The sequence below is a fragment of the Vigna angularis genome, chromosome 9 (assembly GCF_016808095.1).
Source record: "Vigna angularis cultivar LongXiaoDou No.4 chromosome 9, ASM1680809v1, whole genome shotgun sequence".
Taxonomy (NCBI): Eukaryota; Viridiplantae; Streptophyta; class Magnoliopsida; order Fabales; family Fabaceae; genus Vigna; species Vigna angularis.
The window spans coordinates 942,670-1,076,342 of record NC_068978.1 but is presented as its reverse complement, the minus strand read 5'-3'; the positions used below and the strand labels follow the sequence as shown (position 1 = coordinate 1,076,342).

Genomic DNA, 133,673 nt, shown 5'->3' with positions numbered 1-133,673 from the left:
ACATATACTTTAGGTTTGAGTGTATCGGTTGATTAGTCCTTTTAAGGTTTTTCTTGTGTTTTTGTCCATAATAGTTTTTTTGCACCCTCAGTTCTCAATAGAATTGTTCTATACACAGAATCTCCATTTTAATTATTCATTATGTTTCGAACGGTGAGACTGAGATTACTGCATGTTTTCTGTGATGGCTCAATTATACTTTTAGTATGACTGACTTTTACTTCCCCACCATCAACCCCAAGGCATGTAAATGATGTATAATATTTTGTTTAACTTTTCATAGCTTTTTATCTTTATTGTATATATGCTGTGAATACTTTTTTTTTAAATATATTTCTTTCATTATTATATTATGTTGTTGGGATGCAATTTGTCTTTCACGTTATAAAAGTTCCTAATGTTTTTTAATCAAAAAACTTATGGCATAGTTTCTGTTGATTTTTAAAAATTGGACCTGTAATTTAAAACTGTTATTGTACCGGTTCAATTATGTTTGGATTACTGATTGTTAAATATATATTTTAAATATGGTACAATATTTTTAGTAATAAAATAGTTCAAAATCACATAAAACAGAAGTTAGGGCAAGTATTAAATTAGCACGGAAGGATCACATTACATGTCCTGTAAGAGATCAAACAATTAATAAGGGGCTAAGTAATGTTGCTAGCAGCAATCCATATTTGGACGTCATATGAAGGCTTTAATTTCTAAAATATATTTTTTAATAGAAACAAAAATTTTACGAATTTCAAATTCTCTATTTAGTATGTTTGTATCAAATAAGTTATCTTCCACTTGTGTTGAGTAGTTCTTAACTGGCTGTTTACTTTACCCATGTTTGGGTTCGTTTAGACTAGTTACCTGGTGAATTCACTAATTTCCGAGTTGAATCAGTCTGGTTTATCATCTATGGTGTTTGTTGTAGGATTCTTTCTCCAAAACATAGAATCAAACTTTTCTCTTATACTCTATTGTGACAGATTGATTGAGTTCTATACGGAATGTGCTTTCTATGTGTCTGTTCAGCTATGCAGTTATCTTATATAGTTAAAATCCATAGTTCATGCTAAAACTGATATCTGAACGCAATTATTATTTGACGCTATTATTAACCCATTTGGAGAGAAAAATAATTGGAAAATTGGAGCTCAATATTCTGTTTCAAGATAGCTTGTCTTAATTTAGAAAGAAATACATTCTAACTTGTCTGGTTTTTTGAAACTTCTTACACTTCATAGTTATATTTCTTTTTTCTTTTTATTTTTTCTCATTTTTTTGAGTGCCTCAGTTTGGTACTGGAAACTGTTTACCCGATGTCTTAAGGTGGGTTTTGTGTGAAATTAGATTAGGATAAGCAGTGGTTGTCTTGTCCTAATTTTAAGGGAAATTATAAATGGCCAAGGGGGATGATTTTAATTCAGTGGCAGAATAGTTTTAAATTTGTTTTTCTTTTGAACTTGGTTCTATTCAGTTTGATACGTTGTCTACACTGTATTTTTTTTATATGATAAGCAGTGCATGTCTTGTCCTAATTTTAATAGAACTTAAAATGTTTTTGAATACTCTCCAGTAAATGGATGAGGGATGATTTTGATTCAGTTGCAGAATTGGTTTAACTTTGTTTTTTCTTTTAAATTTGGTTCTGGTCGGTTTGATATGTTATTTACAGTTATGTACACTGTATTTGTGTATGTTATATTGCTTATTTGTCTATTATGCTTGTTGAAACTGAATTTTAGTTCATGATTCATGTTACTATTCAGATACTATGAAGGACTTCAAAAGTGTGTTGGACTTTATTTAGAAGATGGACAGTACTCGCCTGATCAAATAGATCAGTTAGATTCCTTGTACAAAACACTTGTACAACAATACAAGTGGTCTTCTGCTGTTAAGGTAATGCTTTGTATTGTTATTGCAGTTGTTTTTACCTGTTATTTAACATCTGCCTCATGTATTACAGTTATCACTTAACTAATATTTCTGCCATGTTATCCGTGTAAAATATATTTCTGTCTTTGTATCACAATGAGTTGTATATATTAATTGCATCCTTTCTCTGAAAATAGGTTAGCCATTCAAATATTGCTTCATTATATTTAATTTATTATGGCATGGGATTTTCAAGTTTTCTTGCTTTATGTTATATATTGAGAAAACTTGGATTTAGTATCTATTAGTATAATAAGTGTGTGAGCATAGTGTTTGTTTTTTTTCTCTTGTATAACAATTTAGAAGATGTACGCGGATCAAGGAATCCTTTTTTTGGTGCTCCACTTGTATATTTCTTAGCGACATGAGTGTTACTATTGGAGTGTGGTTTATTTAATGAAAAACATTCCTTTTTATCTTTTTATTTGCCAGAGAATACCGCTAGATTTTCTACAAGGTGACAAATTTCGAGAAGCAGCAGACAATTATATTAGGCCTCTCTTAACCAAGGTTTACAAAATTCCTTTTCATATTGCATTATGTCTAGCTTCGTTGTCTAATAGTTGATTGGGATTTCTTTTGGTGTTGTTTCTAGGGCGTTCCCTCTCTGTTCTCTGATCTATCATCCTTGTACAATCACCCTGGGAAGGTTAGTCTTGTCACATATATTCACACTATTGGGCGTTTGAGATTTCGTATGCTTATTTTTTTGTGCCCTTTATTTATGCGGCTGAAGATTGTTGATTTTGTGGGTTTTGATTGTTTCCTTTTCCTTAAACTTTGTACAGGCAGACATTTTGGAACAACTTATTCTTGAGTTAGAGCAGTCAATCAGGATGACAGGCCAATATCCTGGAGGGTAAAATATTTGTTAACTTTTGTGTGTAACACATGAATGGAGTAAAATGTTCATACAGTGCCTATGTTAAGAACTTTTTCTTGGTTAGCTTTTGCATGAAGAGGAGAACTTCAAGACGAAAACATTCACTTAAAATTTCCTTGGAACAACCATAAGCAAATCACCAAAATGAAACCCTAGAAACATTTGTTTCTTGTATTTATAGCTAACCAATGCTTCTCTTTTACAGGACGAACAAAGAACCCCCTTCAACTCTTATGTGGACTTTGTTTTTATTGGCTCAGGTTGGTGGCTATTATTTTAATTTTTATATTAATTATCACATTTTTACTAAGAAAATTTGTACGAGTGCAGCATTATGACAGGCGGGGTCAATTTGAAATTGCTCTTTCTAAAATTGATGAAGCTATAGAACATACACCCACAGTCATTGATCTATATTCTGTCAAGGTTAGTTGGAGTTATAAACTCTTCTCATTTCTTTCTAGTTCTTTTTTTGTATTGTTAAACTTTCAAAATTCAAATCCTATCCTTCAATACAATTCCGTTACCTGTTTGATTTGAACGTTAAGATGAATCTTAAATGACTTTTGTATTATGATAATAGAATGAATTTGTGCAATTTTATATCAATATAAATCACATGATTTAGTGAATTGTTATTATTTTTTTTTAATTTTTTACTTATTTTGCCAACTTTTGTGAAAAAGTTAAAATCATATTATACTTCAATTGTTAGATGAAATGGAATTAAAAGAGCATTTATGGACGTATCCTATTTGATTATTCCACTGTTTTATTTGTCACCCACTTATTCAATGCATGCACTATTTGGTTAATTTATTGACTTGTTTCCATTCTCTAAAACATAGGCTTTACAAACACACAGAGACACGTATAACTAATAATTGTTTTATAAGACTTATGGTTAAGATGTTTTATCTATTTCTATGTTCATAATGGAGTAAAAGTTAATATAGTTTTACTTCAATTATTACATCGAACACTATATCTTCTATGATATATTCGAAGTGATTGTTAATTTTCTCAAAATTGTATGATTCATACAAATTATGATATACATAATTCAATATATACCCAAATTGAAAGATTGTTGTTTCTCCCTGTAAAACAGAGTCGGATACTGAAGCATGCTGGTGATTTGGTTGCTGCTGCTGCATTTGCAGATGAGGCTAGGTGTATGGATCTTGCTGATCGTTATGTTAACAGTGAGTGTGTTAAACGGATGCTGCAGGCTGATCAGGTTTTTGTCTATCATTTTTTGGTTATATTTGGATTTTAAGTACACAGGCATTGCCACTTTCATTTTCTGATCTTTATTCATATATGTTCATTTGATACAAAGGTGTCTTTGGCTGAAAAAACTGCTGTATTGTTCACAAAGGATGGGGATCAACACAATAACCTTCATGACATGCAGTGCATGTGGTTGGTATATCATGATGTTTTAATATTCTGCACTATCTAAGAAGTACTGTGTTTAAATTACTTAATGTGTCACATCTAACTTTGGAAGGTATGAGCTTGCGTCTGGTGAAAGCTATTTCCGCCAGGGTGATCTTGGACGGGCTCTCAAAAAATTTTTAGCCGTGGAGAAGCATTATGCTGATATCACGGAGGACCAATTTGATTTTCATTCTTACTGCTTACGGAAAATGACATTGCGATCTTACGTGGAAATGCTTAAATTTCAAGACCAATTGCATTCACATTCATATTTTCACAAAGCAGCCGCAGGGGCTATCAGGTGAGAATACCTTGCTGTCTTTTGTTGGTATTGTGCTAAATTGAAGAGTTATATCTACTAGTATTGTGTGGTAATTTGATTGATGGGGTTGTCATATCATGGGAGTTAAAAGCTGAGGTACTCTGCATATGCATATGGGAAACTAAACTTGTGTTTTTTGTTTTTAAGTTTCTTTATTGTTATATGCAAGAGCAAGAAGATTTTTTTTGTTTTTTGCATTCTTCAAGTTTGGTGGTAATTTATGGACTGTTATCTGTTCCGGCTTAATTAATACTAGTAACTCAATGTACTTCTGAGTTATGATTTTTTATGATCTCATAAACATAACACTGAGTTTCAGATGCTATATTAAGTTGCATGATTCTCCCCCAAAGTCTACAGCTGAGGAAGATGATGATATGGCGAAGTTACTTCCTTCTCAGAAGAAGAAAATGAGGCAAAAGCAGAGAAAGGCAGAAGCAAGAGCCAAAAAAGTATTGTAATCGATATTTATAGTTTCTGTTGAACTGCCTGTGGAAAAGGCACTTATCCTGTTGTTTACACTTGTTTTTAGGAGGCAGAAGAAAAGAATGAAGAGTTGAGTGCAAGTGGGATATCGAAGTCTGGGAAGCGGCATGTAAAACCTGTTGATCCTGATCCAAACGGGGAGAAGTTGTTAAAGGTTTAAATTTAATGCGTTCAATGTCTATTAGAATACATGAAAATATCTAATTATATCTAGATTATATCTGAGTAACGTTGAGAATATTAAGATTATATCTTATTTGGCAGTTTTGAAATTTCATTTAGCGCTGAGAATAAAAAATTTCTCCATGACTTAATGTGGATGACTTACTATATGTTACTCCTCGATTGATTGTCGACATGCATTTTTGCATTTTGGGTCTTGGTAGAAAAACTGTAAATGTCTTATCATCAATGTATGTTACAATATGTGCGTAGTTGGAGACCATGAGTTATTAAAAATGAAAGGGTTTTAGAAATAGATAATACAAGTAGTTTTTTTCTACTATGCTAATTAGGATTCAGCAGGATGGAGTTGCAAACATATTTGCATAGCGTGGATGGTTATATAGGGTTATTATATTTTCTTACAAATAAAATTTCTTGTAAGAATAAAAAATTATATGAAGTTTGACAAGTTAAAGCTACAGTACATACTTCGGATGTTAAAAAACTATGTCCATTACGTGTTTAAAGAACATTTAAAATTTGTATAAATAAAGCATAATTGTCAGGATGAAACTGCTGATTTCAACGTCAGAATGTTTCTGTACATATTCATTTTAGAAATTCACCCTTTTCTTGTGTTTTTCCCTACTTAGGTTGAAGATCCACTGTCAGAAGCTACTAAATACTTGAAGTTGCTGCAGAAGAATTCCCCTAATTCATTGGAGACACACTTGCTCTCTTTTGAATTATATACAAGGAAGCAAAAGACTTTGCTTGCCTTTCAGGTAGGAGTAGTCCAGTAACTTAATTTATCTTGCATCACTTTCTTCATATTTAAGTAATTACAATTCTTTCTCCTTGGGATTGTAGGCTGTGAAGCAGTTACTGAGATTGGACCCTGAACACCCTGATTCTCATCGTTGCCTGGTATGGTGTCTCTATTGAGGAATACATTTCCATGTCACTGGAATTAGAAAATTTACTATTGTAATATTTTCATATTAAACTAAATAATAATACAATTTAATCTCATAATCGCCCATTAACCCATGTTTTTTATGTAATTGTAGCAGGAATAATAACATAATAATAATAACATAATAATAATAATAATAATAATAATAATAATAACAATAGTAATACAAAGCAGTTTTTATAATTGCTTTACTTTAATCCTTGTCTTTATCAAGAATTGCATGAAAGGCATATATGGCACCTACGGAACCGAAAGAAAAAAAAATGTAGCGTAGGATTTGGTACTGGCTAATCCTAGTCTGTTTTTCAGTTTCTTTTTTCTCATTTTCCTCTTTGTTATTTTCTCCATCAAACACACAAAAGGAGGATAAACCTTTCTACTTGGATTTATTTGTTCCATATGTTGCAGATTAAATTCTTCCATAAAGTGGGATCCATGAATGCTCCCGTGACTGACAGTGAGAAACTGATTTGGAGAGTCTTAGAGGCTGAGCGACCAAATATTAGGTTCTTAGTTGAAAATTTTCCTTCTTTTGTTTTCTTTAGTACTCGTATCTACAATTCTTTTATTCATTTTATGATTAGCATTTGATTATAACTTTATCTATTTTCTTTTTTGCAGCCAGGTGCATGAGAAATCCCTGTTTGAGGCAAACAACTCTGTCCTTGAAAAGCATAAAGGTTATAGTGAACTTTATCATCAACACGGCAGTTCATATCTATCAAGCTTCTTTACGAAGATTTCTTAATTTGTTTCTGTTTGCAGATTCTTTGATGCATAGAGCAGCTTTTGTAGAAATCTTGCACATTTTGGATTCAAACAGAAAATCCGAGGCTGTTAAGTTCGTTGAAGAAACAACAAATAACACTGTGCCCAGGTAACGCTTTACAACATTTTAAGTGATGCTATCATGCTCATTCAACACATTCTTTTTGGAGTTAAAGTAAAATAAATAAATAAAGAATTTTAAAAATAGTGGGTTGGGAGGGAGACAGATTGATTTGGAAACTGAGGGAAATTAGTATTTTCTTCCTTTTTTTTCCCCAAAACCTCGACCTAGTCTTTTAAAGTTCCCTTTTTTCCTTTTATTTATAAATAAAATATAGTTGTTTATTTTCCTATTAAATTCAAATTTTGTTCTGGTTTCTAATATGTTTTTCAACTTTTTTGTCCATAATATAGTTAAAAGTCTAAATCGTTTTATTTTACTGTTCAAAGTGTTATCTAAACAAATTTAGGATGAAAAACAAAATATACGATTTATTAGGGACAGGAAAATTTCATTTTTTTTTATTAGAGACCAAAAACAAAATTTGGAAATTTATCAAGAACCAAAATCATATTTATGCCTTTATTTTTTTAAGAATTTTAATAAAACTTGTTTAAAACATTATTTCCTTTTAAGGAGAGAAACCCCATGAGGCTTTGCCAAAACTAATGTGTTTCTGACACGTGCATTTGCTGTCGTGTGTTGGGTTAGACATCATTTTCTTTATCATATCACGCAGCGCACATACTTTGATCTGTGAAAACTTATTGGAATTCATAATCTCACCCCCACTGTTTTTCGCGGTGGGGGGTTGCTTGTGGTCCTGCTGAGCTGATTCATTGAGAGGACTTAAGCTGATTGGTTTTGAGAGTAATCAATGGCATAGTGAGAAGAGGGAAAGGATATTAAGAGTTGGGGACAAGCCACCCACACGTAGAATTGAGATTGTGAGTGGTTAACATTCAAGTACAACCGTCCTGCTTTTTTTGGATGAAGATGAATGGGTTTCTTTTCGAAATGCCAAACGGTATTTCTGTATAAAACAGTCCCGTGTCTTGTTTCTAATTTAGTTTTTGAAAAGCGGTCAAGTCCTTTTCTTTATTCCAGGGATGGAAAAAAGGTCAAGAGGTGCCCAAGTGATAGCAGATTACGAACAAAGAAATACTGGATGCTTTTAAAATGAGGATTTTAAAATAAAGTGACATTGGTTTGTCTTTTAAAATATATTGCATGAATAGGTGCTTATGTATGTGTTTTGTCCTATGATTTATGGCCTCTGACGTGTCGATGTTCATTCTTGTTTCTGTATATGATTTATGAGCTTAATCTCTGTTTCTTTCTAGATTCATTTTTAGCTATCAAATCTTAGTAATGGTATCAAACTAATGAATCTTTCAATACATATCTTATGCTAGAAATGGAGCACTTGGACCAATCAGGGAATGGAAACTTAAAGACTGTATTGCAGTTCACAATCTTCTAGAAACAGTTCTTGCTGATCAGGATGCTGCATTGAGTAAGTATAACTTGAACTTTTAGATCGCCTGACTAATTTTTCTGTCGGTTGGTTTGGACGTAAGGAGTAGTGCGTATGGTAATTTTAGCACGTGATATTCGCTGCAGATGATATTTATTATTTCTACAAAAATAATCTGTTCGGAATTCCTTTTCCTGCCTGCACTGAGATTTTTCCCTCTTGAAGATTAAAATTACTAATTGCTTTGAAGCTGGCATGGTTTTCTATTCTTAAGGAAAAAGGGGCAAAAGGAGACGAGGATTGTTTGCTAAAACATTTAGTCATTTTAATCTTTTTTCTACTCACATTTAATGTTGTTTCGGTTTATATTTAATTCCATTTTCTTATTTATATTTTTAACAGTGCAATAAAGCATGGAGAGATTAAGATTAACTCTATGTACTCTTGCAGGATGGAAGGTGCGATGTGCGGATTACTTTCCATATTCTACGTACTTTGAGGGAAAGCACAGCTCTGCCTCTCCCAACTCGACCTTCAACCAGTTACGTAAGAACTCTGAAAATGAGAGTGTTAACCACATCACATCAAACGGGAAACTAGAGGCATTTAAAGATCTCACTATCTGATAAAGTCGAATGCATCCATAAGATGAGGCTAAGAGACATGCGTGTTACCCAGTTTGGATGCTTAGAACCAAACGGCATTTGACACTCCCAGAAACGACCGCGTTGCAGTTTGCAGCAACAAAGGTCACAGTTTTGGTGCGGGTTATGGCAAACTCTACACTCCACGTATTTTCTTTGCATGATTTCTCCCTCCCATCTGTGATATTTATTTGGTTTGCAAATGTGTATAATTTCACCTCAATTATTATGTCTTAGGATTGCCTTTTTCAATTTGTTCACTTTTTTTTTTCTTTTTTTCTTCTGAGAGGTGGTACACGGGGCTCCATAGGCCTTTACCATCGTCTTGGATTTTCATTTTGGTCGTTGGGAGAGCTACAGAATGATTTAGGTTTCGGTCCTGCATCCAGCCAACATACATAGAGGGAGAGCATGTTGTATCTTTCCTATTTAATTGGTCTATTCATGTATAACCATTAAATTATGTCAAAGTTTTGCAACTGGATGCCAAAATGACGTAATTTTGGATGATGAATTCAGTAAAAGAATTTCGGTTGGTAGAACTGTTGTATGTGAACAGCATTTGCCGTACCTATTATAGTACTCGAGTTCGTAGAAACTGCTATATAGGAATTAAGTTTTGACTATGTAGAAGGAAACATACTGTGTTTTGGTGTTCAAATCATATCTAATTTTTTATTGCGATAATCGAATCTTATTATGCAAACTCATGATGAATTCGAAGAACCTCTTTATTTTGTATGGTACTTTGTACACATCTCATGTCAATTGTCCATTAGTAACCGAGCGCATCCAAACGCAATTTTTAATCTCAAGTTATAAAATTTTAAAATTTTAATCTGAAAAGGAAACATTTTTTTTTCTTTTTTTATTGTGTCAAATTTCAGGGAAGAAATTATAATGGCATGAACCATGAAATAGGGTATCAAATATCAATTATATAAATGTCAAATAATTATAAAAAAAATATATTCATTAAGATTTCATAACAACTATAATTTATATATTTGAGTGTAATCTATTAATCTAACTTTGAATATATCAATTGTAGTGTCCACATTAAATTTTACATACCTATGATATCATACTGGTTGTTTCTAACTGAACAATCTATCAATTTTTATATTTCGATTTTTGACAAAAATATCATATTTTCATTGATAATATCCTTTCACCTAAAATTAATTAAAAGTTCCTACCATTGTTAAAAATAAACACAGTAAATAATTAATTTACAAATACGATATTTAAATTAGACAAATTCTAATTATAAATATAATAACTTTTAATATTTGGTGTCAATGAAGTGAAAATCATACACCTGTCATTTTGAAGTTTAAATTGCTTAACATATAGTAGCTAAGTCAGTTTTCCCTTCTGTTTATTTTCAAAGCAGATCACAAAAGAAAATAAAAATGCACTTCCCACTTTACTTCAATCATTGATTTGAATTAATTGCTAGTCAATATGTTGCTACACGTATGCATCTATACCTCTAACCTTAAAAAAAAGAATTCTTTCATTAATTTTGAATTTACTAATGCCTTTTTATTTATAATCATAAAAACTTTAACAAAAGCAAAATTATCATTATGAAAAAGAGAGAGAATACTAACAGTTATTATTACAGTACTGATTAAGAAAGTCAAAAGTGCTTTTTTTTAAGAGTGCTATCAACACCCTCACCTTAATCAATTTTCAGTAAGAGTATTTATTTATCATATCCGTGACTAAAGTCCTTATGTAAGACAAGAAGGAAACAGATAATTATCATCCATTTGCACTTTTTTCAAGTCAATTTTTAAACTCAATTAAGAAGGAGAAAACTTTATTTTTTAAAGAATTTCTTTTGGTGTGTAAAGAAGGATTTTTCTTTACTTTGTTGTGAAGTGTGGGTGATTACTTTGTTGATTAAAAATAAATTATATCGGTTAAATCATTTAATAAGCTGAATTATTGAAAAAAAAATGTCAAAATGGTTACGACTCCTGATTAAATTCGGCTTAGTAAAGGTTTAACCTAGATTGAAAACAAAAATCAATTTTTTTAAATATTAGCTAAATTGAGTCCATTTCATTTAATCTATGGGTTAAATGGATTAAGTCAAAATGAACGTGGATTAACCTCCACCAACTATTTATTAATTTTTTACTATTTTTCAAATTTTTTTATTAAAATTATTCATTACTTTAAATTTTATTTTTTAAAATAGGTTAAATAATATTTGAATAATCTAAATGTTTAGTTTTTTTTGTCATGTTATGTGGGTTGAGACTTTAATTTTCAAATATTATTTTTATAATATTGTTTTATGAAATTGATAATTACTTTGATTAAATGGTAGAGAATAATCCCTTTTGACTGTACTACAATAAATATATAAAATAAATTAAAAAAATAAAATATTTTTAAATTGGCTAACCTACTAATCTATCAATTCATGATAAATGGAGTCAGGTTACAAAATTTTTGCTCATCAAAAAGGTAAATTGAATTCAACCGATTCAATGTTAACTTAACCTGTGGTAGATCAATCTATATAGATTGAGTTGATTCTTGATAATTGATTTTATTTGTTCATAACTATGATTTTGACGATGATCTATGAAAAGTAAATCTTTATTTGCATGAGCACATGTGCAAATTAAAAAAAACATTAATCTTTTTTTTTATCTTCATTACAAATATAAGAAGTCAACAAATTATATATGTTTCTTTAAATTTTAGGTTAAAATAAGTTTTAGCATAATGTTCCTACAGATTTTCTTAGGTTTAGATAGAATATTTTTGTTTGAATTAGATGTTAATTATTTTTGAATTAAGAAAGAAGGTGTAAGAAGAAGATGAAGGTAGGGCATACGTGGCATGACGTGTGGGGGCTATGGTGTGAATCTCATGGCAATGTTGAAGGCATGGGAAACATATGTTCGGTTGGGAAGAGACACTTTACAACTGTGGGATTTACATAGTTTAGTTGCAAGCTCTTTTGTTATATATATGTCTTCTCATGTTCACCAAACAACTTCCGTCAACACATGTTTTTGCTACATACATTTCTATCAAGTTTTAGCACAATCAAATGTAACAATTTATTTTTTTTTAGATATAAATTAACAATAAAAGTGGTGAAAACAAGATGTGTTTAAATTTAGTCAAAAATAAATTAATTTTATATTTAATATCTATTAAAATTTGAAGTCTGAGTTTAGGTCTCATGTTAATAAATAAATAAAATTAAATGATTTATATCAAAAAACTATAAATTCATTATTATTTCAAAATTATGGTTTTGACTTTTATATCAATTGTTTGGATATGGACAAAAACTATAACTATTAATCAGAATACAACTTTTTTTATTTAAAAACATAACATTTATTAGAAAGTGAGTTTATGCCTAACTCAACCCCACAAAACCGGCTTGTAAGGTGAGGTTTGCACCTCACTTATATATTATAATTTGGCCTTATCTCTAGTCGATGTGGGACTTCCAACACACCCCCTTCACGCCAACTTGCAGACATTCATACTAAAGCTTTGCATCCAGCACAATTTCAATCGTTGTTGTCCAAGCTGAGCATTAAGGATATATATGCTGCAGCTTGAGGGGATATTAGATTTAATTTATTTTCCGTTCATATCTGTGCATTTATCTTCATATATTTATATTCTATTTTTATATTTATATTCCGTTTATATATTGTTTCAAACAATTATATATATGTAAAATTGTACTCTCTTCTGATGGAATAAGAAATACAATTCCTATCCTTTCTTTTCTCATAACAACATTTTAAATATTATTTGATTATGATTCGATCTACTTGACCTTCATATTGATGTCCTTACAACAATATTATATGAATTTAACTCATATTTAATTTATATTAAATTTTTATAATGAATTCCCTTTGAACAATGATAACTTTTATAATTGTAAGATTAGAAAAGTGGGAAAGAAAGGTTTTTCTGAAATTGGATAAAGAAGGAAGAAAAAGAATTAATCTTCTATTTTCTGAATGTACTAGGTTTTATGTTTCAAAGCAAACGTTATCTATTTGAACTGTAGGAAGGTTCAACACACACATATACATAGATATTTCCACAGTGATAAGATATTGTCTGCTTTGGGTCAACTCCTCACTAATTTACTTTTGGTACCACTCCAAAAGGTCTCTTAATTTATTCATATTCAAATTTATAATTTATCTATATTAATCAAGTTTGAATTTATATATATTATATCCACAAGTTGGACCAGTTGATTATTGAGTCAACTGCATGTAAAAATAAATAATTATATTGAGTTTTTCAATAAAGTATAAGTAAAATATTTTTTATTTCCAACTTGTCCCATGAAAACTGAACAAGATCTAAACATTTCTAAAATTAATTACAGATTCACATTCAAACTTTTGAACAAATTGTATTACATACAAGTTACTTACAATACTTTTCATTAAGAAATCATAACCTTGTTATTTTATCAGCTCAAATATTTGTTTTAGTGTTTTTGAAACGTTATTCTAAGTAGTATAGTATATATTCTAATGTTTCAAGACCCGTGAGTGTCTTTTTCTCTCAATTTTTAATTTTTATATATTTTTTACGACTAAATTAGTTTTTTTTATGTCATGATTTTAATAATATGCTATTTGTTTTAACTTTAGACAAAAATAGTTTACCTTTATTGATAAATAAAATAAAATATAATTAAAGCATTGTTTAAAACAAAATTATATATAAAATTTTAATTATCAAAAAAGTGTAACATCATTTGTATTTGTTAATTGACTCTTTGCCATTTAATTTTTCTGGATAACTTGAATTTTATCTTATGTTGTCAATTTTTCTATATATATCTCCGTATATTAAGAAATATAAGATTGTTAATATAAAAATGATATTATAGTTAATATAAAATTATTATGATTTATATTATAGTTAATATAGTCATATTTTCAATAACTTTTACAAAATTATTTACATAGACTAATAGATTATTTAGATGACTCCCTTTAATGAAATCATTATTTTTATTTAATATGTTTGCAATGAAAAAGGTAAAAATCATTTATCATTTTAGATTAACAACAATACCTTTTTCATACTAACCACATAATATCAGATTTCTCAATACATGAAAACAAATATATATAAAATAATAGAACAAAAATAACAATTACACCACCTAATCAATGGAAAACTCAAACATTAGTAACTCAAATTAAAAATTTAAAAATCGAGTATCTAACAAATAAAAAAAAACTTAATAGAAACTTATTTAAAAATACCCAAACTTAATTAAACTTATTTTCAATATCACTTTCTTGTTTATTCTTAAAATTGATTTTTTTTTCAATTATCTTAATTTTTTAATGTCATGCAATTGATGACTATTATAATTATTTTTACTCAAATTGCCATGTGAACTTGACTAAAGAAAAAGCTATAATTTCTCAAATTCCATTGTTTGATTATGCAAATCATGTAGGTTGACTAATAACTATACACATATATACTATATATATATATATATATATATATATATATATATATATATATATATATATATATATATATATATATATATTAAACTTGTTGGGAATGTGCATTTTTTCTTTGGAAAGTGGGTCTTTCTTTATGATTATTAACACAATGAAGTTATCAAACACTTCAACCAAAACATGAAAGGGTGGTTGAGCTCCCCAAAAATAGGTGGCATTGGTAAAAAAAAAAATAGATAAAAGTGAAACAAGTTTAAAATTACATTTCTTTTAAACGGATTAATTAACCATTGAAACATGCATTTCAAAAAATAAAAAATAAAAACTAATATTTATCCTCTGTTCATGAAACACTAAATATTCCATGTATGCATATTTTACACATTTGCTCAGTTAAGCATATGGGGTAATTAATTAATTAATTAATTAAGATCTATATTTATATCCACTTGCCTCATGGAGGTATTATGTCATGTGGGCATATTTATATTAGTATATGCTTGATTTATTGCTTGTACTAGGGGAAACATCAATCATGTAACATCATCCATAAATTATTATGTTTGAAATAAAAATTATGGCTAATTAATTGATTAAGTAGGGATTTGCAATGCAAGGAATATATCAAGCACTTATTCATCTATTAAAATAACCTAATCCAAAATTTTTATAATAATTCTTCTTGTTGCGTATATATAAAAAATGGTATTGGAATCCATAATTGCCCACATATATAATCTTTCAATAGGACTCAATAGAAAAGTTTATAATCATTAAAGATCTTTGTTTTTTGTTTGAATTATGGTTATAGGTTTGAAAATTGAAGAAAACATGATATTTATGAGATTAAAATTTTCATACATGTATACTTATCTTGTTGTATACTTTTCTGTCTACTCCTTCAGCTACATGGAATCCCAATTCTTATACTCACTGCTCCCAAATGGCTGACAAATACATTACAAGCTATTTAATGGATCATGATTCAAATAGCATAAATTAATTATATAGAGATTTTATTTTATCATGCATCATATCTTTAATAATCTTATTAAAATACCCTAAAATATATTCTCTATAAAGTAAAATGCTTACCTAATGAGACAAAGTTCATCCATAGGTTCATCCATATTTTAAGCAACATTTTTAAGGAAGACATTAGTTCAAGTGACCCTACATCATTCTTTTAATAACCAAAATAAGTCAATACTATAAATAATATTAGAATCATATATATATATATATATATATATATATATATATATATATATATATATTATAATTATTAAGGATTTAAGAGTTAAACCTAGTCACCCATGATTTTCCTTTTAAGTTCATTTATGTTTTCTTCATATTTCTATTTCCATTTTCTTTGTTTTTCTTTCTTTAGGTTTAGTTCCATTTTTTCCTGGCTCTCTATAAACTAAAATAAAAGAAAAAAAAAATTGTGATTTGTAATATAGAGTAATAAGTAGATAAAATAAGGTTATCAGTAGTAACAAATTCTAAAATTTAAAATAAAACTCAATATATTAATTTTAAATTGACATTAACAATAAATAGTGTTAAGTATAATCATTTATAATTTTACTAATTATAAAAAAGTAAACCATAAAAAATATAAAATGAAACAATAAAAATTTGGACTAATCACAGTCAAAACAAATTTTCAAGTCTAAATTATATCACATATATGAACTCGTGCATTAATATAATAGGTCAAAATCAGATCAAATTTGATATCTCTAGTTGAAATTCACTTCATTTATAAAATATATAAAAGTAAGATTGTTTTTGTTATAATATGTGGTTTGATCAAATTTGAACACAGATATAGAACAGCAATACTAGAATTTCACGAAAACATGAAGTAGTAAATCTGGTGTTTGTAACTTTGATGAAGAGGTCCTAAGTGTTTCTGCTCCTAACTACACTTTGACTGATATCATTTCTCAGATCCTTCTCATTCCACAGACAATAAGTAACTATACATTCCACACATCTTTTTCTCTCTTTCTCTCTTCTTTCTTCTAAAAATGCATTATCAACTTTGTTCTTTCAGTAACATTGTCTACATAGAGGGTCCCACCTTCTTCACCATTTCACTCCCTTGCTCTTTGCATCATCATCAATATACATATCACATGATGCTCATACATATACATAATACATATACATATACATATAATAGCACCGGTAATTCTTGCCGACAGAGAAAATGGAATGAATCATGCTCGTTTTCAAGATTGAATTTATATACCCTTTTGATTTTGCATTATATATATGTCTCCATTGGGATGTGGAATCTTGCATACAACACACACATAAACACACAAGAGAAAATTTAAACCTAGGTATATCAGCAAACATGGGATGATAAACCTGCATAATCATGCAGATAGTTTCTTCATGAAATGAACCTTCACTGAACATATAATTTAATGCAAAGAGCTATAGCTAGCTGCATGTACAGCTCAATGAAGCAGGTCACATGGCATGTTCCCAGCAGTCATCTAATCAAACGGCCATGATCAAATATGAGAAAGCAGCAAGAGTCGTAGGATGTGTCCCATATCTAACTAATTATGGTGTTGCCCTCATTAGCGAGGGGACAACCTTGTCCCCACAATTGTTTCTCATGTGACCGACCACTTCTCTTACTTGACCTGTCTGTCATTGCTATCTCCCACTATACGTCCTTTTTCATTCACTTTCTATATATACACATTCTAACTAAACCTTTTCTCCCATATTCCAAAAACCATTCACACATACATAACCCTTCACTGTATCAAATTATACACTAATATTCTCATTCCACCCTGAGAGAAACTAATCATCCTTATCATACTTTGTACCCTAATATGGCCAAAGAAGGTCTTGGACTTGAAATCACCGAGCTGAGATTGGGTCTACCCGATGCTGACCATGTGAGTGTGGCTAACAAGAACCGTGAAAAGAAGAATAAGAGGGTGTTCTCGGAGATTGATGATGTTGGAGATGAAAACAGCTCCTCCGGCGGCGGTGGTGACCGGAAAATGGAGAACAAGAATCAAGTGGTGGGGTGGCCTCCGGTGTGCTCCTACAGGAAGAAGAACAGTGTGAACGAAGCTTCAAAAATGTACGTTAAGGTTAGCATGGATGGTGCTCCTTTCTTGCGTAAAATGGATCTGGGTATGCACAAAGGATACTCCGATTTAGCCTTCGCTTTGGAGAAGCTCTTTGGTTGCTATGGAATAGGTCAGTTTCTCTTGCACACCATATTTCAATCTTTTCTTCATATTTTTTCCTATATATATATCAAGGTTCAAACCATAGGAATAACACATGATATAGACCAAAACGGAAATATTAACACACCAGTCTTTTGAACTTTGTCTAAAAGCATAAAACTGTGTACAATGCTGTAGGAAAACATCATAAAACCTAACACACGATTATGAAAATTTTACTGACAAAGAAAGAGTGTCGTAGTTTTCATTGAACTTCACTTTCTGCAAAAAAATAAAAAATAACTCATTGAATTGTATATACTGCTTTAAATGTTGGTGTTCTAATTTTTAAGAGAAGATGAATTCAGATCCCAATCACCCCTTCTCCAAAGAAACAAGCTTTTTTTATATCCCATCATGAAAAGGTTTTCCATGCTGAAACATAGAAAAAAAAGACTCACTATTAAACTAATGAACTTTTTAAAAGTCCCCAACATAACATATCCTTAGAGTTTCTTTGTTGATCTTGATGTTTGAACATGGCATCGATCTTGATCTTCTGCAAGTACTATTTGTCACTACCAACATGTAATAGATGAGATAGGTTTAACTGGCAGCAGCATAGGATCTTGGTGAATCTAATGATAATTAGATTATGCTTATTTTGAAAATTAAACAACTTAATTAAGCAGTGAATATTATGGTGTACAACGTAAGGATTATGAGGAATCTTTTAGTTTAATAATTGTCCTAGAAAGAATGGGCAAGAGTAAAATAATTTGGAACAAAGAGACAGAAGGACAAAGTGGGAGACCAAGCAGTGTATAATAATTAGACATTCTGCCTTATTATGTGATGGCGTGCAGCTAGTGTATACATAAAGTTGAACTGATCTTTTCATGTAACAAAAATTGATCAAGAAGAATAAACTTAATATGTATAAATTAATCATGATTAGCACTCAATTAGCAAAAAAAATTAATATTTATTTACTGGAATGTGTTGACAGTGGAAGCATTGAAGAATGCGGAGAATGGTGAACACGTTCCCATTTACGAGGACAAAGATGGCGACTGGATGCTTGTTGGAGATGTCCCATGGGAGTAAGTACTTTTGGCCTTTACCCACCTTTTATTTTATCATTTTTATATGTTTTTTTCAGAGAAAAATTATTTTTTTTAAGTTGATTGAATTTTTATGTGTTGATTTTGAATAAAAATGGTATGATCAGATCTAACAAATATATATATGTATGATTTCACTGAATACAACTTTTTAATCAAACGTAGGTTAAGTTAAAGAACACATAACAACTGTGTTACTCATGTTTCGCTCAAAGCATAAATTTAAAGTGAGAAAGGTTCATCATAGAACTGATTTCAAGAATTATACTATGGAGGATTTACTGTAGTTTTGGTTTTCTGTGTGCTAAAACATCTATGTATTATGTTTTATGAGAAAAAAGTGAGAAGAAAAATGATTCGTGTACATAAAAAAGGTTCAACAACATGTAATGGTATAACATACTATTGAAGTAAACCAGAAGAAAAACCAGAAATACTTTTATACACTGTCATGGAGTCAGCTTTTGCGTGTTTTCTGAGCCAACCATCATTCGATCTTTGAAAATTATGCATGCTAAGGAAATTTCGTTTATCAATATACTGTGAATAAATCTGAGATCTAATTACCAGAGATATATACATGCAATATAAATGGTGTACAATCCAAATGAATTCAAACTACTGTGTAAGTTGTCCCACAGACAGATTTAAACAATACAGAAAACCAAGTTGCCCCAGAAGATTGAAACATAAGCTTGTGAAATTCGTTTAATCAAGGTGTTGTAGGAGCTATTAAAATTGAAAACTCCACATGAACAAGTTGTAATTTTCGGTGAGACCAGCATTTCGTAAAAGTTAATGTAGGAAAGTGAAAAATTCGACAATTTTATTTTGCTGTGATATTGATGATGTATGTTGGACCCCATGTAGCCGACATGCGTGAATCCCCTCCTTATAATGTTGAGCATCAAATTAGGAAGGGGAAAAGATGTGACCTACCTCAAAAGAGCAAAGCCATTATTGCTATGGGATACATCAAAATAAAGGGTAGGAAAAAAAAAAAGGTTCTTGGTTTGCAACATTTCCAAGAATGATCTAAATGTCTCGTGATGACGGTGATAACAATTAAGATGTTAACTTTAAATATAATAGAATTACACGTTAACGAGTGATTCGATAACATCTTATAACAAGTTAATTATATATTAACAAACAGAAATATCGTTAAAATAGATTTTAAACTATGATTATTTAATATCATGTTAAAAACTGAATTTTAAGTCTAATTCAATCTTATAAAATTCGTTTATAAGATAAAATTTGTAGTTAAATATACTGTGAATTAGTTTTATCTCTAGTCGATTTATAACTTTCAAAAATGACATGATTTTAATTACATCTAAAAACTATACATAATAATGTTGTGTTTTGTGATGAAACACTTATGTATGTATTGATGATGAAACTTGAACAGAATGTTCATGGAGTCTTGCAAGAGGTTGAGGATTATGAAGAGAGCAGATGCAAAGGGGTTCGGTTTGCAACCAAAAGGATCCTTAAAGGGATTCATAGAAAGCGTGGGAAAGTGAAAGACACGTTAGGGTTCTAATTAATGCACTTTTGATGATGATCGATGATGATGAATCCAAATTTATGTTATGGTTTTCTTATATTAATTTGAGAAAGCATATCTTTTTAGTTTGATATATGAATCAAACTTTTGTTTATGTTAAAGTGTTAATGGATGACATATAGGACCCTATATAATCAATAGGGAAAACTTATCTTTTTTTTAGATTAATGATTTCTCTTGTTTCTTCAATGCCACTGTATAACTTATTGTATCATTATATCTTTCTGCTAATGATTCCAATTTTGTTAATTACTTCACTAATTAATTACTACAAACTGTCATCACCATTTCTGAAAAAGATGATAACAATTGCTGATAAATAGTTAAAAGTTTTCCTTTATTTCATTTTCGAAAACATTTATAAAAATTTAATTATTTTATTTTCACAACTTTTATACAGATCTTAAAATCATTAAGATATGTTTAATTAAAAAAAATATCAATTAATTTAAAGTCATTGTGGGCCTTGGTCAAATTTTTCTAAATCCTAGGTAATACCCTTTTACTGCCCTAGAGAACAAAAGATTGAAAAACTATTCAGAAAACAGTAGCAAGCATTAATCACTTCAAAAGAAAAAGTTTATTTAGATATATTCAAGTAACCTTTTCAAATTTATTATTGTTCTAATCTAAGTTGATTAAGTGAATCCTTATAGATAATCCGCTTTACATTAAACCTTCATGGATTTTCATTTACTATTACTTCAAAAGTCTTTATGAAAGTATTTATTTTATGTATATATAAATTTATTTCTTATTTTTTATTTTATTTTGTACTTTTATTTCTATCCTAACCGTTTTGAAACTTTGTTTATCACAATTTTATTTTTTAAAAATATTTAAAAAGTGAAAAAAAAAATAATTTAAAATCTTCTTAAGTTTCGACTAATGTAAAATATTTTTTTTATTAAGTAAAATATTTTTTCTCCTTAAAAAGTCTTAATACCATGATTAAATAACTAAAAAATTAAAAATTCTTTAAAACAATTTTAACGAACTTGTTTTATTTTAACTAATTATTTAACAAAGAATGTTGAGATATTCCTAGCAATAAAAGAAAGCAAAAAACAGGAAAAAGAAAGTACCAACCATGACTCTATTACAATCTTGTTTCAGTCTTTTGTAGACAATAAAGAGACAACATCATTTATAATACACCACAAGCATGTGAGAGGTTTCAGTCTTATTGTAAATAATAAAACATTATTATAAGGAGAGATTTCAGTACATCTCACTGATCAAATATTAACGATAAGTAATATGTATAAATACTTTGTGAAAATTTATTTAAAATAAAATGTTTTATTAAATTTAACTGATTAAGCATTTGATATAGATTAGTCATCGTGAATAAATACTTCACATTAATTAATATCTCATTAACAAAAGACTTCTTCTTTTTAGAAGGTTCTTGCCTGTCTGATATAAAGATAAGAGGAGAGAAAAGAGAATTTCAGGAAAAAAATCATGTCTTATTAATTTATTTTTTTTATAAAAGTTGAAAAGGTTAATAATTCTCTTAGTTTAATTAATTTCCTCCAAATTTGGAGAATATTAAAAGGGAGAATAAAGTGAGTCAAAAGAAAATATAATTTAAATTTAAATTAGGTTATTTTTAAATAACTAACTCTACATTTTATGAATTTGAATTTAGATTTCTAACTAGACATATTTTATAATATAATAATTATATTTTTTAAAAGATAAAAATATTATTTTCTTAATATATGTATATATATTAGTTTATATATCAAATCATTGTTTTATTAATATTATTTAAATTTCAAAAATATATATTTCATCTTAAAAAAATTTTATTTTTTTGGAAAAAAGTTAAAACAGATATAAATAACTTATTGTTATGAAATAAGATTAGCCTTAATAATTTTTTTGTATTATGTTTTCTTAAAGATGTATATTTTTATACTTAAATTATTTTTATCATGAAAACAATGTCTTCATTAATCAAAACGGTGTTTACTAAACATTTTTATAAGTGTGTTTCTTCCTTTACAGCAAGTAAAATGTTATGTGCATTAAGAAGAGGAGGTATTTAATGTTTATAAAGGACAAAACTGTCATTTTGTTGAAAATTATTAGGGTGCAGTTAGAAATTATGGGGCTGTAGAAAGAAAAATGTTTAGAATTATGCTCTCTCATATTCCAGAAAAAAAAAGCCTGCTATAATTTCTTAGCAAGCTGCTATGCATAGAATGATAGAACCCATAGCAAAATTTAAAGTTTCCATCTTTAGAACAGTGACTGTTAAATAAAGCTAACACAATCAACATTACATTGAAAGAAACCAATGTCAATCTATGTATGTTAAATGGAATTTTATCATACAACTTAAAATTTTCAGATCTCTAGAAGGTTTTAAAATGACTTTTCACCACTGGTGATACAAAGAAAATTAAGCTAAACCAGAAAAAAGATTGAAAAAAATATATATTTTTACTGATTTCAGCTGTAAAATGCTTTTTGCAATTTCGAAAACACATTTGTTGGAAAAAAATGAAAAAGACAAGATATTTTTAATACAAAGAAACTGTAATTTCAATCGTATTTGACCATTTTTTTTTCCAGCTTGATACATGCTCGTTTTCTTGTGTAAAAAGTGCATTACTTTCTACTTCCAAAAAATAGTTATCACAGATACTTGTCAAGAACTTCTCAAGAAACTTGTCCAATGAACTTTCAACATTATCGATTATACAAATAATCGATCGTTGAAAGAATTTAATATTCATAATTATCACAGATACACAGTGAAAGGACTGAGTGAGTCCAAGGTGATTCTTCACTGCAACATGATTTCAGTGTCTAAGTCATTACGCCTCATCTAAGGGTTCTAGTTCTACATTAGACCGCTCATAAGTAATGTACATACAGAAACATAAAATATTTGTTGTGTACATAATATCAGACAGCTTAGCATGTAATGTACATAATATCTCAGGGATAAACGAATGGTAGTTGAAGGGAAGATTACATTAGGAAAGATGTTTGCTGTGTACAATGCATATCAGTTAGGAGTCCCCTGCATTGGCTTCAGAACAAAGTTTCAAGCAGTTTTGGTGAAGACAGAGCTGCTACACACTTGAACTGGTACAAACAAATCCATTATCAACATCAAGCAAGAAAACAGTGAAAAGGGTGTTACTCACAAGAGTTTATATTTGTATAAATGTTGGGAAAGATGTGTTTTTTTCTATCTATACCTTGTCTTGTCTATATTTTGTGCGAATGGCAGTTAGAGGGCAACCATCAGTATTCAGCTGCAGGTCTTGCAATGCAAGAACTGTGGTTTTCAAATCTAATGCTTTGTAACTGGCATAGTGTTCAAGAGTTGGATTCTGCAATAGATATGAATAAAAGGAATGAGTGTGATTCCATGCTAGCTAGCTTCAAGAGTAAGTAAGTGAAACTATGAATGAAAGGACTAACCCATGGATGGTTTGACTGATCCAGTGTCCACAAGGCAAGAAACACTGCTGATGCAGCAATGATAGAAGGAAGGAAATTCAAGAAACCATAGTCCATGAGTGTTAGTTCAGCAAGGTAATTGGCCAGGTACTCTAATTCAAGGTTTGGATCCTGCATAATTTTTCAGCAGGTAGGTAAGTGGTTAGTAATTAGCAGTACTCAACCAAATGATTTGGCAGCATTGCCCCAAGAACAATGTTATCACCTTGTATGAAGCTTGTGCTGCCCGAAGAAACCTCCTAAGAACCAAGAATGTAAAAGGGCAATTGCATTAAGGATCTCTCAATAATGGTTTGAATTTTTCTTATATGATTTTTTGATATGGATATATTAATGATTTGATGAAAAAAATGTCAGAAAGTACCTGAGAAATGTTTTTATAGTGGGAGCAAACAGTTGATATTCAGATGACTTCAACACTTGACTCTCCATTTTCAGCACCTGTCCATTCACATTATTCAACAATTGCAAAGAGTTCAAAAAATTGTTTTCTTACTTTTGCATGATCATATACAGGATCCGTAGGTTTCAAAATGAGTTTGAAAAGTCAGAGAATATGATGTTTGAGATTGAGGTTCTATGTTCTTGTCCATCAGTGCAAGTAGTCTTCAGTTTTCAGTTATTTATTGTGCTTAAAGCATTTATTGAAGAAAAGTGACATACCTCAGCTTTGGTGTATGTATTGTCTGTAATGAAGCAGAAATCTTCAATACGTGGCGCATTAATTTCTTCGTACTTCCTTCAATCACAGAAAGCATAATACAAAATAAACATTTCAAAATGCATTACAATTTACAATGACACAAATTTTCCAATCTCTGCATTCCACCTTTCAGCCTAAGCTGAATTATCAAGGTTTAAACAATGACCATTCATTGACATAAAAACAAGGATACGGCACATTTTATTCTCAACAATAAGCATCAATTGAATATGGAACCACACACCAAGACCAATCAAACTAAATTTTCCAGTTCAAACATCATTTTTTTTTAGTTCAAACATCATTGTATCATGAAAGTAATTACATATGCTCAGTTCAAGAATAATACTGAGAGGACACGGTTTCAAAATTTGAGAACTTACGAGGCAATTAGCATGCAGGTGATACCAAGTAGCTGAAGTCTCTGTCTTTCAATGTAGTTTTTGGAGAGGAACCAATCTATGAGGTACACAGTGAGGTAAAGAGTGTCTGTAACCAATTTGTATTCCTCCGAAACCTTCAAAAAAAATATAGTTCAGAATAGAATATGGTCTCTGAACAACACAAAAATGTTTCCTAGTGAAACTTCTTATCATCTACGTCCAACTACAGCATTTTTTGGCATGATCAACCACATATTAGAATGTGTAACCTAACTCCACGTTCAATGCCATTAACTCTTATTTATAACCAAAGATCCTCATTTTTTTCCATATTACCAATCCATTTTTATCTTATCTGTAACACTCAATTGTTTGTGCCATATCATATACCACTAAACGTTTGGAAATTATATTAGAAAAGTAATTGAAACAAACCTCTACAAGCCAATCAACCAGTATTCCACGCATGCTTTGAGTGATATCTCGCTGCACCATCTCCATAAAATTAGGATAAGGCCTTCTTGCAAGCTGGAAAGCAGAATATCAGACAAACAAATTAAGACAGGAAACATAATCTAATAGAGGCAGATCACAGAAAGGTAATGGTAAGTCTGCAATTCATTTGATAGGACAATTAGAGACTAGGAATCCTAACATGTATATTCCAAAATTTATAACAACCTTTTTCTTATTTAGATCAAGTTATTCTAAAACCAACCACCCAGTTCAGCATCTTATCAGCATCCATTGTGATAATAGTTGGATGCTGCTCAGTAATAGCCATCAGTATTAATTTGATAATGACAAATGAAAACTCTTCAATCAGAAAGCAAAAGAAACCAATTTCATTATTATTCTTAGCTCTGTAAACTTAAATTGTGTTTTCATAGAAAGATCCAGTGTCCTAGTCATGGAGTTAGATTGATGCAAATTCAAAATCTAGAAGACATACTCCCTGTCAGAGCAGTTGAGGTGAATATTTCGACTTATCAGCCAACCATTAATGCAATGAGTGAAACACTGATTTTCTAATACTAAAGGCTCCTGTTTTTTCCACCTATGTAGAGTGTACAGAAAGAAATCAATACTTAAATCCTCAACATGGAAAAGTTGGCAGAAAAAGGTAGACATTTGCTTGCTTTCATAACTACCACAGTTGACTACAAAGTAAGATCATATGGTAAAGACATGACTACTGCGTACAAATGACATTATATTTATGGCACAAACCTCAGCAACACGCATGGTGTCGTAGATATCAGCAGCATAGAGGCTGCACAATAGAGGATCTCCAAGATCATCGTCTATGCTAGTGACGTCTTGATCCTTCCACGCAGTTAAAACTTTCGAAAGGTTACCTTTCTTGTCTGCAAAATAATTGTATAAGCACGTCAATAGTGATTTATTTTATTAAGGTATTGAACAAATTCAAAAACCCAGTGAAAAGTCTTATAAAACATATGATGACAGATTATGGTTAAATGCTTGCATGCAACAATTGATTATGATATTAAGAGGAAACAGATGATCTTTAAATTTCTCTGCACCAACGAGTTGGATTCTTGCGAGACTTTATAGGCCAGCGATGTAGCAACAATTTCCAGTCTTATAAGAACTGACTTTAAGTAAAGGAGTATAACAGAACAGATAAAAATGTTACATTCAATTTTGAAATCAGCTTCACTAACCAAATTCCTGTCTCATTTTATTAATCAACAAACATCAATTTTTTATGACATTATTGTCTCACGATACATTTGCTTGAACATCAAGATAAACAACCTCAGACTTAAGAAACTGAAGTACAAACAAAGTATGAGTCCTATGAGTATTTGAGCAATGCATAGTTAGGAAAACCTTTATTCTGAGAAATCAAAGGTTGACCAGATATTCCAGACATCTGACTTTCAGGCAATCGAACATCCATGTTACAGTCATTGGAACTTGGCCGGAGAAGTTCTCTGTGTTCCAAATTAATTGAGCACATAGTATCTTCTGATTTCAAAGCCGTTTCCTGTAAACTTTTTGCTTTGGAGTCAGCTTGAAATTGCAGTGAGTCTACAGCAACAGAAGGTTCTTTGGACACATAAACTTGAGCAGCCTTAGACAGCTTTCTTTTCTTAGCCTATCAATCACAAAAACTCAATGTAAGTGAGGGCATGAGATTAACTTTCCATGAATGTTACATTAATCCAGCAACAAATTTCAAGAAAGAAAGTAAACAGTGAACAACAAGAGATAAAGTATTTTCTTGCTCTAAAAGGTTGGGGCTTCGTCATGAAAAAGACCTGAATTTTATTTGAGTTGACACAACTCGTGTACACATTTTCACAGCAAACATTAGTAACATCCTGAAGAACGGTCCTTTTTTTACGAGGAACACATGTATTATCAGAAGCTGCTCTTTTTGAATTGACTCTGGATAACTGCTTCTGATTTTGCTGTGATCTCTCTTTCAAAGGGGGTAGCTTTCCTGATGAGCAATGAGCAGCAGCCCGAGCCCGTGTCACTCGACCAGATAGCTCCCCAGTTTTCAGTGTAACACTGCTTTCCTTCTTCATCTCTGCAAAGATTCACAGCAGCACGAAGAACTGTAATCTTGGTGTCTCAATCCTGCAACAAAAAGACCGAATCATACGAAAGCAAAACATCTCGAAAAATACTAGTGTAGTAGTGTCTATTGTTTCTCATCAGATGAAACATTTTGAACTGGATCAGCAACTTCACACCATGAAAACAAACTTCGCTTCAAACTTTCAAGCGCTCTCCTCAGAATTTAGTAATTTCGTGGTGGACCAAGTCCATTTTGTAAATGCAGAGTGAGTGATTAAATTAGTATATTGTTGGTTATTGGAAATCAAGCATACAATTGGCACAACTTGAGTAAGTAGCAAACTATTTTGAATGGCATTCAAAGTTCAATCTAGTTAAAGAGAATTTAGCATAAAAACTGGTTAGTAACAAAGGAAACAAGAAGTCAAGAAATCACATTTTCCCCTTTGCAGGAGAACCGGTTTGCATAAGGTCTTGCTGGGCCGAAAAAAATTCACTCTCTAAATGGGGAAAGAATGTTAAAAGATTTTACTCAAAATAGTGAACATACGAGATCAGGGACTAATTCACGGTTTCATCACGCTAACTCAGCTTATTTCGTTAATTCTTTGTGCAAGGAAACTTCAATTAAAGTTTCTTAGAGTGGCCAACAGAACGATCATGTCAACAAAGAAATTTTGAAAAATCAAAATGCTCACTGCATATCCACTCCGCTGAAAGATACAATTGCTTAAGAAAGGAAGATATGCAAGTTGAAGCAAAGTGGACATCAAAGTTCTGAACAGCCAGGAGGGAATAAAAAGAAACCCAGCAACAATTTGTCAGGAAAATGGTGTAGAAAAGGGAAAGAAATATTCTTTCTGCGAATGGATATTACCAAAATATATATATATATATATATATATATATATATATATATATATATATATATATCTTTGTCCATGTAAATCAACATTCCAAAACTTCAAAAGTTTTAGTACAAACCAAACCAATCTTCAATAAAAATGTTCCTTGTTTCCTTTTACTTCAGTTGGGATTTCCCCTTTTGAAAATCATACAAACGTACCCTCTTTTCTCCAGAGAAAAACAATAAAAACTCAATCTTTGTATTAATACATTCTGTTTTAACTCATTCTCTTACAGACCCAACACAAGGATAAACAGAAACCCAAAAGCAACATTACCACCACAACAGACTCGGGTATCTTCAAAGACGTGACATTGTAAAAGACAAGACAAAAAGTAAAAACATTGATGGTCTGTTCCAGAAGCAATGCAAGAAGAATGACCTGGTCTATCTTGCAAGCTCCACCACCTCCATTGAAGAGAGATAGAGAGAGAGAGGAGCTCACAGACAGAGAGAGAAAGAGAAAGGGCTCCAAAGCCTTTCTTGGGAGGAGCTTCGGACAAAGGAAGAGACTGAGCGGGATGTGGTTGTTTAAAATCTTGGTGAAACTATGCAGGAAAAAAGGGAAAAGTTAAAAATTTATTAATGATGATAAAGATTGTTTCTGAAGAAATAATAATATAATATATGTGGCTCAGTGCCATTGTATTGTTGACTTTTGACTCAAAAGTGAAAGCCAGTTCATCACAAGGGAGTGATGTTTTTTTCTTTTTCTTTTTGTTTTATTTATAGAAATAGAAACATTTAAACTGCTAGTCCAGAAGTTTTACGTAAACAAATTCTTTAAAAATTTCATCTTTTTATTATATACAAGCATTTCATATATAAATATAGTATTTTTATATTTTATATTTTAATTTGTAATAAACTCAAGTTTGAGTATTTACTCTTTATAATAATAATCTTAGATTTAAGGTAACATAGCTTCTGAGATCTGGTCGTGCGTTGTAAATTACATTCATGTCCTTTCCATAATTGGGTGTTGACAGACAGTAAAGTTTGAATTAGTTAAAAGGGTAGTTTGGTAATTGAGAGATTTAGGTTAAGAATTAACTTTGTCAATAGCACTTTGTAGGGCACTTTTCTAGTGATATGTGAACTTTGAACCTATAATATTTATGGCTTTAGTTTTTTAGTTTAAAAGAAACAACAATTAAGAAGTTGCAGTTATTGATTCAAAAGTTAACAGTTATAACCACTTAATAAAATTCATATCATTTCAAGTTTACGAGTAATGGTTCGGAAATATTAAATTTAATTTATTAAATGTCATTAACTATTTTTAAAAGTTATTTAATGATATTTTAAAGCTTGGGAATGACTTTTAACTAATAAATACTATTTTATTTTCTCGATATATATATATAATATTAAATAATATTCTCCTTACACAACATTTCTATAAATATATTCGAGGTCTAAAAGCATACTTAAAAAATGTAAAAATGGAAGCACGCTGTTTTATTAATAGTTAAAGTATAACAACATGCACGTAAATGATAATTCAATGTTATTTACAAAATTTAATAAAAAAACTCGGAGTTCTTAGTGTTAATTAAAATGAATTGAATATATTAAGTAAAGCAAAAACATAATTTAATTCGATAAAGTAAAAAAATGTTTATTGAATTATACGGAAAGTTGATCAAACATGTGTGACATATTAAAAGAAAAAAAAAATGTATCGCTGCTGAAAAAATATAAAGAAATTCGAATCGAATTTTCCAAAATAATTGAAAAAATAACCATTAAATCGTAGTATATATGCATCCACAAAAATGTATAATAATATATATATATATATATAGAGAGAGAGAGAGAGAGAGAGAGATTATATAATATAATATCTAAACTTTAAGCATTCTAAAATTTACCTCGTACCAAATATATATAATTTAACGAGAAGAAAAATTACCCATTAAATGAGTTTGAGTTAAGTTGTAGTATTTATGCATGTTTTTTTTTATAAAATGTGTACCACTTTAAGCATTTTATATTCCACCTTGTATATATAATTTAATATTTAAAATAAAAATATTACACTAGTGTATATATGAACATTAATCTAATCCTTGACTGCAGAATTTCATATTGTTCTCATTTATTTAACTAATTCATTGGTCATTATTTGATCAAAAGTTATATTTATTATAAATGTTGGTATTATTACTTTTATCTCTGTTCTCTTTCAAGACAACTAGAGACACTTGTCTTCTTCTAACATTGATTTGCACCAATGTATAGCTATAGTGGTCCTTTTGTGTGTGTGTATGTGTTATTTTAGCTTCAATATAGCCATGGTTAATGTGATTTTAGGTAGGGTATATGGCTGAAAATAGTAAATGTTTTGACAAATATTGAAAAAAAGATTTGAAGGTCTTAGTTGTTTCATATTGTTTATATATTATTTATTTAGTGTCATCAATTATTTTATTTATTTTGGATTTTAATTTGTTTTATATATATTTTGAATATAGGGGAATGCTTTCTAGTAGTTAATGTTGACATTAAAAAGGCGTCCATGGTTTAGTAAAATGCTAGAAAGAAAATTAAAACATGGTTTATTTAATTAAAATATAGAAAATAGGATCTAACATGTAAACATTAATTGATATGAGCTTGAGGAGAGTCTTTATGTGAGCAAATATTTTAATATTTGAATTAAAATATATTTATTGTCATTTTTAATAATCGGGATTTAAATTTACGGTAAAAAATAGTAATAATGATGATAATAATAATAATAATAGAAGACCAGAATTGTAATCAACAGTCGTTAATTTTCCGATCGACAATTCATACTGAAGTATACATCTAACTTTAAATTAGTTTAATTCAACACTAAAAAGTTGTTTAATAGCGGATTTATATGACTTGAAAAAAGAAAAATATTCGTTTACCTTTACTTTAAAAAAATCGTAGGAAGATTAATATTTTAAAAGTATAACACGTTAAAAACGAATTCAATGAACTTTGTAGGAATCATCCATTTAAAATTGAATTGAACTTTATAATTACATGAAAAGTATAAGTAGTATAAATATTTTTTTCTTCTTCTATGAGATATCTTTTTAAGATAAAATTATATCGAAAGTTTGCTTAAATATATATATATATATATATATATATATATATAAGTCTAAAAACATTAAAAAAAACACTCAAGTTTGTTAGAAATTAGGTTTTTAATTAAGAGTGAATCCTTAATAAATTTAAATATTTTTAATAGAGTTTATATTAAAATTTGTAGGTTTTTAGTATTTAAAATTTTTATGTTTTTTAAATTGAGTATCTCTCGTTTAATTTATTTATTAAATGTAATGTGAGTTATTTTATATTGTTATTTTATTTGTTTATCTCTATTTTTTAGAAAATATGACTTTATGAAATTATTATAAAATAACATTGTCATTGATATAAAACGAAGATTAATTTTTATTACTTTCATTCAAAACATGTTAGATAATAAGAACTCGATAGTAAACATAAATTAATAAACAAGATGACAAAAACATAATTATATTTATACAATCCAAATAATAAAAAAAATCAATCCACAAAACTCTAATAAAAAAAAGTTTATGTGTGTCAAATTATTATTTTTCTTTTTTAACATTAATTGAAATGTTGGCTCAAGTACCAATCGAGCGAATCCAAATTCAAATTTCTGGCGATAAACAGACTGAGATTCTGACAAAGAAAAGGGAACCATGTTAAGAGAGTAACAGCTAGACAACCTAATTGAAAACTTTGGAATGTTTTTAATTTTTTTGAACCATATCTTAGGGATAAAATTAACATAATTTAATATCATAAGCATGTGACTTAGCAGCTTTGGGACACACATACGCATATGTGAGGGGCATGTGGCTCCTATGGGCCCCACATTAAGTGAAATTACCCTTAATTTATAAGTCCTATGTCCCAACTCACCCATTTCTACATCTCTTATATTTCGGATCGACATTTAAACTATGTTATCTAGTATTTCTCAAATATTATTGTCACATTTTTAAAATTCGTATATTTAATCATACATACAAGACTTGCGTGAAATAAACAATGGTTGTGCGTAAGTCAACATGAATCCACATTTTTCCAACTTCGTTAACCTCTTGTTTTTTCTTTTCTTAAAATCAATGGAAATGATTCCTTTAATTATGGGTTATTTGTGTAAAAATAATAATTTTGGAAGAATATTTAAAATTTATTAATTAAATAAGAATTAAATATCTTTTAGTTTTTTTAACTTTTAATAGAAATTATAATTAGTTGTTTTCAAAACTTTAAACCAATTCTTCGTGTTTAAAATTATCTAGATTTCTCACTTTTAACTAAATTTTGTTAAATTTATTTTATATTTAAAACACGTTTCTTGATTAACATTGAAATGAAAGTATGTTAAATGGTATAAACAACTCAAATGCTATTATGAAATACGTTTAAAATGTTAAAGAAAATCTAACAAAATTTACTTAAAAAACTAAATCCACTTATATATGTGACTAAAGTTTTGAAGATAAACTATTTTCAATTTTCGCTAAAAATTAAGAAATCAAAAATATATTTAATTATTAAACAATGACACGAAAGTGTATAGTCTATTTCTGAGATGTATGATTATTTTTTTAAATATTTTTTACTCTGGGTATAGGATTAATACAATAAAGTATAGTTGTGTGTTAAAAAATGGAGTTGATAGATTAGTTGTTAATGTTAATGTTAATTATTAGTTGTATTAAAAAATGGAGTTGATAGATTAGTTGTTAATGTTAATGTTAATTATTAGTTGTAAATATGATTTATTGGTAGGTGTTAACCATGCATCACATGATAGTAACGAGTGGACCCTTCCCAATGGAGACAAATTCAAGATCCCTTTGATGAGGTTTAAATTTCTTTGTTGACTTGTCAAAAGTGAACCCTTATTGGTTCTTTAGGATACACGAAGATGGCCATGATAACAAAAATTTAAAAAAAGGAAGTCCAACTTAACTTTGTTGTTTCAATTTTGAATACATAAACAATTTTTCTCGTGGCTTCAAAGTTACTAAACGTGGTGATGTAGTCTTTTTTTTTTTCAGAATAAACTCAATATCTTTAGATTATTATTTCTTATGTTTTGAAAAAAAAAGTTTTAAAAAATAATTTTAAGTGTAATTTAATTAAAATTAACTTAAAATGAGATTTTCATTTGTTTATATATTATAATTTTTATTATTTTTTAGTTAATGTGAAATTTGATGTTTTTTTTAAACAAATACATTTCAAACATACAGGACCATAGATATGTTAATTGTCCAAGTGGAATAACAAATTTAATTTTTAATATATTTTAATAAGATAGCTCTAACATAATTATTGTAAAGGAGTTGATTTAAGTCTGATTTAATTCTATAATTTATAATGAATTTTACATTTATTTATATATTATAAATTTAGTCTTATTTCTAATTAATATATGATCTAAAAAAATTAAACAATGAGAATACACAATTGTTTAATATAAGTTATCAACATGTATGAAACATAGTTTAAACTTTTCTTTTTTTACTAAAAGGAATCGATTTACTTTTTATAATTACACATTGAACACACTTATTTTAAATATTATGGGATTGATTAAAGTTGTGTGAGATGAAACAACTTTTAAAATGTAAAGTCGTATCATCCATAACGATCTTAGTTTAAGTATGTAAATCAAAATTGTCACATCTGAAGTAGTATGTGTTAGTACGACTTTAAGTTTTTTTTAAGTAAAATCATGATAAATGATATGACATAATTAAGATTTTTTCCTATTTTAATTTGTTCAAGTGGTATCAGTTATCATTATTCACTTAGAACATCTATGAAGTTGTATTAACACGTATAATTTCAAATAAAATAAATTTAACTCAAAATTATATACCCAACAAACAAATTTAACCATGAAAGTAGAAAAATGTGGAAAGAAAAAGCCATAAAGAACACATGCACGATGATCATTGCCTTAGAGCTTTGATGGGAGAAAAAACAAACATAATTGAAACTTAGAAGTTGCATGGGTTCGTACTTTAAATTCATTGGTGGAGAGGGAAACTTCGTAATGATAATTATTAGAACTGTATTTGGAATTTTTTTCGTACTAGAAAATAAAAGAACAAAGAGTACAAGGAAAAGGACAAATAAGGAAAGGGATCATTTTTCGCCTTATTTACCATTATTCAAGTAAAAACAATGAATACTTTGATGTTAGGATAAATAGAATAATATATGTTGGTATACAAAAATCACTACCATCCACTTTTCTTTTGAATTGGAGATAAAAAAAAAAATTAAAGAGGTCGGTAAAAAATAATTAACAAACATTTTTTTTCTTCTCTTGGGCGTTAAATAAATTATTTCCTTATACAGTTAATTTAAAAAATAATTTTTAATTAATTGAAAATAAATTTTAATTGACTTTCGTAGTTTGTGCAAAGTTCAATGAATTTATTACGTATAGTCTTATAATAAATATTAATAAGAAAAGTGTGATATGTTCTTAACTAATATTTATGAGAGTAAAATTTAAATTGTTTCGACATCGCAACTTTATCATACCAGATTATTTGGATATAAATATAAGACTTTTTTTTTCAATTGAGTATGGAGATAAGATAACTACGTACATATTCATTATGTTTTCACGTTTAAATCTATTCCAATTTTAAATTTCTAATTAAAACACATTTAATTTATTAGAATCTAAAAAAATTATATTAACTTTTTTTTCCTTTGTAACTTATTATTTTTAAAGTACACGTTTAATCATTTTTACTGTTTTTATAATTATTTGACATTTATTTAAATTACTATATGATACTCTTATTTGTTTTAAATTATTATAATCACTAAATGAGCAAATATGAGTATATTGATTTTCTAGTAAGGATGAGAATGTGTATAAATTTAAACTTTGAGAATGAAAATATGGATGAGATAATCAAACTTACACTTGCCATGTTTTATTGTCATTCTTATAGGATATTTGCATCTATTTATTTTTATATATATATATATATATATATATATATATATTATAATTTAGTCATATTTACAGTTAATATACGAAATACCCAACTTATTATCTTATGTGAAGCTATTGAGTATCTACATTAAAGACATCAAGTATGAAAAGAAAGAGAATTTAATACTCAATGATAGGATATATCCAATTAATTTCATTCAAATATGTCATTTAATCATTAAAATTTATCTGAAGCATTAAACACAATAATTACATACCTCAACTTTATTATTTTCAAAATTTATATAACATATGATTGTTATATGAGTGAAATACAACGTTTATTCAAATTAGTTAATATACATTAATTAATAAAAACTTTATTCAACGATAACTTTATTGTTATTCACTAAATTCTATTCTATGAATTTGTCATTAGATATAAGTGTACATATTATAATTAATTTGATGAATACTTGTTGACAAGGTTAATCATGCGAAAAAGATATATATAATGTCTCTTTCCAATTTGACAAAGTAAAAAACATCATTATTAATCAAGTTTCTAATAAATTTATATATATTTTTCATTAAAAATAACAAGCACTTGACCAGTAATTGATTTTGTATCATTCAAATTTGTATCACTGTTTCCTTCGATAAAAGTATGGTTTATGAAACTTTATCACTTTAGAAGGCTTTTATGTATACATTATGTGAATAATTATAACTTTGAAGGTAAGAATGAATTTTAATATATAGATTTTTTAAAATCTTAAAGACTCTATATTTAATTATGATTTGTTTAAATTAAATTACCGTATAATTTATGATTTTTCGTTTAAGTGATAACTACTATCGTCATACTCAATCTATTAAAAAAATTAACCACTTCGTTAAATTTGAAAATTTTACCCGCGCATGAAACACCCAAATCTTTTAACATCATGGTTTTCCTACTTTGTTTGTCGTTAGCAACAATTCAATATATACTATGTTTACACAATATATATATATATATATAATATAGTTAATGCAATTCTATAAAATCACAATGACCCAGTAAAAAAGGATAAATAATTATTTATTATTTCACTTTCATCGTAACTTTTTTTCCAGCTGGTGAAGTTATTTAAAAAACACAGAGTCAGAAATTAAATTCAAATGAATGGATGAGCTGCCCCTTTCAAGTAGATTGGGACTATTCACACTCAAGATTGGGTCACAACAGGCCGAATCTGACACTACATTTGGGACTCTAACCAAACACATTCTTCTTTCTTTCCTTATTATTCAACAATTGTTTCACAAAAAGAAAATAAAAAGAAATTGCCATCAACAGATCCTTTATTCTCTTTGGTTTTACTTGTGTTGAGAAGGGAAAAATAGTTGACGAAGATGAACATTCTTTAAAATTTTGTTCATCACTTCACTAACAATAGAGTAAATCAATGGATACAAACTTACGTATGTTATTTTAGTACCAAACGTAAATTTACGTATTCTAAATTTGGATAATAATACTTTAATAACATTTTTTTACAACATTTTAACATAATTTACGTGTTATTCTGTGATTGATCCAAAATTATTCCACAATCAATAATAATATTCATAAACACTAACATGAACTGTAACATCCCGATTACATAATAACAATTATTACATAATCAAGACGTCAACATTCAAATATAGAGAACAGTCGGAGTATGACGTGTAATAAAATGTAAAATTACAGTCATCCAGAAATAAAAGAAAACGGAAATTCAAACTTAAATAGCTTAAAGAGTCGAACACTACACGTGTTCAGATGGGCAACTCCTAAGAAGACTACTCCGCAACCTTAGCAACCTCCAGCTCTTGCTCCAAAGGAACCTCTTCGACAACGTCTGCTCCCATCCAAGTGGATGATCATCGCCAAGGAAAATATACCCAAACAGCACATAACAAGAACAATGCAAGGGTGAGCTAGATATAAAAGCATGTTAGAAGTACAACACAGTTAATTCATGTCATCATATACAGAAACAATAAAAACATACTCATAAAACCACATCTCATAACCTCATACAACTCATCCTTACACCTACATAGTTCAGCTGGCACACCCCAACACTATGCAGAGTAAGTCACAACTCATATTTACGCTCGCATAGTTCAGCTGGCACTCTCCAACACTATGCAAGGTAAATTCCCAACACACGACTCATCCGGATTTGTATAACTGTCGAACTATCAGTCGTCTTTGCACTTGCATAGTTCAGCTGGTCTTTCTCCAACACTAGCAAGGTAAATCCCCCAATCTGTCTATGTCTAAATTCAAAGACTATAGACGAGGACCTCCCTCTACTCTCACCACTTACATTGTTCTCCTCTACTTGAGTATCAACAATGCTTTGAGTGTAGGGATAGACAGACCAAAATACAAAGTTCACTACAGTTATACAGAACAACAACAACGCCCCTCATAACACTTTCGTCCATCTCTCCCCGAGATGTCCAAATCATACTCCAATTCATTGTCCACATTCACAATTATAATTTCACAATAAATTAACATATCTCATATATTCACATACTTTCACGTAAATTTCATCACAGCATATATTCCAAACATTATTACACATAATTCAAATTAAAAGCAAAGGAACTTAAAATTCAACATATTTTGAAAAATACTATTTGGACGAGCACTATTCACTGGACACTATTCGGACGAACGCTCACTCACTGTTTGGACGAACGCTCAACTATTCGGACGAACGCCAACTATTCGGACGAACGCGAACGTTCATTAGGACGAACGCTCACTGGGACGAACACTATTTGGACGAACGCTCAAAAACGCGGACGCTCAACTATTTGGACGAACGCTAAAATTTGAACTAAGGACGAACGCTCGTTCAAAGGCCGAACGCTCAACACTGAATTTAAGGCCGAACGCTTGGTCGAGCCATTTAGACGAACGTTCACAAGTTGAAGTCATGGACGAACGCTCTGAAGTCGTGGACCAACGCTCACTCACAAAAGCAGGCCGAACGCTTAACTGAGAACCAAGGGCCGAACGCTTAACTGAGAACCAAGGGCCGAACGCTTAACTGAGAACCAAGGGCCGAACGCTTGATAGAGTCATTTGGACGAACGTCCAATGTGGCTCAATACGGACGAACGTCCAATTTGAGTCAAATTGGACGAACGCGCTCCGCAGCATCGCGCGCTCAGGCGCGACAGATGCAGAATGCAGAATTCTGCAGAATGCAGAATTCTGCAGATTTGAGGTCATAACCTCTCTTACCATTTTCAACCCTTTTTAATTAACTTCTAACACCCTTAATTCATGTTTTATACTAGATTGGACTTACCTAACTGATTATAACCGTTCCTTATTCAATTCTAAAGGGATTTATACTCAAATTCAACCATAGAACACCAATTTTCACAACTTAGATACTCAAACTCCAATTCTACCACTTTACACCTATTTTGATCAATTTGATGGCTCTAACAAGTCATAATACAGTGGGTGAAACTGTTCCAAAGGCTCAATAACTCTCTAGACTCCAAATACTCAAAATCACTACCTCACTTCCTCTCCAAATGACTAAAAAGCTATGAAATTCCAATTTTCTTCAATTCTAAAACATACACGATTACACACATGAATCAACACATCAATTTCAGTCCAACCATACATACAACCACAATTTTCCAGCATCCTACTCATGCAACCACTATCAACATCCAGAAAATCCAACTCCCCTTACCTCTTGAAGACCTCCTAGCCAAACAAGAATGTAGAAATTTCAAACGTTCTCTGCCTCACCACTGGATGCAGCAAGCTTCTTCTTCTCCTTCTCCCGCACGTGCAACAAGCTCTCTCTCCTTCTGCAGAATCTCCAAATGCCGAATCCAACCCTCTTCAAAACTCACGGTTCTCCCTTTAAGAAAGAAAGAAAAGGGCACTCCACTGCCTATCAAACCCCAGCCGTCCCACTCTCCTTCCTCAGTGCCCAATCCACTAATGGAGGTAAGTGATGATGGTGCTTGGAGCACTTCTTGGTGGCTGGAACACTCCAAGGTGGGAAGACCCACTACCATCCACTGCTGCCCACTTGAAGTTCCACTAGCCGCCCACTCTGAATCCTTCCCTACCACACCAATCATCAAAGGACGCCCCTACCACATCAATTATCAACATCTCCTTAAAATATTTAGGTCCTTACATTCTCCCCAACAACAAAAATTTTCGTCCTTGAAAATTCAGCTTTACCAGAATAAGTAGAGGTAAGTTTTTCTCATCTCACCTCCAACTCCCAGGTAGAGTCGATTGTTCTACCATCCCAGATGACCTTGACTCATTCGACAGTTCGTCCTTAATTCTTACTGGTTGCACTTGAACTGACAAATCTCCTCTTAACGTCAAGCATTGTCCTAAGGTGATCTTCATGCTTACGTGAAGGAGGTAAACCAGAAACTTCTTCACGAAACTTAGTGCAAGGTTTTACACTCCAACTCTCCCGTGCCGCATGCTTCGAAACTTGAGTCGCTTCCACCGGTGATAACACTAAGAAGTAACTAACACCTTCCAAAGGTCTTGCTTCACGACGCCGATCTGCAAAGACATCTTTGTCTAAATCCGAAAACGACAGCTCCTTATCATCACAGTTGATAAGGATGCGCTTGATGGATAGCCAATCCATTCTCGAATTACTTCTAATCCTTGCAAAGGTAAACGGGTGAAGTCTACCTTGAACTGAAGTCTATCTACAACAATCGGATAACGTACACACACAAAAGACGTCCCAAACAATCCTGATGTTGGTGTGGACACCAACACATCCATGCCTAACTCTTCTACACACATTCCTAACTTTCAACAACTGCCTTCGATACGAAGGAGTGTGTTGTCACCCAATCGAAAAGAAACAACAAAAGGCACACCAAGAAATAAACAACTAAAGATGAGAACATTACCTGAGCTGACTGCCTCTGATCCCACCAAGGCGTAGACTCTGCCTACTGTCGGAGGTCTGCTACCTCCCCTGGGTGGAGGCAAACCAGTCCTCTGTGCCTGAGAACTTGGTACTACTGTAGAAGTACATTCTACAGCAAAATGCCCCTCTTTGCCGCACTTGAAACACTTCTTTGCTCCCCTTCCCATAGGGCAGTTGTTCCGATAATGAGGTCCTCCACAGGTATAACATCTCACGATGCCGGATGGGCTGGCTGGTCCTGCCTGCACTGATGGGTGATAGGATGAACCCCTAGACTCATGAGAAAATGATGGTCTAGCATAAGGGGTCTTCTTAATGCTGACTTCATTACGAGTTGCAGATGGTCCCCCATTCCGACTCTGCTGTCTCTCAGATTCATTCTTTGTCTTCTCCATATCCCTAGCCATTTCCACAAGAGCTGGAAACTCTCTCAGACGGTGACCTCTCACCAAGAGCTTGATGTCACCGCGCAACCCGTTTTCGAACTTGCGGCATTGCCACTCTTCATCCACTTTCATGGTGTTAAATCTAAGAAGATGTTTGAAGCGATCAGTATACTCAGATACCGACATATTTCCCTGCACTAGCTCCAAAAACTCCACTTCCTTAGCATATCTAAGAGTGTCAGGGAAGTACTCCTTATAGAACTTCTTCTTAAATAAGTCCCATGTGATAGGGGTTCCAGTTCCCTCTAAGATCATCCGTGCACTGCTCCACCAGTGGCTTGCCCCTCCAGTCAATAGATACTCAGTATAGGACAACCTGTTTTCATCAGGACACCTCTTGGCGTTGTAGACTCTCTCCATATCACGAAGCCACTGATCGGCTTCATCTGGCGAGCACTTGCCATCAAACTTGGCGGGATGATGCTGCAAGAAATTTTCCAAACTCCATTCTTGAGTTGGAGCAGCCGAAGAAGAAGGACCGGTGGGAATCCTGCCACTAGTCATCACATCCAAGAACTGTCTTTGGGTGGTATCGGCCGACGCTCTGGCATTCTCAGCAGACACTCTCGCAGCTTCCAGATTCTGCAAGGCTATGGAATTCTGCTGAATTAGTGTAACATTTTGTTGTTGCAACGCCTGAAGCACCGCATTCAACATCTGATTACAGTCAGACGGATCGACATCTGAGGAAGGAGGAGATCTAGATGCCATCTTCTGTTCAGAGAGAAAGACTATCAGTCCGACTTAACCAACACAACTCCCAACACGAAACCAGAGTACACAAACATAAACGAATCACACCCACAACCTACAGGTTTCTAAGGAAGAACTGCTCTGATACCATTAATGTAACATCCCGATTACATAATAACAATTATTACATAATCAAGACGTCAACATTCAAATATAGAGAACAGTCGGAGTATGACGTGTAATAAAATGTAAAATTACAGTCATCCAGAAATAAAAGAAAACGGAAATTCAAACTTAAATAGCTTAAAGAGTCGAACACTACACGTGTTCAGATGGGCAACTCCTAAGAAGACTACTCCGCAACCTTAGCAACCTCCAGCTCTTGCTCCAAAGGAACCTCTTCGACAACGTCTGCTCCCATCCAAGTGGATGATCATCGCCAAGGAAAATATACCCAAACAGCACATAACAAGAACAATGCAAGGGTGAGCTAGATATAAAAGCATGTTAGAAGTACAACACAGTTAATTCATGTCATCATATACAGAAACAATAAAAACATACTCATAAAACCACATCTCATAACCTCATACAACTCATCCTTACACCTACATAGTTCAGCTGGCACACCCCAACACTATGCAGAGTAAGTCACAACTCATATTTACGCTCGCATAGTTCAGCTGGCACTCTCCAACACTATGCAAGGTAAATTCCCAACACACGACTCATCCGGATTTGTATAACTGTCGAACTATCAGTCGTCTTTGCACTTGCATAGTTCAGCTGGTCTTTCTCCAACACTAGCAAGGTAAATCCCCCAATCTGTCTATGTCTAAATTCAAAGACTATAGACGAGGACCTCCCTCTACTCTCACCACTTACATTGTTCTCCTCTACTTGAGTATCAACAATGCTTTGAGTGTAGGGATAGACAGACCAAAATACAAAGTTCACTACAGTTATACAGAACAACAACAACGCCCCTCATAACACTTTCGTCCATCTCTCCCCGAGATGTCCAAATCATACTCCAATTCATTGTCCACATTCACAATTATAATTTCACAATAAATTAACATATCTCATATATTCACATACTTTCACGTAAATTTCATCACAGCATATATTCCAAACATTATTACACATAATTCAAATTAAAAGCAAAGGAACTTAAAATTCAACATATTTTGAAAAATACTATTTGGACGAGCACTATTCACTGGACACTATTCGGACGAACGCTCACTCACTGTTTGGACGAACGCTCAACTATTCGGACGAACGCCAACTATTCGGACGAACGCGAACGTTCATTAGGACGAACGCTCACTGGGAAGGACGAACGCTCACTGGGACGAACACTATTTGGACGAACGCTCAAAAACGCGGACGCTCAACTATTTGGACGAACGCTAAAATTTGAACTAAGGACGAACGCTCGTTCAAAGGCCGAACGCTCAACACTGAATTTAAGGCCGAACGCTTGGTCGAGCCATTTAGACGAACGTTCACAAGTTGAAGTCATGGACGAACGCTCTGAAGTCGTGGACCAACGCTCACTCACAAAAGCAGGCCGAACGCTTAACTGAGAACCAAGGGCCGAACGCTTAACTGAGAACCAAGGGCCGAACGCTTAACTGAGAACCAAGGGCCGAACGCTTGATAGAGTCATTTGGACGAACGTCCAATGTGGCTCAATACGGACGAACGTCCAATTTGAGTCAAATTGGACGAACGCGCTCCGCAGCATCGCGCGCTCAGGCGCGACAGATGCAGAATGCAGAATTCTGCAGAATGCAGAATTCTGCAGAATGCAGAATTCTGCAGATTTGAGGTCATAACCTCTCTTACCATTTTCAACCCTTTTTAATTAACTTCTAACACCCTTAATTCATGTTTTATACTAGATTGGACTTACCTAACTGATTATAACCGTTCCTTATTCAATTCTAAAGGGATTTATACTCAAATTCAACCATAGAACACCAATTTTCACAACTTAGATACTCAAACTCCAATTCTACCACTTTACACCTATTTTGATCAATTTGATGGCTCTAACAAGTCATAATACAGTGGGTGAAACTGTTCCAAAGGCTCAATAACTCTCTAGACTCCAAATACTCAAAATCACTACCTCACTTCCTCTCCAAATGACTAAAAAGCTATGAAATTCCAATTTTCTTCAATTCTAAAACATACACGATTACACACATGAATCAACACATCAATTTCAGTCCAACCATACATACAACCACAATTTTCCAGCATCCTACTCATGCAACCACTATCAACATCCAGAAAATCCAACTCCCCTTACCTCTTGAAGACCTCCTAGCCAAACAAGAATGTAGAAATTTCAAACGTTCTCTGCCTCACCACTGGATGCAGCAAGCTTCTTCTTCTCCTTCTCCCGCACGTGCAACAAGCTCTCTCTCCTTCTGCAGAATCTCCAAATGCCGAATCCAACCCTCTTCAAAACTCACGGTTCTCCCTTTAAGAAAGAAAGAAAAGGGCACTCCACTGCCTATCAAACCCCAGCCGTCCCACTCTCCTTCCTCAGTGCCCAATCCACTAATGGAGGTAAGTGATGATGGTGCTTGGAGCACTTCTTGGTGGCTGGAACACTCCAAGGTGGGAAGACCCACTACCATCCACTGCTGCCCACTTGAAGTTCCACTAGCCGCCCACTCTGAATCCTTCCCTACCACACCAATCATCAAAGGACGCCCCTACCACATCAATTATCAACATCTCCTTAAAATATTTAGGTCCTTACATGAACCAATTACAAAATGACACATAGACGATGTTAAAATGTTTTAAAAAAATGTTGTCAAAATATCATTATCGTCTAAACGTTTGATTTAAAACAAACACAAGTAACCAAAAAGCATTCAACACATAACATTATTTTTATGTGTTAGTGTGTACAAAGTAAATAGAGATATGTTTGACTAAATTTTCCATTCAACACATAACATTATTTTTATGTGTTAGTGTGTACAAAGTAAATAGAGATATGTTTGACTAAATTTTATAATTATTTTGTGGTTTAATAAGTATTATATATATATATATATATATATAAAAGTTTTCATTTTGTTCTTAATATTTTTTCTACTATGTTTTTTCTCTCTAAAAAGAAACTCAATTAAATTTTTATTTTTTATAAAAAAAACTTAATGTTTTGTTAAATGAGTGTTAACACAGTTTAAAAGTGTTATATGTGAAAATTTAAATTTATTAAATGTGAAAATCTAAGTAATATGTAATATGTTAAAATTAAAGAGATTCTATGAGAAATGAAATGAACTTTCACGCATGACAAACCTAAATTTAGACACAACACTTCTAAATAATATTAATTTTAAATTAAGATAAACTCTCAAATTAAGTGTTTTAACAAAAGTAAAAACTCAATTGAATAAAAACAAATACAAACCCTAAAAAAATAAATATAAAATTATTTATTCTACCTAATTAAAAAAGAAAACAAATTACTTCTATGGATTGAACCTCCCTCACTGAAACCTACTTTCTTGTTCTTTTTAAATTTTTTGAATGTCATTGGTATCAGTATTACTCCACCCTATTAATGGCTTTCATACTGGTGGCCCAACTTTACTTTATTCAAATAACAATACTCAAATGTTTAGATCAACTTATAAAAAAAACTGTTCAGATCAAAACAAAAGCGTTTGATTCTACGTTTACTTTCCATACAACTCATCGTCAAATTATTTTATCATAAACAGTGCCGTATCAACCATTCGGTAACTTCTACTTTCAACTTCCATCTATATTATTTTAAACATTACAACACTTTTTCTTTTTTTTAACTTTAATCTTGAGATTAACATTGTTGACAGTGCGAAAATTTTGGCATGGAAAAAAATATATTTTTAAAAATAGTTTCCTGTGAAATATTGGTATATATATTTATGTGATACTGTATGTAATGTTGTCCATAAAAAAATTTATGCAGCTTGCTGTTATTATTGCTATTCATACATATCACATACTTTGATTAAAATAAATGTTAAAATCTAGTTGTTTCGGGTATGGGTTAAAATCCTTTGCTCCAAGTATTTCAAGTTATTTTGAATACTTATAAAAAAACGTAACATTTAAGTTACTAATGTAATCAAATGGTTAGCACAATATGTATATATTGTGCATAATGATCTTAAAGTCATATCTAAAACCTTTATTTATATTAGTTAGGATAAATTTTTACCTTTTCCGGCTTAATAATAGTCTAATAACACCAATGCATTAGGAACTCAATGACTCATTATTGCTGATAATATAATCCTATTGTTAGGTCGTATTAGGCATGATATGGGTAGATGGTCTGGAAGAACGACTTGAGAAGAGAGCCTAAGTAAGCAATCTGAGTGAACAACCTGGATGGTCAGCCTAAATGATTGAATGCTATTTGGCCCATCGATCAAACCGTATGGTACACTAGTCAATCTTAAATACAATGAATTTGGTTCGTATTAAATATGTTTTTTTAGGTTAATTGTTAACTTTATATTTGACAAAGTTGCAGTTATATACATGTATAAATGGTTTGAAATTAATAATATGATACATCTAATAAACATCTAATGTGATTGAAACATGTTTTTTTACCCAATTCTCGTATTATCTTAAAAATAAACATTAAATTTTATTAGTTTTTAATAAATAATTTATAAAAGAAGATCTAGAATCAATTTTCAATAAGGTATAGTATAAAAATTAACCCACAACATATACAAATATGTTAAAAATAAATAAAAATCAAAAGAATTTTGAACGGAATGACTTGACATGATTACCCCAAACTCCACTCAAAGAATTCAAATGAAAAGGGAGAGGAAGAGAATAAAAGGACTATAAAGAGTTAGATTTTCAAAACGAAAAAGGCAAAAATAATAACGTTATGTTGACATTTTATTTTTAACAGAGAAACAGATAAAGAAGAAATATAAGTAAAAAGGAATAGTTAGGAGAAACTGGGCCACTTCATAATTTAGGAAAAGAAAAGTGGGTGTGGGCTGGTGGGCCCATCTCACTGGACTCAAATTCAAAACTTCAAAGCCCATCTAAGAACACCATCTCGTTTCGTTCCGTTTCGTTCCAAGGAGGAAGTGTCACACTGTTGGGAACAGAAGCAGAATCATCAGAATCAGAAGAAAAAGAAGAAGAAGAAGATAATGGTTGGAGGTTCCTTGGGAGGGTTGCAAGAGCACCTCAAGTTAGCCAGAGACTACGCTGTGGAAGGGCTCTACGACACTTCCATCATCTTCTTCGACGGTGCCCTTGCTCAGATCAACAAGTACTCTTCTCTCTCTTCTCAATTTCCTGTAATTTCTGTCACTTTCACTGATTCGTTCCTTTTCACGATTCTTTCAGACACCTGAGCACCGTCGAGGACCCTTTGATTCGCGCAAAATGGATGAATGTGAAGAAAGCGCTTTCGGAAGAAACCGAAGTTGTGAAACAGTTGGATGCCGAGAGAAGGGCTTTCAAAGAAAACCCAATTGGAAGACGCGCCGTTTCGCCTCCCATTTCTGCCAAGTCCTCGTCTTTTGTTTTTCAGCCGTTGGATGAGTACCCCACTTCATCGAGCGGTCCTGCTCCTTTTGATGATCCTGATGTATGGCGGCCACCCAGTAGGGATACCAGTAGGAGACCCGCCAGGGCCGGTCAAGTGGGTACCCGCAAATCTCCCCAAGATGGGGCCTGGGCGCGAGGTTCTACTGCTAGAAGTGGTGCAACTGGGCGTGGTGGTGCTAAAGGTGGTGCTACTAGTAGGGTTAACTCGGGGACACGAGCGCCCGCTGCTGGAAAGAAGGGCAATGTTTCTGGAAAGTCGACCAATACCAAGACGGATACTGCAGCTGTTACTGTAAGTTTCAACTTTGATGAGGCAGTTTGTTGGATAATATTCACTGTATGCTGTTGGTTGGAGAAGTCGTTTCTAAGGATAGTTTTTTAATTTGGTTGGTGGACTCAACCATATTTTGTTGGTTTATTTGCTTAATCTTATGACACCTTAATTATTGAATAGGTTGTTCTTAGCATTGATAGGGTGTCTTTGGATGAGTGGTTGCAACTTTGACATTGAATAAACTTGGTTTTTGTGAAATCGATTCTGGTTTAAATTGATTATGTAGTGACATACTTTGTGTTTGGATTATATTTAATTTTTCTGTAATCTGGAGTTGATTGTAAGTAAATGTGAGTTTATAGTGCATTGTTTTTTGGTTTGGATTACACATATTAGAAATTTGGTTTCAACTTGTAATGCTGTTTTGGAAACTTGCTCTCGAAGTCGATTTTGGATATGTTGTTACCAAATTGACTTGAGTCTAAGCTATATAAGTGGAAGAAATAACATGACTAGAGTTAGAGCATCTCTCCAGTGGAAGATGCTTAGGGGTTGTTTTGGGTTACTTAAAACAATTCTTCCATTGTAGTGGTCTCACATCACATGGCATTCTAAAGTTACTTGATAAATTTTCTTTTTGCTTCTCTAACCAACTCCAAGCAACTCAACCTTAATAATACAAATTATTTTACTCAATTGAACAATCAATATTATTTTCAGTAGTGAAGTATAAATTAAAAAAATATAAAATAGTGAGTTTTGTATCCAGGTGTTAATTTTGTATTAGATCCACGGCAAAGTGTTTCTTCTTCTTCATGTTTTGTGGTTTCTCGGATTATCAATTTGGCCTTTGCATATTGCATCCCTAAGTCTGGACAGTTTGAAAAACGCCTAACTTCTTAGATACGTGGTTTGGTCCCTGAATTTGCTAATAGAATGGACAAAATGGTGATTCTGAAGATGGTAAGTCAAAGAAGGGTCAATATGAAGGTCCCGATCCTGAATTGGCTGCAATGCTTGAAAGGGATGTGTTAGAAACCTCTCCTGGAGTTAGATGGGATGACGTTGCAGGACTTACTGAAGCAAAAAGACTTCTAGAAGAAGCTGTTGTGCTTCCCTTGTGGATGCCTGAATATTTCCAGGTAATTTTGATTAAATTTCTATCTGAATTCTCGTAAAAGCTGGCTTACTTAATGATACAATCCAGTTACATTTAATAATCATAGTTTATTTTAAAACTAATAATTTGGAATTGTGATTTGTATGATACTCTAATTGTTATCACGGTGGTTATTTTAGACATTTTGTTTGGCATTATGATAACCTGCTTTTGCATACAACTTGATTTTCAACTAAGCCTTGTTTATGAAATTATTGTTGCAAAATAAGTTCACGCTTCTCTGGTTACATGCATATGACTCTTTGAATTTTTAATTAGAAATTTGTTTGTTTGATTAGGCCTATTCTATAAGAAATCCCATAATATCCGCACATTTGAATCTCTGTGAATTAAATGTCTTGGGGAATATTGAAGTTTGGTGCTCATTATTTCAGGGAATCAGGAGGCCATGGAAAGGCGTTCTCATGTTTGGACCTCCAGGAACCGGGAAGACACTTCTTGCTAAAGCAGTTGCTACTGAATGTGGGACCACTTTCTTTAACGTATCTTCTGCAACTTTGGCTTCTAAATGGCGTGGTGAGAGTGAGCGCATGGTGCGGTGTTTGTTTGATCTTGCAAGAGCATATGCACCAAGCACAATATTTATCGATGAAATTGATTCTCTATGCAATGCAAGGGGGTGAGGCTTTCTTGTTCTTTAAGACATCCATTTTATGTAGTAGTCTTTCAAACTTTTTATGGTTCCCCAAAATGAAGTTTCATTCAATCCATTGTTTACATTCCTTGTACGCATTGGTAGGCTGTGTTGGCTTCACTCTTTTTTGGATTGATTATTGAGATCTGATTGAATTCACATTTACTTCGTCAGGGCATCCGGGGAGCATGAATCGTCTAGAAGGGTGAAATCTGAACTTCTTGTTCAGGTTGATGGTGTAAGCAATAGTGCCACAAATGAAGATGGTAGCCGTAAAATAGTAATGGTTTTGGCCGCAACTAACTTCCCATGGGATATAGATGAGGCATTAAGGTTTGTTTTTTTTTTTTCTGCATTATTTTCTTTACAATTTTAAGCTGTAAGTTATAAAAATTTACGATTAGTTATGTGCATGATAAGATAAATCTCTTTTCTTCTCGCATTCTGATTCAATTTGATGCTTTTAATGCAACACAGGAGAAGGCTGGAAAAACGTATATATATTCCTCTTCCAAATTTCGAGAGTCGTAAAGAGCTGATCCGGATAAATTTGAAGACTGTTGAGGCAAGTTGTGATGTTAATTTCTGTGTTGGCCATATAGGATTTTAACCTTATAATTTTTATTGTGTGGAGCTGTAATTGAATGATGATTGGATTATTACTATTGTTATTGCTGATGGTAGTCGTATTTCACTTTCACCAGGTGGCGACTGATGTGAATATAGATGAAGTGGCCCGGAGGACAGAGGGCTACAGTGGAGATGATTTGACCAATGTGTGTCGTGATGCTTCCTTGAATGGTATGAGGCGAAAGATAGCAGGAAAGACTCGTGATGAAATCAAGAACATGTCCAAGGATGAGATTTCAAAGGATCCTGTTGCCATGTGTGATTTTGAAGAAGCTTTGGTAAAGGTCCAACGAAGTGTTTCTCAGGCCGACATTGAACGCCACGAGAAGTGGTTTACCGAGTTTGGATCAGCATGAAGACTGGGAAAAACATCAACCACGGTAGTGTTGTTTTTCTTTTTTCCTATGAGTGGGTGGTTTGTATCTGTTGTTTGTTGATGATGTTTGATTCGTTTGCTGACGAAATTCATTGTAGTTTTATGGTATTGGAGGGATCTTCAATTGTTAATTTGTATCTGCGAGATCATTGAATTTTGATGTAATGTAATTTAGTCTGACATGATTCCAAAGCAGTTCTTGTGCTTTAATATACATCAGTTTGGATCAGTTTAGAATGTAATTTAGAATGTACATCAGTTTTGCATATAATGATGTTGTTGTGCGATCTGTATCAAACATTCTATGAAAATTCCTGATATAAGTCAAGAATTTTAGATGCCTTCAACCGTCTTTGTCTTTTCTTTGCGACGAGGCATTGAATTTCTCGATTATGTCGCCATGAAAACGGCAATCTCAACACGTCTTCCTTCTTCTGTGAGAAAATCAAAGTAACAGGGACGTATCATTGTCTTATTCACTCAAAAAAGTATGATAATCTTAATTTCTTGGCATGAAGCTGAAAGCCATGTACTTATACAAAGGGTCAAGTTGAAAATTAAGTGAAAATTTCTATATAGTATACAAGGATGAATTATACTCTATTTCTTGATTAAGTGAAAATTTCTTGATTCATCATTAGAAAAATAATAGTACTTGCAAAATCTGTCTCTTAATTTAAGCATACAGGGATGAATTATAATATATATGGTATTTTTTTTTTGCCTTTAAATTGACTTGCATTGTTAGTGGCAGTTTGTTTTTTTTCTTTTGGTGATAGAAATTTTTAACACCCTTATTTTTAAATAAATATGAGAGTAAAGATTGAGGAAAACTTACAAGTTTATATACACACGGAATAACAAATAAAAAAATTTAAAATAAGGGAAATGGAAATATAATTAGAGTTTTTTTAAAATACAATTAAATAATGTATATCTTACAGATGTATATTTCACCATTAATTAAAAAAAAGTCATAATCCAAAATATAAATATTTCTATATTTTTAATTTTTTTAAATATAAAATTTGTGTCGACTCTATTTTGTGATTATAGAAACTTACACTCAACTTTTGAAATAGGATACTGGTGGTCACCAATCCAGATCATTAAATTACCATAACCATGGTCATTAAATAGCTTGGGAATTGAAGAAGAAGAAGAAGAAATGGGAAAATTCAGTTGGACAAGTTTGGTCCTTGTTTCTCTATATCCCTTCTTCTTCACATGTCAAGTCTCTGCTCCTTCCCCACCGTTAATGTCCAACCTAGGAATAAGTATATACTTAATCCTTCTCATCTCTTCCATTTTTATCATTTATTCTATTCTATTAGTTTTGATTACGAATGCTTAAAAGATTTAAAGTTTATTTTTTAACGTAAATATATTTTGTTAATTTGATTATTGTGTTTGTGTAGATATTTTCAATGTATGCGATGTAGTATACTGTGGGAGAGGAACATGCCAACTTTCTTCCACTGATTTACTCGGGTTCAGATGCGATTGTGAAACTGGTTGGAAGAAGCCTAACATTGGTTCTTTCCAATTACCACCATGTGTTCTTCCCAATTGTGAGTCATGCATCATCTTCATTGTTCTTATCCATGTTCATACATAGGAACTAAATCATGCACGAAACCAATTCAAAGAAAGTGACTTTCTTACATACCATATGCAAGGAAATTGAAATTTGTTTCCATTCATGATTCGAACAAAAGGGTATATTTGCTGAGATGAAATATGCAGGTACTGTTGATCTAAACTGTGGCAATGGTTCTTCGTCACTGCCTTCTTCTCCACCTACAACATTTAAGGATCGTAAGCTCATATAATAAATACTTTTGTTGAATTCATTAGCAACGTTTTGCAGAACAAAATATGAAATGAGACTTTGCACATTTTGATGTTCTGTTTTCTATGCAGCTTGTTTGTTGAATTTGTGTGGGGATGGAACTTGTGAGAGTAATGGCTCTGATTTTAGGTGTCAATGCAATGAAGGCTCTGCCAATCTACTCGACGATCCAAAACTCATTTGCATTAAGAGATGTAAATTGCTTTTTTCTTAATCTTATTTTGCTTTGTTCTTCCATCTATTGTTTTTTCATACTTAGTTTTAACATTTTAAAAAGTAGGCCACTTTGTTCTGTTTCTACAACCTATCCATCTTCATTTGATTTGATTTGGGTTCATAAAGGGTGAATTTTTATTTCAATTCATCACATGATAATTTGCTTCTTTAATTCAATTTATTAACACCAACTAAACCTTTTCAATCCAAAAGTTGAAAACAATAGATTTATTGTAAATTTTTGTAAGATTAAATATATTTCTAGTTCTTAAACTTGAGTGCAAAATTAGATTTTGTTTTGTTCTAAATTTGAATAATTTTCATCTGAAACAATATAACTAGTTAATGTTTCAGTCTAAAATGTAATTATATGTAAGAAAAAATTAATATAATTAGATTAAGAAGACAGTATTTATTTAAATTTAAAATTTGAGATCAAATTATATTTTAAAACTATGATGAAATTTAAAAACTAAAAATTTATTTATTCTTATAAGTTATTCAATATGAAAATCAGAGTGATGTATTAATTCTAAACAATTTTTATTAACCAAAATAATTGTTCGAAAATATTTTAATCAAACTAAATTAAATATATATGATGCAGGCACTTTGGGAGGGGATTGTGGGGGATTTAATCTAGGGTTTGACTCATCACCTAACGAAACTCAGCCACCGCCGGAAAAATCAGGAACCAGTGGCTCTCCTCCGACTTCTCCGACTGCAGGTACTTTCAGTATATATATTTCCTTTTATTGTGAAAAAAATTATAATTTACAATTAATTTTTATTTTTTTAATAAATTATAATAATGAAATTGGTTGACTGAGTAAAAGAATGCAGAAGTTATGTTCTTTATTTTGTGTGCATGGCAGTGTCAGGTGAAACGCTGCGTTCCATAAGGGGGCTTCATGTGCTAGCTACGTTGTTATTAGCATTAATATTTGAAGCATGGATTTAAAAGGGAAGATGAAAGTGCAGAAATGCAGAAAATAAACCCTTTTCTAAATAAAAGAGTCTTTTATTTATTTCTATAATTGGTTACTTAATTAGAAATTAGTAACAGTGTTAAAGTTGTTTACATGTTGTTTTTTTATTTTAGAAATTAGTTAATTAGAGATTAGTGACAGTGTTAACGTTAATTAGAAATTAGTAACAGTGTTAAATGACATCTTTGATTCTCTTGATTTTAATATATACATTCATGTTTTTAATAAAATAACATTTATATCTGTAGATTTTATAGATTACTCACCTTTTATGCTTTTAATAAAACAATATTAATTCTTCTCATGTTCTAACAAATGTTACTAATTAACTTCATTTATCTTATTTAAAGCAGCAAACAGGTCCTTTTTAAGATATTGTTAGATATTTGTAAAATTATTTAAAAGTTCTTTAATTTTTATATTTTAAAATTGTAAGTTTAAGTTTCAAATTTTTTATTTAAGATTTAATTGATATTTTTTAATTTATAAATAAAATAGGAGGATAGGTATTACTTTATTTATGTATAAAGGGGATTTCCCCTGGTGTCCACAATTATTTTCAATTTTATCCTTCAAATAATTTTTTTAAAATTAAAATAAGTATTTTATTAATTTTACCTTTTAAGTAATCATTTCTTTAAAATAATTTTCATTTGATATCTTTTTAAATGTAACCATTTTTAATTAGAAAACTCCTAGAAAATAAATAAAAAATATTTGCAATAAAATTATAAAAACTATTTATATTTAATTTTATAATTATAATAATAATAATTTTATTATCATAAAAATAATAATACATATGCTGCAACATATATTTTCACTAGTTAAACATAAATAAGGTAAGTACTTTTTATGGAAAATTTAAGAGAGAAAGTGTATTTTAAAAAGTTATAGATGTTTTACTAAAAAAAATAAAGAAAAATATGTTTTTAGCATTTTATTTTAAAGCATGTACATGGCATATTTAATATAATATATGGTAATTCAAGTATTATTTTTATTTTTCTCTTATATATTTTTTTTATGTAAAAAAAAAATCGAGTGTCATTACATGGTAACTTGTGATTTTCAATAACTTGGAATATTAATAAATTGCAGGATAATTTTTTTCATTTTGAGGTTGAAATTATTTTTGATATTGAAGTCAAATATCTAGTAATATTTTCACGGATCCAAATATTTCTATCCAAAAAATAATCATCTAAAGTATATCATGTATTAAAATAATGATATAAATTGAAGATATTAAGTTGTATGCATTGGTGTTTTACTATTGTGGTGGTGTTTCCCATTTTTAAGAAGTTGAATGAAACAAGAGAAAAGTTGTCCGAAAGCATGTTCTGTGTTGAAAATTTAGTGACGTGGCATATCCTGAAAAACCTAAAAAATTTGTACAAGTTGGTGAAGTGGATTATCTAGCAAGCATTATCGTAAGATGTTTTTTCCTTTGAAATGGGAGGGCCGACGCCACTTGCTTCTTATCAAATTCATGCATTCTAATCTTTCACTTTTTCTCAATGCTAAACAAAATGAGTTATATAATGTTGTCATGCACTTATGAATATTTGTTCTTATGTATTGCAGACACACTGTAAGTGTTAGAAAAAGAAAAAGTTATTCACCATTTTTTCAATGGCCTCACTGTACAAAAGTCTTTACTTGAAAATGACTAAAGTGATTTTCTATAATGACTTAATTGATGTAGTATATAAAATAACAAATTTGAAAAATAAATATAATTATTATCATTTTTCAATTAGTTGGAATACGAGCACGAATAATAGTTATCATCCATTACATTACATAGTAACTACATTCATATGAACCAATTTGTTTATTATTACACTACAATATACCAATACGAAAGTTATTATTAAATATGTAACAGACTCAATTGATGTAGTATTCTTGAATTTATACACAAAAGACGATAATTTCAATTAATATATAAAATAACAAAGTTGCAAAATATTTGATTCAATGCAACTATTATCATTTTCCAACTAGTTGTAATACAAACATGAACAAAAATTGTCATCCATTGCATTACATAGTAACTACACTTATATGAGTTAGTTTGTTTATTACACTACAATATATCACTACAATTATAATTGAGGAAGAAAAAAAATCAAACAATTATAAATATATGGACTAAAATACAAAACCTAGAGGAACACGAGCACGGACAACATACCATGCAAGCTTTTTTTTGTTAATTTTTCTAACATCATGCAATGTCCAATAACTAAACTGCGAAAAATGGAATGTTTTAGGATACACTTATGTAACAAAGAAAATTCATAATATTGATGTTTTTATCGATCTATTATATGTCTAAGATAATTGGCGGAGATATAAATAGATATAAATTATTAGTACGATTTGCTTTTTATATTATTAATTTTTAGAAAATACAATTTCTTTTAAAAAAAACTAGAGATAGTAAATAATTCTCATATTGAATCTCAAACGGAAAACTAAGACTAATTCGATGCAACAAAAGTCTCAAATAAAACAAAATAAATCAATATATTTAAACATATAATTAATCACATATCTAACATACAACAAAAATCATTATAAAAAGTAATTATAAACTTATGCTAAAACTAAATTTTCAAGATAATAATAGAAACCTTAGAGCATAAAACATGAACAATAATGAAGATGCAATCTTAGATAGATTTTGGAAAGCTAATCAACATCGCCACAATGTGAGAACAATAACAACATAAAAACCAAAACTTTACCAATAAAGAATCCAGGGAATACACGAACTCCACAAAAAATGCAAAGAAAGTCAAAATAAACACTTACCAATTGGTTGTTGAGACACATTGAAAACTGTATGTGTGAAGTTGGACAATGATAGAGGAAGATTTCATAAAGAATAAGAAGAAAAAGAAAAAGAGATGAAATATGAATGATAATAAAGAAGAATAAATCGCGAAATAAGACGAAGAAAAATAAATTCCGAAACAAAAGAAGAAAAGGAAACCACAATGCTTTCACGAAGAAGAAGAAGAAATGAAGGCCATTGTGCATTTGTAAATATTAATCCTAAACAGAATTTTAGATCACAATTATTAGTAATCTCAAAGAATAGAGGGCAATAGACGACAAACTTAAAAGTTTGGTTATGTCTCAATTATTCATAACTTGAAAACATTTTATATTTCAGTTTTCTCAATATATATATTTTCTCTCATATAAAATAGTTAAAAAAATGAAATCTCTTCTCTCATAAAATAGTTAAAAAAATGAAATTTTAATAAATCTTTAAATCCTGAATTTTAACGAAACATAAAAATTAACAGACTTTAACTTTTTTTTTAAACCAAAGTCTATAGATTAACAATTTTAAAAATTATGACTGTATTTTGATATGTTTTGTTTACTATAAAAGTAAAAGATATAAGATGATTTTAAAAGGAAAAAAAAAAAAAAACTAGTGATGATGTTTAATAGTAGCATAGTTGAATGAGAAGAAAGAGATGTGATGATAAAGATGCGACAGAAGAAGGTGACATGAAAATGGAGTTTATATTTTATGTTGAATATTCTTAATGAAAATGATTAGCTGCAATTGCAAATAAAGAAAAAGCTAAAGAAAGTGTGTGGTAGTTCTCTAAAGTCAGACAGTACGATTCACATTTTTATTTATTGCGCTTTCTCTATACAGTGCAAACGGAAATGCCACCCACGTCTAAGGTATTTTTATATAATTACAAAAATTATATTTTAAAATAATATCACAAACTTTTTAAATTCATTAAAATTATTATTTACTTACTAAACTCTATAACAGTGTTTAATGTAGGAAGTGCCTTAAGAAAATTCTAAATGGAAAATTCTCACGAATTTATTTTTGATATTGTTTTAAAAAAAATTTTATCAACGGAAATATTTATGTGTATATAAACTTATATTTATCTCTTCGTTGGACTTTATTTGTATTTCAACAATAATAAGGTTAGTTAATTTAATTTAATTAAATAATAAATTCAATCATTTAATCACACAGAATTGCAAATCTGTTTATCAATTACTTATATACTCAATTTCACTTAGATTTCTAATAATAATTAAATAGATTATAATTAAACTCATTACTCAATTATTTCTATAAAACACGTAAGCATGTTCGCTATATACTGTAACATTTGAATCAACATCAAAATCTACTTAGTATTAATGCAAGTATCTTGATTAAATTCTTACCCTTTATATTATCATCCATACAACTTGAAAATTAGTGAGACAACGGACACTAAATATCTCATAGAGACCAATTACCACTTAAATAATTACCATTTTCATTGATCAAGTTTAATGAAATACAACATCATATTTTTTATTTTATTTAAATATATTTTATTCAAATAATATTGCAATCATAAACAATGATATCTACCAAATCATGAACGAAATATTTAAAATAACTTAAAATAAATAAATGTTTTTTCTCTTCTCTCTTAGTAGTTGGTTAATTCCTATTCAAACAAATTTCAATCCAAAATAAGTGCTTTTTTGCTGTGAAAATCTTTCATTTTCTTTTTTCCTTTTTCTAATGCTTGAGTCCGATATTGGGTTAGTTAATTTGGTTGTTTTTGGTTATGTTCAGTTAATTTGGTTACTAAGTTATTTTAATTTATTTCAATAATGTCCAAAATTGGATTGATGTGAGTGTTTGATTTAATAAATTCTGAGTTTTCAAATACATATTAAACTCAATCTTCCTCTCACATTGGATTGATGTGCCACGAAGTCATGTCCAACATGCTTCTTAGGTGAAGGAAATTCGACAATAATTATAATTCCACAAACAAAATTAACTGTATTTAATATTTTTTTAAAGAACATAAGAATTATATTTATATATTTTTTAATTTTTATAATTAAATATTAGATAAAAGTGTAAATATATAAATAAGATATTATTATTTTGAATTAAGAAGAATTAAATAAAAAGAGTGCGACGGTTAAAAGGAAATGATTTGCGAAGGTAAAAGAAAAAGAAAAGGCATTATATTTTGTCGCGTTGTAGAATGAAAATTTTCTTGTGTTCAATTATACCCCTAGGGCATGCCGACTTTCTTTTTGATGCACGCGCACCATTCTAACATATCTTCACTATCATTACATAATATACCATAAATTAATTAATCTAATTCACTTTTATATTTTCAGAAGATAAAAATCATCAAAACCACTTTTCTTTCAAACTGCTCAAAACCCTCATTTTTTCTTCTTCTTTTTGTACTTCAATCCTTCTTTTTGAACTTTTACTTTCATTTTGACTTCACAATCTATCATATCATATAAATGGTAATAAGTTAAGAAACACATTTATTGCTAATTTTAAAATAATAAAATATTTTTTGTTCTCAATCGTTTTTAGTTTATAACTTGAGAACTGTGATGGTTTCAATTACTTTCTTGAGGTATTTTGATGCTTCTAGTTATTTAGATTTTCTTAGATATTATAAAAGACTCGCACGCACACGCACGCACACACATGCACACACACATTGAAGGAACATATGTTGGATCATGGGGAGACACAAACACTAATGAGATCTAAATTCAACCATATAAGGGATTGACACCACTCTCTATCCAAAATCTTAAGAGAATGGGTTAATGAGTATTTTCCTTTTATATAATGCTCTACTTTCTCGTTTCTATTTAATGTGAGACTTGACTCACACTTGGATTCCATCAACATAGTATAATGAAAATCACTTGTTTGATGACGTATTTATATTGATGATTTAGTGAAAAAAAATGTATGAGTTTTGTTGTTGTAAAACTTAACATGTTATCAAAGTTATCTATCTTAATAAAATTTATTGATTATTTGATTTATTGTTCAATTTAATATTAGACCACTTATTAATGTTTAATCTCACACTTAAAATGTATATGTTTAGACATGAGGATGATGTGTTAGAAATTTTATATCAATCAATTTACATTATATATATATAAATGAGTGTGAATCTTAATTTATAAGTCGATTTTTTAAAGTTAAGTTAAATTTAAAATATATTTTTTAAGATGTTTTATTAACATAATTTAAGTTAAACATAAGATGTTATAAGAAGAGAGAAATTTGTGCGTTTCATACTTTATTAATTATTGAATACTTTATTTACACAATAATATTCAAAGATATATGGTCCCAAAGTCAAGTGTTTGTACACACAAAATGAACAATACTATATGAATATCATGTGTGATGCTTTGAATACACTATTACATGTTATGTAGGACCAATTACATATTACAGGAGAAGTGTCATCCACGTTGTCCATTATTAGTAACAACTTGGTAACATTTTTCATCCACAATAATATCTCATTTAATATTTATTTAAATTAATCTCAAATAATTAAATTTTTATTAATGGAAAGAATAAAAAATATACTAAGATAAAAGAAATCTAAGAAAACCTATCAATTCCAATACTATATATTGATGATTTTTTTGAAGATATATAAAATTAGTAAAACTTAAATCATTTAAAAAAAATAATATTATTTCTAACACCAAATTTTAAAATAATAAATATAAATGTTCTTTGATATTTTAAATTTACCCATGAATTTGCATGTATATATAGGTTTAATAGGAAGAGTAGTGTTAGTTAGTGGTGTGTTTTGGTGATAAGATATGGGGACAACACAGAAAATTGTTGTACTGTTATGAAACCATTGCTGATGTCAAATATCAACAGGCCAACTAGAGGGACATGGGACAGAGAAAACAAAAGTCCAACCACATAATACCAAATCAAACTTCACTCTTATCACTTATACATAAAACTCAACAAATCATTCAATCAATTTCTATTTTTCAAACTCTTTCTCATACCAAATATTTTACTCATTATATTTTAAAATAATTATTCACAAATTATTTTTTAAAGAAGAAACTGATTTATGAAAAAAATGTTATTTAAACGAGAACTTACTTTTAATTAAATTTATATTTTTATTATTTTGACTGGTAAAAACATATTTTTTAATGATTACAAAAAATAATGAAATTATAATTATAAAAATATACATAACTTTTTCAATTTAATTGTAGATAAATTTTATTTATTTAATTTAAAAAATGGTTGAATTTTGAAAAACAGTTAAATTATAAAACACCCACTTAAAAGATAAAATTGAAAAAACATATGGACACAAAAAAATGTATGTGTGCTCACAAGATAATAAAAAATAATAAAATTATTATTATTATAAAATTAAATTAATGATTTTTAAAATTTTGTTATTAAAAGTTATTATTTACGTTGTAGGTAGTTTTCTAATAAAGAAATGGTTGTTAAAAAAAAGGGTCAAATGTCACATTTGCTCGATTATGTATTATTCTTTTATTCTCTCTAAAAATAAGCAGAGTCAAAAATTATAATGTCACACGCATATTTCACATTTCACTTAAAATTAAGTTTGAAAAAGAAAATAGTTGATGAACTATTCATCCAATGCATTGTGATGTGAGAACAAAATTAAAGTATGTGTATGAGGAATGAGGTGGGATATTTTATAAACTAAAGAAGTTTATTTTTAAAAAAAAGGAAATTTTTGGAGATACCCAAGTTATTAGAGTAGATTTTTTATGTAAACAAATCCTTTTTTTTTCATAAAAAATAATTAGTGGGTTTTATGTCAGTGTAGAAAAGTTATATTAATCTCTAAACAAAATTAAGACTTAATTAAACTTTAAGTATCTTCTAAATTTTAATATTTTAATTGAGATTTTGTTAAATTTTTTACTTAATTTTTTTATATACTTTAGTTGAGTATTTATTATTTTACTTTTTTGTTAATTGAGTGAAAGACAGTTCTATCATTTCATTATATTATTATTTTTTTGTTCCATAATTTATATTATTTTGTGATTAATATAAAATAATATTATATATAAAATAAGATGAAAGAATAAAGTAATAATCACGACACCTCAATAATAAAAAATAAATTATAAAGATTAATTTAAATATATAAAAAATTTAAATATTTAATATAAATTTTTTTAGTAAAACCTCAATTAAAAATATCTAAAGTTATTGAGGATTTAAAACTTAACATAGAAATTTTTTAACTATACCTTCTATACTAATAAATTATTGAATTTACTTTAAATACTAATATCATCTAAATAATGTAATTGGATTGCTTTAAAACACTATTTAAACATTTTTTGAAATAAAAGTTATTAAAGATGATTCTTTACAGACTGAAAATGAAAGCTGATGATTTATTTAAAATTAGCAACACATTTAAAATATTTGTTACACAGGCTTAATTAGATTAATTTGTGGTAAGTTGGTATAATGTCACATAGAAAAACTAGGTTTGTGTTGATGAGTTGAGTGTATATTACTGTTCTTTCCGTATTGAGGATAAGTGTATAGTGATGATGGTGACTCCTCAAATGGCCCTGTATATATTGTCCTATAGTGATGGGGAAGGATCACAAAAATCCAAGTTGAAATGGAAGAATTTTGTTTCTTTAATTAATATTTGTTTATATTTCAAGATAAGAGACACATGTAGAAGAAGGGGCCATGTTCTTTTGTTGAGATCCTTTGCCTAAGGAAAATGATACATACATAACTAATGATAATAGACATTAATAATGAAAAGAAAAAGAAGTTTTTAAAATATAACGTGATAAAAAGAAAACATAGAATAATTAATTATTTATTTTTTTTGTAATTTTGTCTTCTCTTTCAGCCATATTGTTAACAACTATGTACTATGTTTAACCTTTCCTTTGCCTTTTCTTTTGATTTTTCTTTTGATTTTTCTTTTGTCCATGTTTTCCATGTCTCTTCCTCTTAACGGTGGTAGCTGCACGTACTTTTTTCTATTATTGTTTTGGGTGAAGTTCAATGGTTTAGTATTTGATGTGTTGTCCAAGTTCTAAGTTTTATTTGGTGAGAAGTCTTTCGTAAGAAGTCTTTCACATGTTTAAATGATATCTATAGAATATATTTCGATATAGATAGTAATGAATATTGTAATTAATGTGTAACTTACCTTACCTTTAATATTTTTATAGATTTTGTGGTAGATTTTTTATTAAGGTTGACTTAATTAAGGTCAAACGTATTTATACTTTAACCTTGAGTTAATCAATTTTAGAATTGATGTGCTTTGGTCCTGTTTAGACCGTTTAATATGATGAATGACCATTTGGTTTGTTAGATAACCATCCAAACTTCATCACTTGTTGTCTGGGTTTTGGAGTTGGTCTACTTTGGTTATTGTTGAGTATATTCAAATTGTATGAGATTAATCTCTCTTGTGGTAAATCTACATAGGGGTACTCTATTTATAATACAAGAAATATGGACTAAGTCCAAAATACAAATAAGAAATAATAACAAACTACCTAAAGATAAAAGATAAAGATAATATATCTAACCTTCCTCTTCAAGCTAGTGCATACAATAGTATGTATAAAGTTTATTACTCATAATCAATAAAGACTTGGTGAAAATATGTTTATGCTCTTGAGTGACATCAAATTATTAATGATTTGCGAAAACAACATAGAATACAAAATATCAACCTAGAAGACTGACTCTCGTGAACAACAAATCTGGAGGTTACTCCATATAAATCTCTTCTTGTAAATCATCGTTGAGAAATGCATTGTTGACATCCAATTGATAAAGAGTGTGAATCGATAAACAACTAACAGCAGCTATGGAGAATAATATTGGATAATCGGGAAACTTCAACTAAGATGACTTTGACAAAGGAGATTACCATTAGTAGTGGACAATGTCCAACAATGGCTGAAAGCGACAAACTATGGCAGACTAGGTTGCCATCAACAACAAATGGTGGCCTCTAGTGGTGGATAACGATAGACTGTAAGGACTAGATTGCCAACGGATGAGGCTTGTAGTGGCGAACAACGATAAACTGTAGGGACTAGATTAGACCACTTAGAAACAAACTCCCTCTCATATATAGTGAACGACGAAAATGACGATACACCGAAGATAGACAATAAAGGTAGAAGATCTGACTTTTCAAAAGATTGGTCTTCTTTATTCATCAAAACACCTAGAAAATTATTTATCTAAGAAAGGTATATAGAGCCTACGGTTCTTTTTCCTCGAAAGAACCTTAAACTCTATATACCATATTAAATATAGTGAAAATTATGTATGCGACTAATCTTTCTTGTAGTAAATATGCATATAGTGTATTTTATTTATAATAAAAGAAATATGGACTAAATCTAAAATATAAATAAAGAATAATAACAAACTAATTAAAGATAAAAGATAAAGATGAGACAAAAATAATATACATAACCTGTTATAACCGTCTAGTCTGATAAACAATTGTTTCGTTTGTTATATGATCATCTAAATTGTTTGATTGATAATCCGAACTCATTAATTTTCGGAAGTCTCACATAATCTTAAAAAAGACTTAATATAACATTAAGATTTTTTTACATTAAAATATAGGATTCGTATTTAGTAATATTTTTTGCAAGATTTTTTCTAGTCTTTATATTATAAAATATTTGTTATGATTTCAAGTGAAAATGTATCTTCTATCAAAAAAATTTCCTTATAAATTGGTTTAATCCACAAAAATCACGCACTGCAAAACTCTCTTAACGCTTATACATAAACTATATGATGTTTAATAGAGTGATGATAAATTGAATTTATTTGTATGAAAGTGGCAAGTTATGCTGATTGAAAGTTTTGTCAAAATATAAGATTGTGGTGGTGATTTATATTTTGAAAAAATATGTATTTGAAAGATATGACATAATGAAAAGAGAAAAGGAGGGATACAGAAGGAGTGGCACAAAAAAGAGCATGAAAATCGAAAATAAAATTACACTGCATGTCTGTCTGTCTTTCATTTAGTTTGGTTTGGTTGGTTTTTGGTTATCTTACATTAACACTGTCGGCATCTTCTTCATCATTCTCTATATATACCCACTTCAAACTTCATTCTTTCTCAACACTCTCTATATATATCTTTCACATAACACAACACAACATAACACAAAGCAGCATGCCTTCACTCTCCGAAGCCTTTCGAGCTCACCCTGTCTACCTTCACCACAAGCACTCTGACTTCAACTCTCTGCAACACAAACTCCCCGATTCTTACGCATGGACACAACCAGATTCTGATGCTTCTTACGCTGATACAAATTCTGATAACAACACTGTCCCCGTCATCGATTTGAAGGACCCTAATGCAGCCAACCTCATAGGACATGCATGCAGAAGATGGGGCGTGTTCCAAGTGGTCAACCATGGCGTCCCATTGACCCTCTTCACCGACATTCAGAGAGCTTGCCTTGCCTTGTTCTCTCTTCCTCTTCACCAGAAGCTCAAAGCTGCTCGCTCCCCCGACGGCGTCTCCGGCTATGGCCGCGCTCGCATCTCCTCCTTCTTCCCCAAACTCATGTGGTCTGAGTGCTTCACCATTCTCGATTCCCCTCACCACCTTTTTCTCCAACTCTGGCCCCAAGACCATGCTAAATACTGGTACGTAAATAACCCTAACTGATAACACTTCCCAAATCCTAATACCTTTCCTTTTCCTTTTCGTTATTAGATATATATCTTTTTCTTCTAAGCCTAGTTTGAAAAGAGAGGACTTTGTGAATTTTTCCGGTAAACTTACGTAGGCGTGAGACTAGACACAGTGATTTAATAGGAGATGAAACAATACTTTCACTTGTTAGTATAGACTATAACCATACCATACCATGAGAAGTGAATTTTAAATTTAACTTAACCTACAAAATCGATTTTTAAAATAAGATTTAAACTCATACATTATAAACTGGTCTTGTATAGTTTATTTACCCTAATTTTTCTCAGCGTAATGCAGTTAGCAAATACCACTGTAATGACAGCCAAGGACCCATCCTTTATGACAATCTACTACACTGTATATCCACTTGTTTCCCATTCTCGTTTTCTTCAAACCCTTCCAAGATTATAATCAGGTGGTCGCATCAACATATATATACATTTCTTACACTATATATGCGCCACAGTGATTTTTAATAACCTGATCATTTGTAATGGTAAAGTTTACATCTTCTTGTTTTCTGAATAAGACGTGATACAGAGAGAAAAAGGGATAATGTTGTGAATAGTATTATGGAAATGGGTCGTATGAATAACTTTACTATTTTCTAAAGCTTCCTTCTTCTTTTTTGAATAATTTGCAGTGAGATTGTGAAGGAATATGAAGCAGCCATGAAAGAATTAGCGGCGAAGCTAATGTGCCTTGTGTTCGCTTCCCTCGGTATTTCAAAGGAGGACGTTAAATGGGCCGGGCCGAGAGGTGAATTCAACGGGGCTTGCGCGGCCTTACATTGGAATTCTTACCCGAGTTGCCCGGATCCTGATCGGGCCATGGGTCTGGCGGCCCACACGGACTCCACACTGCTCACGATTCTCCACCAAAACAACGTGAGTGGGCTTCAGGTTCTCAAGGACGGTGAAGGGTGGGTGGCGGTTCCGCCGCTTGCCGGAGGGCTGGTGGTCAACATTGGCGATCTGCTCCACATTTTGTCGAACGGGTTGTACCCGAGTGTGCTGCACCGGGTGCGGGTGAACCGGAGCTGGCAAAGGTTCTCGGTTGCTTATCTATATGGGCCCCCAACAAACGTGGAGATTAGTCCAAATGAGAAATTGGTAGGCCCAGGTAGGCCCTGTCTTTATCGATCAGTGAGTTGGAACGAGTACCTTGGTATCAAAGCAAAGCATTTCAATAAGGCTCTCTCTGCTGTTAGGATTTCGTCCTCTTTTTTTAACGGTTTATTTGATGTAAAGGAGGATCAAAACAACGACTTTCAAATGGGCTAGATACATAGCCTTAGCCCATAGCCCATAGCCCATAGCATATAGCCATGAACTTTTTGACCCTTCTTGGTCAAATCTTGTACTAGCCATATAAGGCAAACAGAAAAAAAAAATTATAAAATAAAAATTCCAAAAATTTGCTTAAATGAAATCTGCCTTGGTGGTTATATGTATAATTTACAAGAAGTTGAATACCAAAAGGTTAATTTAAGTTTTATATTAAATACAAATAAAAAATTAAATATTTTTGTTTGATTTATCGAGAGAAGAAAACTCAATTATACATTTCATGTATCAAGAAACATTCAATAATGGAGTCCCTCCACCCTTCTTGTACATATGTATGGTGGATCTTAGTGCATGGTTCGTTTTTATTGTATATTTTACTTAAGAATCTTTACAATTATCTTCTATATAGGTTTCGGTTCCTACACAAAATAATAGTAGAGAGTTTGTATTTTATATTATTTTACTAAAAGAAAATCATTAAATAGAAACTAATATAAAGACAACAAATATTTAGTTATTACATTACTGATTTGTAAATTATTTTAAATGTTAAAGATTGCTATTTTTCAAATTACATTATTGAATAAGTTTCTGAGTTAGCTATTGACTTAATCTCCAAAATTAAGGATTATAAGTACTTTAACTCCTTCAAATTTAATTTTTAATTTAGTCTCTATTTACTTAGTTATACCAATTCTTTAAACTTAGAAACCATTAATTCACAAATTACTTTTCGTACATTTTAGGATTTATGTAAAGAATCTAAAGAGGCATAAAATTTATACATTGATCTTGAAGAAAATGTCGTAAACTATATTTCATGTTATATGGTTATAAAAGGTTAGATATTGATCTTTTTCCTGGAAAAATGAATTCGTTATACTATAATGAGTTCTAAACATTGTAGAATTTTCTCATCACAAAATACATTATTGATATGAACTGTTTCACCAAATTATCAGCGAACCATTCTATCTGATAGAGACAAAAGGGACAAAAGAATTTAACATACTGGCACTATATTAGTTACTTGATTAAAAAGAAATGGTCCACAATTATTTGACATAATTAATAGGAATATATATATATATATATATATATATATATATATATATATATATATATATATATATATATATATATATATATATATATATATATATATATATATATATATATATATATATATATATATATATATATATATATATAAAGCTTGATTTTTTCCAGTGTCTGAACATTTGTGTTTTACATGCGACATACAAAACTAAAGTCGAAGATGGTCCATTGTCCGTTTATGCACATGGACTTATAGATAATGCAGAAAAGTACCAAACATATGCACATTAGATATAAATATAGATAGAAAATGATATTAAATGTGATAATTTACATTAGTCATGTATTGTTAAATATATAAACAATAATATATAATCAAAATCTTATAATTATAATAATACAAGCAAATACTTTTTTTTTTATATAAGATGTTGATAATAATTACAGTAATTACTGTAATATTACATCTTTAAAGAAAATTAATATTGTGAATCTTTAAAATCAAAAGTTAGGATATTTGACAAAATTTTGATTTTGTCTAACTAAAATGATATCATGCTAAAATGATATCATGCCAAATGCTAATTATCATAGTTCTAAAGAGATGCATGGTGAATTATATAACTGATACATTTCACTTTAGACTGCAAAATAATGCAGGTTTTAGAGCATCAAACTTTCTGAGTTTGTTTTGTATATAATATATCAGTGTATATCCATGCATGAAGCATAGGAAGGAAAGTTTTGCTACAGTTTTTGAGAAAAAAAAGTGTTCTGAGGCGTGCTAGGATCATAGATATATGATTGATTAGTAAATCCTAAGGTAGTTTAAAAGACTCCATCATGAAAATGATTGAAGTTCCAAAAAGCAAAGTACAACAAAAACTTCAAACAAATAATTGGTTACTCTTTGTGTGGCGTATGTTTCTGTGTTTCAAGCACGGGGCAAAATGCTTTTAGGAATCACTACTATGACATGATTTGTAACCATCATAATACAATTAATACTAACTATATATCAATGCACCGTTTTCTCTCTCTCTCTAATAAACCAAATCAGGACATTGTTTTTTGTCAAATACCACGTTTAAGGTTGTCTGTTAGCCAATATTTGGCATCATGATATTGTGGAATAAGTGTTTTAACAAGACATGCAGATGTTTCATCAACCAAATGACAGTGTGATATGAAGTCCAAAGTGGCATTGTTAGAATGAAGAAATCATCATATCTGCACATTGTAAGGAGTAGGAGGGTCTGTGTATCCTTTTCCTTTTGTGATCCACCATAGGAGCAGAAAATCTATATATATATATATATATATATATATATGATGATTTTTAGAAGAAAAATGATTATTTACACGTCTAAATTTTTTATATTTATTTAACATTACTTTTACTTATTTTTTACATTTTTTTTAAATACAAAAATTTATATTTTTATGATTATTTTATCTTTATATTTTGTGTTAAATAGATGTGAAAATGTCTCATGGTTATTTTTTTCAGAAGTATTATTGTTGGGTGGCAAAAGAATTAAAAAATCATAAGAAGCATGAAATGTTTCATTTGATCACTGTCTTTTCAAGTTAAAATAATGACTGGTTTATTATACTCCATATTTGAGGCCTACATAGAATATTGTTTATGATTGATCTTATCAAGATGATGGAGACGAATCTGTGGGTCTATTATTTAATTGCATTTGGAATAACTCCAAATACCTAAATCATGTCACTTTTTTTTTTTCTTCTTCTTCTTTTAATGCATCAATGATTTACAATTCTATCAGTCTATCATAGAATCTTTTTAAGAGACCATACATGTTATTCCATTAATTGTAGTATCTAGATAGCTCCATTTTGACATGTTAGCATTAGCTTTTTAATTCAAAAGTTATTCTTTCATATTACTCTACCTCTCTTATTTTTAATATAGTCTATATATTATATTATCAATAACTTTATATTAAAAATATCTACAACTTCTTATATATATATATTGAAATATTAAATAGTTTTAAATTAATTTTTGTGTTGCTAAAATTGATAGCTTGGTCGTTCCATTAATAAGACTATGCTTGACAAAATTAGATGGAAGTAGGGTCACTAGATGTAACTGTTAAGATAACCTATTAAATCACTAGGTAAAATTATCTAAAAGTTGGAAATGTAAAATGGAAAATATATGCACTTTCATCATATTTTATAAATATATTCTGCTATTAATCTTATATTATATATTAAAGTATTTAATCAAGTTTAAAATTGGTAAAAACAATAGAGTAGATGCTGTTATTTTGTTATATATGTATTGGTTAAAATAAATTGTTAAACATAAAACTATTGAAAAATGTAATAGAAAAAAAAGGAAATATATCATTACTAATTTCTTGAAGTATAATATTGAATTAATAAAAATAATCATTATTAATATTATAATATTTAAAATAATATAAAAAAAAAGAATGAGGAAAGTTAAAAGTGGACTTTAAGTCTAACTCAACCCCACAAAACCAACTTGTAAGGTGAGGTTTGCACCTACTTATAAACTATAAATTGGCCTTATCTCTAGTCGATGTGAGACTTCCAACACACCTCCTTCACGCCGAGGTATATACATCTTGAACGTGAGATTAGAAATTTTTAATGGGTGGTCCGATAGCGAATGGAACAAATATGTCCAACAAACAACAAATATCGCTAGGATAGACTCTAAGAAAAAAAAATAAATCAAATAAATAAATAAACAAATTGCCTTATCTAAAAACATAAATAAGAAAACTTAATAAATATTTGAAGAATACAAAATATTAACCTTTTTATCTATATGATTACATTAAGAGGATATATCATTGAGTAACTTTCTTAGTGACATTTTTTTAATCGGACAATTTTATTTTTTAATAAATATATAAAAACAATTTATTTAATTTTTCTTTTAATCTTGCAAATGATGCTACGTCAATCAATAACTACTAATATGTTTCAATCTTGTGTATCCATCAAAGGTTGATTAAAATCACCAAACCAGTGTGAGGCTGTGCCTTTGAAGTTGCAATTGAAGACAAGACACATAACAGAAAGGTTTTATTAAGGTAAATTGCATAGGAAACATTAATTATAACACACGACAGTGGTAGAAAACAAACAATGGCTGGTCAGACACCACAGTAAGTGTGCAGTGCAGACTGGTCTCTCTGTCCTTGTTCAGTGTAGTAATACTTGAGAAACTCAACATGATCAAAGGGCTTAAAAAGCAGAGGGTGTTCCTCATCCACCAGCTCCTCTGGTGCTTTTATTATGCTCCCTCCTTTCGGTATAGAGAACAACCCTGCAGAATATCTTGCCTCATTTCCACTCATCATCACCCTGTGAAAGGGTGAATGCAACCTCCCATTTGACCATGCCTGCAAAATTCATGCAAATAATACACTACCGTTAAAGAAATGGATTTTAAATCAAATTTAATTCTACAAAAAATCAGCTTAAGTAAGATTTAGATTCACTTATATATTCTACACTACACTGATCAATAATAGGATAATCTCTGATAACAGGTAAAATAATATTTTCAACAAAAAATAAATATCCTGATAACTGATAACACAGTCAGCCAAACAAATAAAAAATTTCGTTAAAATATATTTTAACTCATGACTTTAATACCATACGAGATTTGTACTCTCACTTATATATTTTAAAACACTCATTTATGTATTTTAATTTGATTTTATCTCGAGTCGATACGAAACTTTCAATAAAATATTCAAACAAGATTTATGTTGTTTAAATGGCAAGAGATGAAGAGAATTTACATGGAGAGAGTCACCAATCATGACAACAAAAGTGTGAGGAGAAGGGTTGTAGCTTATCCATTTTCCATCTTTGGTCAAAACCTCTAAACCCTCAACTCCATTTTGGTACAAAATGGTAACTATGTTCTTATCTGAGTGTGTGCTGAGGCCTAGCTTTGTGTCAGTGGTTTGAGGGGCTTTGTATTTCATAACCCTGAGGAGATAATTGGTTGAGTTCATGTGCTCCTCCAAGTACTTCTCAACACCCATGCTCTCCAAAATCATCTTCCTAACAATCTGATCCAACTCTGATAGCTGCCCAGAGAAGGATTGTATAGTTTTGCTGCCAAATCAAAAACACAAACAAAAAGAGTTAAAAAGGAAATGCAAGTTCCAAAACATGCTATGAAATTTGATTGGTACATGCCTAAAACTTGGGTTTCCATTAGGCCACATGATGTTGGTCATGCTTTCTACTTTCTCATGAACAACTGCATCATCAATGCCCATGCTTTCAAAGAGTGGAATCATAGGATACTGCCCAACATAACCATGATAAGGTTTCTTAGACATATTGAGTATCTTTGTTTGCAGAGGAAGATCAAAGAGTTCTTGAAGTGAACCAAACAAGGCTTTTCTAAGGTCTAAAGGAACAGTATCAAAAATTGCTTCAAAACAACCATACTCTACTAGTGCCTTGTGTACTTGTGATTTTACTGTCTCCCAATTAGGATTTTTGGCTTCCAGTTTCAGGTCAGTGAAGTCGATTACTGGAAGCTTTAGAGTGTCTTCTGAACCCATTTTTTCACTGATTTGATTACAAAATTGGAGGGTAGTGCTTTGTTTAAGGTGGGTTTGAAGCCATTTATAATAGATGTGCTATGTAATGGAACAACCTCGTTGATAATATTAAAACATTTTTTGCTGTTCTATTCTATTGTTGTGATTTGAACATTATATGCCACAAGAAAAATACTATTTTAACACTGAATTTTTTAACAACATTTTACTATAATACACATATTTTTTCATTAATTTATTATTGTACTGATGTACTTTAAATCTAATAATGAGAAAATAATATTGTTATGTTAAAATATTATTAAAAAATATGTCTTAACGTAACATTATTCATGTAACAAATTATTATTTGAAACAACCAAACATATAGGTTGACACAGAAAACAAAATTAGTTGGTTTCTGCTACAGGCTCTGTTTTGGGCTTATGTTATGGAGTTTATTACCAACCAATCTGTTACAAAAGTTGAGCAAAATATGTTGGGTTTCGGCATCAGACTCTTTTTTGGGTTTATTTTAATGTAATAATTAGTATAAAAGGTAATGTTAATTTGTGATTTTGAGTGCAGATTTTGATTGAATGGTAGAATAAATAGATATATTGTTTATTCTGTTTTCAATCTCCATTGATTTGATGTTTGAGGTATGATAAAGAATAATACTACACTCCATCACTGAAATAGACTTTCGTGATTACAATATTTTAAGGTTTAACCAGTGTCCATTTTAATTTAATTACTAATTTATTTTGAAACATTGAAAAAACATATAAAAAAAATAGATATGTTTTGCACTATTTTTTTAAATTTAATTTAAGTATACTGTCCATTTGAAGATATTTTACGTTTTCATTTATTTTATGTTATAATAATAATAATAATAATAATAATAATAATAATTTCTGATTCTTTTGACTGAAAAAAAAAAAATCTTTACATTTACCATACCTCAAACATAATTACGGGAGACTCTTCCAAAACAATCTTGTATAAATTTATGTTTGTTTTAAATTTCTTATAATTTTGAGAAAGAAAATTTTCTTTCTATTAGTTTGGAATTCAAAAGAATAAGCTGATTAAGTGAATTGTTTGATTAAATAAGAATTATTGTTAAGAATGATTATATTGAATCTAAACAAGATTATTATCAGTTGGATCGTAACTAAGTCAGTAATAATCTAAAGTTTGTTTTGAAATTTATAAATACAATCTTGAGATATTATGGTAGATTAATTACATTTCTTATACATTATTGTTATTATGGTCGAATTCTTACTTTTGACATTGAAATATTTTGTAACTCCCTAATTTGATTGAAGATAGAAGTTTTCTCATAATTTTAAATTTTTATTTATACATTTGTTAATTTAATTTGTATTTCTTTTTCTAATTTTTATTTTAAACTAACTTAAATAATGAAATTCCTCTTGAATTTGCCTTAGAAGCATGGATGACAATGAAACCATTGAAGTTGAGACTCATGGTTTCTCCATATCAAGAAAGTACAATTAGAAGATAATTTTTAAAAATGAATTATTATTTTATATTTAAACAAATTGAATTTGTTTGTATTAAATTTTGTATATACAAGGCATTCAAAGATGGATGAACTTAAACTTCTCACCATGTTATTGAATGCTTAAGTTAATTATATCAAATATAATTATAATGATTATTAATTAATGTGGAGGACCATTCAGTAAAATACAATATAGTAATTAATTTAGAAAACAAAAGAAAGCATGTTCTGGTGGGATATTTAACATCATGTATTCATATCACATGTACAAGTTGTGTCTGGACCACTACAAATTAATCAACTTTCGTACAATTATTCTCAGTGCATATTGTATTATATAACATAATCTTAATTTTTATAATAATTGGCAGAAATTAATTGTGGTACCATGATGTGTGATAACCACTGAACAACGTTTGAAATGTGTTCTGACTAATTAATACACATTTACAAGCTTTTTTTATAGTTACTAGGATTAGCTGTCTATTGTATAAAACAAATAACAGAAAGCAATTCAATAATTAGGTTAGTATATGGTTTGTTTAACAATGTTAAACTTGTTTACAAGACTTTCCATATTTAAATTTTATTAAATAAATCTTTAGTTTTAGTAAATAATTAAACACGTATTTTAATATGACAAATATATGTCATATTTTCTAATATTCAATTTTTTAATTTTATTTTTATAAAGATAATATTTTAAAGCACTGTTAGTTTAATTTTAGTATAATATTTGATATATATTTTTTAAAATTAAGATAATAATATTTACAAACATGTATAATAAATTTTGCTACACATTCAACACTCCAAGTTCACTTACGGTATTCATATTTACTTTGTCAATTGGATCCAAGTTCACGTACTCATTTCACTCAACAAATTTTTGAAAGAATTTTTTAATCTTTCTCCTTGTACCTTAAGTTCTTTTATATCCTTGCATAACAACATAATAATAGGGCAATATATATAAACAAAATCAAAATTCACCAATAAAAATAGAACACTACAACAGAATCAAAGAAGAACAAAAGCACACGACATACAAAGATTTTTAATGTAAAAAATCAGTTAATTAAAGGGTAAAAAAGATGCTTAGTTGAAATATACTATGATTATTAAAGAGTATTAGAGAATTTCCAATAAATACATAAAAAATGCAAGAAAAAATAAAAAAGTAACAACTATAGTCACAAATAAAAATAAGATAGAAAACACTTAAAAAAAGAGTTGTTAATATAAACAACTTCTCTCTTTAGACCTCAAAATAAATAATTACTCCTTATGAAATTATTGTCCAAAAATAACTTATAAGGATAAATAAATTTATAGTTGTGATATGAAACTATGCATTCTAGCAAATATACAAACTCACATTATTTTTTCCTTTTGTCCTCATATATATCATACACAACTTTAATTTGCAAAATCTGCACTCTAACAAATGAAACGAATAATCTCTACACATTTGAATTTATCCTCCATGTAAAAAGTAATAAAAAAATAATGTCAAGTTCCAATAAGACTTAATCAGTTTCCGTACGTAGACGAATTAAGATAAAGAAAACTATGAAAGAAAAAAAATGTGTTTATTCCAACTTGCCGAAATTAAATTGGATCTCTCGTGAAATTGTTATAAGAAAATATAGAATTTGACTTAGTTATCACATGGAGTGCATAATGACCGTTGTTGATTGGGAATTTGCCATGCTTTGACTTACAGAATTCAATGGAGCCATGTTCTTTTCCCTCTGATGTATAAATAAAATAAATTAAACATTTATAAAGACAATAAAACTACATATATTAACAAATGATGGTTCAGAGTCTAAATCCTATATTTAGTAGAAATGAAAAAGTAAAACATTATGTAAAGATAAAGAAAGTATTAGTGATAAGGGTAAAAGAGAGAAATTACTTAATGGAAGGGTAAAACCGAGAAAGCACCTGTTTTCAGATTAGGATTAAGACACCTAATCTTCAGTAGCAAGAGAGAGAAGTCGAGTGTAAGAGATTTCTAGAAAGAGAGAGCTCCGAGAGAATGAAGAAGCTAGGGTTGCTCACACACACACTCAGAGATGAAGATGATGAGAGTAGAGAGAAAAACAACTAATGAACACAGTCAGGTACTGAATAGCATCACATATATTCTGTTTTAAATTTGCTTTTATAGTAGCTAAGATACACTGAATATGTTTCTGTTTTTGTTTATTCTAACACTCCTCCTAAACAAAAACCTTTAATCGAACAAAAACACGATTTTATTGAAGAAAAACACTCGTTTCACCGATTGAATCGGTGAACTTTCTTCCATTTTGATTCTGAACCTTCTGGACCGATTTTAATCGGTACAAACACTTCCTCCTTAGCATATGAGTACTTTCCTCCGATTAGAATTAGAGAAAGTTCTCTCTAGATCGATCTCCTCCTCTCTGGCAGAAACCCTAGGTTTTTTGCCCTCCTTCTGGTGCGATCTTCACTTATCTCAGCTCGCACCATTCCAATCTGCTTTCTGAGTGACTGAAAGCGTTCACTTTTGAGTGCTTTGGTGAGTATATCTGCTAGTTGGTCTTCGGATCTGCAGTGTACAACATCCAGTCTACCACTACTGACCTGTTCTCTGATGTAATGAAACCGGGTCTCAATGTGCTTGCTCCTGCCGTGAGATGCAGGATGTTTAGCAAGGTATATGGCTGACTTGTTGTCAACAAGTAGCCTCACTCTTCCAGTTAGCTCAATTTTCAACCCTTCTAATAGGAATCCCAGCCAAGTTGCTTGACAAGTAGCTTCACAGGCAGCTATGTATTCTGCCTCACATGATGACAAGGCAACCACTGGTTCCTTTCTTGAACTCCAGGAAATTGGTGTTCCTCCCATGAAGAAAATATAACCAGCAGTGCTTTTCCTATCTTCCTTATCACCACACCAGTCTGCATCTGAGTAAGAAGTGATTTGCACTTCTTCCCCAGTCTCTCCTCTTCCCAACAGTATTCCATAGGAGTGAGTGCCCTGCAAGTATCTTAGAATGCGTTTAACAGCATTCAAGTGTGACATTCTGGGGCATTCCATGTATCTACTCACCACTCCAACACTGTAACTCAAGTCAGGTCTTGTGTTACAGAGGTATCTCAAACTCCCAACAATACTTCTGTAAGCTGTTGGATCTACAGCTTCTTCATCCGGCTCCTTTTCAAGTCTCAGTCCCACTTCAGCTGGGGTATTAGCAGCATTACAGTCCACCATTTCAAACCTCTTTAGTAGATCTAGAACATATCTGGACTGGTGCATCACAATTCCATTCTCAGTCTCAGTAAATTCTATTCCAAGAAAATAGCTAAGCTTTCCCAAGTCACTCATCTCGAATTCACTTAGCATTTGAAGTTTGAATTCTGAAATCAGCTCCTCACAGCTCCCCGTGACTAATAGGTCATCAACATATAGGCATACTATTAGCTTTTCTTGTCTGCCACTGTGTTGGCAGCACTTCACATACAACCCGTGTTCTGAAACACACTTCTCAAAGCCAATGCTACTCATGAATCCATCAATTCTCTGGTTCCAAGCTCTTGGAGCCTGTTTAAGCCCATAAAGAGCCTTTCTCAACCTGTACACCTTGTCCTGCTGCCCTTTAACCTCAAATCCCAGTGGCTGTACAACATATACTTCCTCTTCCAGCCTTCCATTTAGAAAGGCTGACTTCACATCCAACTGGTGTAATGACCAGTGAAATTTAGTAGCCAGTGACACCACCAATCTGATTGTCTCTACCCTGGCTACAGGAGCAAATACTTCTCCATAATCAACTCCAGCCTTTTGTAGAAAACCCTTAGCAACCAGCCTTGCCTTGTGCCTTACAACAACACCTTGTGGGTTTATTTTTGACTTATAAACCCACTTTAATGCTATAGGTCTCTTGTTAGAGGGCAGATCAACCAACTCCCAGGTCTGATTCCTCTCTATAGAGTCAATCTCTTCCTGCATTGCCTTATACCACCTTTCATCTTTTACAGCTTCATCAAATTCAACTGGTTCAGCTTCTGCTATTAAAGCAAAGTGAACAAAGTTGCCTTCTGATGTGAGTGTTGCCTCATAGGATAAGTCATAGTCTCTTAGATGTGCTGGCAGTTGTGTAACTCTTGATGACCTTCTACTGTTGTCATCTCTTCTCTCCTTCTCTGTTTCCACTGTTTCCTCTCCAACAGTAGCATCTTCTAGATTAATGGTTGATGATTCCTGCTCACCTGTTTCCCACTGCCATACTTCAGCCTCATCCACTACAACATCTCTACTGATACAAACTGTTCCTCCTATAGGATTATACAGTTTGTAACCTCCAGTGGCATTGTACCCTACCAAAATCAGTGGCACTCCCTTGTCATCCAGCTTCTTTCTCAACTGGTCAGGTATATGCTTATAGCATATAAAGCCAAAAAATTTTAGATGCTTAACATCTGGTTTCACCCCTGTCCATGCTTCCTCAGGTGTCAACCCATTCAGTCTCTTTGTTGGAGACAGATTAAGAACATATGTGGCTGTCAACACAGCCTCTCCCCACAGAAAATTAGGCAGCCCTTTACTCTTCAGCATGCATCTGACCATATTTAATATGGTTCTGTTCTTCCTCTCTGCTGCCCCATTGTGTTGTGGTGTAAAAGGAGGGGTAACTTCATGCACTATCCCTTCCTTTTCACACAACTCTTTAAATTCAGTGGAGGTATATTCTCCTCCTCCATCTGTCCTCAACACTTTAATTTTCTTCTCACACGGCCTCTCAACTAGACATTTAAATTTTTCAAATGTCTGCAGCACCTCCCCCTTTCTCCTAATTAGATAGACCCAACATTTCCTGGTCCAGTCATCAATAAACAGTAGAAAATACCTGCTGCCTCCAGGTGTTTCTACTTGTATGGGGCCACACACATCTGAATATACCACCCCTAATTTTTCTGTTGACTTCTGGGGTAAGATCTTCTGAAAACTGCCCCTGGTCTGCTTGCATTGGACACACTCCTTGCAAACTGTTTCTGAAATTTCCACTTTAGGCAAGCCACTCACCATATTTTTCTGGCTTAACAGTGATAAATCCCTGAAATTTAGGTGTCCAAATCTGAGATGCCATAACCATTCCTCTTTATTTTCTGTTACAGTAAAACATTGATGTTTTACTGCACTCATTACCACCCGAAAGGTCCTGTTTTGTGACAGCTTAGCCTGCACAATCATCTTCTTATGTTGATTGAAAATGCTGAGACAATTGTTCTCCATTTTCATCACATATCCCTTCTGTAACAGCTGTCCCAAGCTTAGCAGATTCGTTTTCAGTCTTGGTACATACAATACTTCTTCAATTATCACTTCTTTCCCCTCTACATCTCTCAGAACAACTCTCCCAGACCCTTTTGCAGTCAAACTTCTGTCATCTGCAAATCGGATCTTCTCCTGTACAGCTCCTTGCATTTTCACAAACCAGTCCTTCCTCCCTGTCATATGGGTAAAGCAGCCAGAATCCAAGTACCATGTTGTGCTCTCTGGCTGCTCCTCTCCAGTGTTGGCCATCAACATCACAGCCTCTGAATCTGACTCATCCTCCTAGGCCAGATTAGCCCTCTTCTTGGGTTTGTTTTTAGCACCTTCCCCTTTCCAGCATTCTTTTGCATAATGCCCAAGTTTTTGACAATTATAGCATTTCACTTTCTTCTTGTCAAACTTCCAATCTCCTCCAGTTTTCTGGTTTTTCACTGGTAAAGATTCACTGGACTCTTCCCCTTGTTGTTCCTTTGAATCTTTACCTTTCTTGCTGCCCTTACTCCATTTCTTGAACCCTTTTTTTCCTTTAAACTGAGATCTAGCCTGTAGGGCCTGTTCTTGGCACTGCTTGCGCTCATTGATGCGATACTCATGAGCTTCTAATGAGTGCAGCAGCTCCTCAATCTCCATAGACTCCAGATTACGGGCTTCTTCAATAGCCACTACCACATGATCAAATCTGGGGGTTAGAGTTCTTAGGATTTTGTCAACAATGTACTCATCTGAAATTGCATCCTTGCATGCTCTCATTTTATTCACCAGTTCTTGAACTTTATCAAAGTATTCTGCCACAGTTTCACCCTCATCCATGATGAGAACCTCAAACTGCCTCCTCAATGCCTGTAATTTCACTTTCTTGTTTTTGTCTCCATCACCATACATCTTCACTAGAATGTCCCACACTTCCTTAGCAGTAGAAGCCTTAGAGATCTTGTTAAAAATCTTTGGACTTACACATTGATACAGCAAAAACCTGGCCTTGCTGTCCAATTTCACTTGGAGTTTGTAATTTCTTTTCTCCTCTTCAGTAGCTCTTTCACCCAAATCTGGTAGCCCATCTTCTATCACTTCTGACACATCTTGAAAACCAAAGATGGCTTGCATCTTGATGCGCCAGTCATCAAATAATTTCCCATCAAATACAGGCAATGGCCCCTGTATTCCTCCAATACCTGCCATCACTTTCTTGCTAGCTTCTTGATTTACCCACACACAAAGAAACCTTCTTTCTCCACTTCTGGATATACACAATTCCAGTCACCAATCACACACCCACTGTACACGCCAGGAACCACAAGCACCTATGCTCTTGATACCATATTAGTGATAAGGGCAAAAGAGAGAAATTACTTAATGGAAGGGTAAAATCGAGAAAGCACCTGTTTTCAGATTAGGATTAAGACACCTAATCTTCAGTAGCAAGAGAGAGAAGTCGAGTGTAAGAGATTTCTAGAAAGAGAGAGCTCCGAGAGAATGAAGAAGCTAGGGTTGCTCACACACACTCAGAGATGAAGATGATGATCAGAGTAGAGAGAAAAACAACTAATGAACACAGTCAGGTACTGAATAGTATCACATATATTCTGTTTTAAATTTGCTTTTATAGTAGCTAAGATACACTGAATCTGTTTCTGTTTTTGTTTATTCTAACAGAAAGATCTATTAACTTATTGTTTTAAGGTTTTAGGTTAAGAGTGATGTCAATTTTTTTTATGTGTTTTGACTCAAGTTTCATTGGTATTGCGAGTTACCTTTTCGTTGGAAGGAAAATTTACCCAATCATATGAAGGGATACTCGTGGTTGGTAAATGTTTTCGCTAGAAGACCAAAGTTACATTTTCATAGGAAGTGTACTCGACAATATGAAAAAGTATTCATAACTGATAATGAATCCGGTGGAGGGTCAAAACAACCTTTCCGTTAGAGAGATTATATTAATGTGGAAGAGTTAAACTCACTGCTCCGAACAACAATCCATCGTCTTATAACTTTTCATATAAAAAATTATTTAATAGCATAAATTCTGTATAAGTAAATTATGATTCAAACTCCATATAGCATAAGCAAATTTAGTGAAGAGAAAAACGGAGTTTCAAATTGAGATGCACAAATATTTAGAACTTATGTTGCCAGCAAAGAAATAGTTTCAAATTATTTGATCATAAAATTATTTTATAAACCAATTACTCGTATAAAAGGTGAAAAATAATAATTAAAATATTATACATTAAGGGAATACGCCTATTATAACTGGAAATAATCTGTTAAAAAAATAAGTAAAAGAATGTGTTCCTAGAAAAAACTTATAAGTGAACACATTGAAATAAAATATAAATTTTATTTTATACCATCATAAAAATCGTCAGTATTATGAACCTGTGTTATATTTATTAGGGTATAGGACAATTTTAAAATGTTTTAATTAAATGGCTCAATCAATTATGCCATTTATGTGTACTTTTATAATTTCAAACTCATTAATGATTATCTTATTATAACTAAAATTTATTTTTAAAATTTTGGACATGCGTCTAAATATATGCATATAAAAATAATAATATTTTGAGTTTTATAATTCTGTAATAATCTAAAATCTTACTAAAAGATTATACTAATAAAACAAGGCTAATTTTAAAACAATACTAAATTAATTACTCAAATATATCATGTCTAATCAATTCCATTGTTTGACTGAAAACTTATTCTTAAAATATATTTTTGATAAAATATTATATATATCTAGTATTGTTATTATATATTATCTGCTTAAGATTGATCCATTGCAATGAACTATAATAAAACACACTTTGATGAACACAATAATGTCTGGTCCAAGGTTTAAAGGTTTTGACACATGATGTTATGTTATCATCCCTAACCTAAGTTTTTCTTTATTGTTCTTGCCAACCCATGATAGTCCTTGAGCCATTCACTTAACACGGTGCCCTATTCACTAGGTCTAAAACACTTTCCAATAGGCTTAGCTGTGATATAAATATAATTAACAAATTAATTAATTAACTTAAATGCATATCATTATGATTGGTTGAATGGTATCATAAAAAATTCCATGCTCTTATTTTCTAACAAGATCATCGTATATCTTTTTTCTACACTCTTGTGGTTTGTTTTAATCGATGAATGTTGTTTTAATTTTCAACCATTGGTCTGGTTCCAATATTCGAGTTTTCAGTTTTGTCTATATTACATGTCTCATAGCAAGAGGGAAAAGAGTAACGTTATGTTTCTTTGACTTTTTTGCTTGCATATCATGAATGTTCCCTTTCATTCGTTCTCAGATGGACCATTCCTTTATAAATCATTTTTCCATATATTCATTTTGAATATTATCCAATTTGGTTGAAAAGAATGTTATATTTTTTAATGAAACATGATGGGATTTCAAAAGTGCATCATGTTCAGAATTATTGCTCACTGTATAATTAATTTCTTGATATACGTATGAGAGAATGGAGGTAGCTTAATCCTCTATTTATATTAATGTAAAGATAGAGATAATTAATTTACTTTTTCCATGCTCATGGTCGTCTTAGACAGAGAGATACAAACATCAGACATGAGCTCGTATAAGAGATTGATATTACTTTTTATCCAAAACCTTGAGACAATGATTAGTGAATCTTTCATCTTTATACAATGTTTTATTTTTTCATTTTTATCTAATGTGAAACTTCGACTTCATTCCCAGTAAAACTGATATGGATTTAAAGTAAATCAGAAAAGCAAGGCCTAAAACCTGGAGAATGAGCTCCACTGCATAGGCAGACATCTATAAATAAATCTGATTAACAGCGCCAACCTAGTATTTGTAGTTTCTTGGAGAAATTAAGGTTAGAAACATTGTTACGATGATGATTTCCCAAAATATTTGTCAGGTTCCTGTAGTAGACTTCACTGATAAGGAGATGAAACCAGGTACAGCAAAATGGGCTTCAGCATGCAAAGTGATCCGAAATGCACTTGAAGATCATGGTTGTTTTTATGCGTTGTATGATAAAGTTCCTACGGAGCTTCACAACTCAGTTTTTACTCTAATGGAAGAACAATTTGATCTTCCATTGGAAACCAAAATGCAAAAGATCAGTGACAAACCCTACCATGGTTACTATGGACAAAATGCTCATGTCCCTCTGTATGAATCCCTAGGGATCAACGATCCATTGACCACAGAAGAAATTCGGAAGTTCACGAAGCTAATGTGGCCAGCAGGACATGATCATTTCTGGTACTTTTTGAGATCAACTCAGTTATGTTGTCTGGTTTTTTTACATATTTATATTGTTTCTAATGTTTCATGCTGTGAATAGTGAGACTATGAGTCTGTATGCAAAGCTGGTTGTAGAATTGGATCATATGAGTAAAAGAATGGTGTTTGATGGGTATGGAGTGGATCAAAAGCACTGTGATTCTCTTCTGGAATCAACCAAGTACATGCTTCGGAGCTTCAAATATAGAGTGCCACAGAAGCATGAAAATAATCTGGGATTGCATGCTCACACAGACACATCATTCTTTACCATTTTGCATCAGAACAACGTAAATGGTCTGCAAGTAAAACTGAAAAATGAAGACTGGATTGACATTGATCCCTCTCCCTTCATGTTTCTCATCCTTGCAGGCGATGCATTTAAGGTCGGTCATTTTTCACATCTACCAAAACTAAATCCATGAATCAAAATCTCCTTTTTTTTTTTCTTACATATCATACTTCTATGTCAGCGTCTTGTAGGGTTTTTGGTCTCGGTTATGCAGAGAACCGAGATTTTTGACCTCGTTTATGTAGAGAACCGATGTTATATATGCTATATTGCTTCGATTGGAATCAGTATAAATCTATACTGTTGTGAAAATTTTAAAAATGTCACCGCATTATTTTATATTTCGGGGTTTTTGATGAATCGAAACATAACGAGCGTACTAATATTTCTTTTTACTGGTGCTAAAATGTCATTGCCAAAAGAAAAGTTGAGAAGATATAAATTTTACAGAACGGTGGTGGTGTTCTTGGTTTGTTATTAGGTTTGGAGTAATGATAGAATGCAGTGTTGTGAGCACCGAGTGATTATAAGTGGAAAGAAGGAAAGGTATTCGATGGGACTGTTTTCACTTGGTGGCAAGGTGGTTGAACCACAAGAAGAGCTTGTTGATGAAGAACATCCAAGACAATATAAGCCATTTGATCATTATGAATACCTGCGTTTCTATGCAACAAAGAAGGCCCTTCAATCCAAGTCTCGAATCAAAGCATTCTGCGGCATAGACTATGCTGATGAGAACTGAAAAAATTGTTCTAAATGTTAAGTTTCTGTTATATTCCGAAAGAATGATAAGTACTTAAGAATAATATAATTACACATATAAGAAAATATTATTCGTGATTTTTTCATCAGTTTCACAACATTCAGTTGATGCATCTGCATTGATTCATCACAAAAGGTTTTTGTTTAGTTCCTTGTATTTGCATGGTGGTTTTGTTTTTCTGAGTTCATTAATCCTATTTCTCAATCATTAATATTTTTTTTAATTTTCTTTCATGTAATTCATGAATCTATGATGTCTGGTTATTCTCAATATTAATATAATGGACATGTTGGAATTTTTTATATCAGCATTGTTTGATTGTTGAATTAATTTTAGATTATTATGAGTATGTATTAATAAATGTTAATCGCTTTTGAAGTTATTACGTAAGCGCATATGTAATGGTTGAAGCCTTCACTAAGTGAGAGTTTTTTGTCATGTTTGGTGCTTATAAAATTGTCACCTTATTAAATAAATTTTGTGTACATGTCTCACAAACATTATGTTAAAAACTCTTATTCTCTCATTCAACTGTTGTTGTTTTATCTTGTTTTTATATCTTCATCTGATCTTACACTTCGTGTAAAAATAAATACCGTTTTAATATTTAAAAGAAATTCAAATTGAATGGTGTTTAAAATTTTCAAGAAAATGTTAATTTTTTATTTTCATTTATTTTTAAATAAATTGCATTAATATTCAATTTACGACAGAAAAAAGGTATATTTACTGAGAAAATATTTTGTTCCTTATTTTTGAAGTGATAGTACAGACACCAATATTATTAAAATATAATACAAGTTTTAGAGAAATGTATGAAAAATTAAGATAGGAGATTATGAATATTCTATATAGATAAAAATTTAAAACATTCTAATTAACGTTCTACACTAACATTTGATAAACTCACACAACTATAGAAAATATTTTTTCCAACTATTACTTTCAGATTTTATTTATATAAACTATTATCATTTATAAGAATACATTTTTATGTCTATCCAAATCAAGTAGAAGAAAGCTTACATATAACTTCTTGTTAAGTGTGAATAAATCTGTAATAGAAGCTGTTTGTTGATGGAAATGACACATAACTTAATCAGCCCTTGTATTGTATAGATTGCAGAAATTTGTTATTTATTCTTCTGCACATTTTTTTTTTACCAGAAAGTAAGTTTTTAGATTAAATTATGTTATTGTATTGAAGTTGTTGTGCGTTTTGAAACTTAAACTCTATTACGATTTTATTTTTAAAAGATATTTTAAATAATTAAAAGAGAAAATGTATTTAAATTGATATTGACATCAACTCCTAAACAATATAAAATTATTAAAAAATGATAAAAACATATATTTGTATTGCTCAAATCGAACTTAAGTGAAGGATGTAAGACCCTGAAAATTAGAAGAAATAGTAAGTTTGGGTCATTAGGAGACTAAGAAACTCAAGATGTAACAAGTTGTAACAAAAGTACGAAATATAGTACAAAATACAATGCTGTCGACTTTGACATGGTTTAGTATTTTAATTATTAATATTTGTTAAAATTAGATCTTGGGTTGATTCTTTTTCCATTAGAAAGTAGACTCGAATAGCTTCGATTCGAGTACTCATATGCGTAATTCCGACATCGGGAAGGGGTTCAACCAGACTGACAAAGTTGTCCCAGTGAGTGAACACGTTTTTGACGCGTTTTGAACGCGTTTTTGACTGGGTAAACGCGTTTTTACTATTTAAACGCGTTTTTACTATTTAAACACGTTTTTATGGTTATTTAAGAGTGTTTTGGGGCTGAGAGAAGTTCCTAAGTTGAACCAGAGGTCAGAGCACGAAGGTTTTGGAGCAGAGGGACTTTAGAGCTGTGATTTGAGTCGGGGGAACGTTCGCAAAGTGTTTTCGAAAGGCTAGCTAAGGAGAAAACCGTAAGGGGAGCTAACCTTGAGTCTTTTTGTTTCTGTATGATCTAAATTTGGTATATGTTTAGGATCTTGATTCTCTTTATGATTTTAGAATGAAATTCTGCTTCTGTTGTATCTTTTGAATTGATGTACGGTTGGGAATTGGGATATGCTTCTGTTTTGATAATTTTGAAGAGATCTTGTTCGTATTAAGTATTTTGAATCGGTGGAAGTTTTTTTTTTTTGGTATACGTATAGTTCGAAGATTTTGGATCTGTTTATGGATTTAAAAGGAGACTAGGTTTTTGATCGGAAATTTTGGATTGTACTAATTATCCGTTGCCTTTTAATTATATGTTTAGTTTAGATGTTCATAAGATTTGGATGAATATGGGTTGTTGATAAGAGATGAGTTTTTGGATGTTTAGAAAGTCTGTATGGTGAAAGGAATAGTCGCTATAGTCCGGGAAGTGAATTTTCGTGATTTTGGAATAGTAAATTCGATTGAGTGAATGAGTCAACTCGCTGGAGCGAGTTATGCGTAACAAATTTAGTGTTTTAATGTTTTTGACGTTTTGGGAGTTCTGGATGTCCGTTTTGGACGTTCTTTAGGTCGATATGGGGGTTTTTGACCCTTCCGGAGCCATTGGTGAGGGTATTTAAACTGTTTAAACTACTTAAGGGTTCGAATTAATAGACCATAAAGAGTTATGTGTTAATAAGTGATGTTTCTGTGAGGTTGTGAAATGTCTGAGTATGTAAGAGTTATTTTCTTAAGATATGACTAAAGATGATAATATGGTAACACGTGTATTTATGAATGGAAAGTGTAGAATAGAGTTCCAAGGAGGAACTCCTTGTTGATTTTGTGTCAAGTACTGTACGTATGAATATAGGAACTCCGACTTAGGGGTTCATTCTTATGCTCTCAATAGTCTCGATCTCACTTAGAGAGAAAGCTATGTGGTGGAGAGTGGGAAATCCTTACCGAAGATCTACAGTGGGGTGGACAGAGTAGGAAGGATGTAGCTTCAGTGGTTTTATTCATATCCGAAGATCCAGTTTGGGGGACAGAGTATGATAGAATAATTGAGCTAGCTAATAAGTGCATCCATATCCGAAGATCCAGTTTGGGGGACAGAGTAGGATGGGATGTAGCTGAGTAAAGTACCACTGTAAGTGTAGAACTAGCTAAGAGTTCAATATTCATACGATTATCTTGATGAGTGAATTTACGATGAGTATGGTATGTTTATTGTATTATTGAGTAATTTAACTTGTAAGTTGGAAAATTAGTTATTTATGTAATTTACCATAACATTTTATGTTGCATTAGCTCACCCTTGCTTTGTCTGTTGTGTGGTTGCTATTTTGTGTTATGTATTTTGTCTGGCGATGATCATCCGGTGGATGGGAGCAGAAGTTGCTGATATGCCGGTGGAGCAAGCTTTAGATGGAGGATCGACAGAAGCTTAGTTATAAGAAAGAGCCTTATAATTTTAATCTCTGTTTTAAACGTGAATTGTGTTTAGTTTGAATTATGAGTGCGGGTTTGTATAATAATGAGGAAAACTGTTATTCCTCCTCCTATCAACTGTTCTATTGTATCAATGATGTAAGAACTCTATTATAGTTTAATGCTATAATAATTGGGATGTTACAAAGGACGTCTCTATATCATTGGAAGAAAGATTTGAAGTTAAAATTGTGATATGAATGTATATATGAAGAGATTTATCAAGTATTACTTTAGTAGAACCGTTTAATGCACTTGGAGACTAATAAGACAAGAAAGATAGGTAGAGGGAGATTTTTCGCAAATTATAAAGATAAAAAGTATAATTAAAACACAAAATACTTTTACTAACATAGAAAAAACTTTTTACATCATCTGTTGAAGGTAAGACATTGACGTTAATTTACATCTGATCTGATGTAGGGATAATAGACAAAAATTTGCTTTTCTTTTTTTTAATTTTAGGCCAAAATTTATGTCATTTAAAAGCATTAGAAATCATTATATGATACAATAATATACAAAAAAAATAAAATTCTAAGTAGTATGAGAATCTCAAATAAACATTGTAAAGTATAAAAAAAGTGGATGAAAAATACTAAAAAAATAAAAAATCATACATTAAATGATGAAATTTTTAAAATTTCACCACCCATTCTTCTTTAGGAGCCAAGGCATTCATCATCTCATTTATAACAACTTTTATTTTTGAAACGTCTCCATTCAAAATATATAGCAAAAATTATGATTATTTAAAGTTTTTAATAATCAAATCTTGACAATTTTAAATTTGTGATCAATGTTTCAAATGTGAACATTATACATTTGAATATAACCTAATAGAAGTTACCACACACAAGAAATTGAGTCAAAAATCATTTTCTAAATATTTTTAGTAAATTTTAAAAATTTATGAGTTAAACTAAAATAGAAGAGATGAGAAAAATCACCTCAATGGCACAAGACACAACCTTTAGTGAATAAAAATATGAAACTTAATGCAAAATGAAATCGGGGAGAATGAAAGTTTGAATCCAAACAAACACCACAACTACAAAATTAAGTGAAATGAGTTGAAGAATTTGTTCCTACGAGAACAAGATCTTTTGCAAACAAAAAAGGAAAAGATGAGGGTTAATGTTACTTTCTAAAATTTTAAAAAACTAATTGACGTGGATTCACCTCTTATCAGACGTTAATTCTTCATTTAACATTGGTCAAAGGGTAATCCAACATTATTTATCGTCTATTGAATCGATAACTAATGTTAAACGTAGAATCGACATATGTGGAAGGTAATATAATGTTAATTTAAACGAAATATTTATAAAAATACTATCCTACGTTACTATTTTATTACACTTAAAGGTGAAATTTGTGACGGTGAAAGCTACATTTATTTTAGTGTTTACCTTGTAAGAAGTTCAAATATCCATGTAAATATTGAAAACTAAATATAAAATCTCTTGAGTATAATCAGGTAATTTATATAAGATTATATATAATCTTACTGTTAATAAAAAATTGTTAAGATGATAAAGGATGAATTAAAAAAAATAATAATATTTTGGAAGTATTATTTGCCCAATTTGTTAAATCATTTTAATTTTTGTGATAAATTATTTATTTTTCTTGAACTTGTAAAATTTTCTTATTGCTCAAATTGTTGGATGGTAAATAAAAGTAGGAAAGAAATAGGTTTGGTATTAAAGTAATAACTTTTTGGTTCATTGATTCTTAGTATTTTAAATACAAAAAGTTGGAAAGAAGAAAGAATAGATAAAAAATATATGTTAGTGATTCAATCATCATGGATTTTAATGAATCGAAATTTAATTGGAAATTATATTCCATATTTTGATAGGAGAAAATCACCTAATGAATTTGATTGCTAAAAATAAAATTTAACACATTAGTTGTTATACATGGTGAATCTTAAATAAATTTTTATTAAGTATTCAAGGGATTAACTATTAGTACTAGGACTCAATCTATAAATCAATGGTTAGTAACTTTTATCAAATACACCAAAAAAATTACAAAAAGGACACTTAAATATATTTAATTAGAATTATAAATATTTCTTTTACTTTTTTTTCCCTCTACATATGTATACACTATCCAGTCCATGAAATATTTTTGAAGTTGCTCTACACAGTACATCTCTTATTTTTCAAAAGTATAAACAGAAAAAGCAACCAATATACAAGACATTACAGTAATCTACGAAAATATTCTTTGAAAACGTATAAAACCACTCATGTTGACTAATCTATCGCTTTTGGAAGTTGAAGGCCTTGATTGAGACAGCAAAAATAACAGCAAACAAGCCTGCAAAACCAGAAACCATGATTGCAGAAACTCCTATGAAGTCATGTCTGATACCAAAATAACTTCTCAAGAACTCTTGCACTGAAATATTTTCTAACTTCATCACATCGGTTATATCTCCAAACTGTGATGCAAGCAACCCGTATATGGTCCAGGCCACAGGGCATGCCCAGTAATACCACCTCCACCAGACAGGCATGTTCTGTTACCAAAAGGGAAAGAAAAGTGAGATCATCATAAATTTTGAATCTTCTGTTTTGTTAACCAACGTTGATATAGCAGATGGATCGAACGGTCCTGAGTGTTAATCGTTCGGTCTATATTATATATCACACTAGTTTAATTCTTCTAATGGTCCCTTACTTTCGTCGTTGTTATGTATCAACTTAGTCTCTATTTTTTAAAAAGTGTCAATTTCGTCCAAATTAACACACAACAATGAAATCTTTTACATATTATGTATTTAAAGTTGGACGAAGTTTAACACTTTTTTAAAAGAGGACCAAGTTGATATACACTGATAAAAATAGGAATAAACAAAGCAATTAAACCTTTTACGTATACAAAGTTTGGTAATACTTACAGGTCGTGGAATGACAAATCCTGAGAAAAGGTTCCAAATTCCATAAAATGCAGCAGCCACAACAGAAGCAACATGGTGATTTGGTGTGACAGCCACAGTCATCATGCCATAGAAGGTGAAGTAGCACAATGTGAAGTACATGAAAAACATGTACCAAAAGAACTTCTCTAAAGTCCATTCAAATCCCATCATGGAATAAACTATGACAGAATATGTTGTAGCTTGCACAAAAATATAAGGTAGCTCAATTATAACCTATGACAGAAAAAGTGAGTTGTGTTAAAATGGGTACGTGAGTTATATTGCAATTGTTGTTCCTCTATAAGAAAAAAGTGATCTTTTTACTTGTGCAAGTGCATATGGAAAGGCAGAATACATTCCCGCAGCTCTTTCTCTGTAAAAGACAGTTCTTCCAATGGCTACTACGGGTTGTACAGAAGCAGAATTTTGGATACCAACAAAGAGAACAGCGTTATACATTGAACCCATTGCATTAAATAGGTCCTGTCTGCTAGAGCTGGAAGCCATTGAAAGGAATCAGAATTTTAGTAGAAAAATAAAATTAGCTAAATTTGATATCTTTTTTTTTCTTGAGTTAAAGAAATTTGGCTTACTATTTGCCTCCAAGGTCCCAAAACATTGTTCCAAACATCACAGCTATGACAGTAGTTGATAGAAATCTCACTGCTGTATATGGTGGATTGCGCCAATATGACCAATGTTGTTTCCATAAGCAAGCTAGACATTGAACCAAAAGTGACTGAGCGTATCGAGTAGGAAAATGAATGTCTTTTGATCCATGACCGGGGTTGCCTAGTTCTGCTATAAGTTGCTTGTTTCTCCTGAAGAATAGTCATTAGTGTATAATAGTCTTAGCCAATATAAATTCATACAAACATCTAAGTATAGTTAATGAAAGTGTTAAAGAAATAGACTTTAAGTCTAACTCAACCCTACAAAATTGACTTGTAAGGTGAGGTTTGCACCTACTTATATATAATATAAATTGGCCTTATCTCTAACTGATGTGAGACTTCTAACACACCCTTCTCACGCCAAGGTATATACATCTTAAGCATGAGACTAGATATTAATGGGTGGTTTGACCTGATAGCAGGTAGAACAATATTTCCAACAAACAGCAAATATCACTACGATAGGCTCTAACTATAATTTTGATACCATGTTAAAAAGTGGACTTTAAGTATACATTACATAGTAGCTTACCTGTACAGCTCAGAATTTTTGTATATTTCATGAAAATCAACACCTAAAGTAAGTTCCTGTGCTGGAGTTGTGACTTCCAACATCCAAGTTGCTGGGTTGTAGCCATCTTTGATTTTACTAACTCCTTCAAAGCTCTTGCCAAAAGAAGAGAATGAAAAAGAAGTAAATACTAGCACAAATAATATTACATTTGTTAAGAAGTGAACTTTTAAGTCTAACTCAATCCCATAAAATTGGTTTATAAAATAAGGTTTACACCTATTTATATATTATAAATTGGTTTTATCTCTAGTCGATGTGGGACTTCTTTCAACTAACCTCAAAATACTTGATCAATTGACTAGAATGGCGACCCAATGGTCCAACATATATTTCTTGTCCTCCACGCTTCATTAGGAATAACTAAAATAACATGTAAGCATATATTAAACATAGTGTGATGGAGAAAAACTATTAAACACATCTTCAAATATCTTCTCATACTGTTTCTCACCTCATCAAATGCTTCAAATATGTCAATGCTTGGCTGATGGATGGTGCAAACAACTGTTCTTCCAGTGTCAACTGTGTTCCTAACAGTTCTCATAACAATTGCAGCAGCTCTAGCATCTAACCCAGAAGTAGGCTCATCCATGAAAATTATGGACGGATTAGCCACTAATTCAACTGCTATTGTTAGCCTCTTACGTTGTTCTGTTGAGAGACCACTCACACCAGGCAAGCCAACCAGTGAGTTCCTCAATGGATTCAACTCCACCAGTTCCATGACTTCCTCAATGAACATCTGCAACCATATTCAAATCAGTAAGTGACAACAATCATTTTTGTGTTTGGATATTTGTTAGTCTCTTGAGATCAAAAAGCCAATTCTTTTTATTAGAGTAGAACACATTAACTTTGTAAATTGCTTTGGACGGTATTACTTCAAGAAAAATGATTTTTTGAGACACCTAAATTTTGTACATTCATTTGACACTATCATTCTTTACTTTTTACTCTCTTCTTTTTTGAAAAAATACAAAAGTTTACATTTTTATGACCATTTTACTCTTGTAATCTGAGTCAAATGAATGTAAAAGTGTGTCATGCTATCATTACTCAAAGCCATAGGGTGTTAGGTTTTGACTCTTAAGTTGCAGCTAACCTTTCTAGTCTTGGATTCAACTTCTGCTGTCAAACGAAGCCATGCAGAGTAGACCAAGGACTCATAGACGGTAACATGAGGAGAGTGGATGTCATTCTGCTCACAATAACCCGAAATACGAGCAAATGTTTCTTGCCTTTTGGGATAACCAGAAACTTTTATGTTTCCCTCAATATAGCCACCAGTTTTCCTTCCAGCTAAAACATCCATCAAAGTAGTTTTTCCAGCACCACTTACACCCATCAAAGCTGTGAGAACACCAGGACAAAATGCACCACTCACACCTTTCAAAAGCACCAATTTGTCCTCCCTTACACCTTGATCCTTCATTTCCTGCCAATTCCAAGAACTATGTTTTAACTAAAGGGAAATTTAGTTAAAATCACTATTAGAATCCAAAATCTTAGTTATAACTTTTAAGTGACTTACTTGTGGCATATCAACAGAGTACACTATTTGATCAAATGTGATAGAATATGGTTCAAAAGGAAGAACCATTCCTCTATTCTTTCTGCGGCTACAACTCACAACAGAATTAGCACTTCCATAACTTTCTGCATGACAGTGAAAAAACTGTTCACTTGAAGGACATATACTGAAATTGAAAATAGTATGCATGCATTGAGTTTTCATGAAAGATATGAATAAGATATATCACCTAAGCATGTTAATTCTTCTTCTCCTGCTCTCCCATTAGCCACACCACCTTCTGATTCTTCAGTTATTGTTGTCTGCGGCTTGTCAAATGCTGCAAAAACAATATAGACGTGTTGATCAAGTTTTGCTTTGCTACAAGAATCTTAAACAAACAAATGTGAAACTACTCACGATTTAGGTAAGTGAGAGCCAAAGTGTACATAATGTTGAAGAGGAAGATAAATCCAATCAATGCCCCAATTCCTATCCAGTACCAATATGCATGTGTGAAGAACCCACGGGACTCCAGAATTTGAATTCCCAAAGTCTTATTTGAATTTGGGGTGAACTGTGATTGCAAAGCAAACATGTTAGGAGGTTCATCAGTAAGACATAAACACCAATAAGATCTAAATTTAACCATATAAAGAATTGACACCATTTCCTACCTAAAACTTTAAAGCAATGAGTTAATGGGTCTTTCACCTTCATATAGTGCTCTACTTTCTCATTTCTATCCAATGTGAGACTTGGACTCACACTTAAATTCCAAACATATTAGGCTTACTCGTTTTTTAACATAAAGCAAGTAATCTAAAGTTGCTAGTTAAAGAAATTACGTGGTTCCAACTGTTTCCAAGGAATTCATTCACCACTATTGCATTCTGTCCATACATTAAAGGTGAAATCCAGTAACCCCAAATCCACCAGTCCTTGATATCATCTGTTTCATTGCCAGTTTAAACAAAGAAGCATTAATATCAACCACCATCTGAGATGATAGAAACAAATTCATGACATTGTTAATTGAACTCACTTCTTGATAGAATGAAGCCACCCAATGCAAAAAGAATGAGAAGTGCAAATGACCCAAATGTGTTAGCCACAATCATGTTCCTACCAAGTGCTGCAATAGCTCGGAACAAACCAGAAGACATTTGGTTTATCAGTAGTAGCACAAGGTACTGCTTTAAAAACCTACATAAAGAATGAGTTCACATCAAAAGTAAACACTACAAGCAAATAAATAAAGCATAAGTGACCTTATAGATGAAAGGAAACTCGATTACCTCGAAACATTTGGATCAAATCCAATTACGTAGTAGGTCAGAAATACCCAAACAGCAGCCTCTAAAAATGTAATAGGGATCTTGAGGATCCATGAGGGAATAGCATATGCCCATGAAGGATAAAATAGAAGGTCTCGTTGCTTGTAGAAAATAGGAAGCTTTACAATGGTCATTGAAATCTCAGCCAATCCATTAAACATGAGAATTACTACTGCGAAAAATAGAGCACCAGTATAAACACCTCCATCACCCAAGTTATCCCGATGCATCTCAGTTCGCAGAAACATTGTCATGGTCAATATTGCCAAGATCGTAAGCTACGTAAAGCACAGGAAAATCAATAGTAAGCAAAATCATTATAGTTTCAAATAAAGGATTATAATTTAGAAGCATTCATTCATACTAGCAGAAAGACATGCAGATAGTGTGGTGTAGGAGAGTATAATCAGTTTGTAAGTAATCACAATGTATCATATTAGATAAAGTCAGTAGAACTCACCTGGAACAGCTTGAAGATGTAAACAAATGAATTCCTTTTCATGAGCAAAAGCTCTCTTGAGATGTTAGCCTTTACCAAATCCTTCTTGTTCACGCCATACCTTTTGGTGGTTAATGCAGCTGGGTGGCTTTTGGACTTGTCAAATGGAGTTGCAAGCTCTTCTCCAATTCTCCTCCCAACATGAAATGACTGAAATGCCTCAGTAAATTTAGTGACAGTTACAAACCTGTATGGCTCATCTCTGTGCATCCAATACTGCTCTTGATCCTTTCTTGAAGTTACCTGTGACAAGACATCAAATTTATGTTTCTGCAAAAACATCAAACGAGAGATGCAAAAGAAAAACTTTTAACTTACTTCTTGTAGAAAGTCAGCAACACCTTTCCTCTCGGGACATTGGAAACCAACAGATTCAAAAAATTCAAGAACATGTTCACGGGGTCCTTGGTAGACAATTTGGCCATCAGATATAAGAATAATGTCATCAAAAAGTTCATAAGTCTCCGGTGCAGGCTGGAGTAAAGAGATAACTGCAGTTCCATCAAGAATGTGAACATATTGCCTGAGACACTTCACAATTTGAAAAGTTGTGGAACTGTCTAAACCAGTGGATATTTCATCCATAAATAGAGCATTTGCTGGTCCAACCAACATCTCCCCTGTAGTAACCCTCTTCCTTTGTCCTCCAGATATACCACGCAACATTTCATCCCCCATCATTGTATCAGCACATATATCCAACCCCAGAATCTGCAAAGTATTAAAAGCAAATGTTTTGTCGGCTTAGCATATTTAGTCCTTGACAAAATACTAAAACCATGTTACTTTTAGTAAATGCACGGACAAGAAACATAAACTTCTATGGAACCTAAAACTAAATTTGGAATATTTTAAGGCACCATAAGCATATATCTTGTACTATTCTTTGAACCATGAGAGGACATTGTTCTAGTGTTACCTTCAGAACATAATCTGTTACCAGACTTGCCTCCTGACCTCCAGTTACAGCTGCCTGGTATATCACAAGACATTCAATTGCAGAGATATTATATCCATGGCTATAGAACTATCTTAAATTAATGTAACATGATTTGATAATTTTAGCTTTTCTTTTACCTTCATGTAGACATCAATGTCCGGGTCTGGCTTGATCTTTGCTTCTTTTTCTCTTCTAGCCAACTCAGATAGCAAGTCTTGATCATAACAAATGGTGAAGAGAGGCCCCACATGAATAAATCGGCGAAAGTAGGCAATGTTTGATTAAAAAGAAAAGAAAGAATGATACTATGACACAATTTTACGTTCATTTTACATATGATAAAAAGATAAAATGATCATGTAAACTTTTGTTGAAGAAAGTAAGAAGTAAGAAAGCACAGTATCAATGAATGTGAAAATTTTATGTGTGTCAAAATATCATTTTTCAAAAAACAAGGAAAAAAAAGAATAAGCAATTGGCTAACCGTAACGTGTTCCAACTCCTTGGCACCTTGCTGAGAATGCCAAAGTTTCCCTCACTGTCATTTCTCCAACATGAACATCATTCTGGCTAATATATGCAGCTGTTCTCTGAGGAACAAACTCGTCAAATCCATGCCCATTATAAGTCACTCTCCCCGATGCCTAGAGCACACAACAAAAACATATAAATTAAACCAAAACTACCACTTTCTAATGCAAAAATTAAGGGAAATTGTTTTTCACCTTAAGATTTGGATCAAGTTTTCCTGACAGGGCTAAAAGGAGAGTGGTTTTTCCTGAACTTGGAGGACCCAAAAGTAGTGTCATCCTGCGAGGTTTGATTATTCCACTGACATCTTTAAGGATAGTAACATGTTTCTTTTTGCCTGAGAGAATATGGAGAGAAGTAAAGACACTCTAAAAAGGCAAAGAGAAAAAAAGAAAGAAATTGTAAGAGAGTGAAAGAAACTGACTCAAAAGAAGAAACACAAAAAGTCAAAGCTAGAATCTGCCAAATGTACCTACCTCCACCATGTTTGTAACGAAGTTCACAAAAGTAGGCAAAGCTCTACTTCCCACATAAGTCTCTGCCTCAACATTTAAGTGCTCATATCGAACTTCGATTGTTGGAATATCAATCCCAACTCTGAAAAATTAAATCACAAAAACAGATAAAAACACAACAACAGAGAGAGACTTTATCAAGGATCATCACAGAATAACAGAGACAAGCATGGAAAAACAGAGGAAAGAAGCAACATCAATGCATCCTTAATCTTTACCTATCAATCCGACCCTTAAGCTTCAACAGAAACCTCTCATTGTCCTCTTCAGCAACATTGATCAACCTGTCCAAAAGTTTCTGTCTTTCTCGAAATCCAAGTTCAGTTATATCAATCTCATTGGCGACTCCACGAGAAGTGGTCAACAAGCCTTTCTTCAAACGGTTGTAAGTAGGTAGCTTCTCAAGTGCAGCCCATTTCAGAGCTTCTTCATCTATTCCCTCTTCATGATGTGATGACCTCGAAAAACCCTCCATTATACTCCTTCTCCATGCAGTAGAACTGCTCGCACGTAAACTATTACTTGCTCTGTATATATCACTCCCCTCCATAACTACCACACCACAACCTTTGCAGCTTCACACATGCAGTCACAGACCAAAGAACAGTGCTATTTGTAGCCAGTTGAAATATACAGCAGTACGAGAAAGAAAAACGTTGTCTTTTTCAGTTGGGTTTTCAGTTTTCATAGCGCCGGAAATGGAAAGCGTGTGGTTGTATACACAGATACCTGTTCACACTTTCTTATATGGAAGTTCTTGTTTTTAACTTAGAATTCTCTTTGCTTATTGTGTTCTCTCATTCAAATAGGCAAAAGTCAAAACTGGATTGATAAACATAGCAGGTGGAAGGTTTATATGCCATGAGAAATCCTCGAGTCAAGCCGCTGCTTTAATGCATGCATGCCATTTTAGTTACTGAAAATGATAGTGCTTGCACATTTTAATGGCCGGTATTAGTGCTACAACCGAATTTTACATTGGATTTATGACGTTGTTGAAGGTTGAAAGTTGTGTCTCATTAAATGTTTGTCATCTCGTTTACCATGTTAAAGTTTTCACTTTCGCAGACAAATTTGCAGATTACGTTTTCGAATCACTGTGATGTGACAGTAAAAGTAGATTGCTCATAAATATATCTACTCTGCAATTGTATGTATTAATTACAGTTTTAAATACACTTGTATGAAAAATGTTTTGGGAATTGAAAAAAAAAAGGTTTTCTTTTTACGTTATTAGCAAAATTTGAAAAACATTTTTCATATAGACAAAAATTTTAAATTTAGGTAAGTTGTTGAAACGAAGAAATTATTTTACATTGACACATGAGTTATGGAAGGAATAATGCATTCCTAATTCCTAAAACGATTTTAAACTTTGATAATTGATTACAAAAGAAGAGGTTGAACTCGTGTAGAAGAAATAAGCAAAAGCTTTCTGATAATAGATTACATATCTCTAGTAATCGATGAGCAAAAGATTTTAATGCTAAAACAAAGAGTGTTTTTAGTTACGTAGGTTATATTGGTTAATTATTAGTAATTATTAGAATTTCTATTTAAATTGTTTCATTCAAATTAACATTTCTATTATAACATGGTTACCATTTAAATTAATATTATTAGAGTTTTTATTTAAATTGCTACCATTTAAATTGTTACTCTTTAAATTCTTAATTATATACAAATTCACATTTTTATTATTATATTTAAATGAAAATTTTAATAATTAATAATTATATACAAATTAACATTTCTATTATTACGTTTAAATGGAAATTGTAATAAATAGTAATTATATTCAAATTAACATTTTTTATTATTATAAATTGTAAAAATTTTAAATGAAAATTCTAATAATTACTAATAATTAAAAATATATAATTACACTTTTTTTAAATTTTACTAAATAATTATTTTTTAAAATTAAAATAATTATCTTAGAAGTTTTATTTTTAAGTCACAAATTTTTAAAAATTTAACCGTTTTAATATTTTTTTAGAGTAAAATAATTATTTATAATAAAAATATTACTTATAAAATAAGTAAAAATTATCTTAAAAAAATTATAAAAATTACTTATATTTATTTTTATAATAAAGAGTTTTTCTTCTGGGGGCTTTGTTAATTATTAAAGTTTTCATTTATATTGTCACTATTTAAAACTTTTTTGACTACTTTCTTAATGTTGACCTCGATTCTATATTAACAATTCTGAAAATTTTAAGATGTATTTAATTATATAAAGATTTTAGAAAAGATGAAATTGGTCGTAAAGTTTACTTCATGATTAAAAACGTTTTTGTTTTAACATTCTGATATTAAAAGAAAATATTTAGATTTACGATGTATTTAATTATATAAAGATTGTAGAAAAGATGAAATGGGTCATAAAGTTTACTTCATTATCAAAAACGTTTTTGCTTTAACATTCTGATATTAAAATAAAGTAATTAGATTTACAATGTATTTAATTATATAAAGATTGTAGAAAAGATGAAATTGGTGGTAAAGTTTACTTCATGATAAAAAAACATTTTTGCTTTAACATTCTGATATTAAAAGAAAGTAATTAGATTTATGATGTATTTAATTATATAAAGATTGTAGAAAAGGATGAAATGGGTCATAAAGTTTACTTCATGATCAAAAAGGTTTTTGTTTTAACATTTTGATATTAAAAGAAAGTAATTATATTTACGATGTATATAATTATATAAAGATTGTAGAAAAGATGAAATGGGTCATAAAGTTTACTTGATAAAAAAACATTTTTGCTTTAACATTCTGATATTAAAAGAAAGTAATTAGATTTATGATGTATTTAATTATATAAAGATTGTAGAAAAGGATGAAATGGGTCATAAAGTTTACTTCATGATGAAAAACCTTTTTGCTTTAACATTTTGATATTAAAAGAAAGTAATTAAATTTACTATGTATTTAGTTATATAAAGATTGTAGAAAAGATGAAATGAGTTATAAAGTTCACTTCATGATAAAAAACGTTTTTGCTTTAACATTCTGATATTAAAAGAAAGTAATTAGATTTACTATATATTTAATTATATAAAGATTGTAGAAAAGATGAAATGAGTAGTAAAATTTACTTCAAAATCAAAAAACGTTTTTGCTTTAACATTCTCACATTAAAAGAAAGTAATTAGATTTGCGTGGAAGATGTTGATGAATTTAAAAAGGGCATCGACAATATAGAAAAAATAGGTAGGACATCCCAAATAAGTCTAACATTAGGAGATCGAAAAGAACGTTTAGCCTACGTGATGTTGGCTACATTTGTGGTATGGGAAATACTAATAGTACAATATTCTTTTTCTACAAAAGGGAGCTAGAAAGGTTCACACACCAAAGTCCACTGGTTAGAGTACACCAATCACAAATCACGAATAGTTCGGTAGTTTACCAAACATTAAGAATATTATGTTTTCATATTTAATGTTTTCTGTACGACAAAACAAAATATCATATTACTTATCATTTAATACTGATTTAAATAGGTATACTAGTAGAGAAATAATATTTTTAATACATGAGTATTTAAAATAATATTAAAAAATTTAATTACTAAAATATAGACTTAATTAGTAATTTGGTTTATATATTTAAGATTTTAGTTTAATTGTTTTTTTATATTTACTTTTGATTCAATTGAATTTCCATTTCTTTTAAAATACTCTATGTAACGTTTATATTAAATTGGCATAAATCTTTGTAGAGTTATTACATGTCAAAATTTGTGTTATTTTCTGTGTTGCTGAGTGGAGAGCATTTGGGAGGGTGCAAAGAGATGAACAAGGGAGTGGGCTCATAAAAACAAAACTGGACTGTTAGCCCATTGTGTTCTAATCAGATGGGTTCATACTTTTTTTTTTCTTGTTTTGCTTTTTTTATCATTTATTTGTAAAAGGATTTTTTTTCTTGATTAACTTTTTAATCTTTTTATTAATTTTTAATCTAAATGAAAATTATTTTTTAAACTTTACATTTTTAAATAAATTTTTGTTCCACTCCTTTTATTTACCATTAATTAAAAACATATTTTTTATTTTTCGAAAACAAATTTATTCATCTGTATGAAATTGATGGTTGACAGTTGTATCTAATAAAACCAATATGGTTTGTTACTAATTATGGATATTCAATGTAGTATAATCATTACAGCAAATTTTCTCAGTATTTTCTTCATTATAACTTTTACAAGTCAACTCCTTTTGGCCATTTATAATATTAGAAAAAATCATTGTTGTCTCCTTTTCACTTATTATGAATATTATTTATAATATTATGAGTAAAAAAACTAAAAGTTAAATATTAAGGAAGAAAAGCAATATTAGAAATCTATTGGAGAAACTTTTTTAAATTTTTAAGCTTTGCTTTTCTACAAATGCTTTTATTGCAGTCTATTTACAAAGAATCTTAAACTTGTATTATCCCATGAACACTTCAGCTAAAAGTGGCTTATAATACCTCCTCACAACCTTTTTAAACTCAATTTGTAGAAGATGCGGTTCAAAAATAAGGCACAATAACAGTAAATCAAGACACAATTATGCAGTACCACCACTCAGATCATTACTGAAAAGTTTATCGAGTTCATAAGATATACTAAAACATGTTTTGATACATCAAAATAATGATTTTTACTATAGTTCCTACAAAGTTTAATTTTTCTTTTGGTCTATTTGACTTCATGCAGTTTTTCTTTTTGGATTGAACTTCCATTTCTAACCTTTTTCTGCATCAAATTCATTACCGCACAGCTCATGATACATAAACAAATTCATTGCAATGTGGCAAACAATTGGAGAAAAAACAATCAGAAGTTGTTGAAGAGTGTAAAATCACAACAAAATTCACTTGATTATTCAGTACATGGGCAACATCATACAAAATAATGCATCCACCCAAAAGTCTTACCTATTTTTCATACATGGGCGTACAACAGGTGTTGTTAGTCAGTAATTCTTAAGTTTACATCACTCTACATCAACTTGCTCATTCTCTTTTGCAGCACTACCATTGATACCAGGGACTAGTTCAGATTCACAAGACCCAGAAGACAATCTTTGGTATTTGAAAGTTGGGAGAAGCTTATATTTTCCAAATGTCAGAAACTGACTCAGTTTCTCATAGCTCCATCTTTGTTGAATATAGACCACAATTGCAAGAACAACAGCAGTCACAGAAATAGCAATATCCCCAAATTTGGAGTAAAAATCCAAATTTGGATTGACAAATTCAGAGTCCTCAGAGAAGTAAGGATTTGAAACTGGAGCTCTGATGCAATCATATATATGAGGAAGAAGTCTGACCACAGTGATTCCAATAAAATATAGTTTTCTGAGAGGTTTGCAATGGATATGCCAGAATAGATTCCCAATGATTTGAGGAAGCAAGAAAAAGTCTTCAACAAGACCTACATATTCTTGCAATTTTGTTGCCCATACCGGCAATGGATGAGAATTTCCTCCATCAACCACATATGTCTTCGCTATAAGATCCTTCTGACTGGTCTTTGTGCCATGAACTATTAAAACAATAACATACCCTATCACATGCATGAAAAAGGTACAAAGAAATACCCATTTATCACTAGGGACTCGATGAGGCTCAAGAGGGGAACGTGTTTGCAATCTGATGCGAGACTTCCATACCTTCTGAAAAAGTCGCAGAGTTATCAGCAATGATACAATCAACAACAGTTTCACAGAGTAATCAATGACATGGAGCCACTCACTGCTCTCCAATTCACTAGATGACACATCATAAGATTCGGAAACCATTTTCTTAAAGAGTGCCTCTGCACCTGTGACCAAAGGAATAGTATACCCAAGAGCTTGAACACCAAGAACCACTAGAGATATATATGGAAGAGAATCCACACTATGTTGTATATAAAACAGTTGGCTTAAAATGCACCCAATTGCAAATGAAAGTGTCAAGAGTCGAAGAATCCCTTCAACACCTCTGCGTGAGAGAACATCCTCACGTTGCTTCCTGTATATGATTGGAAACGTTTTGAGCTTTATAGGATCGAATCTAAGGGAATCATCATCATTCCTTTGACTTTCTATTGATATTGTGGCTCTAGGATCGACTAGCCACCGAGTTGTGGTAGGAGGATAAGCCACAACCACCTCAATCAAACAGTCCATTCCAGCCTCAAGATCATAACTCTGATATAAGACCTTCCATGATGCTCTCACATCTCTGCAACCAATTAGATACATTTTCCCAACATGTGGATCATAAAGACCCTCCAGAAAAAGCACAGAGAAGTTACTGTAACCTTTTCCAGCAAGACTGAGTTGTGCAGATACATTTATAAGGAGTTGCTTTTCTGTATATTCAGCAGCCGTGGCATGATATGGCGTTTCCTGTTCAGATGCTGAACCATTTTTATCATACCAATAGCGTCCAAACAAGGGACCAACCGAGAGAATCTCCAGTTGAATGTCAATTCTTGGGGCCAAGACATTGGGCAAAGGGTCAGGAAATCCAGAGACATGATAAGTGAGATCTTCTGCAAGAAGAGACAGGCTATCTTGGAATGCCTCATTGTCCTCAAGTTTGGGGAATGTTAGCAATGATTTCTTAATGACAGTCGTAAAACTGAAGGGCTCATTTTTTTCTAGGACAGCACCAGCCAAAGTAGTTTTGGAGTAACTGTAATGTGGGTTAGTGAGCTTGAAATAGTTCCAGAGTTCTGAAGGTAGCACAAGTTGCTCAAACGACAGGGGAAAGAAGGCACTACTGTTACTAATGGGAGACAAAGTTCCCAAAATAATACTATGTTGCTTTAAGGAAAAAGTGGTAGGAATATACATACAGATCCGAGTATTACAGCTACTCCCTTTGGCATCAACAACTCCTAGGCAACCAACCATGCAAAGCTGTCCACTAGAAGACTTCCAAATCCCTTCGGCAGCAAGAGACGTGTTGCTAGGCCCAGATCTTTTTGCTGCAGTATACTCATTCTCTGATGGAGAAATGGCTCTGAAAACAGTTGATACCCTAGTAGAACCAGTATTACTCTTGCTAGCTTCTTGACTACAGATAACATCCTGCATATAAAGTTTAACGCCTTGAAAGCCTCCATCCGTTGATTTGATTTCCTTATCTGACAAAAAAGGACCTAATTTACTGCAGAAATCATCTGTGCCATTACATCTCCAGTTTGACACCACAGACAAAGGTTTTTCTCTAGTAATTTCTTCAAGGATTTCACAAAACCTTGCCCCTTTGTAGACAACAGTGCCATCATCCGTCAGGTTATCTTTAACAGGGTACGGATTGCATGCTTTAGATACAATCTGTTGTGAGCCATATGTGTACTTTGCTGACTTGCCCAACTGTGATAACATGTGAACAACATCAAAGTATTTAGAATTGGACTCCCGGTTCAAGCTTTTTAGCTCTCCATTGATTATCCTGTTTGTTAATGTGAATGACAATGGATACCGAAGAACAAGCAGAATTTGATCATCTTCTGACAACGGTATATCACCCGGATTCTTCATCCATGACCACGGGTTGGCAGGGTCAGCCTCTCGAGTAGGAAGCATAGTGTTCCCTAACAAACACAATACCCTTTCCCCACCATTTTTCTTTGATTCGGTGTAAATCCCTTGAAAGGAGATTGAAAGCTGAGAATGGCTGGGCCATAAACGAAACTCAGGATTCCCATCAAATGCATTGTCCACAAAATTGCCATCTCTAGTAATGCCAATCACCATGAAACCATTGATAGGAATTGACTTCTTCAAGCGGTGGTCAAGATCAACATCCGAAACCCAAAAAGAGACCAAGTTCATTGAAGCACGATCTTCAGACAAGGTTCCAGGAGATATGCTTGCATCAAATGGCATTATGGGAAACTTACCCCCATCCTGCCTCCAATCCCCATTCACAAAAGAAAACTCTCCTTTCATACCAGTAACACTATATTCATATCTCAATTCAGATGAAGCAGACAACACAGATGCACACTGTTTCTGAACTTCACTCATGCGATCATACTTATAAGTCACCTGGGGGTTCCTATCAAAACTATACATTTCCTCAGGGAAACGTGAATTTGCGAGAACATGGACCACCAACAGATCACAAACACACCAAAGGATAACAATGGCTGAAAATAGAAACTTCATGATTCCTGGTGATGAAAGTTTATCACTTTTCCTGACAAATCCCGAAAACTAAATGACCCAAATGGTTTTTTTGCCAAGATTCAATGAAAAATCGAACTCCATTACATCCACTACGCGTGAAAATGCAGGCAGCACACGAAAATCAACCACAGATCACAGTCTCAGAGAAAATCTAAAGAGAATAAACAAAAACATAAGTCAAGGTAGACTCATCATCAAGTCCAAAACAAGTGAGAGAACGAACCTGAATCAGACACAGATCAACAATTGACAGTGAAAAAATTATTCGATTTGGATTAGGAAATAGGAAGACAGAAGAAGAAGCAACAGTGGACTTTAACGTAAGATGAAAGACTTTAATTGAATTGAATTGAAGTAGAAGTTTTCGGGTCTGTTTGGTTTCCTCTTTCAGATCCAAACTATTTTTTATTTTTATTTGGAAAAATCCAAAGATAATATTCCTTTTTTTAAAAAAAAAAATTGATTTCTTAGTTTGGTGGCTTGTATTTGTCATATATCAACCTAATAATTTTGGAGAATATTTAAAGAAATAAAAAAAAAGGCCATATTCTTCTTTTTTAAAATTTTGGTTTCTTAGTCAATCAAGAAATTAGATATAGCTACTGCAGCAAACAACTAATTCTAATATAGTAAGATAATCACAATATATATAAAAATATATATATTATATCATAATAAAGAAAATGTATATATTATCATAATTAATAGTTGATGTTAATATTTCATCATATTTAAAAGTTTCATTATTGGAAATTGTCATGCATTTAACAAAATATTTAGACAAAAATCTGAATATGATTGAGGAAGAACACATTGTATTCAAAAAAATAATGATTTTTTAAAAGAAATTTATCATTAGATTGAATTTTTTTAAGTATGTATACTCTATTTATAAAATTATATTAATTCAAAATTATTTAATTAAAATATCAAAGTATATATATACATATATATATATATATACATACATATATATATATATATATATAAATATAAACTATTTGATTTTTTTATGCTTGATTATCAATGTTTAGCCTAAACCTCTTTATATATTTAGTTAAAACTTTTAATATAAACAAGTATTTCAGTACACTATTGTTTTCTTTTAGTATAATAAGAAAAAAAATTAAAAATCTAATCTAAATTTTTTAATTTGATTAATTTTAATTAAAAAAGTTGTAATTATAATCATTAAGAATGTGTTTATTTAGTAGGATTATTTTTATTTTTTTTTGTTATTGTTAGGAAAGTTAAATTTATAAAAAAATTACATTATTATAATTAATCTTAATATTTTTTAAAATAAATAAACATAATAATTATTAAAAATATAAAATTAATTATTATTTTTAATGTCAAATATATTCTGCCTAATTAATAAATATACCCATTTTTTAAATATTTATAAAATTGTCGAACTTGCATGAAGACATCCACTTTGTTTGATGAAGAAGCTTTCAATTTGAAATCGAAGATGAAATTATAAGGTTATTTTAGTAAAAAAAATGCTTGATAGAAGAGGAAATGGAGGTGTGTGTAATAATTGGATAGGGTATGTTTATCAAATATCTAAACTCAGATGACCTTTTTTGCATGGCATATTATAGTTTTATTTTTTGTAATTTATTTTACGGTATTATTAAAAATTTACAGAATAGAATCAAAGTAACATATTTACTAAAATTCAACACAAAAATATTTGTTATATATTATACAATGATCATTTTAAAATAAATATATGCTCAATAATAACAATAATTTATAATCTTTTATCTTAACAATTTTAATATAAATGTTGGAAGTCCACATCGACTAGAGATAAGACCAATTTATAATTTATAGGTGAATGCAAACCTCACCTTAAAAGCTGGTTTTGTAAGATTGAGTTAGGCTTAAAATCCACTTTTAATAATAAAATTTTGACTTACTTTATATAATAATAATTATATATTTATTATATTTTAGAGAATTATTATATATTTTGTAATATACAAATATGTATCATATTATTTTTAAAAATAATTTTGACACGTGACATTTTATTTTTATAAAAAATGAAAAAAATTAATACGCTATAAAAGACTTAATTGAAAAAATAAAAATTATAAATTTATTTTTTAAAAATATTTGAAACAAACTAATAATAAATCACCACGTTACACATTGTTAAAATATTGTAAAAAGAAAAATTGTTTCTTTGTTTTATTATAAAATGGTATAATTGTATATATTTCTTATTATTCTAAATATTAATTAAATAATAATAGTAAAGAATGTTAAAAAAATTATGTTAAATTTAAGAAAATAATTATAATTACATAAATATTAAATATTAAATAATTAATAATTAAATAATTATATACAAAAATTAAATAAAAATTAAAAATATGACCTATTTAAATAAAAAGAAACAGAAAAATGATTTTATATATATATATATATATATATATATATATATATATATATATGTGCGCGCCCATACACAAATACATAGAGATTCTATGAAACAAATTTAAAAAATATCTTAGTATTGATTTGTGGTCCCTATAGCCTATTAGTTTGTATAATTGAAAGGATGAAAAGCCATGAAATTAATGTAAGTTGTTTAGCAACAGTTGGAAATTAATGTTAGTTGCTCGAAAAGAGTTAGAGAGAACCACGATAAATAATTTCAAAGAATTATGAAATTCATCATGTTATTTTTTACATGTTTAGTGTTAATTTTCCCTATCTTTCTTTTATTTATTTATTTATTTCATTAATAAAATATTTCTAACTTCCAAATTTAGCATCTCTCCTATCATTTCTGCTTTTGACTTTTCTGTCCCGTTTGCCCAGCAAAGCAACCACCCTATCATTTGGTGAAAGGACAACTTTATTAAAAACAAAAACAAAAATATATATCTATACATATAATAATGTGAGATGAACGTAAGATTTAAGTAAATAGAACATACAAATTAAAAGCATAACGATATTTGACTATTTTTTTTCAGGATTTTAGTAATTAATCCAAAATTACTTTCCAATGATACTAATCATAAACAAACACAAAATAACACGTATTAAAATATTATCAAAATATCATTATTCAAATTAAAATAAAGAACTCTATAACATGAACTATTAGTTACAACCAACAGTCAACAACTAACCGCTGGTCTGAGAAAACAGCAGATACTTTCTTCTGTAAAAAGATCATGGTTAATGTAACAAGTCATGAAATGCCTTTCACATATCGTTCTAATCTTCCTATGTAACAAATGAATGTTGTTTGTATCCTGCAACAGGATCAGAATTATTAACAAAGTCTCACACGACATATAAACAAAAGAAATAAACATAAATTTATATATACATAAAATACTTTCATGTGACAACTTAACAATATCCTATAATTGTGGAACTATACGGATACTTTCCCCAGCTGCAATAAGCGCTTTTCAGCAGAAAAGCGAGTAAATCCAAAATCCAAACACTGAATTATGAACTGTGAAGTCCTAAATTTTTTGTGCCATCTTCAGATGTTCCCCACTCCACCAGCATTCTGGTTTGCCAAAAGTTCCTTATTCAAATGGATAAACAAACTCTGATATCTCTAACTACATATAGTTTTCTACACTATACATCCTCACTCTAAAATATTAAATCAATACAAATACAGAAACATTCCCACATGATCACAACATTGCTGATCATTTTCTGGAACATAGAGTATATATATATAGGAATAAAAATTGTTGTCTAAGCAATTAAGCTTGCATGTTCTTCTTCCTGAGAAGACTTGGTGGTTTTGGATGAGCAAAATCCAAAGGGAAAAGCTCCACATTCAAGCTCCCTCAATTTGAGGAGTAAGTATAGCACAATGCCCACAAAAAATCCCAAAGCAGCACTTGAACCAGTGAGTGAAACAGCAGCACAAACAAGCATAACGAACGATTCTTGTTTAGTGTTCATGTCTCTGGCAGCCATGGCTAATTCAATCCCTGCAAACAACAAAAGCACTCCAAGAATCCCAATCGGAAACTCGCCCAAGATTCTTCCGAGGGAGTTCCCGAAAACCAGAGCAAGCACGAGCTTTGCAATCCCAAGGAAAACCACCGAAGCACCACTCCTACCTCCGAACCTGTACTGTCCCGCCAAACCTCCAGCTCCGTGGCAACAGGGCATGGCTCCGAACCAACACCCCACGAAATTCATAAGTCCCACACTCACTGAAACATGCATCGCCGAAGCTTCACGTTCGGGAAACAAATCCCCGGAGAGCTTACAAACTGCAATAACTGAATTCAGAACGGATAACGGAATCTGAGGAATTGCGGCGCTGACGAATCCAACCTTAAAATCTTCCCAGGTAATCTTAACCAAGGAAATCTTCGAAGGCCCAAACTTAAGATCTCCGAAAATGGAAGGGTCGCGAACAAAACACAACACCAGACCAAACAGAAACACTATCAACGCTGCAGGGATAGTTGACAAAACCCGCAACCTCCGGCGAACCCTGACTCTGTTTTCATTTTCGTCTTCTTGTTGTTGTTGTGGCGGAGGTGGGTCGTCCCCGGCGCCGGTTGTGAGGACGAGGAAGAGGACGGCTGTGAGGGCGACGGCGACGCCGTCGAGGGCGAACCAGGGGCGTGGAGGGCCGGATTTTGATTTGGCGAGGTCTTGGTCGTAGCGAATGTATTTGACGGCGGAGAAGGCGAAGGAGAGGCCCTGGGAGAGTTGGACTCCGCGGACGACGGGGAGGGGGAGGTAGCGGTAGAGGACAGACATGAGACCGGTGGCTCCGAGGACGAGGAGGACGGCGGCGACGGAGAGACCGGCGGCAGAGATCTGGGCGATGGTGAGCGGCGGCGAGGCGGAGATGGCAACGGCGGCGATGGACTTCATGGGCTGGACCGGCATGGGGAGGCCGAAGAGCAAGCCGGTGGCGATGTTGTAGAGCGAAGTGAAGATCAGTGTGGTAGTGAGATTCAAGTTGTTGACAAGAGACAGAGCCAGCACGATGGGTATGTAAGTCCCTAGGTCACCCACCGCGCCTGAGAGCTCCGAGAAAAGGGTTGTCTTCAGTTTGATGGAGGAGGGGAGCCACCGGTTGTGGCGGAGGAGAGGGGTGGTGGTGGTTGACATTTCGCCCTATTGAATGCTGTTGATTGCTTCTGTGAGCTAAACTACAAAAAGAACGAAGTTTGTGTAGTTTTTATAATGAAGTAGATTACAACTAGGTTAGAATGAATAATGGTTAAAACTATATAAATTATATTTGATGTTTTACTTCTCTTTTACATAAACAAAATAATAATGAAAAATAAAATAATAATGAAAAATAGTGTAAATTTATCCATGTTTTAGTTAACACAAATTAATATAAACATATATATATTTTTGTATGAACATGTTACGAACTGTTGGGAAAAAACTAAAAAAGGAAAGTGAGTGACATTTTGTATGATCAGAGCAGCACTAAAAAATGGGGTTATAATTGTGCTTACGTTACGTTGCGGGGTAAAATGGAATCTGGAATTTGAGATTTTTTATATTGTTGTGCTACGTGTGTTTCTCATTGGGTAGCTTTCAATTTCAAAGCCAGTGGCTTTGCTTGTTATTTATGGGTTATTCTTCGTTTTTTCTTTTAAGATCTTGCTTACGTAGGGTTGTGGTGTTGTGGTGTTGTGGTGTGACACGAAATTGGAGATGAAGGAGATTTGTTTGGTTTCCACTAAAAGGGATAAATTATAATAATTGGAGGATGTGGTCATGATTTGGCTGCATAACTCATATTCCCATGAATCAAAATTTGTTGTACAAATATATGTCTTACCAAAATCAATTGGCTCACCTAGAAGATGAAAAAAAAAAGTATTCTCCAAATCATAATTTTAATCACGAATTTACCTGTAAATAAGTCTATGATTCTACGTGAATGGATTGTTGAACCGATAGATTAAATTACAATTACAGTTAAATCTAAAACTAATTACATTAATTTTAAATTAGATCATCACGATCAAAACTAATTAAAAGTTGATTTCAAAATTTATAAATAAAAATTTATTATTTAAATAATTAATTATTTTTACTGTATATTTATTATTAACATTTTTAAATAAATACTCACTATAGCATCAAAGTGCTTTCTGAGTACAGTACTTTAATTGAATTCAACTATAGAAAAAGGATTAAAAATAAAATTTTGATCTAAATTTAAAGATTAAAGACCTATTGTGAAAACATTCTTAACATATTATTAACGAAAACAATATAATAAATTAAATTAAAGGAGATTTGGAATGTGACGTTTAAAATTGTCCTCCACTTTTCATTGTTTTTTTAACCGTAATAATTTACTTTTTTATAATAACTATAGTGCCCTTAATAATAGATTCCAAGTGAAAGATTACTTTAATTAGATTTATTAGGATAGGTAATAATTTCAATTACTTTTTGTCAAGTGACCAACATAGTCCACATTAATGAATCAGCAATTTCTTCCGTGGGGGAATGTGTTTGTGTGTTTATATTTAAAATATCTATTTTTGACAAGTAGAACATTTATCTACTTTAATTATTCTACATCAAAATATTTAATATAGATACGGAAGCTTTCGTTACTTTTTCTTTAATATACTTATTTAGTATTATTTTTTGAAAGTGTATTTCTTATAATTTCATTGTATTTAAATAAGATATTCTCACAACATGCAGCATAAAAAGAAATGCATTTAAGATTGTACAATTTAAAACGTATTTTTATTTTATATTCTGAAATGTAAACTATAAGATTTAGAAAAATAATTCTTTAATACATCTAAATTTTTTACATTCATTTCACACTACACTTACTTATTTTTTACCATCTTCTTTTTTGAAAAAATATAAAAGTATCCATTTTATCCTTGTACTATGTGTCAAATGAATTAAAAGGTACTATTACTCTAATATTTATTATCTAAATTACATATTTCAAAAGAAAAATATTTTTTGACATACCTAAATTTTTTATATTTATTTGACATTATCTTATTTATTTTTTATTTTTTTTTTCTTGAAAAAATACAAACATTTACACTTTTATCATCATTTTATTTTTATTTTTTGTGTCAAATAAATGTAAAATGAATGTAAAAGTGTGTCATGCTACCACTTGTTACTTATTTATGTTATGAATAAAATGGAAATCGTAATCGAAGGAGCAAAATTGAAATTTTTAAATATGTAAGAATACAAGATGAAATTACGAAAGTGCAGGAAGCATCAGCCTCAATTTATTGAAGTAAACTTTGAAAAACAACATACGCCTAAACAAACCCAAGATTCTACTTATCATTCTACAATCATCACATTTCAGTATTATCATTCCAAAGACAAAAGGCTGATCTTACATTATTTCAAACACCAATGAACAAACATATCAAACACTGAATTATTATTCTGAACAAAATAATATAACAAACTAATGAGTTGTGTTCTTGTGGTTTCACGACATAGATTTCCTCCACTTGTGAGTGTTGTTGTTCTTGCTACCTTTGACATTGACCAATCTGGTTTTGAGACCAGCAGGCGTGTACATTTCATTCCCTTCAAGCTCAAGTTCCATTTTTTCATGTTCAGCTTTGCCAAAAGCAAACTTCTTCCACTTGAAGAACCCCTTTTTCTTCTCCACCATTCTCTCCATCTGAGCCTGCATGGCGTTGCACTGGCTCTGCAACCTGTACACGTCGTCCTTCAGCTTCCTTATCTCGTGCTGCTGCGCGTTCACCTCACGCTTCGACAGACACCGTGTCGGTAACTCGAACGTACTGGGGCTTCTTGTCCCACTCACCAACGAACCGCTCCAATCCACGTGCCGTGACAGTTTGCTTTGCTCAGAAAGCAGCACCTGAATCACTGCTCTCACTGGAAATCGTTCGTTCTGTGCTGCATGCAGTGATGCCTCTGGGGTCAGTTTTCTGCTGTCGATTAACCTGCAAAGACCCTTCCTTTCTTGCTTTGACACTGCTGGATGTGCCTGCCATTGCACAATCATTAGTTAATTCCTAAAACCGTGTATAAAACAGCATCTGTTAACAAAGATTAATTCTTTAAAGGGATGTTAATATAAGATTAGTCCTAGACATAGATTGGCTTCAATCAAACAGTTACATTACACCAGTTTTCGTTTAATTAGCTTTGTCCCATTTCCTGATTTGGTTCTTTTTACTAAATCATAGTCTTGTTTTGTTCCCTGATTAGGAACTAGTATTCAACCGATTTGAAAATACAGAAAGGAGCATACTTTAAGATAGGTATCAATGGCACGGTACAAGCCATCATCCGTTGCTCTTGCATGGCTAGGAAGAGCGGCGGCAAGGGTAACGAAGTCGTTCAAGCTCAAATTGGAGTCCACAGCAGCCTCAGCGAGGTAGGAATCGACTAACTTAGCTACCTTAACCAAAGAAGCAACACTCTTAGCCCCGTCACTGTCCAAACTCACGAACCTCTGAACCAGCCTAATGACAAGTTCAACATCCAAGAGAGTGGCACAAGTGTGGCTGAAAGATGGAATCACCAACTCCTTCAACGAAGCCTGGTCTAATTGCCACGAAATACGCTTCTCAAGCTCTTGCCTGTAGTTACCCTCAACTCCAACCATGTTGGCCGTTCTCAGAAGCCTGAGCATAAAGTTACATGGAATTGCATCTTTCTCAGGAGGCAGAACACCCACCAAGGTTTCCACGAAGAACCTCTTCTTCATCCATGAAGCCGTCACGCTTTCCGGTGATTCCTCGATTTGGGTGAGACCCTTTTCGACCATATCACCTATAGAACAGAAATTATTAAGTGTTCCTGAACTTTGCTAATCTCTGTTTAATCTTGAAGTAACAGTTAAACAAGCGTTGTGTATTTTTCTTGTAGCTTGTGAAATTTAAATGTGGTGTGTAAATATTAGTTAGAAGAATAGACAAATAGTGATGACATTGTACAGAACTATCTAACAATTTGCACCTGCAGAAAGATCAGGGAGCCATTTGGAGGCATAGTGAGTGATGATGGAGCCAATAAGGTCTGCACGAACACCTTTGGCCTTGATTCCAGAAAGGGTCTTCACGAAGTAATCCATGTCCAAGATGCATGCATCGTCGAACCAGCATTCGGAGCAGTGTTGGGAGGGAGATTTTGCTTGAAAGGTGAGTGATTCTGGCCAAGATTGCTTCTTCATTTCGGTGAGAAGCTCGAAGAGACTATTAGTGGAGGAATCCGTTGGTGTAGTAGCTGTCTCGGGCATTTTGCGTTGTATGTCAGAATAATCAGATTTTTATTCTTTTGACATTGTTGTGGAAATGAGATTTTCTTAGCAGAAGAAGGTAGGAATGAAGAAGATTGATGGATAAGGCCCTCTGAGATAGATAGGTGCATGACTATAGGACCACTTAAACAACTTTTTATTCTCTTCCTGTGCCAGACAGCATGCATTTTGCTCACATCCTCCTCTGTAGAGAACAAAATTAATTAAAACGCCCTCGAAGCTGAAAGGCACTTCAAACGGACCACTTTGTTCTCTCTCAATCTCATGTCTACCTAAGGAGTTTTGGACTTTGTCCAATTACAATACCTACCAAGAATCCTATATGGATAGGCAAAAAACTCATTTGCTGGCTTTATATGGAAACACTGAGTGAATATTGCTGATACCACTTACTTCTAGAATGTTGTAATCACAGGTTTACGTTAGTTGATTTGAAGAAAATGAAGACTTACTGTTACATTTGCAGTGCACAAAAAGATAGAAGCTAGAAATGGACGAAATAAGGCATTGATTATTGGAGGGTTCAAAATATATCCGTTGTAGCATTCATCAATGATTCAGCACCAAGAATTGTAACTTAACTTTCTGTCATAAAAATATCTTGTAGCAGCAAGCAAGATAGCATAGCATCACTGTCCATAAGGTCATGATTATATTAAATGCCGAGATTGAATCACACTCATCACCCTTTTTGAACAAAAAGTATTAAAGGGTGAGAAATTGGGTTCGTTTTAAGGTCAAACTACTACCCCATTAAGAACCAAGAATTTATACATAACCGTTACAGAAAAGTACACTTTTAAGTACATCTCTCTTTAAAGAAAATAAACCAAACTAACTATAATTTAGCCAATGTAAAACTTAAATATAACCTACTATGGACCAAGGGAAAAAAATATAGCCCATTTAAATCCAACTCGTTTAAGCATAATGTGTATAATATAGCCCATTTAAATCCAACTCATTTAAGCATAATGTGTATATTTTGTTGGTTTACGAAGGAGAAGGTTCACTAAGAAGATAACAAATACCAATAAAATTTGAGCCTTACAAAGGTCAATGAGATATGAGTCTAAACATAAAAAATTGACACTACTTTCTATCCAAAATTTTAAGGTAATTGGTCTTTCACTTTCATATAATGTTCTAATTTCTTATTTTTATCCAACATCGGACTTAGACTCACACTTACATCCTCAACTTATCTCCCAAAAGATTATATATACTATAGTCATTTTACATCTCCCAAAAGATTATATATACTATAGTCATTTGACAAAACTGTACATCAACTTTTATATTTTACTTTTTATTGCGGTGTTTAACTATTTAGGTGCTAACGAATTCGAACTGTAATCAATCTTTGATGCTACTGACAGATTTTCTTTTTTCACTGACCCTTAATATGGACACAACTAGCTAAGAGATTAATAAATGAAAGAGTAAAAATAACAATATGATGTTAAAAGTGAAATAGAAGAGGAAAAAACCAAAAAATAATCCAAAGTAAGTATGGCACCAAAGAGTAAGGCTAGCTTGTGATCATTCTTGTCAGTTTTGAAGCAGACACGTGAAACTGTAGGGAATGCTAAATCGGTCCCCTTGTTGTATTAATTGTTTTGTTTGATCTGGCTCACTCAAACTCTACTTTTGAGTAATACTAAATTGGACTTTCTGTTCCTACACCTTCATGTTACTTACCAATCTTCATTAATCATCAGAAAAGGTGAAAAAATATATTTCTATGAGGTCTTGTAAAGAAGATTTCTGATTGAAAGATTCTAATATGTTTTAGGATTGGACAATCTACAAGTTAATAAAATTAAGTTTCTTGTTTAAGATTGAACATATCAAAATGTTAGATAAGGACAAAACCGAAACTGATATTGAATACATATTAACTGAAGGAATTTGATAGCTTGGGGTGAACATTTTTGTTTTAATGACTTATATAGCCTAAAGACAATAATATACTTATACCCCAACCTTTTGGAACAGGTAGGGTTTATTGTTTCCTTTTCCAAGACATTGTTATACGTTGGCATGATCATTGGTGGGCTGCAAACAACACATGAAGCCCAAAACCAAGCCCACACTAAGTCATTGATCCTTATCACCAAAAAACCCAATGAAGGGAATACAAGAAAGAGAGAAATACAGATTACATAACACTGAAATGAACTTCTATCTTTCATAGGAAAACAAATGCGGTTCACTACACAGCAAACCATGATAACAAGTGAAGAAATTCATCTGATCTAAGAGGACAAAAAATTTATGTGACTTGAGAAAGTAGCTAACAAGCTTATTCTATGAGAGACTTGTATATAAACCTACAACAAATAGTTTCACCTAACACTGCCCTCAAAAGAGCTCTACTTGTTGCTCAATTCTGTGGGACAATTTTCACAGAAGGAAGCACATTTTTCAAATGTTGCGAGGAGACGAGGCTTCAGATGGACTACTTGAGGAGTCACCTGAGGTTGGATTTAAGGGTGCACCAGTTGCAAGAGAACCATTTCCATCATCATTCTCAGCCACCACTGGTATCTTAACGGCAGCTGCTCTTTCCATCTCTTTCTCCAATTCTTCCTCTTTGCGCAATGCAGTAAACTGGGTGTCCAACGATTTGGCTGCTGCTAGCCAGGCTGAAACAATCAGCAGAAGCACTCCTCCTAGGTATGGGGTTGAATTTGCAAGTGACCCAAAAGTTAAGATCATAAATTGCTGAATAAGGGCACCTCCAGACTTCCCCAACGGGTTGCACACAACATCAATGGCTGCCTTGCCTTTAACCTGCAGCGAGGAATGCACAGCAAATTCAGTAGAAGTAGATATGGCAACAAGAATTGTAATAACAGTTTAAAAGAACTTGGCACAGTTACAGATCTTTGAAACTTTCAAATCATCAATTTAGTGGAAATATGATGGAGAGAAACGTATAACAATCAAACCTTGGTATCCTCATCCAGTGGAATGTAGGCCATTTCTTTGCAGGGATCAAACAAACTGTACTTGGCACTCTTGCTAAATATGTTCTGCAAAGCACCTACATATACAGCTGCTAGAAGTGGAGTCATTCCCAACTGTGCAAGACCAGGTGCAAGTGGGCCACCGAACAATAAAAGAGAAAAGAAACCAACTCCTGTCAAAAGCAGGACCGTAGGAGTGATTGTGGCAGCAACTCCCCATCCATATTTGTCAAATATAAATTGGCTCACAAGCATCATTGTGAATGTGGCAATTCCAGTTGCAGTTGAGAAGTCGCCCATAAAAGAAGAGTACTCATTGGGGCTAGGAAACTGCAGTTTATACAAGTTTGTAAGAAAAAAAGGGAACAATGTAAAATAGCCAGTTATAAAATAAAAAATAATACAAAGGAAATGTTTGGGTTCGTTACTTGAGCTTTGAGCTTAGACTTCCAAGTAACCTCAACAAGATTGATGCTGATTCCATAAGCAACCACTAAAGTAGCAAGATCTCTGATGTACTTGGAAGACACCAAGAACTTCAAACTCTCCATTGTACCCATTTTTGGCTTCTCCTGTAAAATTCCATGGTAAGGTAAAATTGTTGGTTCACTTACTTCAAATACCAGAAAACTTGAATCAAGAAGCCAGAATGTCCATTTGTATCAACAAAATTCAAAACAAAAGAACGAAGGTGAAGATGTACACCGATCAAAGAGAAAGTCAGAAATGATGCCTCATTTAAGTATTATGTTAAAAATTATTTTCTTTCAACTATAAACATCTATTAAAAACTATAGGTAGCAAAAACGAAACAACAAATTACCTTCTTCTTCTTGCTACGTGTAGGAAGAGGAACATAGTTATTCACCCACCAGTACAGGAAACAGATTGCAAAACCCATACCCACAACTATACTCATCATTGCTTTTAGAGAGATGGCCCAACCATCAACTCCAGGACCCAAATTCTGCCTCAGGTTAGAAAAGTATTTCACAGTCCTCCCAGAGAAAATAAGGGCTACATTGGCCCCAAGTCCAAACAATGGGTAGAATCGTTTTGCTTCCTCAATAGTAGTTATCTGCAGAAGAAGAAAAAACACTTCTGTTAGATTTGTCAAGAAGAAGAAATGCATAAACCATGTAAACCTATCTGCTTTAAATTCATTATAACTTAAATAATAGATTCACTTTATCATTTTGGTCAAATAAAATTGGAGAAGAAAGAATTGTATTCAAGTACTCAACATTTAACCCTGTCATGCCATCACATCATATAGCATGCTAATTGGGTAAGAGTTTACGCATGGTATCGCAAATGAAGAAAGAATCTAACAACCATCATTGCTGTTTTACTAAAAGCATATGGGCTTCTCAGTCCTACACCCATCTGAATATGAAAGATTGTTGAAAAATCCCATCGTCCAAAAATAGAACAACTGAATGAGTAAAATATGCTAAATTGCAAAGAAAAGACACATTAACAAACATCCACTAGCCAAGTCATCTGACAAATGCTTTCGATTCAGCTAAAGAAGGCAATACATTCAACACAATAAAAATAGAGAAACAGAGACAGACTTCACAAAATACAATTGTGTTTTAGTGCATGTTGGTTTCGCACTGATCAAGCTAAACACGGATCCATGGTCATGCATGTCCAAGCTGAAGTTACTCAGCAACTAATTCCACCATTACATTCATTGACATTTTAGTTATATAACAAATTTAACCGGTATCTAGAATTCCAAACACTCAACTTACTAAAGGATAGAAAATGCATGTGGCAGAATGTTAAACAATGTCTCATCCTTAAAATAGAATAAACATAACCATGTTTCCATCCATCTCTCAACTATCAACAGATGTACAATATAACCCAATTCAGTAAACCAGACATACAAATCTGAAGAAAATAAACATAGATGAGAAGTGAGACAAGTGAATACCTAATCATGATGATAGCCGAATAAATTAACCATATATAAATTTCATCCACCCAGGATCAAGAACTGCATGGAATATGCTCAAGAACACAACAGGAAATCCAACAAAGACAATCAAGATGTCATATCATGCCAAGCATGCTTATAACAGCAGAATAAAAAAATCATAACCGGACATCGTCACACATCATCAAAGAATCAAACCAAAAGTCAGCTAACAAAACAGAATCAATTACCTGATTAGCAAATCCCCAAAAGAGCACGGAAATGACGACACTCCCCCACAACTCAGCCATGACATAGAACAAACAGAAACTCCAAATTCTCATAATCGCAAGGGGGCCAAGGAACCTTGGTCCAAGGATGTTGAGAAGCTTATCCGCAAACGCCTCAGGGTGAATATAGTTGCTGAGAGGGTACAGTACAAACCCAAAAGCCCCAAAAAAAGCAATGAAGGGAAGAATAACGGAGTAGAAAAGAGCTTGCTTTGACAAAACATTGGCCAACTTGGTGTACAACAACATAAACCCAACAGCCATGGGAAGGTTCACCCAAGTTTTTAAAAACGGAATAATCTCTGCACTGCTCCCTCTAGCAGTGACAACAAGGACATCCTTGGTGTCTCTGAGAATCGTGTAATTAAAAAGGATGCAAAAGAACATCATACCCAAAGGGATGATTTTTTTCAGGGTGCTGATCTCGATGCCCAAGAGTTTCGGCTTCTCGGCCTCGGCCTCTCCGAAGGCGGGCTGGGCCGGCCCATCCGCGGCGGCGGCCGCCTCGGCTCGGCAGATGAATAAATTTTTAGGCTTTGAGTCGAGGGGTTGAAATTTGGCAGCGGAGGAGAGAGAAGGGACGGAGATGGGTTTGGGGTTCAGAGAGATAAAACGGTTCTTGAGGCCGTGAGAAGGGTTCAGATGACGGGAAAGAGAAGCCCTGGATTTGGGGTTGGTGGGGAGAGAGAGAAGGCCCCTGGTTTGAACAAAGGTGGCCATTGATGCGAGTGTGATTCTCTCTCCCTCTTGAAGAACTAGCAATGGAATCTGGTAATTCAAGAGAGAGGGAATCGATAATGAAGAAGAAGAAGAAGAAGAAGAAGAGAGATAAGGTGGGTTGGTGGGTTGGTGGATGAAGTTGGGTGCAGATGGGAGAGAATATCGTGTTCAAAAAAGGGAGAAGAAGGAAAAGCAAATATCTTACCTTTATAGCTCACAGTAGCAATCAAAACCCTTCAAGGGTTGAAGACGACGACAAAAAATTATAAACAAAAATACCACATTAGGTAGAATATAACCAGGGTTTCTAAGTCAATCGAAATCCCCTCTTTTAGATGAGTCAGAAATTAAAAATTAAATATAAGTAAAAATAATAAGATTTTAGAATAAAAAATTATATTTTGACAATTAAATAAATACTTTTAATTATAAATATGAAACGTACGTGTTTGTTATAAAAATGTTAATTCTTATAAAATCTCATTATAAAATTAAAAAAATTAATTTTTTAAAGTAAAATAAAATCACCTACAAGCTTTGTATTAAATGCTCTAATAAATGGATTATGATAAACTGAATGCCACTTTCTTGTTTTAAAAGCTGACGGAGTAAAATCTAATGAAAATAAATAAAAATTTTGATTAGTATTTAATGTTCAATGATTAAAAATTAATTAATCATTTAAAATACTCATTCACTAGTACTAATTTAAAAATAATGATTAAAAACTTAAATTAAAACTCTGTCCATGAAAATAGTTAGGTAACTACTTATAAAAAAACTGTTAAAGTATTAATAATAAGAAGGAAAATAAAATGCATCATTGCACTTTAACCATAATAAGTTACACTGGTTTAATTTGCATATGGAGGGTCATGTGCGTATCTTGTATTTAATAAAGCTTGTATTTTTCATCTTCCAAAAAAAAATTAATAACATTTTCAATCCTTTAAGTTATATAACTTATATAATTTGTATAAACAATGTATTTATCTATATTTACCATAAGGTAGATGGGTTATACAAATAAAATAATAAGTAAAAGGAAAATTTAGATGTGGTGGTACCCATGAATGAATTCTGCAAGTGAAAATGAGATGGTCAAACAATTGAAAAAATGTATATTAAACAGAAAATGAAATGGTCAAAGATTTGAAATTTTTTTTAACAGAATTAGGTTTAATAATTTGGAGAATGATATGTTAAAAACAATTTTTATACAACAAACATTTTGACATGCGTATTAATTTATTATTAAATTTAAATATTTCAGTATAATAATAAACTTGTGATGTATAATATGATTATTAAATTATATAAAGATAGGATGTTCTACCAACATGAAATTCTAAAGAGGACAGTTCTATTAATATACAATTTTAGAAGAGCCTGTTAATAGACTTGAATGGTCAAATTAAATAAAAATTAATGTTAAAAATAATTATATTAAAACTAAACAAAATTATTATTAGTAAATCATAATTACATTAATAATAACTTGATAATCGTTACAAAATCTATATATAAATATAAATAAGTATAACAATAAGTTAATTATCTTCACTAAATATTTATTGTTAGCCTTAAACACGTGACTCGATCACATAAATTAAAAAGTAAAAAATGTTAGTAGTGTCTCGTTAAAATATTAAAATAGATTAATGTTAAAAATTTTTTTTCCTAAAAATTTAATCTGTGTTTTTAGATAATAATACTTTGATAACATTTTAATATCATCGACGTGTTATTATGTGATTAGTTCAAATTGATGTCTATAATTATTATTATTGATTATGAAATAATTTTCGATCGATATTAAAATGTTATCAGGTATCATTGTTTTTTTAGGACCAAATTAGCCTGGGATATTTTTCACATCATGTTTGTAGATGTTGAAAGTAACATGTACCGTTCAAAAGCTTGGAACGTGAACCACTGTCATAACTCACGGTTCATCAAAATCTATGACTACTAAACAAACAAAAAGTGCTCTGCTTTGCACCGCAACTATGTCCAACTTGTGCCAAATTCTCATAAAACAATAATTGCTCTAATAAATTTAATTATTCAGACGCAAACTTTCATTCACCAAACCAACGGTGGATTTTGGGACCTTCTTTGAATATGACACATTTATCAAATTATTTGCATGCTTCTCATTTTATTCGAAAAGTACAACACAACAGCTACGATTACAATACAATTTGGTCTCTTTTTTTTCTTCGTCGAAACACGTTACTATTGTTGTATGAAGTTTAAGGTTGGTATGTGTCTGGTCGTTTCGTTCTTCGTTCTTCCGCGAGGATAGGAGTAAGACCAAATAATTTTATGAACAAACACGTGCTATAAGAAACTGTGTTACTTTTTTAAGTGCTAGAAAGAATAATTGAAAGGAATGCTGCATCTTGTCAGAGAGATCTTATTTTTGCTTATTTCGTAATCTTTTTAATAATATTGTTTAATCTGTGATAAAATGTGACCACTACTACTAAAAATTCATCACTAATTGTTCGGTGTTCAAAATCTAGGATTTTTTCGAATTTGAAACATCGTCAAAATTAATATGATTAATACAAAACCTTCCAGATATTAAATTTCAGTCTTTTAAAATCAAGAACATTATTAAAGAAAAATAGTGAGATTGTGTATAAAAATTAAGTTAAATATATTTTTTAATTCCTAAAATTATCTAATTACATTAACTTTTTAATAATAAATTAATATTTGAGTTATTTATTTTTTTACTTCAATTTTAATCTAAAACACTTTTTAACAAATTAAAAAAAACAATAATGTTTGATTAAAATTATTGTATTCATTTTTTAAAACTAATATATGTCAAAGTTTATAATATAAATTATTCTTATCACATACAATAATCTCACAAAAATAGTCTAAATATTTATTTCTCTTACTCTTCTGTTTGGGATATGGAATCAAGATTTAAGTCTTCGCCGTATTCCAAGTTTGCAAATGAGTCTAAGATGGTTCTTTATGTTATTGATTGTCCAACACCAGGTTACGTGCAAAAAACATTTCGATTCTTAAATCAGTAGATAACCGTTCAGTCAGCAAAACAAATGATGCATATTATGTACATGCGTTCAGAGAGGTTACCTGCAGAAGACATTCTGATTCTTAAATTAGCAGATGACAGTTCAATTAACAAAGCAAATGATGCATATTGTGTGCATGATGTCTGAAATCATATATGAGACATTTATTTATAATAGTTGTGATGAACCTTTACCTTTCGCTAGCCTAATGACAACACGATCACACCTTAATTTGTATTAAAGGCTTAATGAGTCATTATCTTTGATAATATGACATATTAGGTGGTCTAGAGGAACTTAATGCAAATGAGTTCAACTTTAAAGGTGATTGGCATGGGTGGTCGCCCCGAGTGATCAATCTGGATGAACGACCTGAGTAGATGGTCTAGATAGTCGACCTGGATGAACAACCTAAATGGTCGGCTTGGTGATGCGAAATCCTTGAAAAATTTGATAGTATAGTATACCTCCAATACACCTTTTTAAAAACAAAATTGAGACAAAATTACACATTCTAACATAAACAATATAATATAAGATGGTTGACCTTTAATTCTCAAAAACATTAACACTCATCACCACCTCATATCAAAACATAAATAAATTAACATTTTATTTTAAAATATGAAAAACAAATTTAACATAAAATTATTATACCAATCTGATAAAGTTTGATTTGATAGTTTTGTATAACGAAATTTTATCTGATCATATTTAAGCCTGGACCTAGAATTATGCTTTCGATAATAAAGATTTAAGTTTATTACACTGTTAAGAGAGTTTTAGTTGAAAATTACATAGGGACTAAATGCTAAAACTGATAACTTTATTACAACTACGTACCATTAAATTAAAACTAATGTCTCTATACATAATTACAATTACCCATTAGAAAAACGAATGAATTTTTATTTAAAAATAAAATGTGTATTATGTAGTTTGAACGGTTGAAAATTGTTAGCTTAAAACCCATTATTTATTTTATGAATTTAATGTTACTATATTAATTTTATTTAATGAATATTTTGAACAAATAAATGTTACATGGCCATCAACTTTACTAGTTTTGGTTAACAATATTTAACATGAAAATAGTTATTTGTTTTACCCATTTGATATTTCTATACATCAAATATGATTTATATTTTTAAATATTATTTCTTGAAAACAATTGTTTAATAAAAATGGCATTAATACCATTGTGTACACAATTTAACGTATTTGAAAATATGGAATAGTCAAAGTCAAAGAATATGAATTCCGTGCAGGTTTTAATTGCGTTGTTGAGTTTCAAAAAATTCTCACATCCTTACAAAATTACAATTAACTTGTACGCTTAGCGTTTACAACATCCTTACGGAAAATGTTTAAATAAAATGCCAAAACACTGCAATTTTATCTATATGCTAATGTCACATTAAAAAGCTAATTTTAAAATAAAATCATTTAATCTTGTATGAAAAATCATCATGTATGAAAAAAATATATATAACTAATTTTTAGTATTAAATTAATATATAATTTGATAGTAATTTTGTTTCTATATTTATAAATATTTATTTATATTTGTTTTTTACTCAATATTTTTCTTCTATTCATTTTTATTTAATCTAGTCTCTATATATTTAAAAAAAATCCGTTATATATCAACGTTAACATAGTGTTTTTCCTTTTATTTTTAAAATTGAACAATAAAAATACAAAAATAATGAATTATTGTATTAGCCTATACTAGATCATGGTCTTCTAAACTTAAACGATATTAATGTTGATATAATGGAAGATGTTTTTCTCTAAAAAAAAAAATCAATGACAAAAAGTACTATTATTAAATCATTAATATAGACTTATCTGACAGTAATTACTTACTAAAAATTTACATTTTAAACAATTTAAATTACCCAGACAGTATTAATAATACTATCATGTATAATTTAACTTGCAAGGATTAAGACTTGGTGAATTATTATATTTTTTAATCTAATTAAAAGTTATTCTAGTTAGTATAACACTATTATATGTTATCAACTTTTCTTAATAATATTTTTATAATAAATTATGTATCACTATTTTATTAGTTTGTATATTTGAAATTGATTAATCACAAATTATTACGTTACTGTAAATAAATTATTAAAAAATTTGTTAGAAAAACATTTTTCTTTATTTATATATATATATATATATATATATATGGTGTGCGAGCATAAAGAATGGAGGTATATTAGTACATTGGAGTTGAAAGCAAAAAAAATGTGAAATTGTTATATAAATGTAACTAAAATTTATTCGTTTCTCTTTGGAAAATCAGAAACACAGTCATCCTTTTATTTTATATGTTTTTTTTAATTTCTTTTTCACTTTTTTAAGTGTTTTATTTTTGAGAAATAAAGTTTAGTTAGAAATGGAAGTGAAGTAAAAGTAAGTGTTTTTTTATTGCTTTAATATTCCTATAACATATAAATGTAACTAAATCAGGGTTAACATGATTTTTTTTGTATTAAAGTGCATACACGTTGTTGTAACATTACTTATTATAATATAATAAGTAAAATGAAGTATAATAATTATCACTGAACAACTAAGTAGGAAAACTTTAATTTTTAATCTATAATAAATATGCTCTCTATTCATCTTTGAAAAGTTATGACGTTAGAAATCAATTTTAAAATTAATAAATTTTATTATGATAACATATAATTATGTGAAAAAATATAATATTATTTTTCTTTAAATTATCTAATATAATTCCTTTATTTGTTTTTTAGTATTTGCATGTACATTCACGAAGTCTTATTCCTTCATAAATAAATAAAAAATTACTTTGTTATTTAAAAATAAAAAATAGTCACACAATCAACAAATTATTTTCGAGATTATATTATATAAAATTATACATTTAAAAAAGAAAAAAAATAGATTTTAAATTATATAATTTAAAACAAAAATAACTCATCGATTTGGTGGAAGGATTACTAGATTGAGAGCGAAAGAAAATTACTTTGACTTTAATAATTTGGATTAAAGAATTCTACAATATAGAAATTAATTTTACTTTAATAAATTGGATTTCAGAATTCTATAATATAGAAATTACTTTTACTCTAATAAATTATATATATATATATATTCTAAGTTGTATAATTTTAAATCTCATTTAACTTATATATTAAGTATTTGAAAAGGTAGTAAAAAATAAATAAATAAAAGGAAAAATTTAGTTTACAAGTTCATTTTAACTAAGGCATGAAACAATACAATTCAATCATTATTCAAAATAATGTTTATTATGATATAATTAGTTATAGTTTAGTATAATTAGGTTAGTTTTGCGATTATACTTTTTTTAAATTACTAAAATAACTCCCAAAATCAAACAAAGTTAAAAGCATCAAAACAATTTCAGTAATAAAAAAGAAAAATAAATAAAATTACGATTAATGATTGTTAGTGATTTCTAAGTTGCTTTTTTATATTTTTAATTTGATTTCTCCTATTAAAATTTTGTTAATGTATGAAAATAAATCATAAAAAAATTAATAGAAAATTTTCTACGTATTTTTATTGAGATATTATGATAATTATGAAAATAAGAGTGTTCTTATCTCGAATTTGAATACGGATATTTATCAAAATGACCATTTGAAGGCGTTTTTGTTATGGATAATGATACTTTGACAACATTCTTTTGAGAACATTTTAACATTATCTACGTGTCATTCTGTGATTGGTCCAAAATTACTCCACAGTCAATAATAATCATAAACATCAACATGGACCAATCACAGAATGACACGCAGATGATATTAAAATATTGTCAAAAAAATGTTGTATCATTATCCTTTTGTTATATGTGTAGCTTTAAGAAAGACGAGATTCACTATTTATTTGTTCATTCTATAAAATAATTTCACTCTTTCAATTTGAAATGGATATCCTTTGTATAAAAGTAATTATGCTCCAAAATATCCCATAAAAGTTCATCTTTTTTATTTTGAAATCCATATTTCCTAAAATACCCATTATAATAATAAAAAATATAAAAAAAACACAAATTTTTTACACAAGTTGGGCTTTTTGTCCAAATAAAAAACAAAGTCCAAATCACATGTGGGACTGACCCACTATTCAAATGGCCCACTCATATTCTTTTCCATACAACATCTACCTTTTAACTTTATATATTCTATAATTTTTTAAATTGTTATTTTTTATTATTAATATTTATAACCTAGTCTCACTGGTAAAAAGCAAGTGAGGTTGATCCGTAATTCATAATTTGAAAAAGAAACAATAAAATAGTAATCTAAAATCAAAGCAAATGACACGTCAGCCTAGACAGTGCCCTAGCTTTATAAATATTAATTTTACATATGAAATCATATTTATTCATATTTTTAAAAATTGTTAGAAATTTAAAATAGCGAGATGGAATAAAAAAATATTAACCTTGATTTGTTTAGGTTATATTGTTTTTCAAATCGATATTGATAAATGTAATTTTTTTAATTTGGAAACGCATATTCGAAAAAGATAGGTCGAGATTTTTTATGGAATGTGGTAGATGCCCACAAATATTCTTTCAACGCAGCCCAAGTCGGTGGAAAATGGGCCCATTTTGGACGGTGAATATCAGTCCAATATTTCATCATGGACGGTGAATATCAGTCCAATATGACATCTCACTCTTTCTGTAAGTTTAATAGTTAATTTAAATTATTGTGTAAGTTTAATTATTAATTTAAATTGAATTAAATGAAACTTTATATTTCTATCACACTCAATAATTGAACTTAATTTAAATTGAATTAAATGAAGTTTTATATTTCTATTACACTCAATAATATAAGAATTGAGAATAAGTACAATTTAAATATTTTTTTCTTATTTTAAAAATATTTTTTAAGAAAAAATATATTTTAAAGCAGATAATATATTTTTAATTAAATTATTAATATTATTATTAATTAGGGGACATGTTATAATAATTTTTATTTTCTTAATATATTTTTAATATAAATAATAAAAGTCTCTTATAGTTTTACCACAATATTATTTTAATATTAATACAAAATTTTACATTTCTTAATATAGCAGAAAGATGGCAGAATCAGGTCAGCTAACTTACAAAAAAAAACAAATATTTAATTAAAAATATAAAAAATTGAATATTAGACATATAAAATAAAATTTAATTCAAAATACTCTAAAAGAAATTTAAAACTTAATTAAACTATTCATAATCCTATCAAACTCATTAGAGAGTTGCTCCCTCCACCACCACCAACCGCTTCCTGCACCTCCCCATACCTTATTTGCCCTTCTATAAAACGGATGTGAATATCCGTTTCACCTTCAACGGATGTTGACGTCCGTAACATCCATTTACATATTTTATATTTTAGTTTATTATTTTTATTTAAAAAAAAAAACTTCAACGGATGTGGCCACATCCGTTTAATAGATTTTTAAAAAGTTTTTTATTTATTATTTAAATAATAATATATAAATTAAAATAATAATAATTATTTTATTAAATAAAATAAAATTAATTTATAAATAATTAAATAATAATTTTTAAAAAATTAAATAATATTTATATATTAATTTAAAATATAAAAAATTAAAAAACTAAATCTAAAAAACAAAAAAAGGCAACGGATGTCACCACATCCGTTAACGGATGTGGCACATCCGTTTTCATATATTTATAATAAAAAAATTAATTATTATTTAAATAATAATACATAAATTAAAATTAATAATAATTATTTTATTACATAAAATAAAATTAATTTATAAATAATTAAGTAATAATTTTAAAATAATTAAATTATATTTATATATTAATTTAAAACAAAAAAAATAAGAAAGCTAAACTAAAAAACAAAAAAAGCAACGGATGTCGCCACATCCGTTTTAATATATTTATAATAAATTTTTTAATTATTATTTAAATAATAATACATAAATTAAAATTAATAATAATTATTTTATTAAATAAAATAAAATTAATTTATAAATAATTAAGTAATAATTTTAAAATAATTAAATAATATTTATATATTAATTTAAAACAAAAAAAATTAAAAAATTAAAAACTAAAAAACAAAAAAAGGCAACGGATGTCGCCACATCCGTTAACGGATGTGGCACGTCCGTGGAAGAATTTTTTCTTCAACGGATGTTGACATCCGTTGAAGAAAAGAGGTGGAGTGTAGGATGTTTTAAAATATAAAGGATAGTTTTGGAATTTTAAAAAAATGTGGTAGTGCAGAGAGCAAAGTGGGGTGGTGTAGGGAGTAACCCTCAACTCATTATTGTCATGTCTATCAGCCCATCAGAGACACGGGCCCAAAGCCACAAGCATATATTGGGCCTCATAAGCCGTGAGCTCACTCCACAAATAGTTCATTGCATTGTTAGATTTATACATTAATGAAATGGTTAAATTAATGATGATTTTGTTGGTTTATCACCCCAAAGAAAACTATTTGAACATATTTTAAACAATATTTTATTTATTTAATTTATAATAAAACAAAAAGTTAACTATTATTTAAATTAATCTACGCATATATAATATTTAAATAAACTTAAATTTAAGAATTAAATATGTTTTTGGTAAAATTGAAATTAATTTCTTTACTAAACTTTAAACTAATTTAGTCTCTCATTTTTATAATAATGTGAATTTAGTTATTTTAACAAAATTTTGTTAATTTTAATTTAAAGTTTTAAATGTGTTTTTCAACTAACATTAAAGAAAAAAACTTATTAAACAGTAAATAACTCAAATGTTATTATGAAATGTGTTTGAAACGTTAAATAAATTTAATAAAATTGGGTTAAAATGATTAAATCTACACATTTTTAAAATTAAAGAAATAAATTGGGTTAAAGTTTTAATAAAGAGTAATTTCAAATTTTTTCTAAAAATTAAAGTACGAAAAACATATTTATCCTTAAATTTAATAATCACGGCAATTAATTAATATATTCTAAATTATAGTAGTCAATTTATAGATTTTCTGAAATTACACAAACTCTTCTGGTTTTTCTGCCCCTAGTCGGTTTTTTATTGAACAAATGATGCATGAATAATAAAGGGTAGAAAATTGGGAACAAAAGAAAAATGTTCATCTTTCAGAATTCCCATTTTTCAACCCCGATGAGTATGTTCTCTAGGCTTTGGACTTTCTTGTAGAACTAGGTGGGGTAGTGTAGAATTTCTGGAAGAGTTAATTTTGGAATTCATCTTTATATTCCACAGTGCCATTGATTTATGCTCCATTCTTGTAAGCTTAAACAATCTTAGTATTATGACAAACACAATCCAGAAAGTTAGTTGCATCAGTCATTATTATTGTTGTATTCTATGCACAAGAAAAAGCTGGACTTGTTTTGGAATTACATTATTTATTGAATGTGTATTAGGAAGAATATTTGAACATTACACTCAGTCCAAAATGCAACAGTCCAAAGAGGTAGATGTGTCTTGGGGAACTGCTCTGGTGGAGGATATTTCATAGCAGTTGATGGTTGCAAAGCTGAACCAAATTAATGGACCACACAAGAAAAAGTACTCCAGGTACAACCTACCTTCATTCTAGACTTCTACATGTTTGATAAAATACCTCACAGACATTAGTTAATATGAAATGCAAAAGTTTAAGGTTATATCATTGTTTCTGTATGAAGAAAAACAGACAAGTTGTTCTCTTGTGTTTTCACCACCGTGCATCAATGGAAAATTCTATTGGGTGCCCAAATTCCAGAATTGGAAAAACATGAATGTTTTGTGTATATATGTATTAAGGGAATCCATAAGATATGTTACTACGGTACAATACTAATAATGAGTTGTTATAGGTAAATCATTTTTTGTTGATAAATGACAGGAACTATTGAAGTTTAGAAATAAATATCAAACAGCTCACTTTGGTTGTCCACGTTTAAAAGAGAGATGAGTACAGATCAACAATCACTATATATCCGATATCATTAGATTATATATGTATACATAACTTATTTATATGCCTGAGATTTGAATGAAAATCCGAGATTGGAGGAGGAAAAGAAATACACCAGTTGATAGTGTCATTTTTTGAAATTCTATATTTTTACCTGTTGGATAATTAAGAAACTGTGACTTCATAATTGTGAAATACTGATACTGATTATGACGTATTGTTTAAGTAAAATTGAAAGTTTCTAATTTGCATTGGTTACGGTATAAACAATATTTGGAATCAACTTTTTAAAAGGTGACCACTGATTACACTTTAGTCATGTGTGATTAAGAGGAATGGTGGATTTTAGTGTCCAATTGGCTAACACCGTTCATTTTTTATCTTGACAGTGAAAAAGTCCAATGTGGCCTATACAGAAAACAATCAATGACAGAAGAGAATCCAAGTACGTATCATTAATCTCCAATAATGTAAGAAGAAAACATAATAAGCGACAAATCAGAACAATAATAAAAAAATGAAACGCCATTCAGAATATGGCACTCCTTATCTGCAAACTGCAGCATGCTTGAGATAAAGTTTACTCCATAATAGCTGAAGTGACTCCACTTCATATACATCACTCCATAATTCAATTAACTTATAATGAAAATTTCAAGGTTGGATTCATATCTGTCACGGATTTTGTTTCCATTGTGGTAAATTGGCCAAAATTACCAGTCTTTCATTGGCTTTAGTACACAGCAGAAAAAGGGTGACTCGAGATTCTGCCATCTTATAACTACTGTGTGAGCACATAGGAAAGAGGAGAAAAGAGATTCTTCAGTCGTTGCTTGTTTCAACCGAAAAACTGTATGTCATTACTCATTGGATCTTCGTGTGAACAAACAAGGTATAAAAAAGAGACAAGGGCGATATGTGAATTTGTACAACATGTTTAGAGTTCCGACACATCACTAAAGATTTGGTTTTTTCACCATGCAAGAAAGTAAACGTTCATTTTTTTCAGGATAATATATTGATTTGCTTTTCCCGATGAGTAACTTTTGAGTTAATTGTGTTAGTTGAAAATTTAATTCAAAATTAAAAAGTGTGTACCGTATGACTATCTGATTAATCACAGATCGAGCAGTCAACAATTTAACAATGCACGACTGGCAAACCGAATGGTTGAACCACAAATAAGATTAGCTATCAAGAATACTTAAATTAACCCTAAGTCAAGTCATTGTACGGATTATAATTAGATTAACACTAATAAAAACCTATCACGAAACAGATTTAATATTTATATAGTTATTTATTTTTTCACCATACATCTATTATTAATATATTTGGACAAACACTAACTTTAACATTAGATTCTTTTTAGAAAGATTGTAGACCAAAAATTTGAAGAACTCGAGTAAGGAGTTAACGCCGACCCCATGTTTAGATAGTCTTCTTAATTGAATGATATACTTTATTTTTTTACTGAAATCATATAAATGCATTCTGCAAAAGTGACAGTAATTATTTAGTGGTAGGAATGTATTATTTAAGAGTTAAATAGAATGGAAACAATTAAAAATGTCACTCTCATCCCAGCTTTTGATTTGCTTCCTGTGTGTCACATTGACATTTAAAACAGTTAGAGAATCCGTTCTGTCTGGAACAGTGTTTGTGGAAAAAAGGGGTGAAATCTTTGGAGATGGCAGTGTTGTGAAACATCAGAAAGCACATGGGGGAAGATAGCAGTGTAAGAAGAAGAATCACCCGTGACGTTTTTTTGGGCAACCAAAATGGGAAAGCAACATCCCCGTTTTGTTCTATTTCCGTAAATGGACCTAAAACTAATTATCGGTGAAGGAAAAAAAACCTTTATTGAATGTCCCCATTGCCAGACTAGGTTGTACTGCATATCTTGGTACTTGCTACACCCTATGTCTATCTATGTGAACGTGATGTGCCTTTCTCAACCTTCATACTAATGCTACTCTCACATCATTTTTCAATACTTATTTCCCATCTATCATAAGTGCCAACATTAAAGGGCAGGCATGTTAGTGGAGGGACTCAAGGAGAAAAAAAACATTAAAAAATGTGCAATTTTCCTTTAAATTACAAAAAATGGAGCAAATTTTAAAAAAGTTATAAAAATTGACTAAGTCTTGTAAATTTGATATGATTTTATTGTGAAGAAGTC

The 133,673-nt window shown here is 31.0% G+C and overlaps 14 protein-coding genes across 18 annotated transcripts in view; 6 read left to right on the top strand and 8 right to left on the bottom strand.

Moving 5' to 3' along the window:
- The window catches only part of LOC108320612 (N-terminal acetyltransferase A complex auxiliary subunit NAA15), a 15,334-nt gene extending 5,692 nt beyond the window's left edge, over positions 1-9,642 (top strand). Inside the window, exons 9-26 of the mRNA XM_017552078.2 lie at positions 1,767-1,899; positions 2,368-2,445; positions 2,531-2,584; positions 2,724-2,794; positions 3,024-3,078; positions 3,149-3,244; positions 3,930-4,058; positions 4,161-4,243; positions 4,332-4,562; positions 4,903-5,035; positions 5,116-5,223; positions 5,888-6,019; positions 6,105-6,161; positions 6,619-6,716; positions 6,832-6,890; positions 6,976-7,087; positions 8,395-8,495; positions 8,907-9,642. Coding sequence (XP_017407567.1) covers positions 1,767-1,899; positions 2,368-2,445; positions 2,531-2,584; positions 2,724-2,794; positions 3,024-3,078; positions 3,149-3,244; positions 3,930-4,058; positions 4,161-4,243; positions 4,332-4,562; positions 4,903-5,035; positions 5,116-5,223; positions 5,888-6,019; positions 6,105-6,161; positions 6,619-6,716; positions 6,832-6,890; positions 6,976-7,087; positions 8,395-8,495; positions 8,907-9,082 — 1,906 coding nt within the window. The 3' untranslated portion in view covers positions 9,083-9,642. The remainder of the gene's footprint in view (positions 1-1,766; positions 1,900-2,367; positions 2,446-2,530; positions 2,585-2,723; positions 2,795-3,023; positions 3,079-3,148; positions 3,245-3,929; positions 4,059-4,160; positions 4,244-4,331; positions 4,563-4,902; positions 5,036-5,115; positions 5,224-5,887; positions 6,020-6,104; positions 6,162-6,618; positions 6,717-6,831; positions 6,891-6,975; positions 7,088-8,394; positions 8,496-8,906) is intronic.
- A 7,702-nt stretch (positions 9,643-17,344) lies between these two features.
- LOC108320531 (auxin-induced protein 22A) lies at positions 17,345-20,684 on the top strand. Its single transcript, XM_017551976.2, has 3 exons — positions 17,345-17,847; positions 18,829-18,922; positions 20,358-20,684. Exons 1-3 carry the CDS (start codon positions 17,472-17,474, stop codon positions 20,470-20,472), a joined length of 585 nt encoding a protein of 194 aa, XP_017407465.1. The 5' UTR covers positions 17,345-17,471; the 3' UTR covers positions 20,473-20,684.
- A 2,491-nt stretch (positions 20,685-23,175) lies between these two features.
- Positions 23,176-29,088, bottom strand: LOC108320479 (cyclin-A2-4). 3 transcript variants are annotated; one of them, XM_017551900.2, is made up of 12 exons: positions 28,931-29,088; positions 27,377-27,701; positions 26,946-27,213; positions 26,319-26,455; positions 25,524-25,616; positions 25,089-25,222; positions 24,666-24,741; positions 24,367-24,443; positions 24,208-24,241; positions 23,964-24,113; positions 23,738-23,872; positions 23,176-23,621 (listed from the first exon to the last, which is right to left on the bottom strand). In XM_017551900.2, exons 2-12 carry the CDS (start codon positions 27,647-27,649, stop codon positions 23,568-23,570), a joined length of 1,431 nt encoding a protein of 476 aa, XP_017407389.1. In that variant the 5' UTR covers positions 27,650-27,701; positions 28,931-29,088; the 3' UTR covers positions 23,176-23,567. The 3 variants fall into 3 exon arrangements, with proteins under 3 accessions (XP_017407389.1, XP_017407390.1, XP_052724904.1); XM_017551901.2 differs by having other exon boundaries at positions 28,826-28,938; XM_052868944.1 differs by lacking the exon at positions 28,931-29,088 and adding an exon at positions 28,340-28,429.
- Positions 29,089-40,412: 11,324 nt separating this feature from the next.
- Positions 40,413-41,690, bottom strand: LOC128194042 (uncharacterized). The gene has a single exon (XM_052868615.1). It carries the CDS (start codon positions 41,688-41,690, stop codon positions 40,413-40,415), a length of 1,278 nt encoding a protein of 425 aa, XP_052724575.1.
- A 5,091-nt stretch (positions 41,691-46,781) lies between these two features.
- On the top strand, positions 46,782-50,621 carry LOC108320407 (katanin p60 ATPase-containing subunit A1). The gene is made up of 7 exons (XM_017551817.2): positions 46,782-47,004; positions 47,082-47,577; positions 48,495-48,701; positions 49,114-49,358; positions 49,548-49,706; positions 49,851-49,938; positions 50,078-50,621. Exons 1-7 carry the CDS (start codon positions 46,883-46,885, stop codon positions 50,357-50,359), a joined length of 1,599 nt encoding a protein of 532 aa, XP_017407306.1. The 5' UTR covers positions 46,782-46,882; the 3' UTR covers positions 50,360-50,621.
- Positions 50,622-51,473: 852 nt separating this feature from the next.
- LOC108320444 (uncharacterized) lies at positions 51,474-53,456 on the top strand. Its single transcript, XM_017551863.2, has 6 exons — positions 51,474-51,656; positions 51,798-51,950; positions 52,126-52,197; positions 52,303-52,425; positions 53,055-53,174; positions 53,323-53,456. The coding sequence occupies exons 1-6, from the start codon at positions 51,548-51,550 to the stop codon at positions 53,406-53,408; spliced, it is 663 nt and encodes a 220-aa protein (XP_017407352.1). The 5' UTR covers positions 51,474-51,547; the 3' UTR covers positions 53,409-53,456.
- An 11,024-nt stretch (positions 53,457-64,480) lies between these two features.
- LOC108320561 (gibberellin 3-beta-dioxygenase 1) lies at positions 64,481-66,498 on the top strand. Its single transcript, XM_017552008.2, has 2 exons — positions 64,481-64,999; positions 65,695-66,498. Exons 1-2 carry the CDS (start codon positions 64,518-64,520, stop codon positions 66,332-66,334), a joined length of 1,122 nt encoding a protein of 373 aa, XP_017407497.1. The 5' UTR covers positions 64,481-64,517; the 3' UTR covers positions 66,335-66,498.
- A 3,962-nt stretch (positions 66,499-70,460) lies between these two features.
- On the bottom strand, positions 70,461-72,031 carry LOC108320568 (probable 2-oxoglutarate-dependent dioxygenase AOP1.2). Its single transcript, XM_017552017.2, has 3 exons — positions 71,624-72,031; positions 71,218-71,539; positions 70,461-70,809 (listed from the first exon to the last, which is right to left on the bottom strand). The coding sequence occupies exons 1-3, from the start codon at positions 71,995-71,997 to the stop codon at positions 70,561-70,563; spliced, it is 945 nt and encodes a 314-aa protein (XP_017407506.1). The 5' UTR covers positions 71,998-72,031; the 3' UTR covers positions 70,461-70,560.
- Positions 72,032-82,541: 10,510 nt separating this feature from the next.
- Positions 82,542-84,140, top strand: LOC108320442 (probable 2-oxoglutarate-dependent dioxygenase AOP1). 2 transcript variants are annotated; one of them, XM_052868823.1, is made up of 4 exons: positions 82,542-82,674; positions 82,760-83,069; positions 83,152-83,476; positions 83,864-84,140. In XM_052868823.1, the coding sequence occupies exons 2-4, from the start codon at positions 82,879-82,881 to the stop codon at positions 84,122-84,124; spliced, it is 777 nt and encodes a 258-aa protein (XP_052724783.1). In that variant the 5' UTR covers positions 82,542-82,674; positions 82,760-82,878; the 3' UTR covers positions 84,125-84,140. The 2 variants fall into 2 exon arrangements, with proteins under 2 accessions (XP_052724783.1, XP_017407351.1); XM_017551862.2 differs by having other exon boundaries at positions 82,542-83,069.
- Positions 84,141-89,596: 5,456 nt separating this feature from the next.
- On the bottom strand, positions 89,597-97,895 carry LOC108320497 (pleiotropic drug resistance protein 1). Of its 2 annotated transcripts, XM_017551927.2 has the most exons (22): positions 97,294-97,895; positions 97,037-97,157; positions 96,755-96,928; positions 96,514-96,673; positions 96,167-96,243; positions 96,009-96,062; positions 95,408-95,800; positions 95,051-95,332; positions 94,552-94,868; positions 94,299-94,459; positions 94,102-94,205; positions 93,674-93,830; positions 93,504-93,593; positions 93,275-93,399; positions 92,846-93,178; positions 92,195-92,485; positions 92,020-92,103; positions 91,702-91,835; positions 91,089-91,316; positions 90,820-90,991; positions 90,475-90,729; positions 89,597-90,093 (listed from the first exon to the last, which is right to left on the bottom strand). In XM_017551927.2, the coding sequence occupies exons 1-22, from the start codon at positions 97,623-97,625 to the stop codon at positions 89,833-89,835; spliced, it is 4,305 nt and encodes a 1,434-aa protein (XP_017407416.1). In that variant the 5' UTR covers positions 97,626-97,895; the 3' UTR covers positions 89,597-89,832. The 2 variants fall into 2 exon arrangements, with proteins under 2 accessions (XP_017407416.1, XP_052724885.1); XM_052868925.1 differs by lacking the exon at positions 97,294-97,895 and having other exon boundaries at positions 96,755-96,897; positions 97,037-97,136.
- Positions 97,896-101,922: 4,027 nt separating this feature from the next.
- On the bottom strand, positions 101,923-105,641 carry LOC108320655 (uncharacterized). The gene is made up of 2 exons (XM_017552147.2): positions 105,488-105,641; positions 101,923-105,415 (listed from the first exon to the last, which is right to left on the bottom strand). The coding sequence occupies exon 2, from the start codon at positions 105,241-105,243 to the stop codon at positions 102,070-102,072; it is 3,174 nt and encodes a 1,057-aa protein (XP_017407636.1). The 5' UTR covers positions 105,244-105,415; positions 105,488-105,641; the 3' UTR covers positions 101,923-102,069.
- A 2,947-nt stretch (positions 105,642-108,588) lies between these two features.
- LOC108320472 (molybdate transporter 2) lies at positions 108,589-110,471 on the bottom strand. The gene has a single exon (XM_017551889.2). It carries the CDS (start codon positions 110,392-110,394, stop codon positions 109,009-109,011), a length of 1,386 nt encoding a protein of 461 aa, XP_017407378.1. The 5' UTR covers positions 110,395-110,471; the 3' UTR covers positions 108,589-109,008.
- Positions 110,472-112,498: 2,027 nt separating this feature from the next.
- Positions 112,499-114,847, bottom strand: LOC108320505 (root phototropism protein 3). The gene is made up of 3 exons (XM_052868978.1): positions 114,250-114,847; positions 113,540-114,063; positions 112,499-113,272 (listed from the first exon to the last, which is right to left on the bottom strand). Exons 1-3 carry the CDS (start codon positions 114,527-114,529, stop codon positions 112,742-112,744), a joined length of 1,335 nt encoding a protein of 444 aa, XP_052724938.1. The 5' UTR covers positions 114,530-114,847; the 3' UTR covers positions 112,499-112,741.
- A 1,875-nt stretch (positions 114,848-116,722) lies between these two features.
- LOC108320635 (plastidic ATP/ADP-transporter) lies at positions 116,723-120,722 on the bottom strand. Its single transcript, XM_017552117.2, has 5 exons — positions 119,701-120,722; positions 118,346-118,600; positions 117,951-118,094; positions 117,505-117,852; positions 116,723-117,346 (listed from the first exon to the last, which is right to left on the bottom strand). The coding sequence occupies exons 1-5, from the start codon at positions 120,457-120,459 to the stop codon at positions 116,978-116,980; spliced, it is 1,875 nt and encodes a 624-aa protein (XP_017407606.1). The 5' UTR covers positions 120,460-120,722; the 3' UTR covers positions 116,723-116,977.
- Positions 120,723-133,673: the final 12,951 nt, after the last annotated feature.

Bases quoted from the DNA above. Each gene is read 5' to 3' on its own strand.
- LOC108320479 (XM_017551900.2), bottom strand. From the start codon at position 27,649: ATGAAGAAGGAAAGCAGTGTTACACTGAAAACTGGGGAGCTATCTGGT. The intron at 25,223-25,523 runs GTTTGTTTCAAT...TTTTTTTTGAAG, and splicing joins TGGTTGATTGGCTTGTAGAG to GTTTCGGAGGAATACAAATT. The intron at 24,742-25,088 runs GTAAGTTCTCAA...CTGTGATTGAAG, and splicing joins ACCTGCATGCTAATTGCCTC to GAAGTACGAAGAAATTAATG.
- LOC108320568 (XM_017552017.2), bottom strand. From the start codon at position 71,997: ATGGGTTCAGAAGACACTCTAAAGCTTCCAGTAATCGACTTCACTGAC. The intron at 71,540-71,623 runs GCATGTACCAAT...TTGATTTGGCAG, and splicing joins AATGGAAACCCAAGTTTTAG to CAAAACTATACAATCCTTCT. The intron at 70,810-71,217 runs GTAAATTCTCTT...TGAATTTTGCAG, and splicing joins TGATTGGTGACTCTCTCCAT to GCATGGTCAAATGGGAGGTT.
- LOC128194042 (XM_052868615.1), bottom strand. From the start codon at position 41,690: ATGGCATCTAGATCTCCTCCTTCCTCAGATGTCGATCCGTCTGACTGT.
- LOC108320497 (XM_017551927.2), bottom strand. From the start codon at position 97,625: ATGGAGGGGAGTGATATATACAGAGCAAGTAATAGTTTACGTGCGAGC. The intron at 93,400-93,503 runs GTGATATATCTT...ACTGTCATGCAG, and splicing joins AGAAGAATTAACATGCTTAG to AAAGTTATGGAAGTGCTAAT. The intron at 91,836-92,019 runs GTTAGTTGAAAG...TCTTTTGGCAAG, and splicing joins AATTGATCAAGTATTTTGAG to AGCTTTGAAGGAGTTAGTAA.
- LOC108320442 (XM_017551862.2), top strand. From the start codon at position 82,693: ATGATGATTTCCCAAAATATTTGTCAGGTTCCTGTAGTAGACTTCACT. The intron at 83,070-83,151 runs GTACTTTTTGAG...TGCTGTGAATAG, and splicing joins GCAGGACATGATCATTTCTG to TGAGACTATGAGTCTGTATG. The intron at 83,477-83,863 runs GTCGGTCATTTT...GTTTGTTATTAG, and splicing joins TTGCAGGCGATGCATTTAAG to GTTTGGAGTAATGATAGAAT.
- LOC108320561 (XM_017552008.2), top strand. From the start codon at position 64,518: ATGCCTTCACTCTCCGAAGCCTTTCGAGCTCACCCTGTCTACCTTCAC. The intron at 65,000-65,694 runs GTACGTAAATAA...AATAATTTGCAG, and splicing joins CAAGACCATGCTAAATACTG to TGAGATTGTGAAGGAATATG.
- LOC108320635 (XM_017552117.2), bottom strand. From the start codon at position 120,459: ATGGCCACCTTTGTTCAAACCAGGGGCCTTCTCTCTCTCCCCACCAAC. The intron at 117,853-117,950 runs GTAACGAACCCA...TATAAACTGCAG, and splicing joins AGTCTAAGCTCAAAGCTCAA to TTTCCTAGCCCCAATGAGTA. The intron at 117,347-117,504 runs GTTTGATTGTTA...TCCTCGCTGCAG, and splicing joins CACTGGATGAGGATACCAAG to GTTAAAGGCAAGGCAGCCAT.
- LOC108320655 (XM_017552147.2), bottom strand. From the start codon at position 105,243: ATGAAGTTTCTATTTTCAGCCATTGTTATCCTTTGGTGTGTTTGTGAT.
- LOC108320444 (XM_017551863.2), top strand. From the start codon at position 51,548: ATGGGAAAATTCAGTTGGACAAGTTTGGTCCTTGTTTCTCTATATCCC. The intron at 52,426-53,054 runs GTAAATTGCTTT...TATATGATGCAG, and splicing joins ACTCATTTGCATTAAGAGAT to GCACTTTGGGAGGGGATTGT. The intron at 53,175-53,322 runs GTACTTTCAGTA...TGTGCATGGCAG, and splicing joins TCCGACTTCTCCGACTGCAG to TGTCAGGTGAAACGCTGCGT.
- LOC108320505 (XM_052868978.1), bottom strand. From the start codon at position 114,529: ATGCCCGAGACAGCTACTACACCAACGGATTCCTCCACTAATAGTCTC. The intron at 114,064-114,249 runs GTGCAAATTGTT...TCTGTTCTATAG, and splicing joins GCTCCCTGATCTTTCTGCAG to GTGATATGGTCGAAAAGGGT. The intron at 113,273-113,539 runs GTATGCTCCTTT...GTGCAATGGCAG, and splicing joins CCATTGATACCTATCTTAAA to GCACATCCAGCAGTGTCAAA.
- LOC108320531 (XM_017551976.2), top strand. From the start codon at position 17,472: ATGGCCAAAGAAGGTCTTGGACTTGAAATCACCGAGCTGAGATTGGGT. The intron at 17,848-18,828 runs GTCAGTTTCTCT...ATGTGTTGACAG, and splicing joins CTTTGGTTGCTATGGAATAG to TGGAAGCATTGAAGAATGCG. The intron at 18,923-20,357 runs GTAAGTACTTTT...AAACTTGAACAG, and splicing joins GTTGGAGATGTCCCATGGGA to AATGTTCATGGAGTCTTGCA.
- LOC108320472 (XM_017551889.2), bottom strand. From the start codon at position 110,394: ATGTCAACCACCACCACCCCTCTCCTCCGCCACAACCGGTGGCTCCCC.
- LOC108320407 (XM_017551817.2), top strand. From the start codon at position 46,883: ATGGTTGGAGGTTCCTTGGGAGGGTTGCAAGAGCACCTCAAGTTAGCC. The intron at 47,005-47,081 runs GTACTCTTCTCT...CGATTCTTTCAG, and splicing joins GCCCTTGCTCAGATCAACAA to ACACCTGAGCACCGTCGAGG. The intron at 49,939-50,077 runs GCAAGTTGTGAT...CACTTTCACCAG, and splicing joins TAAATTTGAAGACTGTTGAG to GTGGCGACTGATGTGAATAT.